Raw genomic sequence first — 129,669 nt, 5'->3', positions numbered from 1 at the left:
CGACAGCCATCTCCCATTCCAGCTAAAACTGAACAAGCAAATAGCCTCTATTTCTCCTTGCTGCCTCGCCTCCCTGAGCATCTTATATTGCATAAAGGCTCTGCTATTCTCTTTCTGCAACACAGCCTCCCAATAGCCCTTTCTGTGGGTTGACCATGACTTCTTTATTCTGACAGGTTTTTGTTCTGTCTTGTAGTTGCTGTTATTTCTTTCCAGTATCAGTTAAGAATTCCTCTTGTAATGCTATTGTACAAAAAACCACATTTTCCTACAACTGAAAAACTGCTGTTAAAAATTACTTAAAATCTCCCCCTCATTCCACATTTTTTATTCCCTCCTCTCCAAAATGGGGTTGAGAGGGGGAGGGAGTGAAAGAAAACGGAAGAGGCAGCCTATTCCATACGACATACGCTTGATTTCCCAACAAGGCTTAATTACCATTGGGAGTAAAGACTCCTGTTCCTTTTGACACAGCGAGCACTCAGAGTGCAGCCAATGCCTCTTGTCTATTCCAGTTTGCATACACTTGGATAAGATTTGATTGTGCACTGGGGCACGTGTGAATACAATATGAATTGTATATGAGAAAGGAGAGCCTAAGCTTGTCCCCTGAAGACCGTAGGCATCCGTGCAGCTTTCAGGCAGATGTAAGACCCACAGAAATGATACTTTTCATGCTCTTTTCATATCAGGTTTCATCTTGCGAAGAAATGAGCGTGCTGACCCAGAAAGTACAGGTGGAACTTCGAAACTCCCGTGTAGCTCAGGCAGAAGGGCCTATGATAACACAAGGGCAAGGGAGCCTTGCAGGACTGAGCTCATGACTGATATCTGAAGGGACTCGTGCTTCATGCTTCGTGGGTATACAAGGCTAATTGGAGACAACAGGAGGCTTAGGATACAATGAGCAAGATGGAAACCTATCACGGTGATTGCTCTTCAACTTTGCATAATGACATGTGCATTGTGCTTTGAGAAGGAGCATGATTTCCCATGCTTTTCCCAAGCTTTTGAGTTCCCATGCTAAAATGCAGCTTTTTTTGCTCTGGCAAAAAAAAGAATAAAGGCTAGAGAATTTGCATGCTGAAGCTATGTTGTTAAAGACAATAAAGCATAAAAAAAAAAGAAACTAGTAAATACAGAATTTTAATACTTCATTAAAAAGAAAGTTGTCATTTTCAAGATAAACCATAGTGATGTGGCCTTAGCCATGTGAGTAAACACTCACATACGAATTACTTACTGATGCTCAAAATCTAAGAATTTTCTTTGAATGAAAAGTCCAACTTTTCCCTGCCTGGTATCCAAAATGCCCCAGCTTTCACTGTGTATTTTGAAATATGCTTTTGTGTCTCTCATGCAAATACTAAGTATTCTACAACAGAAAAAAGAGATAAGTAATCAAATCTAATATACTCACAAATTTTAAGCAAATTCTTAACTTAATTTCCCTTTAAAACATCGGTATAGAGAAAAGTTTATAACACTGCTAGACATTCTTTTCAGAAACTGGAGAAGATTGTTTGGAAAGCAGTGATCAGGTAATAGAAAGGTTCACTACTACAATGGAAAACTGTTGCCTGAGATTCTCCAGGGATGTGTCCTGAGTTTGGTAATGTTTTGTATTTACTTCAGGGACCTGGATGATGAATTAGAAAGTATGTTTAGCACATTTGCAGATGTCACAAAGCTGGTGGAGTAGCAATCAAAGTGATCCTGACAAATGGGACAGCTGACCAAAAAAACTAGGATGAACTTACTTCAAAGAGGAGAATGCAAGGTCTGCACTTAATCTGGAAAAAACAAGTGCATTAACACAGAATGGGAAACAGCTGACTAGGCAGAAATTTTGCTGAAAAAGATGTTGAGGCTGCAGTGACTCACAAGTGGGATATGTATCAACAGTGTCATACTATTACAATAAAAGCAAACAGGAGGCTTTGCTATTGAAAGCTGCATGTCTAGTTCTGGGCAGTGAACTTCAGCAAATGTGGAGGCAATTCAAAAGAAAGAAAGGAAAATGACCAGAGCAGTCCAATGAGGCAAGAAAGAAAGAGCTAGGGCTTTAATTTATTGAATGAATGACTGGAGAGACGTGAGAAGCTTTCAAATAATCACTGGTTGTCCTCTGTTCTCTGTATCCATTGCAGATATCAAGAGAAAACAATGTGTTAAAACTACATCATGGAAGAGTTACATTAGATATTAGCAAAAACTTTTTGACAACAGAAACTGGGCAAGAATACATGAGGAAATGGTGAAATTCTCTGCTTTAGATTAAATACCTTAAAATAATAAAACAGACATCAGTACATAACCATATCTCTCTCATTTATGCAGGCTTGGCACAGGAGGTGGATTAACATAACTCTGCCATTTTGGCCCCATTTTCCATGTCTCTATCATTACTCTCACCATTTAATTTTAGTGTTAACTTTTCTATTTTCAGTTAATTTACACACTTTTTGCAAAAGTTGTCTCAGTAAATTCCATCAAACCTCTATGATTCATACATTTACTTTTCTTCTGGTGCTCTCCAACGTTTACCTTTACCCTCACACCTTAATTCTATACACCTCAGCTTCTTCCACTCTGATACCAAAGCCATTGAAAAACCCTAGCTCATGATCCAGCTGTGTCTAGAAGCTGGGGTCAGAGAGTTGGATAGTGGCATCTCAACTGGAAAATAAACTCCTTGGTCAAGCTGCTAGAAGGAAACAGTCTCACTGTCCTTGTGTCACTGCCCTACCACATAACAGGATAAAACAGTTCCTTGTCACAGCACTCCTAAGAGGAAGCTGTGTACCATGGGCCAGGGAGGGTTCAGAAGCATTTTGTACTCATGTTGTGCATCCTTGTGCACTTGGTCATTTGATCCCTCCCATCTAAATGCTGTGCATAAAAAGAAGCTGATACTTGTGAGGCAGACACTGAGATCAGTAATCAGGATGCTTCCATGACAGCTTTATTCACATGAGATATGTATGGTTGTAAGGGATGGATTTTATATTTACAGGACATGCCAGGAGCATATTTTTTCTTGGCACCCACTATGATTTTTATAATTGAATAAAAAATAAGAAAAATAATTTAACATAACTAATCTTTTCATCACAGCCATCTCTTTCATTATTCCTCCCTCACCTTACCTCACATACCAGACTTCAGCTAATGTCTGTCCAAAGAAGTGGGATGCTGCTGGGACATTCCAAGGTTTTGAACAAGCCTGGGTTTGGTTCTGCAGATTTGGGCATCCATGTGTCATTCAAAGTACTTTCATATGTAAGGCAAATCACAGGGGTTCAAATATAAGCCAAAGCCACTTGTTCTGATAACTTATCTTCAATCTGTCCCCTTGACTTTCCTAAAGTCAGAGATGGTAATGGAGTACGACACTGAGGCACTCACTCTTTTCTATGGATGAGAAGAGAGATTTCTAAGGGGCCCCAAGGAACCTAGATGATAACCTCTTGCTGAAAGTCAGTGGGAAATGGATGGTTGCAATCTCTGTTGGTAAACTTTACCCTTGAGAGAGACGAAAGAGACAAGAGAGACAGAAAAATCTGATAGAGTGAGGCTACCAGTAACTATTGGACATCAGGCTGGGAGCAATCCAACACAGTTATCATGAATCTTTCAATATCCATGCCTGTTTATGGGTTTAGTAGAGTGAGAAAGCAGCTAGGGACTTCTCAGAACACTGCATAAATCTTTTGACACTGAACAATTGTTATTCCTTACCCTTTTATTTTTCTCCAAGAAAGCCTATTTTTACCTAGATGAGATTTTTTTTTGTCTCTTGACATTACATACCTGTTATGATTGATGGCCATAACACAAAGAGACACAGAAGTTTAGGAAAGGACTGCTGGATATCTAAAAAGTTATAGTGTCAGGAGAAAAAAAAAATTAGTTTATCTTTGGCTGATGGGAAAGTGTTTGTTACAGCACTAACATTTTACACTGTCCTGTTTGCAGAAACCCAACTATCCTTCTTCCCTTCCCTTCCCTTCCCTTCCCTTCCCTTCCCTTCCCTTCCCTTCCCTTCCCTTCCCTTCCCTTCCCTTCCCTTCCCTTCCTCCTTCCCTTCCTTCCCTTCCCTCCTTCCCTTCCCTTCCCTTCCCTTCCCTTCCCTTCCCTTCCCTTCCCTTCCCTTCCCTTCCCTTCCCTTCCTTCCTTCCCTTCCCTTCCCTTCCCTCCTTCCCTTCCCTTCCCTTCCCTTCCCTTCCCTTCCCTTCCCTTCCCTTCCCTTCCCTTCCTTCCCTTCCCTTCCCTTCCCTTCCCTTCCCTTCCCTTCCCTTCCCTTCCCTTCCCTTCCCCTAGATATTCATCCTGATTGCCAATTTTTAATTTCATCCCACTAGTCCTAGCTGTGCCACTCTAAATCCACAATGCACTACTAACTAGAGTTTTCTGCATGTAATTTTTTAATCTCTCAGAGAACTTGGAATCATGCCTTTCCTGTGTTTATTTTTATAAAGAAGCTTGTTCAACTGGCAACGCTGTAAAACCATTAAGAGAGTCTGTCCACTCCCACTATAGATCACCAGTCTTTGCTTCATAGGATATCCTGCTATACTGCCCTCCCAAAATGTCAGGGCCAGCAAAAAAACCTAGTGCTTTGCATAGCAAATACTTTTTATGACTTACAGTTAATGGGCCTTACTATTAATGGGCAGAATTACAACTCCTGCTTAGTTGATGAAAATAGCTGTCTTGAAAAGTTATTAGGCTTCCTTTTGTTCTAGCTTCCCTGCATTTTTTTTTCTCAAGATTGATTACACAGTGACTCTTTGAACTTACACTGAATGTTTCCTTTGAGGATCTACTTGCATCTTGGTTTCATATTCTTTGCTAGTCTTTCAGTATTCCAGCAATCCAGGGATAGTAGAAGGAAAACAATAAAGAAAAAGCAAAATTATTAATTGTCTCAGGAAAGTATTCCTGAAAAATGTGAGTCATATGGGAATATCAATAACATTGAAAATATGAATAGTATGAGAAATACATATGCAGCCTTATCAAGTCTAAACAGTCTAATGATAAAGGAAAATAAATCCATTAACAGAGATGTAGTAATTCAAAGAGCATCTTAGGCTGTGCAGTGTCTGTATCTGCTGGCTATCCTAAATCAATTACTTCAGTCAAGACATGGTTCCCCTTTCTCTGGGGTGCGGCTGTGGATGGAGGGAAAACAATTTATATCAAAAGCTGATTCAGCAAGAAACTCTGCAGGGGCCTATCAATGCACCATTAATAATCAGAGATGGTGTAATGATTATTGGCGGCGTTGTAAATCATTTGCGCAACACTATTTATTTTAACATTATTCAGCAATTTCGCGTTTCCTGAAAGACAAAGAGGTTTCCATATCATGAAATATGCTCTCCAGCAGGAAGCAACAAGCTGTATAACAGGCTTTCAAAATATAGTTCCTTCTTACACTGTATCTTCTTTTTGTGTGGGTGAAATTAACTATTCAAGAAAAGGAATCCTTAGAAATTTGATCTAAAGCAGTGATATTATAAGCAGACATTAAAAAAATGTCATGCTCACTTCCACTATCTCATCTGGGTTTCAGTCTCCAATAACCCTCCCTTTTCATTACCCTCTGAAGTCTGGTTCTTCCTTCAAGTGAAATTAACAGAAGATCAATTCTGGATATCTCTTGGTGTGCCAGTTTAAACCTCTATTTACTGCCTTCAGAGGGCTTTTCTGAAGCATGATTTAACTTAAAAATAATATTGGTTCATACAAATGCTGATTCAATTATTCCCTGCATTTAATTTAACCAACTTTCTTTTTCTCTTTATGAAAACTCAATACCAATCCAACACAAATTGTTTGGCAGATTTGCCTTATTTGCAAATTCAAAGACAAGGTCAAAGCAGCAGTAATAAAGCTATGCCTGAGCTCCTTTCTTACAAGATCTAGATGTTATTAGAAATGGCATTAAAAGTGTCATGAATACAGAGGAGAAAAATGAAAGCTAAGAAGTAATCCAGGAGACAGGGAAGCAGCCGGAACAAAATAAATGTTAATTAATACCTTGCATCACACAGGCTACTTACTTGTATTGATGGAGCAGGAAAAAAGTACTGTTAAAGATAGGTCTGTTTGAAATTAATATTTTTAAAACCTCAAGATCCCATTTTCAGCACGAAAAAAGGACAACTGAATGAGCATGAATGCAGCTGTGTTTTAACAATAGCAAGTCATTTTCCCTCTGTTTTATTTCACAGTCTTTGAAGCGTTTCCACTTGCTGCATATGTGTTTTAGGAAAAATACTCTTTTTTTTTGGGTAGAGAACGAATTTTTCTGAAAACCTTGTGACTATTTTGCTCTTAGGATTTTTATCCCACTAAGACCTTATGCTGAGTAAAAAACCTGCTGCTTCTTTCTTTTAGGGTTATGTTACTTAAAGACTTCTTTTCTGTTTACTTTGCTAGCGATCATAAAACTGTCACCATCAGCAGTTCAAAGCTGGCTTGCTGCTTTTTACTGTGAAACCTGCAGTGATTACAGCAGTGGTTCTCAGCTGTTGCTTCTTACCACCACTGATACAAGTCCTTCAAATGCAAATATTTTTTTCTGAAAATGATAGCAATCCCACATATTGGTTTGTTTGTTGTGTTTGTTTGTTTGTTTGTTTTTTTGTGAAAAGGAGGTGCTTGTGAGCCTGCAACTTTGCTGTAAGGCAAGATGTGGGTAATCAAAGTGGTACAACTGGATTTGAGTACACTTTTGGTTCCCCATTGACTGGAGATGGTGTTTAAAAACCTCATCTGTGACCATTTTTATTGACTAAACGGTATTTATTCAATATGACTCCAGAGACAGTGGCTTCAGCCTTCCACAGCCTGGGACACCAGTGCCACCCCACCACCGTCGCGGTGGGTGCTGCCTGCTCCTCTTCTGCAGAGCATCATTCCAAGTCATGGTCACGGGGGTGCTGTGACCTCTTTGTCCCATATAAAGTCCAAGCAGGGACTCTATCGATCTGGACAGCCTGCTGAACTGGGCAGAGCAGCTGCTCATCTTCGTGAGCTTGCTGTTTTTTGGGTGTCCCGTGTTAGTCGTCATTAAGTTATTGAAGCCTGCCGGGACATTAAAGTCCATTTAGCATTTGTTCTACCCATTCTGCCCCTCCAGAATCTGATTCCCGTGACACACTCCCACCTACTTTTTCCTAAAGGCTTTGTCTTTAGGCAACAAAAGCCCCCGCTGCAGGGATGCCCACAAAGGACGGGACTCGGGCACAGCTGGAACGGGCGCGCTGCCGGGAACGGGCCGGAGCTGCAGCCCCGCAATGCACCTGCCCAGCGGAGAGAGCCCGCCTGGATAAACAGGGATCTCCGGCGGGCCCGGATGGCCAGGAGCTGGATTCAGCAAGAATTGGGTCGCAAGGGCAAGAAAAGGGCAGCGGGGGTGGGCGTGCGTGTGGCAGTCGGGAATGAGGGCAGAAGAGCCTCAGAGGCCTCCCGCGGGCAGAGAAGGGGCCGGGGGGTTGGTGGGTGACAGCGCCGACCCCGCCAGCGACGTGGGGGAGGCGCCGGATGGCCCCAGGACCGCGAGGGTCCGGGCACCGCTGTCCGCAGCCGGCGCCGGGCGGGAAGGGGCGGCTCGGGCACTGAGGGAAGAGGCGGCTGCTCCCGAGCGGCACGCGGGTCTCGGGGGCCGTCTGGGAGCCCCAGGGCATCCGCCACACCCTGGGCGCTTGGGCGGCCGCACGGGGTCATGCTGCACTCAGGCCGGGGCTGGCATGGGCCGAAGCGGCGGGGACGGGCGACCCGGGCGGGAGGGAGACGAAAGGATGAAGGGAGGGATGGAGGAGGGACGGAATCGCCATCCCCCGCGCCCGGCCGCTCGCCAGCCCCAGGTAGGGGCCGCTGATTGACAGCCGTGCCCACCCCCCCGGCGCTCTCATTGGCCGATCCCCACGCCGATCAGCTCTCGGCACCGCCGGGCCCTGCTCCCCATTGGCGGGCTCCGCCCCGCCCCGCGCGCAAGAGCCATAAGGGCGGCGAGGGGGCGGGGCCCGCGGCTGAGGGGCGGGGCGGCGGCGGCTTAGCCCGCGAAGGCGGCGGCTGGAGCGCTGGAGCGGCGGCGGCTGGAGCGGCATGGGACGGAGCGCGGCGCCAGGTGGGTGCGGGGCTCGGCTCCAGCCCCCCGCTGCCACCGTGCACGGAGGGCAGGAGGGCGGGCGGCGACGCTCAGAGGGTCCTTTCTCCGCCTGTGAGGAGCGTGGAGAGGGAGCAGCCGCTTTTTAGCGGTCTCCAGCCCTCGGGGATAATCCCGGCGCTGCCCTGCGGGAGCCCCTTTCTCCTCCCGGCCGCGGCGGGGGCGCCGGTGGGTCGCTCCGAAGCGGCTGGCTATGCTCCGCTGGCCCGGGCTGAATTGCCCTTCCTCCGGCCCTCTCGCCGCATCTTTGTTCCCAGTCCTCCCGCCGGCCTCGGCCCCTCGCCGGTCCCCGGAGCCGCGGGGCGCCTTCCCTTCCCCCGGCGCTCTCGGGGGAGGCTCCGGAGCCCTCCGTGCGTGGGGCCGGGGCTGGTTCCCGAGCTGCTCCCCGTGTTTGCCGGGGCGCTCCGTCCGGGCAGCGGGAGCAGGGCGCCCATTCCCGGAGCCGCTCGTCCCCGCTCGTGTTGGCCCCCCGAGGGCGGCCCCCGCCAGCCTTTCTGGTGTCCAGCGCTCCTCATTTACTTAGGAATAATCGTCTTTGGCTTTGAAGGGCGCCGGGAGTCCTTGACAGCTCGGGAACTTTCAAACCCTTCCCCGCCCCACCACGTTTTGGTTTGTTTTTTGTTTTGTTTTTGCTTGGTTGGTTTTTCGGTGGATTAGTAGGTTTCTTCTCCTTGGCTCTTGAGTAAATGTGTCGCTGAGAAGAAGCCCGGAGTCTGAGTGAGTGCAGGCGTGTGAAGACAGGGATTTATCTCATCTGCTCAATGTCTAACACTGACCTGAAAGCAGTTAAGAAATGCTTTGTTTATTCTCTTTCTTTCTGATATAGTTCAATAATCGCTGCAGATAACAGAAAGGCGGATAGTTTTAGGTTGAGCAGTAATCTGTGAAGTGGGGCCAGTACTTGAGTGATGGGTTATTGGATACAGTTGTGAGATTCCTTGACAGAAAACACTTCAAAGCCAAAATGCTGTCGTGTGTGTGCTGTTTCTTCAGGAATAGGAAAAAGCTGTAGTTCATTTTATCTGTTTTGTAAACTACAGCAAATGAGGGGACAGTATTCCTATTAGAAGAAGATGGGGCAAATTATGAAAGCAACCAGGAACTTGAGGAAACTTTAAATCTGAGGATGAGGAGGTTTTGTCTTGCCTCTCATGCAAGACTGGCCTTGTTTTTAAAACTTTACATATGAAATAAAAAAATACTGCATTTAGAGGAGACTGTTGTTTTGACTTTGGCTGATACAGTACTTTCCATAAACTGATAGAGAGTGTATTTGAAGAGAGGAGTGAAGTAATGGAATAAGGCTGCAGTTCTCATCCTCCAGTGTGCTGTCCCACACCACAGTGATCTGTAGTTCAGATGTGGAGTAATGTGGCCTCTCATGTGGAGGCTGACACAATTCAAAATAATTGTGCTGTAGTAGTGCTCAGGCTGGAAATTGGTGGAAGTTACTGGTTGCATTGCTTGTCAACTTCAGGGATTGAAGATGAAGCCCTGTATTTGAGCTGTGGAACTGAGCTTTGTTAGCTGTCATGCTACAGCCTTTTGTCTTTTAAGTTCTCATCAGGAGAAAAGATGCTAAGATGGAAGGACAGTTATCTGCCCACAGGCCCCAAGTCATTCTTTGTAAGAGTTAGGATGTTTTATCTGCAGCTATTCACTTGAGACTAGGACCATACTATGTTTCCCTTAAATGATGTGGAAACTTGATTTGTTTCCAGCTGAATTCTGGGGATGAGTTGTGCAAAGCAAACTTTTTCTGTCCCTTGCTGGAAGATTAGTTTTGTGTTTATATAGCTAGGGGCAGTATGAATGGAGTTATTAGGCAGTGAACACAGAGGTTTTTTTGTACATGAAATAATGTATAATTGAGCCAGTCCTCTTCTCGTTTTCCATGGCTGTTTTCCTCAAATAAAGAGAAAATAGAAAACATTTTTTAAATCAGATACTGAAACAATAGTCTTGATTATAACTCGGTAGTTACAGAAATTGAACAGTTTTTGTTAATCTTTCTCTTTGTCCGTGGAAGCATTAAAAATTATTTCACATGTCAGAAATAGAATTGCTTGTGCTTTAAAGAGGTATTTGTTAAATTCCTTTAAAAAGGAATATGTTATTGTGGCTTCATATTTGATTTATATGGTGTAATGCATGTGGCATTTCTTAGGTAATAACAACATAAACCTGTTTTGTTTTTCAGTATATGCCTTGTCTGTAAAACATGCCTCAAGGGATCATGATTTTTGCACTAGTAATATAAACTCCTTGAACATCAGCTGCTCTTAGGTGTGCCTACTTTAGCTTAGGTTTATTTCTTAATTCTTCAGTGAGGCAGTACATGCCATTTATTTTTCTGAAACAGGACTGTCTGCAGGCAATATTGCTGTATAGAGGAAAGAGAAAGAAAAGCCATCATCTGACAGATGATAGAGTGTTTTCAAGTGTCTTATACAGTGATGAGAAGGACAGAGTTTCTGGAAAGCTAACCAAACCACAGCAAATACTTTGGTGAAGAATGTCCAGAAGAGTTGATGGTGGCTGGGTGTTTCAGTCACTGTATTAGTGTCACCTGGACATAAATTAGCTTTTGTGCCTTTGCAAATCTTTGTTTTTTGATTAAACTTCCTGCATGGACAGTCACATCTTGGTGTACTCTTTGTTCTTTTGAGCAGTCCCAGAGCATTGTATTCCTGAGTTCTCATGACTGCTTTGTATAAAGAAGGAACAAAAAATACTGTTGCATTTAATTTCATTCTGGTCTTGCAGGCCTGTCTTTAGGTGATTTGTACTTGTAACTTAGGTGATGTGTCTTGTAACTGCACTGGAATCTAATACAGGTTGTATAATACAACTCTTCTTGGACTCTTCCATTCAAATGGGATGTGTTATTACTTCCTGGTTCATGTGTGACTCCAGTTAAAATTATTAGACAAGTTGTGGTCATTACTTTTGATGTGTTTTTATTTTATTTTTGCTTGTATAGGAACCTGAGCAACAGCGGTGTATCACATGAATTGCACTGCTGGCCTGTGTTACTGACCAGGCTGTGCCTGCCCAGTGGGTTATGATAGGAAGTTTTGTTAATTATCTGAGTTGCAGAATTACATTATTATACAGTACTGATGGGGAGCAATTTGTTTTGGCAGGCTAATTTCTTAGTTCTTTAATTTTAATGGCATGCAGTATATGGAGATCATTGATAGGATCAGATTACAAATGTCTTCCAGTGTAGTTTGGAAGCTTCCTATATCATGAGTTGCAGGCTGTCACTGCTTATTCTCTTAAAAGATAAGGTGGAGGTAGAGGGTGGCTATTAACTTTTCCATATGGCAGGCTCACATATAGAATACCTATAATCTAAGAAAAATTAGTGTCTTGATTGAGGATTAAATTGAAGCACCTCAAACCATAGCTCTGTAGCAGAACTTCCATAGCACTTACATTCTCTCCTGAGAACTTAGTATGCCTTTAGAGGTAATAATGGCAATAACCTCAAGTTATACCAGACTTATTTGTTAAATTTTAACCATGTGTTTTCTTTCACATTTAACTGTTATTTAGATCTAAGCTAATCTCTAATAAAATCTGTTGAAATATTGCATTGGGTTGTTTTCTTAAAACTGGTAAAGCACAGTTGTTTTTTACCTCTCTTATGAAAATTCAAATAACTGAAATATTTTTAGCTACTGACGGATGTAATTTCTTCTGCCACAGGAAGAACCAAAATATTTGGGAAGAAATTAAGAAATTTGTACAAACAGCTGGAGAGCAAAATGGCAGTCTTTGTGCTGATTTAAGCTGCAAACTTGGAGCTTATCTTTGATTTCTTTATTTTTGGCAGGTGAGGTAGCTGGAGAATTATTTTGAAGGCTTCTAAGTACGGTAAATATTTGTTGGATTGTTTTTTATTTGTGCTGAAGATTTATAGGTGTCTGGAATTTCAACATGTTGTGAATTACTTTTTCCTTTCCTATAACTGAAATATTCTGCCATTGAACTGATGGTGTTTTCTGGGTCTAGAAATGACCCTGAATGTATGGGGATTGTGTTTTTGTGTACCTCTCAATTCAGCAATATTTTAGTTACTCCTTCAAGATTCTTGGAGCCCCTTCCTATTTAACAAATATAATCTCTTGGTTCTAACAGAGATTTGGTAGCCAAATTCAGTAATAGGGGACAGCGTGTATTTCTACTGAGTATAAAGCATAGTATGCCAGATTTAATAAATATTTTAGTTTTGAGTATTCATTATACTTGTGCCACCTGCATGCTTGAACTGATTTACTCTTATATTTTCAAAGTTTAGAATTTCAAAATTTTAGAAGCAGAAAGATTGTGTTATTTAGTACTTCAGTGACAGATCCCAGGTTTCTTGGGCTTATTCACAGTGGCAAACTGCTTTGCCTATGACAAGTGATAGTTGGAGAGCTTGTGTATGTCATGGGTGATGCTTAACACATCAAACATAATGTTGTCCAGTGAATGCTGGAATTAGTTTCTTGATGTTGGTTTGGAAATCCCATAGTTGAAGAGGTTGGTATCAAGTGATGCTGAGGAAAACCATTTATCTGCTATGGCCTTGGTGTTGTCCTGACAGAGCAACAGGCAGCTGTGGGGACTAATGTGCTAGAAGACAAGGCCTGCAAAGCTTATTTTATTTTGAAACTTTGAACAGCCTTTGGAAACACTTCTTTGAGAAGTTCTTCTGCCTCATTACTTGTGAATGGATAAATCAACTTTGAACTCGTGATTTAGAAGGGAGGCTTTAGTGACAATGTGGCTTTTTAGTTTGTTTTTATGTGGCAGTTAGGTCTTGCTGATGAGTTCTATACAATGTTGAAATTCTCTGGAACTTATATCAGCACAGGTTTACTGCAGAGTTACTTCCTGGGAAAGTAGTATTTTTCTTTATAATGCTTGGCTGCTGCTTTGAATGCTTAAACAGCTGCAAACATGGACAAAAATACATCACTTCGAATGAAGCCTTCCATTTCATGCTGAATTTGAAGACACTCTTGTATCAATGTTTTTTGCACCTGGAATATTGAGGTTTCTTCTCACCTCTGCATGCCAACTGGAGCTGGAGTGCAGCTGCAGTTAAATCTTAAGTTGTATTTAAAGAGGATGTCTTGGTGCAGTTACACAAGGGATTTGGTTACATTGTCAGGTGATTTCACTGAATAGTGGGAGAAGGGTATTTACACTGCTAGACAAGCAGATGTGCAAGCCATGTGCTTTCTATCCACTCTTCTTTTGGCAGAAGGAACCAGGAACTAGCATTTCAGCAGCTTCTTTTTTTTTTTTTTTTTTTTTTTTTTTTTCCTAAATGGAGGAGATCCTGTCTCCTTTTGCTCAGCCAGCTCGCTTCTCTTGAAGCTTTCCCTTCCAATCCTCTAGGTTCTTGTACATAGTCATTGTAGCAATCACTGTATGTTTATAGCAAGTAGAGAGTTGTAAAGCTTGGGCATGCAAAGTGTGATGTACCTGAATGCTAAAATGAGGAGCTACAAATGCCTTCCAGAGGAGTGCCTGAGAACACACCAAGGTATATGCTTTCAGCCCTCACATGAAATGTAGCTGTTAAAACATTTTCCTCTGTCATCAAGCACTGGTCATGCTATTGTAGACTATGCTGAAATTTCAGATATCCTTTGATTCAGGGTGGGTAGCTCCACAGAAGCACACAGTGAACATTAGGAGCTAAACCTAGTTATAACTCAAGCTATTCATGCTGTAAGGAGACTGTCATGTCTAGTTGCTGAATTTCTGTACTGGATTTGCACTGGTAATGACAAGAGAAGCTTCCATGTTGGTGGACTTAAGTGGTTAAGATTTTAGCCTTAAGGATTTTTATCATCCTGAAATAGCTGCATCTGGAATACTACTGTAACATCATTGGGATTCTCATCTTTTTTTCTAGAATACTTGCCATCTACTGGAGAAGGTGTGTGCTTTGTGAAATGTCATTCTGGTTGCTGTACTAATTCTGAGAGCCTTGAAGCTTGTGTGGATCTGCAGCTTGCTGTCATGCTTGGTCACTCAGCTGGCTGAAGCATTGTCTGAGTAGTTTGGCTTGATGCTGGAGTAGGTTTAACAGTCTTTGGTAATTTCTGTATCTTGGAGGGTGATGTCAAGGTTCTGTTCAATGGGATTTGGAACTCTGTTTGCAAAAACTGGGGAGAGGTAGATAATACTCCACAGCTGGGGAAAATTTCAGAAATTATATTGTCTTAATTGCTTGAAATGGAATAAATATTGTCCATTACTTGTTAAATTAGTCCAATAACTATTTCTGTGAGTTATTAATGAAAGAGAGTCAAATATTGTAGCAGATTGAACCCACATCTTAAACCCCTGGCTTTCTGAAATGTACAGAAGTAAATCTTATGTAGTATGTAGTCTAATCTGCATGTTTTTGCTAGCCATTTTGTCTCTTTGTCTGAAACTTTTGAAGCAGCAGTGAACCACCTTTACTGGGTTTGTAGTATTACTGCTGCCTGTGACAATGGCTGTTGAAACCCCAAATCCATTGCCTTCTCTCCCCGTTCCAGCTTTAAAATGAAGCTGTTAATGTTTGTGTGCCACTTCCTCACTTGTATTTTCTGTTCCACTTCCTCTTGCTGCAAACTCTTGCTGATGCATTTTTTCTGAAATCTTTTACTTCCCTGCAAAACTCACTTCTATATCCTAGTATTTCCTATAAGAAATAAAAACATCATGATGAACTTCTGCTTTGTGTCATTTCTAGTAAAACCCACAGATGTCTTATTTTTAGAGAGTGAAATACTTGGAGATGTAAAAAAAAAAAACAAACCACAACAAAAACCCTTCCCAGTTGCCACATGCATCCCCAAAGAAATTTAAAATGGAGGGAAGTAGATGCAAGACATGAAGTGTAAATCCTTGCCAAATTTAAATCATTCTTCCCTTAGCTGAGTGAACTGCTTACTATCAAATTTCATTAAGCCACAGAATGTTGTTTTTGGCAGGAACATCAGAAAGAATTTTCTTTCTTTTAAACAGTTGTTGTTTGGAAAACAAGCATATGTTTGGCATCACCATGGATTTCCAAAAGAGGAAAAAGTGATTTTATTTTCAAAACATATAGTAGAACTGTATTTTCAGCAGAATCAAATGTTAAATGCTTCTGGAAGCTTAAATGTAATAATGTGTCCATATAGTTGATTGTCAAGGTTGAAACAAGCAGCACAGTTAGCCCTGAAGCTGCTAAATGCTAATCCAACCTTGTCAAGTGTTTTTCTCAGCCAAGTGAGCTGAGGAAGTTAGAGAAGCACATAGGCAGCCTGTAATAATATTTTTTTTTTAAAGGAAACTTAAACGTTGAGGTTCAGGTATAAAAAAAAAAAAAAATGCAGCCTCATTTTATACTTTCGCTGGTGGTGATCCTAACTGTAAGACCTGTGACTCTAAATCTGTAGTTTGATTATCCCCACTGTTATTAATCTTGGTGGAATTATTGCTGTTAATGCTTTTGAATAGGAAGCACTAGAAAGTACACTGAAATAGGTTTTGTGAACCTAAGGGATGACAGTCTAAACAGTGAACAGCTTTGATTTGTTGGTCAAAGATAACTTTCTTCATGCCTCATCACAGAACAATAAGCACAGCACAGAGCAGTCCGGGTTTCTCAGAGAAGTTTGTCTAGGTTCATTCAGTTATAGGGATAGGCTAAGAAAGGAGACAAATGATGTGCTGTAGCACTGTGTGGGAAACATCAAGGAGATTGAACTGTGAGGGTGAGAAGTATGGTGTTGAATCTAGAGGAATAAAACTAGTGAATTAAATTGAGGGTACTGAGAGTTGTTATATTCTCTTTAAGATGTTTAACCTGATATTAGAGCCAAAATATGGAGAAAATCTTCAAACAAAAACTTGTCTGAAATATGAATCTTGAAGGACAAGTGTTCTTTTGCCAGAATTGTATTTTTGAGGGTTCTAAATCCACTTTGAAGAAAATACTAAAATAAATGTAACTGTAGGAAGATAAGACTGTGGAAATAAATGAATTCCACTATGGATTAGTTAGTTTTCATTATATTAGTAGTGTTCTCTTAAATATGCCTTCCATACTTTTTTCTGCTCATTTCTGCAGGTATGTAATGAAGTGTTCATCCTCTTTTCCTGTTAAAAGCATGAAAGACTTGGTTATTTAAATCAGATTCTTATTGAGTGTTAAAAGAAGAATGAACTTGGCCAAAGTGGGAACCTTAAACAGCATGTTTTTTGTAGTCTTGAAACAACTTTTGGTGATTCTGGATATAAGAGAACATGACCTATGGAATAGCTGGCTTGTAAGTAATAGTTTTGTTGCAAAACAGACTTCTATGTTAACTTAATAATAGACTGCTCCTAAATAAATGCCTTTCTCAAAGGAAAATATCTCCATACTGTTGTTATACTTGAAAATTAGGTAGTTGTGAAAACACAGGATCTTGAAAGTGTTGGGGGCACTCACCTCTTTAAAAAAAGTGTGATTCCCATGGTAATCTGCAGCAAGGTTTTCCAAAATAACAAAGCCAGTATGCATCTGCACTGGGATCAGATGATAGTTTTAAGTGGTACTTCATAAAGCAGGCTTTGAAAAAAACAACAAACCCCAAACATCAACAAAAACCTCCAAACAAACAATGTTCCCTGTGTTCTTGGATGATCTGTATTAGTTCTTTGTACTTGATGCAGAATTTGCCAGAGGTTTCATAACCTGTAATAACACAAATGGTCAGCTGAAACGACTGTGGAGTTTACACCTCCTCAGCACTTGTTGGTCATAGAGGTCATGTCTGAAGAGCTGCATGAGCATTTCAAATCTAGCTGAGGTGGAAGAGTAAAGGCATCAAGTTCTGCATCTGTGGTTGCATCTTTCAACCTTCCACCCATCTGCAGTGCATGTGCTGGTGCTCTTTGAACAAAAGCTTAATGCACTGCATATCAGTAGTTTTAATTGAGCCTCTCTGTTTGGTTGTGTTTTATTCCTCTGCTCTCTTGCCAGCACCAAGCAGCTGCTAAATGAAGAGGGAAAGAGGAAGCCATGTGTCACAGCTGTGCAGCTTTGGCCCTGCCCTCTGGGAAGTGGAGTTGTTACTCTTCAAAGCATTGTGTGGTTTCTGCTTTTTTATATGGAGGTGGGAAGAGGTGGATTTGAAGCTGTGCCAGGTTTCCTGCTGTCTTTTCTCTCTTCCCATTGCAGAATGAAGTGGTTAGTAATAACCAGAATATCTATTTGCTCCCATGGAGCTGTCACCTGCTGCCTGGGTAGACATGGCATTGCCCTGGGACATGGCATACCTTCTTTTCTGTGGCTCATCCTGTGCCTCCATTCCTGCCTACCTAGGGTTGAACAGAATAACTGCTCTTCAAATGAAAAAAAAATAAAAAATCTTGCATGTTTATTGGCAGGCTATGCTTTTCAGAAACCAGTTGCCACATTGAATGTTTATTATTTTTCCCAAAAGTCAAGATATTTTGCATCTTACACAATGTCAATCTGTATTTAATTATTAGAAATCTAAATTATTTATAGTTTTCAAAATGTTAATAGAGGAAGGCAAAATTGAAATGGGTATTTTCTGGTTGTTGGAAGACTGAGGAAGGAATGCAGACAAGAAACCAATCCAGAATAGGATTATTTGCCTGCAGTCACGTTATTGTGGAGAAGTCTGAGATATATATATTGTATGTATTATATAATTTAGGTTTTCTTTGTGGTCATGTAATGTAGTTATTGTTTCTAAATCTCTTAATGGAAATTACTTTGTAAGATGCTGCATTTGTGGCAGCTGACTGCCTCTTCTTCCTCCCCCACAGTAGAAAATACTAAATATGACTGTGAATGTCATAGTGAAGTAATCTTAAGGATAGGATTTATTGAATTTATGGGAATATGTAGTGGGAACAGGTAAAATCAGTCTTTAGTTTAGTATCAGCTGTATGGTGTTTAATCTGATGGCAAGGCAGTAGATGACCTGGATGGGTTATGTGATGAAGATAATGAAGTTGATATTTATTACCTGTATTAAAACAGTATTTAAAAAAATCCTTTTTATGAAAACAGGTCTTAATTAAATCCATAAAAATGTCATAGTAACAGCAGGCCTAATGGCTTTAAGCCCCTTCAGCCTTCTTTTCAAAAGAAAAAGTGGACTTTATTTCACATAGTTCTGGATTTCTGGTGATTTGTTTGATCTTCCTAAACTGCTAAGCTCCTCTACATCGAGTGAGATTTGAGGTCACAGATCCATGCAAAACTGCTTTAGTTTAACTGGCTTATAAATAAAAATGTCTATAATGAAAGAGACCTCAAAGAAACAAAATTGCCTGTTGCATCTGGCCCTTTAAAAACAGGAGGAGAAGAGGGAAAAAACCCTAGAGAAATTGGGATTGACCTAAACCATGTCCAGTAGCTAATGCTAAAGTCTCTTTCAAGAACAGCTTTCCAGCTGGGATGTAAAATGGAATAATTCAATACATAAGTTTTACCTGTTAAAATACTTTAATTTCTGTCCCTCCCTTCTCACCCACCTTACTTCTTTACAGAATAATGTCCTTGATTGAACCCCATAGGTCATCTGTAAGAAGTCATTAACTGTTTAATTGCATTGAGTTTTAATTTTGTAAATGGTGGCTCTTTAATGATTAATCTGTATGATACCTATATCTGTTTGAAAACAATTTATATGCTCTTTGAGACTCTAAAATTGTGAAAAAACCCCACACTTCTCACAAATATCTTTCTAGTGATAAAACATACTGGTTTATGTATATGGAGGGATTTGTATCTGTAGGTACACAAGGCTTTATAAATAGTGAACTAACTACAGTATTAGCTACATGCATACCTAAGTATGGTTAGGGACACTGTTCAAGTGCCTCTAACACCATCAAGGGCTGAGGCATCAACCACCTCTCTAGGAAGCCTGTTCAAGTGTGTGACCCCTCCCTTGGTGATGAAACACTTGGTGCTGTCCAGCCTGAACCTCCTCTGGTGCAGCTTTGAGCCATTCCCATGTATCCTGTCACTGGGTCCCAAGGAGCAGAGCTCACTACTTTGCTTCCTAAGGTCACTGCTCAGCCTCTGTTTCTCCAAACTAGTCAAATCCCAAGTCCTCAGCCACTCAATACAGGACTTTTCCTCCCAGCCCCTTCTTCATTTTGTTGAGCCCCTCTGGACACATTCAAGCACCTTCACAACCTTCATAAATTGTGCAGCTGAGAACAGTAGACAGTTCTTGATGTGAGGTGACACCAACACTTTATGAACAGGACAATCCCCCCTTTAGTCTGGCTAGTGATGCTGTTTGATGCATCCTGGGATGGGGTTTAACCTCCTGTCTGCCAGGGCTCACTGCTGACTCAGTCCTTCACCCACCACACCATGAACTCACTTGTCCTGCAGCTGGACAACTTGTCTAGAAGGATGCTGTAAGAGACAGTATGAAAAGCTTCCCTAAAAAAAAAGCCTGCATCTACTGCCTTCCCTCTGTCCACTAGATCTGTGACCTTATCAGAAAAGGTTACCAAATAAGCTTATTAGTTAGGACTTTCCTTTTGTGAGCCTGTATTGACTGTGGCTGATAATTGCATTATTCTTTAAATGCCTTTTAGTATTACCCAGTATAATCTTTTCTTCCATAATTTTTCCAAGAACTAAGGCTACATGAATAGGTCTGTAGTTTCTTGGGTCTTCCTTAATACCCTTCTTGTAAATTTGAGTAAAACTAGATCTGGATCAACAGAGACCTCTCTTAACTCTGAAGATCTCTGGTAGATGATGGAGAAGGGTGCTGCTGAAGCATCCATTGGCTCCTTCAGAACTCTGAGATGAATCCCATCATGCCCCATGGAATTGCAAATATTCAGCTGGTCCCTTAGAATTTCAGTGACTACAAATGGAAAGTCACTGTTCCCACACTCATGGTGTTCCAATTTGGGACTGGGCAACCCCAGGTCCATCAGTATTGTGACTGAGGCAACCTCACCAGCAGTCTGTGTGAGGGAAGTGATTTTCCACTCCTGCTTCACTGTTCTGAGAGGCCCCCAACCTAGGAAGGATGTGGATGTGTTGGAGCAAGTCCAGAGAAGGGCCATGAAAATAATCAGAGGAATGTACCACATCTCCTGTGAAGATAGGCTCAGAGAGCTGGGGCTGTTAAGCCTGAGAAAAAGGTTTTTTGTAACAGGACAAGGGGTATTGGCTTTATACTGAAAGAGAGTAGATAGGAAGAAGCTCTTTACTCAGAGGGTGGTGAGACACTTGGAACAAGTAGCCCAGAGGTGTTGTGGATTCCCTGTCCCTGAAAGTGTTCAAGGCCAGGTGGCTCTGAGCAACCTGGGATAGTGGAAGGTGTTTCTGCCTGTGGCAGGGGATTTGGAACAAGATGACCATTAAAGTCACTTCCAACCTGTAATACTGTGAAAAAAAACCACTGAACACCGTTGTTTTTAATTCCTCCCTAGTAGTCACTGACTTCATCTCCCACAAATCCAATTTTTTAAAGACCTCTTGCTATTTATATACTTTAAAAAGCCATTTAAGGAATCATAAAGTAGTTCTCAATAGAAGCAAGCTTCATGTCTCTGTGGTTTTTTAACAAAGGATGTGGCCTCTTAGAAGGACATAATAACAGGGAAGGTGAAATTTTTTCCATATACCCAGCTCTATATCACAAAGCATCATTCTGTTTTCTAGGATGAAGGATGGCTTTCTGTTCTCCAAACATTTAATGAGTGCTCTTACGTTTTTTCATTTCTTGTTCACCAAGCTGTGGGAGAATTAGCTATGGAGTGATGTGAGTTGTTGCTTTCAGCTAGATCTAGATAAAAAAACGCAGTAAAAAATATTTGATAGTACATAGTTTACTATCAGTAATAGTAAACTATAGATAGTAAAAATATGTCTTGGCCCTGAATGGGGTGTGCTAGAGAGAGCAGCTGCTGCTTGATCCAGACTGTGACCATCTGCATAATTCTGATTCCATGGAATTGAAGTTGGCTGTCAGCTATGGCAGTGCTGAGTTGTTTAGTAGGACCTTAGTGCTGCCTCCTTCCCTGTTGTGCTTCTTTATTGATGTGGTATTTTTTCTCCTTTTTGAAAACCACATCAGTTCTGTTTAATTTCCCTTTTTTTCCTGGTCATTCTGAAGCCTACCAGATTTAATTTATCAATCTTGAGGTGTCTCATTTGTGGTTTATGTGTGTGTATATGTGCTTTTCAGTGGGGTTCTGTGGCCTGTGCTGATTCAAGCTTCCCTTACTCTGCCACTTCTCTCTAACATTATGATACTGTAGGGTACAATCTGCATGACCCTCTTCTATTTCTGGAGAAATAAGAATGAAGAAAATTTTAAGTTTTTTCCAGCACATGGTGAAACCTGATATTTGATTTCAGTGTTGGCTGTTAGAGGCCTGACAGTATTTTTGGATTGATTTTGCCACCAAATTCAGGTATTTTAATGAAGCATTTAACTTGAAAGTCACATCATCTATCCTTGGACTAATCTCCTTAATGAACCCACAATTTCTGTCTGGAGTACTTACACAAAGCATCTGTCTAGATGTTCATGCTTTTTAGCAGTGTCTGCTAATAAGAAGTGAGGTTGAGTGCTCCAGAAGGTAGAATTTAAGGGACCTTTCTATTTTAAGGAACATATTCTTAAATGTTAGTAGATGAAAAAATATGCTTGTTGGGTAACAGCTGAAGTTACAGAGGCGCTGTCTGCTGAGGATGACCCATTTTAGTGTTGCTACATGAGAATGGGATCCACTTGAGTAAAGCCATCAGCATTCCTCTAGTGAAGAATTAGGGTGACATCTCTACAGGCTAGGAGGGGAGCTAGGAGGGAGCTCTTTGCTGTTCTGTAAAGATGTGTATGTGTACTCTGACCCTCTGGAGAAGAGTGCAGGGCTGTATTGGGAGGAGGAGCAGGCTGATAGTGCAGAAGACTTGTACTGTGATATTATGATTGTTATCTGTGAAGAATTTAGGGATGGTAAGTGCTGCCAGCAAACCTTTTCAGGTGTTTGAAAATATTTTTATATTGATACCCCATCTGAAATCTGTTCCTTCTCAGAAGTATTGGTCTTTTGTCTTTCCTGGTGACCCTTTCTTTTTGGATCAATGTCTTGGTTTGAAGGACAGGTGTCTGCCAATAAAGGCAGAAACTTCTGTTTGAAATGGAGAATGTAGACCCCCTTCCTCCAAATTATTATTAAAATTTTAAAATGAAGGGAGCTCTTAGGCAAAGATATGGGAATTAGGAATAGCAGTTCTTTACTAGGAAAATTAAAATAGAAATACAGAATTACAAAGAGCAATCCCAACCCTGAAAGAGTCCGAATCCAACCTGACACCCTGTCGTCAGGGTGATGGTAACAGTCCCATTAAATGGGGGCTACAGTCCACCTGCAGTGGCAGATGTGGTTCAGCTGAAGCAGTGCTCCTGTAGAAGGATGCAATTTTCCTCTGAAGGTCCAGGGATGATGTGGAAAGGTTCAGTTTTCCTCTGGAATCCAGTGGAAAGAAGCTATCTTGGTGTTCAAAATCTCAGTTTTTATCTAGGTAGGAAAGGCTTGGCTCCTCCCCCTGGCTGGAGCATCTCTCAATGGGATGATGTAATTTTATCAGCCACACAGTGGGACTTAATGGCCCAGCAGCAGATGATACCTTCCTGGAGGGAGGATGGGTTGTGGAAAAGATGATTGCCCCACCTAGTCTTAAAGATGGCCCATTAGCAGATAAGGATCGATGCCCCACCCGGCTTCAACAGCTGCTGATAGAATGCACATTTCTGGCCACATCTACCCAACACAATCAAAGATAAGAGAGCTACTTCCTGTCTCTTGTGGTTGGTACTAGTAATTCGTGGTATAATCTTTGTTTGGCTTCATTTGCAGTAAAGAGTCAGTGCTGACCATAAGAAGAGAGGTAGTCCTGGGCAAGCCTCTTTTGAGACACCAAAGAGGTGATAGATGTAGGGATGGTCATGCTTCTTACCAGTGAAGAGTGTCTGTCAAACTACTGCTGTTACTGGCTGGCTCATAGACTTGATGGGCTGGTTTTTGTAGATTGCAGAATCTCTGAAGATCAAGTGGTTAACCTCAGATTCCACAGGATGTTTAGGATTTTGCAAGCCTGCTGTTTATATGGGTTTCCTCTGTCCAGTACTGAAGGACTGCTATACTCAGTTAAGTAGTGAATATTTGTACCATAATCCAGTGAGTGAAATGGAATAAAAGAGACACTAGATGCTCCACATAGGTTAGATATTTTTAATTGATCTGCTTGTGTTCTGAAGAAAACTGCCAAGAGCTTAAACTTGGTCGTTCCTTGGAAGGAATTGGTGACAAAGGACACGCTGGGTGCTATGATTAAATCTGACTGTCAGAATGGTTCTCAAGAAGATGCAGAATGGGAAATTGTCCCTTGAGGGCTTGTCTAAGGGCAGATTGCTCACTGCACTCCAAGTACAGTGTTTATCCCAACTAATTTTGCGTTTCTGGATGCTGCAGAGACTCGGAGTTCGGACTAGACAGCAGCAAGTGAATCTTTAATTAAAGACCACCTGGAAAACATGAGCTGCTGTGTCTTTATGCTGCTCCTATTCTGTGCCCAAATAAGACTGGGATATGGAACAAGTCTAGTTTAAAAATAAGAAACTTTTGAGGTGTCTTTATCAGTCTCATGAAAGCTGCTTAGGATGTGTTACTGAGAGGTCCCATTGATTGTATGGCTCTTTTACAGAAAAGCCCCCATCCCCCTGCAGAAGTGACCCAACCACTAATTGATGTGTGGTTCTACTTTAAAGACTTCAGAACCTGACTGGGTTTTCCAATTGTGTGTTGCAGAGTTACAGTAGTTTCTAGGATTGAATACATGAATAAATTTATCAAGGCAAACCAGTATTGAAGGTTTAAACCACTTTCTTTTTTGTGTGCGTGCATTGGTAATGCAATTGCTTGAATTCAAACTGCAATGGTAAACTTTGGGTATGCATATATGAAAACATGTTTTAAAAACCCTCCCCCCACTCCAGAAAGCAGTCTTCAAAATAAAAACCTTTTTTTACCATATTCACGATGACCTGCCATTTGGATACTTTTAATCCCCAATCTGTGTAAAAGTTATGTCTTGCATTAAATCCTTTGTGTTTTTTCCTGTGGATTTCTGAAGTAATCCTCTGTGTGCCATATAGATTGTTCTTGAAATTGTTTGCCTGTAATATCCTTATTTTTAGGAGTTTTGTTTAGAAAGCTTTAAAACATTGATTTTCAACAAAATTCAGCTGGATATAAATTTCTTATCAGAAGTCAGTGTTACACATTCTTCTGTCTAATTTCTTATCCTGTTGAAACAATTCAATAGTTTCTGTAATTTAGTCAGTGAATGCATCAAATGGGGTACTTGACAGAGGAGTCAGTGATATACTTGATGATGAGTAAAAATCTTTTTAGAATGGCTTTTGTTATTGTTTTGGGGTTTTTTTCCCTCTTGGGGATTTAATGAGAGAAAGAATCCATTCAAAAAGGAATGTGTGTGTTTTCACAGTTGGGCAGTAGACAGGTATTGCTGGACTGTTTGTTAGTGGTGTACCAAAACATACTTTCCTTTCTGTATCTTGTCTTGTGTTTTCATTGTAGCTATGTATCTTAAATGCAGAACACATAGAGAGTCTCTGGCTCATCCTGGGCCTTTTTCAATGTTCTCCTTGGGGAAAAAAAAAAAAAAAAGGAAAATCTAATTACAGAAAAAAGCTCTAAAACTGCTTGACATTGACCACATCTTGATCTTTTTATTTGACCAGGTAAGGATTTCTACTGAAATATATGTCAAGATAGTTGATTTGATTTTATTTCACTGTGAAAGCTGAGACCTGTTCTCACAGTGTGGTAATTCTCAGCTTTCTTTCCATCCCTGTATAGGTCCTATATTGTTGATCTGAGTGAGGAGTCCTTTAATCACAGGATGGATTCAGGGATCCTATTTATGTAGTGCAGCACTGCAGATGGTGCACAGATGTAAATGGTGGAGGTGGAGAACTGCAGCATGTGGACAAAAACGTGTCACTCACGTGGGGAACTAAGAACTAAGGTGCCTTTGCTGCTGAGGATAATGTAATGTGTAAATACATTCTCAGCCACCCTGGTAGTACTAGAGGGTTTAAGATCTCTATAAAATTCCAGTCACCTTGTACTACAAGTGCTCTGTGATGTCTGTTCTGTAGTGTTTTTAATGTAGTGCTATTTGCTCTAAAGCAGATTTACTGTTTCTGAGCCATAGGCATACTTAAATCACTGCTGCTTGAAGTCACTTACAGAATCACAAGATGGCCTAGGTTGGAAGGAATGTTGACATCTAGTTCCAATGCCATTGCTGTGGGCAGAACACTTGCCACTAGGCCATGCTGCTCAAAGTCCCATCCAAACTGGCCTTGAACACTTCCATAACTTCTCTGGGCAATCCATTCCAGGGTCTCACCCCCATCACAGTGAAGAATTTCTTCCAATATATAACCTAATCATACCCTTTTTCAATTTACAGCCATTCCCCCTTGTCTTTTCATTATATATCCTTGTGAAAAGTCCATCTCCAGCTCTCTTCTTGGTCTCCTCTTGGTACTGGAAGTTGCTGTAAGGTCTCTCTGGAGCCTTCTCTTCTCCAGGATCCTGTCTTTGTAGGGCAAGGTGCTCTAGCCCCTCTAATAATTATTGTGGGCCTCCTGGAATCCCTTCAGCAGGTCCATATCCGTCTTATGTTAACTTAGGCTAATAGGATCCTGTCTGACATAATTTAACTGGGATTGTGAAGCTGTGTTTGAAAGGCACTTTCCCCATATAGTGCACCCTTCCTGGTAATGAGAACATGGATAAATTGTATGTATGTGAGCCTTTTATAATGTGTCTCTTTAAAACAGTTTTTTCTCTAAGCACATAAACACTTGGGTGAGGACCAAGACCTTGACAAGCTGGTAGATTTTGCGAGCAAGTTAACTAAGGGACAATTATTTTATTTGGACTAGGTAGGTACTGCACCAGTGCTTAGTGGAATCAAGGTCTGGGCACTTTAAAGCTGTGATATTCTGAGGGGGGATGAAGGAAAGTGAGCAGGGCAGGTGGTGACAGTGAGCAAGCAGGACAATGCTGTCTTGCCTTTGAGAAATCTGTGTGGTGACTTCAGCAGTGGCTTGCTCTTCTAGATGCTTTGTCTTTCTTACAAATCATGGTTTCTAATTGTATCCTTGAGATAAGGAAGTTTTTTTTCCACTTGTGAATTTTAATTGTCTTAAAATATTTAGGCAAAAAAATACATAGTAGCACCCTTTAAAAATATGGTAATAGTATCAGACTCCTCTAAGCAAGTGATCTGTTTGAGAGATCATTCTTATATAGTTCTTGCAGAAAGAGCATTTTTATCTTAGCTCCAAAAAACTTTATAAAAAACTTAGTGTACGAGTAAATTTTAATCTGTAAGTCACAATGTTCTCTTGATGCTAGGAATTGTAATATTTTCATGGAAACATCTCACTACTTAATTTTTGTTAAAGATTCTCATTGCATTTTTAGTCTGTTTTAGTGGGTTTCTGTTCAGTAATATTTAATTTACTGTGAAGAATCTCAGAGGGATTGAAGCCTGCTGTTTTATTGTGCATTACTGTTGGCCATTACATCATTTTTCCATCCCCACAGTCTTCAAGTGGGTAAATGTTACTTTCTCTGCTGATATTTCTATTTAAAAATTGATTATAAAATAACACAAGCTATTTTGTTACCTTGGAAAAAAAAAAGCTGTATTATGAAATATTTAGCAGAAAACAGTTAAAACTGTCTGCATTCTACTCATGCATATTTTACTAAGTTTTTTTTTTTAGCTGATCACTGAACCAGGCCCCTTTTTTAATGCATATTTTTAATTATTCTGTTACTGAAAGACTGAGTTAAATTTTTCTTTGTTTGCAGAAAAAGCCACCTGAGTGTGCCAGGAAGTTAGAGAACAGCTGTCTCCTCAAACGTGTAAACAGTACAGATATTCTGCACTCCTTCTTAAATGGTAAGTTGTTCAAGAGAACTCTTACTGAACATTCCTTATCACTTACTTTGCACTTGTGTGAATCTATTGCAAATAGCTTTGAAGACTGTGATAAGTCCCTCAAGCTGAAGACCAGTGATGACTTTTGGAATCTTGTCCAGAAGTTTTTGAGTTAGCCTTGGGAAGGAGGTTTGTATTTTTGTGATTTTGAAGATGTGCTGTATTAGGCCCTGAAACAAATGTCAAAAGCATTGCTCACCCAGGAGACTGGTAGCATTTAAATACTAATGTTATTGTGTAGGAAACCAAAATAAATTTACTTTATTCACAGTTGTTCATGAGACACTGGATTTATAAATTTGCATCTGTTAATTACATTTACTCTGTATAATCTGTACTTCATTGATGTATTGTCTAAGAGATTTAAACTAAATCTGCTGAGGTTGGATGTTTGTTTGAATCAAAGTTCAACGGATAATAAAAGATTTGTATTTATGGCTATTAAACTAGCTGTGTGGGGAAATATTTCCCTGCCCTCAGTCTGTCTCAGCTGCCACACTCAACACCAGAGGCCTTTAGATGAGGACTGCCTGTTGAATTGCTGGAAGGGCACCACTTCCCTCACCATGTGACATAAGAGGTGGGGTGACTTTAGCACCTGGGGTGCTGATGAAGGACTGCTGCCAAAATGCAGACAATTTTGTTACAGTAAGTGCAGCTGATAAGTGTGTGCATATGGTATTTACAGGAAGCTGCAGCTCGTTGGTGTCTGCAGTGGGAGAGAGAAAGCTTTGGAGCAGGGGTAAAAGCTGAAGAGCAGATTTTTTGTTCTTCCCTCTGAGAGGGTGAGGTTAAAAGTAGTATTAGCTTCTTGCAGGAGAGATTTTCTTCCTGCATTGCACAGCACAGTGCTGCCTTTGGCAGAAACCACAGCCAGCCTTGCTTCAAGGTCTCTGAGAAACAGTCAAGTATCCAGCAGTGTTTTAGGAGACTCCTCTAGGATAATGTTTTCCTGTGACCTAGACTGTAGACTGTCTGTAACCCTGGCTATGATCCTTTGCCATAGTTTTCTCCTCAGCTGACATTTACTTATGCTTATTTCAGTTTTGAATACTGAGGATATGCTTGATGATACTCAAGGTGCTTATCAGCATATATGTTCTGGAAGAGACTGCACTTTGAGTTAGGAAAGAGAAGAATTCTTGGAAAATGCGTGCATTCACAATTTGAAGTAGGAAACTGTTTAGAGGAATGAAAGAATTGGGAAGCAATATAGTGCACACAGGAGTGGGAGGGTTATGGTAACAGCTTTGGAAGGAGAAGAGTGAAAGAAAACCCACTCTTTCCCTCTTTACACCTCTTTACCCATTAAATGGGAAGGTAAATCAATGGTTATGTACTGAAATTGTTTGGATAAAGGACCTCTTGGTGTAAATATCAAAAGCAGACAAAGTGTATCAGGGAAAGTGACTAGTCTGCAAAAAATACCAAGGGTAAACCAAGTGGACATATGCAAGACTGAAAATATGCTGCACTACTAGTTTATTAGATTAGTATATTGCTTATTATTTATTGAAGCATTGAATGTTATGGCACTGTTACATTTCAGTTGCATTTCATGCTGAATGGAAACATTGTGGCTTTTATTTGTGGGAAGCTGTAGAAATTGGTTATTACAGGAATAAGAACCATGATTTTGGAATAATTTACCTAGGTTATATTTATTCATAAAACTTAAAAAATTTTGAGATATTTGCTGTTCATTCTCAGTGTAATTTTATCAAATATTTTCTATTTCTTTGTGCAGTTTAAGCCAAACTTTCATATAGAGTTTAATTGAGGTGTCTAGTGTTTAATTAGTTTGGAGTTTAATGTAACTGATGGGAGTATAAAAGTAATGCTGAACATAAAGACTGGTATTTTCAACTAAGTTTCTAAAAAAAAAAAAAAAAAGAAACCTATTTCTAGTAAACAAATTCTGCTTTTTGGTTGTGCATTGATCATTCATGCATCACAAACATTGATTTGACATACAATTTGGGAACTACCTGATCAATAAAATGAGGAACTTGTACTTAAAATAATGGTTGATTTCTACAGAAATGTAATGTATTTTCTTTTTAAATTTCTATTCAAAGAATTTCACTTAAAGTTGTATTAAAAATGTAAACAACTTAATTCACTTGTTCTACATGCATTGTAAGGCATTTGAATTTGAAATTAAGTCACTCATTTTGTCATTTGGATTACAGTTGTGCTTTGTCTTGCTTCTCTGGATTTCCTACTGTGTTTTGCTAATATAAATGCTTCCAAAAGTTGTCAAAAATATAGATAAAATACTATATTAAATGTTTGTAAAAGTTGCTGATGGCTTAAAATGCAATCAGCATGTCTTGGCTTTTCTAGACATCTGTTATAAACCTACAACACTACACTACAAAAATGACTTCCACCAAGAAAGTTAGAGAGCATGTAGTGAGGAATGAAATACCAGCAGTAAGGCTTGAAAACAGCCTCTGCTTACTAGTCCCAGCTGTCAATTCAGTAGACTACCAAAAGAATTCTTTTATTATCACATACAAACAATTCTAAGAAATACACCTTGGCACTTAGTTTGGCAGATAAAAATACTGTGTATTCAGTTACACATTTTGAAAAAAGATGTTAATTTTTTGTTTGTGATTGCTGTGTGGATAATACTCTTTCAGTCCTTAGAAATACTTTTATTGGGAAAGCAACTTGGGTATTTTGAGTCAGGGTTAAACCAAGACTTTTGTCCATACCACCTGCCTCTTCAGTCATGTAACCTGTATCCTTCAACCTTTGTGGCTGCTAATTTGGAAATTATTTAGTAACTTAAATGTTTGATTTAAAACAAGCCATTAAGAATAGTCCTGTGAAAGAAATAAGCTTTTCAGAATGTGAAAAGTAGGCTGGGCAGGAGTGGTGAATGGTGGAAGGTTTTTGGACCACTTGTCCAGCCGAAAACTGCAGATCATGAATTGCACAGCAGTGAAGGGGGGAATAGCAGGACAATGTTTTTGCAATGGTCTCCTGGGGATGGAAAAAGACTTGTGAGAAGGGTGAAAGTATTGCAGAATTCTTGCATTACAAATGGTAATGCCAGAATGAAGTGAAACTGGTTTTGGGAGAGTCTAACTTAAAGCACGACGGAGAAGTCATCACAGATTTTGGTCTTGAGGTGCATGCATTTTCGAGGATCTTTTTTTTCTTGTTTTCTGTCTGATTTTGATGTTAGGAGGGGCTGGGTATTTGAACTTAGCTCTTGCTTGTCTGGGGTTAAACTCTTTTCAGTATGCACTTATATACATTTTGGACTTGACTGCATGGAGTTGAATTAAATTGCAGCCTGAAAAAATGGGTTTGATGTTAGCAAATTTCTTCTCTTTGTGTATTAAAACTGGTGTCTGCACTGTGAGAGCCTTAGCATGCTCATCACATATAGAAATATTCTTTGTTATCACTGTCTGAGACTGGAAATTTTCATTACTGCAAATAAATGCAGTCATTGGCCTCTTCTCTGAACTTTTCTGTGATTGGCATCATAATAACTTGTCTCTGAATTATGCAGTTAGTGCATAGGGATCTGCTTGAAGATGAGGTTTAAATCTTGGTTGCCTGTGCAATGATTAAATAAATCAGCTTCTAAATTTAACTGATGTAGTTAAATTACTTCTTGAACTGTGTATAGATTAGTCTCTAATGGCTTGATTTTTTCCATGTGCTTGTAGTCTATGTAGATTACACTGATTATTTTAAAGTGTAGTTAAGAGCAATGTAAGTATTGCTAGGTTTGTTACATAATTTGGTGGGGTGTATGGAATATCCATGTAATCACAGATAACTAAAGTACAGTCTTCCAGAGTTGGAGTCAATGTGTTTGTGCCTACAGTCACTCTTTCAGTCCATAAAAACAAACTGGTCTCCAGTCACAATGGGTTTTGCTCGGTTTGATGTGATTCTCAACCTCAGGAAGGGTGCCAGCAACCACAGCATTGCCCACTGGAGCCTCATCACAGAGATGGAAATAGCAGTCCTTTCTCTGTTTAGCAGCCAGCTGGTCACAGCTGTAGTTAAGAAATCTATTCCTCTTGGATTGGGGGATCTCATCAGTTCAATGGGTTTTAAACTAATAATTGCATTTCACAGGAGAAGATTTTATCACCAGTGTAAGAGCAACAGCACTGCTGTGAGGGAGGCAAGTTTAGAGTAGATTCACTTCAGAATTCAGTATCTTTTTTGTTTCTATTCTTTGTTTAAAGAAAAACAAAAGCGTCCTGAATATTAATATTCCAGGATTTAATTCTCCTCCCCCCCCATTTTTTTTCATTTCAACATCTTTAGATTAAAAAATCTACTTACTAGTGTCAAGAACAAACATCTAGGAAATCTTTTTGTTCAAAGCAATTTAATGATAGGAAATATTGAAAGTGCTTTGGTCCAGTATGCAAAATGTTTTGAAGCAAACTCATATCAAAGTTCACTACTAGCCATTGTAGAACTGGAGGGATGAGTTGAGTTTTCCTTTCTTTAGGAATAGGTGCCCTAATTGATATCAAACTGCTTTCTTTAAGTTACAGGAGACTGCCATGTTCATCAGGGTCCAGATGGCTGCCCTTTTGTCGTTAAATTCAGGAATAAAATTAAAGCATACTTCATCAATACTCATTGCAGTGTTTTACTTTTAAATGAAACATCAACATTTAAAGCATCCTCATTTATTATTTGGTTTGTATATTTCACGGAATGGGCCAGGTTGGAAGGGACCACAGTGGGGCATCTGGTCCAACCTCCCTGCTCAAAGCAGGGCCGTCCCAGAGCACATGGCACAGGGTTGAGTCAGATGCTTCTTGAATGTCTCCAGCAAGGGAGACTCAACACCCTCTCTGGGCACCTTGTTCCAGTCTGAGGTCACTGCATGCTAAAGAAATTCTTCCTTACATTCAGGTGAAACTTCCTGGTGTCAGTTTCTGACCATTTCCTCTTGTCCTGTTTGGCACCCGTGAGAGGAGCCTCCAAGATAAAACAGACTGCTTGAATTGTTGCTACAAGGTAGCCTCAGCTATGAACAGTTTAAAATGAGGCCTTAATGGCTCCTTATATCTAAAATATAGACTACTCATCTTTGCAGATAGTTGCCTGATCTGTAGCCTGTCAGCATTTAAGTGCATTTCCCTGTTGTTTGGGGAGAAGCAGCGTTTACTTCTGAGGGTTTGTGGAGAGAGTTGACATGGTTGCTCTGTTGGCAACTGGAGTGGCAAATATGCACAAAGCAGTGGTGCTGGATGTGAATGAGATAAAGCACTAGCAGTAGGACTCCTATAAAGGAGGAGAAACTGTGGCTTTAAATGTGTGCAGGGCATCTTACCAGTATAAAACTGAGTGCCTGCAGGTGTGTAGAATGCTTGTAGATGCAACTGGGAAATATGAAAGTGATCAGTTCAACATGCAGTCTACCTGTTTACATTTTATGGCTAGTGTTTAATGGTAAACAGGTTAAGAATGTTCTGTTCTCTATGAATTACAAGATCAGTTTGGATTAAATTTGGATTTTTAGATTGAAAACATAGAGAGAATGGTTCCTTAGTTTTTTTGAATGCTTTGTCCTTTATTCTATCTTAGTCTCTTGGGAAAGAAAAAAGGGACCTTCACAATTTACCAGGAGCTGAGGGCAACTATTTTTCTTGAGATGTAATGGTACCTTGCATCAGATTAGTGACTTCTTCTTCCTGAGAAGAGAATATTAATTTTTGTCTTGAGTTGCTATCCACACTCCTGTTTCAGAGTACTGTGTATTTATTTTACAATTACATATTTAATATTTCACTATTCAAAAATAAATTTGGTCTTAAAAATTTATGAGTATATGGCGCTTGCTTCATTTTGTAAACAAACCACAGAAATCAATGTATACCAGGTTCTCATTCACTGAAAGCATGTTTTTCAGAAAGAGATGGAAAGGATACAGACATAAATGACTTATGTGGCTAAAAAGATAAGCAGAATTTGTATTGCACACATGGAATATCTGTTTTCTTCTGTTCTGTAAATTTTTTGCTGACCTACTTTGTGTTTGCTGGGATGCCTACATGATTTTGGGAAATGTGTCATCAGAAAGTTCCTGAAAGTTGCAAGAGTTCTGAGCTCTTTAGTGTCATTGGTTTGTACTCCTGCCAAGAAGATGGGCTGTGTCTTGAAAGAATGACTTTTGAGGAGCAGCTGAAGGCATTATGTGTAATCTTGGGAGAGAAGGTACCATGTAGCTGTGTGCAATTTTCTTGTGAGGAGGGTGGAAAGGGAGGTGCTGATCCAGCCTGTGTCAGGTGTCCAGTGACAAGACACAAGGAAATGACATAAAGCTGCATCAGGGAAGTTTAGAATGGGTGTTAGGGAAAAGTTCTTCACTGAGAGTTGTGGTCAAGAACTGGAACAGGCTCTGCAGGAAAGTAGTCATGACCCCAAACCTGTCAGAGTTCAAGAAGCATTTGGATAACATTCTTAAGTATCTGGATTAACTTTTGGGTTGCTTTGTATGGTCAGGAGCTGGACTGGACTATCCTCATGGGTCTTTTCCAACTCAGCATATTCTGTGACTCAAGTAAAATAATTATAATATGACAACATTGGTGCAATTTTGTATTGGAAGCAGTTACTAGTCTTTCAGGTCTTATCTAATCACTTGTGCTTTGCTTGCTGTTCACCTACACAACTAAACACTGTAAGTAGGTATGAAATGGGAGTTCAGCTTGAATTGCTTTGGTTTTTGTTTTCTTTTTTTTCTTTTATCCTGAAGCAGATTGAGTGCTTTCACTGTCACTTCTGTGCCCTCAGATATAAGAGTAGTAATTCCATAAACTGCTTTGACTTCTGTCCCCTGGATTAGATTTTTGCTGACTTCCAATCTGATTCCAGCATGAGAAGCAGCTCAGCCAGGAGTGGCAGCTATAATAGCACAAATGTTGAAACAGGAATGGGAAAAGGAATTCATTTAATTAAATAAAGGAGCAGTTGGCTTGCAGCTGTCTTTAAAAGCACAACTTTAAGTGGAGTGGATCTTAAGGCAGTGGCTGGGTTTTGCTTCTGAGAAGCAAACGTAACTCATCTTGTGGTTGAAACGTTTGTTGCTAAGTATTGATGTGATCTAGGTCCATTTTCTAATCTTTCTACAGGCCTTGATAATGCTGACCAACACATAAGTGGCTCTTGTGCCTCTCAGCAGGATAAATGAGATCCTGCTTCTTGCCTTTCTCGTGTTTGGAGAGTAAATGTAATGTCAGGGTGTACAGATACTGTAGGAGTTCAGGCACTGGGTAACCCTACTGTAACAGGCTTGGTGATGCTCCTTGGCAGTTGCACTCTTGCTAGGTTTAGGCAGTCTGTTCCTCTTTCAGTGGGTTTTAGTTGGCTCTCGTGCTAGGATTTTGCTGTATGTTTGACTGCTAGTTAGTAAGAAAGGTGGGATCTTTCCCAAAGGATTGGGAGGCTGAGTGCATTATAGGGAGAGAGAGGAGTAAGCCAACTCTGATCCATGTACATACATATATATATATATCTTCCCTTTCCTTTTCCAGTATTGGAGGGAAACATAATTTAAAAATACTCTGACATATTTTCAGCCTTAAGGTGATTGTTTTTTCTTTTTAACCTGTATTTGTCTCTCCCATCTTGTCCTGGCAAAATTAAAACAAAATAAAACTGCAGTCTTTCAGCCTTTATATAGCAAATGAAGGCATGCTGAAACAGCATCATAGGATGTATTATGCTGTAGGTTTGATTTGAATCCAGGATTATATTTATGATGCAAATTCCCCAGGTGTGAAGTATATGAACTCTTTCAGATGAGTGCAAAACCAAAATATTGTCTGTGGGGAATTGTCTGAACAGCAAATGTGTCAGCATCTGATGGTCCATAGACTGGGAAAGCACTAGCTTGGAACAAATATTCCTGTTTCCCTTCAAAAAAAGAGTGTATGCAAGATGGACTCAGGATTGTCCCCAGCAGCTATTCTGCTCTAAGGGTGCTTATGCTCTTGTACCACACAACTTACTAATGCAGTCTCTGAAGCCTCTGAACATCAGAGCTCAGAGGCTCACAGGTGAAAAACCTGATGGCTCATGCTGTTCTTCATTGTGGACTCCATGTATTTTGGTGGTTGGTGCTTTTAGTATTCTATGTAAGACATTTCCTTCCAGCTCACACTTAGCATTCACCCACACTTGGCATTGTCTAAAAGAGAATTACAGTCATAAATCAGAGTGATGCTTTCAGATACTCACTGTTAGGTTCTGAAATTTCATAATCCCTTATAAAGGTAAGTTTACATTTTCAGGACATATTTATATATATGTCTTGAAGAAAGACAGACAGCAGGTTCTGTAAGGGGTATTTTAATGCACTGATTTGAAATACAACAGGAATAAAGCAGATTTTAAAAATGTAGTGGTATCATTGATAACTCTGCATCCCCAGTACTCTTAGCTGTGATTTGATGATTTTTAGCTAGGAGAAAAAGTTTCTTGAGACTCTTCTTTGTGATGATTTGCAGAGGGTAAGAATGTTTTTTTTCCTTGAAGCTGGTTTCTGGAGCACTTCTGTCCTGCCAGCTCCATGGAGATGTGTTGATACAATGCCAGATTTCATGGAACACAAGTTTCTTTCCAGCCTTCAAGTGTTGAAAGGGGATTTTTACAGAAGACTAACTGCTGAATTCTGTCTGAGACTCACTATGGGTTTATAGTAGCTTATTTGTCTCACAATGGGAGTTACTGTATGTGCAATGAGGAAATCTCTTTAATGCTGAAAATGAGGTTTTGTATGCCAGTGTCCCTGTATCAAAGCATGTTACTTGTAATACTGCTTGACAATGATTTTAGCTTTAAGACCCCCCCAAGAAACTCCAACAACACACCCCCCCTCCAAAACTCCAAACCAAAATGCTACTAAAACCTCAAAACAGCAGCAAAAAGAAAAATCTGAGGCAAACATTGTATGTTGAATTACTGAGATGGTAATGGTCGGCAGAACCTTGACAGAATCTGAATTTGTGATCCTAGCAAAAGAGAGGATCTGTTCTAAGAGAGCCAGGAACACCAGGAGAGATGGTAGTGTTTTATGTCTGGGTAGATGTAGCTGTTTGCAATCTTAGTGTGCCTTACATACTGATAACAAATATATTGAATGTGTTTAGATTTACGTTTTTTACTGTGGTTTCATTTCTCTTAGTATTCTGTTTCTGGTGAGAGGTACAAATGGATATCTGCCCATGTAAATTTTGAAAAAAATGTCTTCACTATTAATAAGAGCAGGAAAAGGAGTATGATCTGTCTTGATTTCTACTGGACCCCATGTTACTCATTTGTGATTCAGTTGTTGGGGTACGGGGAGCTCCTGTACTTCTGATAACTGGATGTTCTGCTGTCATCTGTAACTGTTACTATTTCATTTTATAAACTGAAAAATTACACATTGCTTATTTCTCACGTGCCAAACAGGAATGGTTTCTGTGATTAACTCAAAGATGTTAACTGTGGAAGAGAGTGAGGAAGATCAGCTGGAAGAGGGAAATAGCATCCTTAGTGCTCAGGTTACTGTGTGCAGGCAGGTAAAATGGAGGAAAGACGTAAAATGCATCCTCACCCTGAGAAAGTCTCTGACCAGAGCTCAGCCTTCCTTAGGCACCAGAGTGAAATGACCACAACACAAAAAGCTGTATTAACAGATTAACAGGGGGCCTTAATAAGTCTGTTTGTGCTTTGTGGTGATTTTTTTGGAGGGTGATGGGTTGGTTTTTTTGTGTTGTTTTTCTTTGTTTTGGTTTTTAAAAAATTTTTACTACTGTCTTGGATGTTGATTTCTGTCACTCATAGTATCTCTCGATTTATGCAGCAGTCCTTGATCACATGGCACTTTGTGATAATGCTGTAGTACGGTAGCTACCAGAAGATGGACTTCATGGGAACAGATGGCACACTTGGCTCAGGATAAAAATAGTTGGGAATTTTCAATTGACTTAGACTCAGCTGTTGGATCCTGACACAAAATACTTAGTTCAGTTTTCCATGAAAACACCCAAAATAAACCTTGTTTTCCCTCATGTAGACTAGTTGCTATTTCCAGGTTTCTGATATATAGATAGAGTCAAGTGTTGGCAGGAGTGTCAAAATCAGGAAAATTTGTGGTGTGGATGTAAAGCTTTGCCTTGAAGAGTTCCTGGGATGTTGCTTTATTTTGTAGTAATTTAAATCTTCATAGGCTGTCCCTGTGTTTCCTTACACATACCAGGAAATTTCTACTGGTGTTGTGTGGCTGTTCAGATGGATATTGAAGTTCCTTTACTTCAAAGTATTTTAAGAATTGTCAAATATAGTGTGGTAGCCTGAAAAAGCATCGTTGCAGATTTTTCCCTAAAGTCTTTCCTAAGTGCTGAAGTCTTTCCTGCCTGGTGAGAACTGGGAGTGGAGAAGTTTTGTTGGAAGTAGAGATGGAGGACATATCATGGCAATTCAACATTAATCTTGAGTGCTTTTTCTTCTGCTATTTGACCTACATTATTGGTCTCTTCCATCACCTCTGTGTGCCATATGTATAATAAATGTTTATAAATTGTGTGTGTATATATAGAACATAAATGTACACGAAGTGTACTTGTGTGTATATGCATATATGGCATACAGAGTGTTTCTTGTATGGAAAAGAACTGTAAGAAAATTTGACACTTCCCTCTGACATTTTAAATTTTGGATTAACTGAATTATGTGAAAATGTAACACTTCCATGTGGCATTTTAGATCAGCTGCTAGGGGTAAAAGAGTTTAAGAACAGATTTTTTTTTCCAGAAAAATCCTGTTTTGAAAGGTTTTTCATGGTAAATATTAGGTATGGGAAATGGAGAACATTGTGTATGGCCATAAAATGGATATTATTTGACAAAAAAATTGAATCATTGATCCCTTTTTTACTTTCCCTTCCATTTTAAGGTTAATTGGAGTTCTGAGAAACAAATTACTGAATTTGCTTCTGGTTAAGCTTGAGGTCATTGGAGGATCTGAATGCCATGTTGTCCCTGCAGGAGGGCTCCTGAGGCCTCACCAGGTGGCCTTTATCACATGGACTGTGACCCAGACAGTTATTTCGAGCACTTTAAATCCAGTAAGGCCCTGTTAAATGGGATCAATGTAAGTCAGCAAGCCTAGCTGCAACTTACGTTTTCTTTATATAATCAAGGCATTTGCTTCTGATAACCCTTGGTGTTTGTGAAGGAGGAAGGCTGGGACAAATGTATTTAAAATGGTCTGCAAGAGCTATTTGTACATTATTGTCATCTAAAATGCTAGGAAAAGGATTGTTGACAGTTGGAGACTTTCAGTATTCTGAGTTGTTCCAGCATCAAATTGCCTGAAGTAGTGTAGAGAAATTATAGGGTGATGGTTCTTGTTACAGAATTTTTCCATTTCTGTAGTGTAGATAGAATGTGACTTTATATAACTCTAAAATCTTAAAATAATAGATCAGATAACCAAAACAGGCTTAAAGTTAAGCACTGCAAGGTGTTTAATGCCATCATTCAAGAGACTGTTGAAAAAATCATACTTACAGTAGTTTCTCAGGGATGTCTCGTAAATTGGAACATTCAAAGCCACTCTCTGTCCTATTATTTTAATTGTCAGATGCCTGAAGAAGTTTGTTTGAAATGATGCTTTTTGGACTGCAGTAGGTGGGTAGGGAACAAAGAAATTTCCTTCAGATGGGAAATACTCTGGTATGGTTAATTGTTAATTAAGTACCGGTGTTTATTAAATATCACTTCTCTTGGTTTTGTCATATTAAAAAAAAATATTATTTGTTGCTTTGTGGTAATACTGTACTAGAAAAATTAGCAGATACTAAGCAGGTGGGAATCACTAGTGTTGCAGTACACAGCAAGTTACTTGAACTGTGATTTACTTTTAAGGTTTAATTCATCTTAGCCAGTTCATGGGAATACTTCTGGGTTTTGAAATAGTGGCCCATAGACATTTTCTCAAGTGTCTGGGCTGCTGAGTTTTGCTGTGGAAAGTGAGAACTGTGTGGCTCTGTCTGCATAACAAACTCTGCTCACATCTGATTAAGATCCAAGCCTGTTTCCAGATGACATCTGGAAACATTTCGACCTGCTCTAGTGGAGGGCTGTTCCTGACCTAATTAGCTCGGTTTTTAACTAGCTCTCTGCTGCTTTGTGATTTTGTTCCTTTTGACTTCATCTGTTTTATACTTCTCACTGAATGTTACCATGTAGGGTACTAAAGGTCAAAACAAAATTAGATTTTACAATCTGCTGCTCTTCCAGTACTTCTAAATTTTCATACATGTAATCATTGGGTATTCCAAGTACAAAGAGCTGAATAATTCAGCAGCCGTATGGCTCGCACATGTCAAGATGGTACAAAAGGGGGGGATGATCAATCTAAGTCTTTTTTCCTGTGCTGTAGGACAAAACACTGCTTCCTCCTCTTTCTTAACACTGAGTTTCTCCTAGTTCTGGCTGGGTGCTTCTTTTCAAGAAAGAGGTGGTATTTTTAAAGGGTAAATGTCATTTGAGAGGTAGACAGTATAGTATAGTAAGGTATTTATAGTTTAATTTCTTTCAAGGCTGCTTAAAAAACAAAAGGCTACCACAATTTTTTATATGCACAAGCAAAGTATTTTTCAGCTGCTTTGCCTAACTGGACAAATGAAATTTAAACAAGCTCCAACAAATGCATAGTGTACATCTTTGCTATAAAGACAAATAATAAAACCAAAGGGAAACAAATGGTGACTCAGTTCAATCCTGTTTGCTTGAATAGGAGGAGGGATGATAATAAATTCTTGGGGTATGATACAGAAAGGTCATATGAAAGAAAACAGTCTTTTCAGTGCAGCGTAAGTACTTTGTGATTGAAACAAGTCCATTCTTAAGATAGCAAAAGCGAAACAAATGCTCTTATGTGATTTGAAAAGATGTTTCTTCCTTTCTCATGTGCATGCATAACATTTACACTGTCTTTGGTGCTAGTCTAGCAGTATTAGGTTGAAATAGTAAAATTGATAGTGACAGTAAGGTTTTTATTGTTGTTTTTTTGGTTTTTTTGTTTTTTTTTAATGTATGAATGCAGTGGAACAGATGTTCAGAACAGCATGGAATATTCCTTGTTCCCCATCCCACCATCCCTTTCACACTGAGCCATCTGGAAGGGACTAGGGGCAGGATGAGCAGCCATCATGCTAAGAACAAGATTAACGTGTCGGCATCTTTTGTTGATACTTGAAACTGGTCACTGTTTGTTCACCGGAAAGAAACAATGTGAGGTCTCGTGACTCCCTGTATGCTAAGACCATTCACGTGGCTGTGGAAAGAAGGCAGAAGAGAAAATGTGATTTATATAGAACAATCAATACTTTTAATGGTAGTCAGGTTGGACTTAGACCCGTATAGGCAGAAACCAACTTTTTCCCCATTTAGCTGTGTTAATGTGACTGGCCACCTTGTACCATTAAGCACAGGTAATAGCATTCTGTTAAAACAGATTCAAATTTACTTATTTGTGAAAAAAACTTTTCTATGTGTATTCCAGGGTTTCTCAGTTCATGCTCTTCATGAACTTTTGTTACCCTGAATTTTTCTTTTTTAACAGCAGCAAGTATACTGCCGTAATGTGAATGTCTTTCAGTTTACTTGGTTGGATTTCTTTAGCACCCTTCAGCCTTACATCTTTTGAGATAAAGTGTAATTAGTGTTTTGGCTTAATGAACAAAATTTTGGTTAGAGAAAGGACAGCTTGGGGTCTAGAAGGGAGAGATTCTAGTCATGTGTGAAGGTGCCCTGGATCATCTGTATTCTGATACAGAATGAGTAGAAAAGGGTGGGTGGGTCTGATGCTGGCAGAGTGATTGGATACAGTACAGCAAGCTATTGCATTGTGCACTCTGTGAACTTCTGTCAGATTTCAGGTAAGCAAATCTGTTTCTTGATACATATCTGAGTAACAGTGGGTGTCAAGGAAAACTGAAATGTGTTAGTGAAGGAGAAACTGGATTTCAAAGTGTAACACAGTTTCAATGGTACCACAGTGTATTTTTTGCATTGTTTTGTGTTTCTTTCAATGAAGAGAATTTTAAGGAACGGAAATCTGAAATCAGATTCAGGAAGGCTATTTGAAAATGAGGTGCTTGAAGTCTAAATCTACTATTGTAGTACCATAAGCTGCTCTAAGGGGGAAGGTAATCGGAAGAAAGTGACACAATCCAAGATACACCAGCTTTCAGATCTCAGTTTTCATAGTAAAGATAAGCATGAGAAAAATAACTGAGGGTAAAACTAGTTAAGTGATATGCGTAGATGTTCTGGAGAAAACTTAGTTTCATCACCCATTTTTTCACAGAATAGGCTAATTTAATGTTTAAAAAAATGTACTTCAGTATGAAAAATATACTGTTTATATGCTTTTCCTGTATTTTTATGAAAAGGATAAGGCACATTAAAAAAAGTATAAAGATTTAAATGACAGGAGTAAAAAAATACAGTGTAATGTATGGCAAAGATTTTTGGGTAGGGGAAAAAATGCTATGAGTGTAAACAGCAGAGTTTATTAATTTGAACAGTGAGAACTTAATACAGGATATACATTCTATATTCCATAGGTATGTTGCAGTTGGGCCTTTATTTCTTCCTTGAACAATGATGAAGCCATTTAATTGGGTGACATGTATATGACCCCTTATTTTGGAGCAGAAGGTGAAACTTCATCATTATCTGTCTGTACTTACTGGTCATAAGGTTTTTATTTCCTTAGAAACTGCTGTGAAAAGTATTGTGAATGGGAAAAAATTATTCTTGGGATTGTGGCTTTGAAATGTTACAGTTCTGTTGAGAAGAAAAAGTTAATGCAATAACTTTGAAGTAGTCCTCCAGTCTTGTTTTCTTCACTGGGGTACTGTTACTTGGCAGTGAACTGTAGACACGAGTATTTAAGAAGTTGATGAGACCTGTAACACTATCAAAGAATGATAGGTGCCCATAGATCATCTTGAGCTACAGTGGACAGGTAATGCAAACATAGGGTTGTAGAACAAAGGGGAAAAGAACCCAAAATACTCACCCTGGAATTTGCAGAGAAAATAAGTCAATTTCTGACTTTATAGTTTTTGATACTATTTTAAAGCCTTTTATATTGCAGTCTGTAGTGTCAAGGAAAAATAGTTACTTAATTTTGGGCTGAATCATCCTCAAGGCTTCTTTTCCTGCATTTGTGAGCATCATCTTTTCTGTGTATGTTAGTAGTTAATCTGAAATACTGAGAACTAAATTTAAAGTACCTGTAAATGCTCACTACTGTTCACTTTTTTTATCTCACAACTTTTTAATTAGTGGAAATCCCTGAATTAACGTGTTCACCTTTTAATAGTTCTGCAACAGAGGTAGCTATTGTTCTGCTTCTTATGTATTTTATGTAGATATGAAGGGTTGAGTAGGAAAATGTACATCCATAAAATTGTAGATTGCAGATAAGCAAAACTAATTATCATCCCCTCTCCTGTTGTCCTTTCTCTTGTCATTGCTTTATGTCTTGATTTCCTTCATAATATCACTGGACCATGAAATCTGCCCTGAAGATCTCAGCACAGACAAAAACTCTGCCAAATAAAGAAAAGAAAACAAAACAACCGTCCAAGTTGGTGAACCTTCAGAAACATCTCACTGCAACAGACATTAAAGAGCTCTATTCAAGAAACAAAATAGCTTTAGGAATTTGTGCTCTTCTCATCATTGCTGATACTCAGATTGGTATGATGCGAGAGGAAGCTCAGAAGTGGTGGTTTGATACTCAGCAGAAAAAACCTGCTTTCATTCCAGTCTTGTCTGTCATTCCTTTCACGTAGGCCTGGCAATCAGGAGGAAGATCTGTGAAAACGATGGTGATAGAATTGACTTTATATTAAATTGTAGTGAGGAGGGGGTTTTCTAGGCATTTCAGTTTATGTGTATTGTTGAAAGATGTGGTTTGTTGTGGATAAGAAATGTTCTCGATTTTTAGTTATCCTTAGGAAATAGAATTCTATTAGACTTAGTGCCTACTTGTATCAAAAGTTTGCCTGTGCACCACCAAACTCTTACTAAAGTCAAGAGAGTTGCATTAAAAATTATGTAAAGTGTGAAAACACTTGTATACTAACAAAAAAATAAAATGCCCCTTAGATTGGGGTAGCTCTAATTAAAGTTAAGTTCTTGGTACTTAAAGCATGATTGTGCTTTAATAGAGCAATAGTTTTGTTTTGGTACTCGTTCCATTTCTCTGAGAGAGGAATTGCATACTTGGTAGAATTTGAATAGCTAGAAGAGACTATTAAAAATTAGTCCTGTTTGGATGCCTTTTGATAAAAAATAATTCTGAGGTATTAGAGAGTACTGTGAGATAATACCCAATGGCTAAATATTTTGTATTGTTTTGCAGTATACAAAATGTGGATTCAAATTCTTGTTAGAATGAAGCCAGTTAAAAAAAAAAAAGAAAAAAAAAAACCCACAAAACTTTTAAAAGTATGAATGAATGACATTAGAGGAATCTTGAATTCAGTAATTTCCAGAATATATGCTAGTTATGGTTTATTTAACTTGTCATTACTGATTGGGTAGTAAATGACATTCAGAAATGGAAAGTAGGAAAGGTTCACAAACATCAAGTTGTCACTTAGGATAAGGAAAAACCAGAAAGGAGCATGCATTAAAGGCATATTTATTCCTTTCCTTCCATTAGGGTAGGAGGGATGGCAGTGTTTGCTCTCCCTGTAGCCCTTTTCTTTCATCTCATGAAGGATGAAGAGCCTTTGGAGGACATGGAAATCTGTGATGATGGCTGCTCCATGGGGAAAAAATGGGGATGGGAGAGCATCTCCAAAGCTGGTGTTTGGGGTCTTCCACCTTTCTGCTTTGCCTACTATTCCAATTTAGCACACACTTGAATCTTGAAGGTGGGTGGGGGCAGGCTATCTAGAATCACACACTTGAACAGGAAAATGGGGTGTATTGCCAAATTGGGTACCAGTCAGAGATGGAAGTTGTGTGTTGAATTCACTGTTAGGATGTTAGATATGGGGAACACTTAACTGTCTGTAAAGGTTTTTAATGCTCTAGACATGGAAACTCTGATTAGGAGGTAGTGTAACTTGATTATGTGGCTTGATGTTAGCAAACAAATGGTATTTCTCTGGTTTTGATGAGGTAAAATGCAGTTCTAGATTCAGACTCTGAAATTTTGGTGAGTTCCTATCAGAGCCTACACTCACAGTGTCATTCTTGTATCTATCAAGGGATGCTGGGATTTGGTTGCTCTCTGGGTTTCTGCTGAGCTCATATATATGTAGTCTTACAAATTTAGGTGTTTAATCCTGAATGGAATCCCATCTGGTACATTACTCATGGCAAGCTGTATATCTCGCTTTTCTTCTCCATAGAAGGAGAATTATGGTATGTCCTTTTTTTATAGGGATCTGGGCGATTCATCAGTGGAGAGCTCTAAATTTCTCTGAAAAGAATAGACTATATTCAGGGAAAATTTAGAATCGATGTATAGTAATCTCTTTTCCATGGTAAAATGTTCATATTTGTCATATTTTACTAGAGGATATAAGAAGAAATCTCTGAAGAACTTAAAAAAGGGACTGAACAGAGTCTTTGAGAAAATGTACTAAGTAAACATTCACAAGTAGAGAGGCTGTTTCATGAATTGGAAATTTTTTTGTGGTATTAGTGAATATGTAACGAACTTAAAATAAAGAACCATGAAATTCAGGTACATATTTTTAGCACTTGTGCAAATTGCAGTGACGTTTTAGGGATGTGAAAGGACAAAAGGCAGGTTTGGGGAACAGCTGGTACTTCGAGAGTTTTTGACAGTAGCTCAAATATTTGAAAAACCCAGCTTGTCTCTTGTAATCGCTGTGCTCTGCTGTTGTTTGGAAAGATTGCACATGGTGTTTGTCATCTTTCAAGTTTGTTACTGTACATCTGCTCTCTACATGATTTTTTAAGACTGACTTGCCCAGGCAGTGTCAGACTTGTTGTGTGCAGTTTAACAGCTGCTGTCCAGGGGAAGGTGGTCTGGGCTGACCTGGAGTGATACTGCTGTGGCTGCGGGGGAGGCATGCAAAGAAAAGCAAAAATGCTTTGATTGTCTTGCCACCACACTTGCCTCTACAACAATGACTACTGGGATAAGTGCCTTCTAATTTTGAGACAAAAGGCAAGTTGTTATGGAGTTGTTAAGCAAGTTCTTATGGGAGGGGGAGGGAGAAAGAAGAGAAAGGGATGTGAGAATACTGAGGAAGCGTGCAAAATGTGAATTTTAATGGATTGATCTAAGCTAACTCAAGCTTCTGATGTCCTGTCCTTTCTGAATGTGTGTGGAAATCGAGTTGCTGGTGCTTGGAGAGTTTGGAGAGCAGTGTCCATTTGTACTCCAGCCAAAGTTCAGTCCAGGCAGATGTCGAATCTGATCCATGTCCAGTGAGGCATGCATGGGGTTTAGTGAGATGTTAAACGACATCTCACCCTCTTAGGTTTTTTTCTTTCCCCTTTTTGACTCCTCTGATTTTTCTGGTCTGACACTAATGTCTCATACATTTCCACTTCAGCCAGTTGTGCTGTATAGCATCTTTATAGATTCTTCGTCTCTCTTGCTAGAAGCAACTGATTTAAAGGCAGCTGTCAGGCATAAGTGGCCTCACAGTGGAGATGAACCCCTTTCTCCAAATTACAAGTCTTCGGTTTCATTGTGTATTTAGCTGGGGTAAAATAAGTAAAAATTTGCAAGTAGGATTGGGACCAATCCACTGACATCATTTTTTGAAAATAATAATTTATTTGCATTAGAATTTTCAATTATTTGTGGATGGAAGGTGTTTTGTTTTGTGCTGGGGTAGAGTTGTTGTTTTTTTTCCATGGAGCTAGTAGGGAGCTGTGTTTTGGATTTATGCTGAACCCAGGGTTGATAAATCAGAGGTGTTATTGCTGAGCACGGCTTGACACAGCCACAGCCTTTTCTGCTTATTGAACTTTGACATTGTTAAGGAGAATACTGGAGGTGCTTGGGAGATTTGGGAGGATACACAGCTGGGACAGGCAACCCAGAATGACCAGGGGAATATTCCAGACCATGTGACATCATGCTCAGTGTATAAAGTGAGGAGAGAAAGGAGGAAGAAGGGGGGGTGTTTGAAGTGATGGTGCAATGCTTTGACTTCCCAAGTCCCTGTTATGTGTGATGGAGCCCTGCTCTTCTGGAGATGGCTGAACACCTGCCTGCCCGTGGGAAGCAGTGAATTCATTCCTTGGTGGGCTTGTCGTGCATAGGCAGCTTTTGCTTTTCCTATTAAAGTGTCTTTATCTCAACCCGTAAGTTTTGTTTCTTTTATTCTTTTGATTCTCTGCCTGATCCAGCTGGAGGGGAACAGAGAGAACAACTGTGTAGCACTTGGTTGTTGGCTGGGATTAAACCACAGAAGAAGGGAAAAGAAGTTATTAAACCTCTGTATTGCAAAATTGAATATGATTTCTAAATTGCCGATTTTCAGTGTATTTAATATAGTGACATCACAGTGAATATCTTGTCTAGGCAGAGACTGGGACTGAGTGTGATTCAAAAAAGGTGGAAGATAAATGTGGAAGGAGGTGGAATTGCCGTTGCAAATTCTTGTTTTCTGCTCATGCTGACACAATCCCTTCAGTCTGTTGTGTCATATGAAGACCCTATAATTCAGAGGCCTGTTGTTTCTTGGTTAAACATAGATTTTGAAATTAATTTAGCCTCACTTCTCATGCATTTTCTTTAAAAAGAGCTGTGTATGGTGAAGAAAAAGGTGATTGTGCTTAGTAATAAGGACACAAGCTTTTTACTTAGTAGTGGGTTAATATCTGAATAGGTCTGTAAGTGTTTAATTCAGTTAGGTGAAAGTTTTAAATTAGAAGGAACTTACTGCAGTTGCAGAGTTCTTTTATTTTTTTTCTTTTCCTCTCATCAGGAGCAGGTAGTGGATTGCTTGATTTGTTGCATGTATTTACTCATCGGTGTTCGGTTTACCTTTTGGAATTAAACTTCAGACTGAGATTGTTCGTGAAATGAGGCTGCTACATAATAATTTAAAGCATGCATTCAAATATGAAAGTTGTTTATTTTCCCCTACCCTCAACCTTGTTGTGTGCTTTAGCCTGCTCTTTAGAGAAATGAGATTTTTTGTGTTGGTCTGTCACTTCCCCTGGTAGCTCTTCAACACACTGGAGCATTTCATCAAGAAGTCACCAGAAAATGAAAAGCTCAAACTGCAGTTGCATGTGTTCTTCAAATTAGCTTTTACAGGCAAGAAAGAACATTATGTGAAGGGACTTAAATAAGAGCTCCTGGTGGAAGGCATTCTGACTGTACTCAGTGTGGTAGGTGTTCCAAGATGTAGCAGACAATTAGCTGGGCAGTGCACAGGCAGCTTCCAACTGGGCCCAGTGTGTTGTGTGGACTAGTAAGGGAGCTGGGGGGACTGCAAAAGGTAAGGGCAGGGGCAGCTCTGAGAATGCTAGTCAGAAAGCCACGGGGAAAAACAGGCTTTATTCTGGTGGCCTCGTCATATAAAAATTTGATGTAGCACTAATTTGTGCTCCTTTTAATCATTTCCTATGAATTGTGTCTATAGGAAATGCATTTTCACTGTAACATTTACATTACAGTGAAAGGATTCCTCCTAATGACTTCTGTTTTGTAGCTCCAATGCAATAGCCTGTTTGCAGAGTGTTCCTGGTAGATGTTGCTCCTCAGTAATAGTGAATTTCCAGATTTGACTTATTTTTGACCAGGTTCACAAAAGTGTCCGCAGAGGAAATGAAGTAGTACTTTAAAATAGGTGGTTTGTAGAATAATACAAAAACATAGAATAGAAACAGCATGGTTTTTTATCAAACCCAGAAATTGTTCCTCTGTTATCTCTGATGTGTTGTGTAAAATTTAGCAAACTCAGCTAACCTTACATTCAGACGTACTCAAATTGTCTCATATTAAGAAAGACATACAGTGTAATTCAAGACTACTGCTTAAGTCATGAGCCTGTTCCTTCCTGACCTGTTACGAAGTAGTCTTACAGGTCAATAATTTGCTTTTTGTTCATTAAGCTTTTAGAAATGTTCTTGAGAATAAAATATTTTAAATCTTCAGGCAGAAGTCATTACAAAATTACTGTGCAACATTTGAAAGGATTTTTAAATTCATTAATGCGATTTTTAATTAGAGAAATTGAAAGGCTACTTTAATTGCTTTAGTACAGTAAAAAGAAATTTTCAGCTAAATCTTTCCCAAATGAACTATGTCCTTGGTAATAATGTAACTTCTTGTTTCTGAATATTTCCATACCACATGGTTTTAAACAGAATATTATTCATGAGTAGTACATGGGCATTGAATTGTTGTTGTTAAAAATCTAATCAAGTTGACTGTTGTGTTAATGTAGTTTTAAAGAAAACTAGATATTTTTGTCTTATATTGCTTGCCTTTTGGGAGACTTCTGTCTCACTTGGGCATCCTTGCTCTCAAAGCAGCTCTCTGCAGGACAGGGTTTGCTATGCCATTGTGCCTTTTTGTGATTCTTCGAGGTTTTTCTTTGTATTTGTTTTCCCCATCTGTCGTGGTTTAGGAATGGTACTCCTCAATTTAGTTCTCCCCTGAGACTTTCCAAACCACACTGTCCCTTGCTTGCTCTGCTTCTCCCCCTCTTCTGCCCCCTATCCCCCCGGGTGGCCAGAGAGGACAACTGATGCACAAAAGGCAAAGATCACAGCTTGAGATAGAGATAGAACAATTTCTAGAGACAGCAATGAGATAAACAAACACTAGCAGCAGCCATATTAATAAGAAAAGTATGTAAAAAGAGAGAGTGATTCACAGGCAACAATGCTCATTGCAGAGCCTGACTTGATTGAAGCCAGGTTGTGACTGTAGAGGAATGCTCTGCTTCTTGGAAATTAAAGAGGAATCCCTTTTCCCTGCCACTGGCAATGATGTGAGATGCTATCAAATAACACAGTGTCTTGGCCCCTCCCCTTAGCCTGGTCTGGAACCAAGACACCATCCTCATTTATTTCATTTTGCCAAGAAAACCAGTTCTGACAACCTTAGTTTGCTCAGATGAATATCTTCCTGCGTCTGTCTGATACGTTCCCAAAAGCTGTTCAGTGCATGCCCTTGCTCCATTCAGAATGCCATACAGCACCACCTGTGGAAAACTATCTTCATGCTGCCTAATTCTGAGAGGCACTTGCCCTTACTATGTCTGATGGATTTATCATTTTTACTGAAAACTGTTAAACTGTTATTGTGGGGTGGGGTGGGTTGGTGTCTGACAAAATTGGGGGCTGTAGTGCTTGGTCAGTGTGTTGGTGGCCAGCTTGCCAAGGCAGGATGCCAGCCTGCTCCAGACAGTGACCTTTCCTGCCACTCCTGTGGGGACTGCCAGTTTTTTATAAATGCAACTGTGCACTGAAGTCCAGTGATTCTGGAGCTGCAGCTCAAGTCTGTGCTTACAGTAAATCTTACACCAAATCTGAAGCAAAAAGCTACAATACCTGTGTGCCTATGTTCTCTGCTGCTCTGCAGTGTTTCTGTCATATTCTGGCATGAGTGCACAACTCCAGTGCCCCAGTAGGAATTGTATAGTATTTACAGAGTGAAGGCTGAAACAAGACTTTAAAAGAAGAAGGGTGAGGTATTTTTTGGAGAAAAAAAGAATGTGTGCTACACTGATTCAGAACTCTTAATTTCATTTTTTTGTAAATGTCATACATATTTGTTTGTAAATTCCAGATTGTGAGCCATGCCTTTGGTGAAAAGGAACATTGAACCACGGCATCTCTGCCGGGGAGCTCTGCCAGAGGGAATTACAAGTGAGCTGGAATGTGTAACAAATAGCACTCTTGCTGCTATCATACGCCAGCTAAGCAGCTTAAGTAAGTATCTGTAACTTCCTGTAAGTATTTGATTCATGATGAAAAACTGAAGAGATGAAAAGCTTTAAGATGGATTGTTTTAAATAGCAAAAGTGTGGTATGAGACATTTCCACTTATGTATTGTAATAATATGCTATTTAATTGTCTTTATACTCTTCTGTATTTTGAAGTTTGTTAAAAACCCAACCCAGTCCTCCCCCCCACCCCCCTAACCCCATTCCAAAAGACAAATTTACTAAAAAACAAACAAGTAGGGAAAAAAACACCACTGAGAAAAGCCCCAACCAAAAAACTGGAGCATAGAAAACCTGTAATTTTTCTAAAGTGAGAGAAATTGGAGCAAGAAACAAGACCAACACTTGAGTTTTTGCCTTTCATTTCTACAGGACCGAGCCAGCAAACTCTTCTGCCTCTTGGCATCAAATTACATATTTGACTGAAATTTTAGTTTTTCATAGTGTGCTAGGATTTCTTAAGCCTTCTCTTCATATATATGTGTGTACTCAATTCATATGAATGAAATTAAGCACATTGAAAGGATGCCATTTGCTGAACAAATCTGCAGGCTACTGTTGAGGTAGGCTAGCATCTGCTCTGTACAGAGTAGCCTACCCACCACACCTGTCAGGTGACACCACCACTAGCAATTCTAGAAGCATGACTGGAGTGTTTGCAAGATGAACAATATTTTTGATGAAAGGGATAAGAGATGTTTTTCAGATGGTCTTTAACAATCAGCAGCTGTTGTTTGTGCTGATAACGCTGGTCCTAGAAAAGAAATTACTGCTTCATCAGTTGCTTTACTTTGTAAATGGATGTGGTTTTAAAACTGAGAGTCTATATGGAGCTCAGACTATGGGGCTCACTGGTGTTTAGTTCATGATGATAGGAAAGAGCCTTTGCTTAGGGAAAGATGAGAAACACAGCATTTCCTCTTTGCAGTAGTCAGTGATTTAGGGATTTTTCTGAGCTAGAGGTCCATCTGAATCATCCTATGTAATGAGCAGTTGTAAAACTATCATCTGTGGTATTGCTTAGATCTTTTGAAATAGGGATTACACCTTTTTCTCAACCAATGACCTGTGGCAGAATGTCCCACAATGGAAGTTGACCTGTTTCTTCCTTTTGATACCTTCTCATTCTGGTGTGATGAAAAATAATGAAAGGTGCTTTCATCTTGTGCATTTCCATAATAATTTGTCATTTTTAAAAATCTTTATCCTGTTTTCCTGATGATTTCTTTTCCAGGTTAAAGCTTCCTGTTCTGTAAGTTATCTTCTTGAATAGAAACAATTTTGTATTTCTGGTCACTGTTATTTCTGCTTTAGATATGTAAGTTAGGGTATGTTGTGGGTTTTTTAAGGTGGATGTTCAGACCTTCAGATCATATTCAGAACATATTCATTTTAATCATTATTGCCATAAGAATTTTTAGAATTTTGGTTATTGGTAAGGATTGAGTTATTTTCAGGTGAGTTTGCAAGTGATCCTCTGATCTTTCTTGGACAGCAGCTGATGATTTGGTGTCTGTTATTTAATTTGTGTTTGCATTATCATTGAGTTTCATTTACTGTTTTCTCAGACAGTTGCTTAGTAATCCTTAAGTTTCAGAAAAATGAGAAAAATGGCTAATATTCTAATTATACTGAAGGAGATGTCATAAGACCTTGTTTTGGTATTGTGCAATGATTGTCCAAATGTGGATAATACACTTTTTTCTTGTCTGACTTGCTAGGAATGTGTGCAGCTTTATTTATCCAGATTTGGTGTTGGGGCTAATCTGTTAGACTGTGTGTTTAGATCTTCTTATGATTGTTGCTGAGGAACTACTTATATTCATATCCTGCAGTTTTCCCTTAGCGGATTTCTAGGGTCATCTGAAGTCTTTGTAGACAGCCCCTAAAGTTCTGTTAGTGTCAAGTTGAAGATCTTTGCAAATAAATGATGTGTCCTTAGTCTCAACAGATGGATATGAGGTATTTAACAAGTGAAATGTACCACCAATTCTCATCCACAGTCCAAAATAAGTCATGTTTGCAGAGGTTTTTTTTTTTTTTTGCAGACAGCATTTGCTTTGCCTGTCTGTTGAGCCAGCTGGGGAGCAAGGAAATGATCATAGAAAAAAGCTGTGGTGGAGCTGAAGTAGTACCTCCTGCTGACAGCATCAGAGCTGGTTGGTGTTCCCACAGCTTGAGGCATGGAGTGAACAAGTTCAGGTCTATCTTGCAGTCATGGTGGTTTTTTAGTGTTGCACTGTGAGTTCAGTGTGGGTTTTTAAAACTGGCAAGTCTGTACTGTTACATACAAACTTGGCTTGCTTTTCCCTCTGCTCTTTTCAGGAGACATGAACAAGTTCCTATCCAAAGGGAATGTACTCTCAGGAAAGCTTTTCCTGTATCATGTTTTCAGATTTGATTTCATTTCCAGCCAGCTGGCTTAAAGCACAGGCAGAGTGAGCAGCATTCTGTATGTAACTGTGTACTTTTATGTAAGGCAGAATCTTGTCTAGGGGATTCACCTCCACTGGGGAGGAGAGAATCTGTTGGAGGGGAGCAATAGGGAGCAGCCTGTACCTGTAAGTAGCATGGAGGAAGTGTGGAGACTTGGAAGACCTTTATGCAGAGAACAGCATCCACCCGCTTGTATTTTCTTGGGTAGATTGGCCATTGGCTCAGTTTCAGTAGTTTTCAAGCAGGCCTGAGCACACTGCATCCGTCTGTGTCACTTTCTTCTGTAGTCTGCTGAATCAGGCTGGGTTGGAAAGGTTGCATTTTTGTCATTAAGTATCATACTACAGGTACTGTGAGAAAGGAGACAGGAGTCAAGACCTAGTCAGAAACAGCCTACCACTTCTGCATCTTTAAGAAAAGGGGAGGGGTAAAGCATGATTGCAATGTTTCTAGTTAATCCACTTACAAATGGGTGAGTGTGTTCACTGTTCTGTAGTTGGAGGGAACCTTAGAAGGAAAGACTGCATAAATTCTTTGGTGAATTTTTAAATTGATGTATAGGTAGTGGCAACACCTATTGTTTTTAAATTACTGTCTTACAGTACCAAAATGAGCTCTTAAATTGAAAGATACAGACTTTTTTCCTGCTTGTTTTTGTTTTGTTAAAGATTTCATTTAAACAATGGCAACATAGAAAACATTTGAAGTATTATTTCTTATCTAAAACTTACTGCATCATGTTAATCACAACAGCATGTCCAATACTGCTTTACTATGTCACCGTTTTACAGACAGGAGATTGACAGTCTGTCTTTCACATGTTCTGGGCTAGCAAATGTTGAAAAAAATCAAATATTAAAAGAAGTATGCTCCTACTTTGCCTTCTGAAAGATAGCTGACAAACATCCATCTCCTTGAGTTCTCTAGGGATGATGTGTTTAATCCTAGGATGTGGCAGTCCTCTCTCAGCAGGCTGATTTCAACATATTAACATAAACTAACATCTATTAAAGTTGATTGAGCTCTGAATACTGGTGGCTGAAGAATGTAATAACTGCTTTATTTAGCTGAAGAGTTGAAAAGCTTATTTTTTCCATAGCTTGGAATAACATCTTCATTTGGAGCAACTAAATCAAGTGGGGATTATAAATGAGTTTCAAGTAGCTGCTGGGAACACTTAGAGAACACTTTCATTGTGAAGGTGGTTGAACACTGGCACAGATAGCCCAGAGGAGTTGGGGAGTCTCCATCCTTGCAAGCATTCAAAACCCAGCTGGTCATAGTCCTGCCTCCTTGTGCTTTGAGCTGGGAATTGGACCAGATGATTTTCACTTTAGCTCTTCTGTGGTTGTGTGTGGTTTTTGTTTTGGAGGGGAAGGAGATCAGGAGCAGGTAGACAACATGCCTTTCTTATCCAACTTCCACATATATATGAAGCAGGGCTTGCATATACTGACATACCTTAACTTTTTGGGTTAGTTATTGGTTGATCTTGCATGTAGTATTGAAAACTATTACTGGTAAAGTCCTTCATTCCATGGCAATCACTTTTTTTTTTCTTGTGATTCACTAACAATGTTTTCTGATAATGGATTACTCTAGTTTGTTGTTTCTTCCAGGTAAGTGATCCAAGAAAGGAGCAGATTGTCCTGTTGACTTCCTAAGAGTGGCCATTTTTTACATTGAATTATTACCTCCAGACAGTCACAAGATGGGATCTAAACTGATTTTTTCATCGTATTTTTGCTTTTCTTTGCAAAGTATTAAGGTTGGTTATTGGACCCAACTTAAAAGTAAGGGCTGTTCTTTTGAAAGTCCCTGTCATTTAGGTGGTTAATGCACATTCCATATTCTCCCAGCTATTAGATAGTTTTACTTTGCTCCTCTTCCCTCCTTTCATTTCTGGTCTTCAGACTCTTCTTGATACAGGTTATAACAAGATGAGCTTAATTCAGAAGCAGGGTTTAAAAACTTGTTTTTGGTTAAAAAACATGGATAAATTGAGAAGGCTGGAATTTTCTTTTTTCAATGATTTCTGGAGGGTGTTTGGCTGCAGAAATCGTAGAGGGAGACGTCTTAAATGGAATAGTGTCTGGGTAGGAGGGACCATCACTTCAGTGAGTGGGAGCAGTGAGTTTGGATGGAATCTGACATTTGTAGAAGTTCTGGGCAGGTGAACTGTTAAATTGGGGATCCAGAAGCACTGATCTGGAGCAGATGAGAGTTGTGGACTGGGGCACAAAGAGAGTCAGTCTGTGGATGAGTATGCCTAGTTCTGTGGGAGGACTGGGAGAAGAATGGCCATGCACAATGATCTGTGTATCAAGGAGGGATTTGGTTTATCATGGGGCACCTTCTGTCCACTGTAGCACATTCAGGGAGGGGCCTGAGGCTGCACATCTGGACTAGGCACTGGTGAGACCACACTTGGAGTGCTGTGCCCAGTTTGGGCCCCTCAGTTCAGGAAAGACATTGAAGTGCTTGAGTGGATTCAGAGAAGGGCAACAAGGCCAGCTAAGGGTCTGGAGCACAAGTCTGAGGAGCAGCTGATGGAGCTGAGGGTGTTTAGCCTGGAGAAAAAGAGGCTTTGGGGGACCTTATCACTCTACAACTGCCTGAAAGGAGGAGTAGCCAGGGGGGAGCAGCCTCTTCTCCCAGGCAACAAGTGGCAGGATGAGAAGACAAAGTCCTAAGCTGCTTCAGGAGAGGTTTAGGTTGGACACAAGGAGGAATTTCTCCACAGAAAATGTGATTAGTCATTGGAATGGGCTGCTCAGGAGACTGTGGAGTCAGCATCCTTGGAGGTGTTTAAGGAAAGACTGGATGTTGCACTTGGTGTCATGGTCTAGTTGATGTGATAGTGTTCGAACATAGGTTGGACTCAGTGGTCTCAGAGGGCTTTTCCAACCTAATTGATTCAGTGATTTGGTGATCTGGACTGCAGTGTCCAGTCTCAGTGATTGAGAACATAGAGCAGGTGAGAGGGAGGCTGGAAAGGTTGTGCACCAAGTCCAGTGTGGCCATGGGTAAATGTGGTCAGTGGCTTTTGACTCTCTCTCAGATGGCTCCAGGGACAGCAGTGTATGCAGTCAGCACTTGTAGAGGTAAGTGGGCTGCCTTGCAGGAGAACTATCTGTTTCATGCCGCTTTAATTTTGATGTTGGCCTGTGCTTATGCTTAAAATTAAATCTTACCTACTATGGATTGCAAGATTTTAATTTCAAAATGTACTTAAGAAGCTTTTATGAACTGCAGTAACTTTAGGCTTTTTCATCACAGAGGCAGGTTAATGCTCAGTTGTCTGTCAGTTGGCACTAGTTCAGCTACATAAGGATTAGCATTTGTAGGTCTCCCTGTGTTTTTAAGAAGACTGCTGACCAGGATGTCCAGAAGAATAGACTTCAGGCAGAATTTATGGTATATTTTGACATTTTTGTACAAATTTGTTGCCCCGAATTTTTTCTGAATGACAAACTGCGCTGTTCTAATCCTAGAGCTACTTCATGATATTGAAACCATTTGTCTTGGGTTTTGTAAGCCACTAGCAAAGGGATTTCCTTGTCTATTTTCTTACACAGGCAAACATGCTGAAGACATATTTGGTGAATTGTTTAATGAGGCCAACAGCTTCTACATCAGAGCAAATTCCCTCCAAGACAGAATTGATCGCCTTGCTGTCAAAGTCACCCAGTTGGATTCAACAGTGGAAGAGGGTAGGTAATTGCATGAAAGCACTGAGCCAGAAGTGATGTTGACAAGACACAGTATTTAATTGCACAATAACCTCTGTCTTTTCAAAGTAATCCTGTGCCGATATTTCATCTTGTTGTCTCAGTAAGGCAAGCTGGGAATAATCACTTTAGCAGAGCAAGTAAAAGTATTCTTGACTCAAGAAGCCCCTGTAGTAATGGAGCAATTAAACTGCCTTTTTCACAAGGAAAACTTGGAGTTTGTGAATGTAGTAAATCATAAATTAATAAATACAGACCTTACTGGATATAAGTCAGAATATTGGAAAAAGTTTGAGACACTGGGTGTCCCTATTAATTTCAGGGTAGGGTAGTCACAAACTACATCAGTACAATAGTCTATTCTGTGGTCATCAAAGATCTTATTGTAGTCTGTATCTAAACAAGGCACTGTGTTTGGATCAACAAGGTGAAATTCTTTAGGGGGTTCTACTCACTAGAAACAATATTTCCTTGCAGAATATTTATCGCTTATAAGCTTGGTCATTCACTTCATAAAGGATTTAAATGCCATCATTATATTGTTTGAAAGCGCTTATTTGGGTAGATAAAACATTTCTCCACCTAGCTTTAAAAGCTGTTAACATGTGTCTTGGCCTCCATGCTGCATGCCAGCCAATGCCTGTGCTTCTTGTTTAGATGATTCCTGACATTTACTAAAATGTAAAAGCTTTTTATGTCAGTACAATACTGTAATATTGACTCAGTAGTAGTTAACACTACTTGTGATATATTTAATAGTGCTATTTATATGGCATATATATTTTACTTTCCATTCAGATTTTTGTAGTTTATGTATTTATAGTGCCAGTTATTAGTGCCAATATTAAATTTTACTGTTGATCTTTAACAGTGTAATGGTGTAATATTTAGCCTTCCTTTTTTAGCTGGTTACAGTCTGGAAATTATTACGTGTCATTTTCTGGTTTTGGAGCATATTAACTGTTAGACTATCACAGTTGCCCAGAGAAGCTGTGGATGCCCTATCTCCAAAGAAACCTGGTTAAGTGAAAGGTGTCCTTGTTCATGGTAGGGGGATTGGAATGAGATAATCTTTAGGGTCTCCTCCAAACCAAACCACTCTGATTTTTTTTTTTTGATAACAAGCACCTGCATTTTGCTGTCTCAGGAGTCAAGAGCTATATAGTAACATAAACTAAGCTCCTTTGGTCTCACTATTCAGCTTAATTTTTGAGGCATATTGTGTTGGTGCTATGAGCAAACTGGGTGATATTAATATATTGTACTTTTGAAAATGCAGTTCTCATCTTGGTTCTGCTGCTGTTCCCCTCTCCCTTTTTTTCTTTTTTAAAATGCCTCATTAATGTCTCATTAATGTTATGCAGTACCATCCAGCTAGTTTTCAGAGTTTGGGGAGTAATTAAATACAATCTTTTGGAAGGGGAAACTAGTGTATGGACTGAGAATTTAATCAGTGTTTATTTTAAACTGACAGCAGTTGTTACTCTTGCATTGCTAATCATGCTTCATATTAATAAGCTGTATATAGAAACTGCTGTCACCTTAGTGTCAGTAGTAAATTTTATTAGCTCTTTCCCTGTAGAAGTTGAAGTCTTTATAATAATTAATTGTACTGTCAGAAATAGTATGTTTCTGGATAGCTTTGGCATTTAAGCAAAATGTCAATTGTTTTAAAATTCCTTCAGATTTTATTGCATCAGTGATTTCTTATATTCAGAGGTATAACTAATACAGTGTATAGAAAAGATAGTTTATATATAAAAATCTACAGTTGAAAAAACATTTTTTAAAAATGGAAGTTAAGTTTTCAAAAATATATAAATAACTTACTCTAAAAATCTCCAGAAAAATGTATTTTTTATTCCTTTCATCAAACATGAATGAAAAAAATTCAGATATATACATCTAAAAAAGGTATTTCTTCTGGAAATACCTCATGCTTACAGGCAGGTTTAAATAGAAAGCACTTTCAAAAAATAATGTTTTGATACTTCAGATGAGATGAATGGAGTGATGACTATTTGACATTAAATACTCTCTTTTTAATTTTTTGCTATTGTAAAAGTTACAGAAGAAACTAAGTAGTTCTTGGAGTGAGAAGCAAGACTTCAATACAGATACCAAAAATAGTTTGGCAAAGAAATCTGAATGGGATTTGGTGTTCATCATGGCAAACAATAGCAGTGAAAAATTTCATCTCTTTTTTCTTTTTTCAGGTCATCAGTGTACTACATTTTTGGCCATTAGTGTTCATTTACCTTGTGAAATTTCTCACAGTTTGTCCTTGAGGCTCAATAAATTAGATGAATGGTCAAGACATATTAGATGAAATGTCAATAGGAATAAAAAGAAACTAACCCAGTGCACTTTGTTTGCACAAGGCCTGCAGTTAATAATCTTGTAAAACACTTGGATCAAATCCAGCAGCAGTCAGTGTCATTGTAGACAACCCAGTGAAGACTCAACATCCTCTTCAACTGCGGTTTAAAACCTGTATTTCAGGGTGCTTAGGGGTGGAAGACAATATCAAGAGCTTTCTGCCACTTTTAGATTGTGATTGGCCTTGAACTGGATCTTTAGCAGTGATTGCTGCATCTCATGAAAACTTGTATTAAGAGTGAAAGAAAGTCTTTATAAAAGTGACAGGAGCAATTAAAACCAACTTCCATCCTTCATTTGAAAAGAAAGAACAAAAAGCCTGGTGTTGTTTTCCCCAGAACTGTGTATGTGAAAAGATAAAATGAAAGTACAAGAATGCAAGTATTTCTGTAGAGACATGATCACAACTCAAGAGCAAGAAGCATTTAGTTATATGGAAAGACAAGGGAGTTGAAAGAGAGTAAAATAAGTGGAACTCTGTGTCCTCACAGGAGGTTGTTGCAGCTGTAATTTAATTATGCTTAGAATGGTCTGGAATGTGTATTAATACCATGTGCAATAATAAAACACACTGTGTCAGAGTAATACCAGACCTTGTGTTTCAGTCTTGAAGCCAGTCTTTCTGCTGTTACAACTCCAGTATAAACTTTATAAAAAAGGGGAAATGGCTGCACATCTGCATGTGACAGCATTCTTGGATCAACTTCCAAGATACAGTCCATGGTCCCATTACTTTAAGTGAGATTCTGAACCAGGTGACACCTAAATCTGATTTCTTACAGTAATTCTTACATACCTTTGTGCTTAAATAACAGGATTAGCCACTAAGGAAAAACCTGTCTTTCTGTTAACTTGCTGAAAATAGTTTAAATAATTAGTGAAAAATGGATGTTGTGTATCCACTTTTATTTGTTTCAGACCTGTAAATGTACTTCTGTTTCTAACAGTATCCTTACAGGACATCAACATGAAAAAAGCATTCAAAAGCTCAACAGTTCAAGACCAGCAGGTGGTTTCAAAGAACAGCATTCCGAACCCGGTGGCTGATATTTATAATCAAAGTGACAAACCACCACCTCTGAATATTCTTTCACCATATAGGTGAGGAAATATTGATTGTTTACCTTCTTGTACTTTGCCCTTTATTTCCTAACTGTATGCAGAGAATAATTATAGCAGAAGGGAAAAGCTATATTGATTATTGAGATTTGATTTTTCAAAATTTATAAAACTCAATCTGCAATAAATGATTTGTTTTTTAAGAATGGTATGGCATCGCATTTGCATTGTATTTAATTTTTAAGAATTTTTAATTGGAAGGTAAATGTGTAGGATTTATGACCAAAGGATGTGTTTTTGCTGCTGCTGCAGACAGTGGTGGTATTTATTTATCAAGTTTATCCTGTTAGGAAGGGTTGTTATTGATCAGTTTGAGGTTTAGATGATCTTCAGGTAAGATTTCTGGATTTAAAACATACTAATTCAGGTATTTTTAGCATTTCTTCTGCTCTTTTTCCAGGGATGATAAGAAGGATGGATTGAAGTTCTATACTGATCCTTCCTATTTTTTTGACCTTTGGAAAGAAAAAATGTTACAAGATACTGAAGATAAGCGAAAGGAAAAGAGGAGACAAAAGGTAAAAGCAGAAACATTTGTGCATTACTATTTTATGTGCAGTTGTCCAGGCATAAAAACAGCCACGTCATACTTAGTTTGTGTGCATGGAAAGATTGTTTCTCTTTGTGTGGCTGAAGGTTCAGTGCATTCCATTTTTATAGCTTATCCTGTCTACTTTGAGAAGGCAGCAAATTGAATTTTAGGAGTGCTGTGGTTATTTTCCAAGATGCTTTCTTGAATCCTTTGCTAGTATCTGTTTATTGGTACCCAGAAAAATGGCCCTGTTGTGCTCCAGAAAAAGACATTGTAATGGGAGAGGAATGGAATTGAATTAGTTTTTTCTATTCCAATTTCCCATTTTTTCCCTTCTGATTTTAAAGGAAGAAATACCGATGCTTTTATAAGAATTTATACATTTCTTTATTCATTTAGAACGATTTCTTCAAAACTACTTTACACAAATATATATAAGTTACTTTTTGACTTCAACTTAGGCAACACATCCTGCTTATTTCCATCCATGGTATATTTTTCAAAGATTTTAATTGTCATGTTACAAATGAAAATCTGCTCAATTCCAAACATGTAGGATTATAGCCATACATCACAGAAATATCCCTTGACAAATTCTAGCTGAAGTGCTATTTGATTTGATTAAATATATGCCAAGTCCAACTAAGAAGAGAGCATCATAGATTTGAGTTTGCATGGATAAAGTTCTCTTTGTGCTGGGAAGAAATCTGAGGTTTAGCTTTCCAGAAGATGCTTTTCAAGCATTTTGTGGTCTGGGTCCTTTAGAGAGGAGGATGATTTGGATAAGATGTCTCCCAGGCACACTTTGTTGCTGAACCAAATGTCCTTTTTCTTTTATTCTTGTCCTTGCACTAGCAGTAACCAGGAATGAATCCAGACCATTTATTAACAGTTTGATAGCTGAACTTAAATTTTTAATCTATTAAAGGAAAATTCTTTACTCAATTTATACTCTACAGAACCACAAAACTTAATAGTGGTTGAGAACCTCCTCAGGTGAAATATACATGTATTGCTTAGCAAAGTACAAGCTGGACATCCCAATGGCATCCTGCTCTGCTGACCAAATGCAGCTAGATTTTAGCCTCAATTTTTCAGTTGCTTGGTGAAGTTTGAGAGCAGTCTCTGCATCAGTTTTCCAGTATTATTTTGGTAATTTACCCTCAGTGCTCGAGCTGTTGCAGCAGGAGGTTTATGAGGACTTTAATTTTCTTGCCTCAAATGTCGTGCTTTTTGTTTCTATATACAATTTAATTGAAAATATCTAACAGGCTTCCTCTGATTTGGCTCTTTCAGGTGAACTTTTTCTCTGAAGAAAACTGTAATTTTAATTCTTTAAGTTTAAAATCTGTGTAGTCTATATTTTTACTTTCCATAGATCAGTGTCTGAGAGCTCTGTGTAGGTTTGACTTGTTAGGTATTGGTAGTATTCTAAATTGAATTACAGTAGGTAGGGCATTTGTGATTAAACAAAGGAAAGTTGTTCTAATTTGCTCTTTATTGTTCTGGCTTTTTATCTGAAAATAATTCGCTATTCAAGCAAGTAAAATTTTTAAATTTGAAAAGCTTCTATTTCAGAAATCATTCCTGATGACTTGTGTTTTGATAGAATTTTATAAATTTGTGGTCAGGAAAATTCTCTAGGCTCATGTTTCTAGTTTTTGAAAGTACTGCAAATACTTGCTGAAGCTACTTTTTATTACTAGTTCTTAATTCTTTATTAAGATGCTTGAAATGCCATTTGCTAATTCTTGATGCAAATATCAAACTTACAATTAACTCAACCCTGTTTGAAGGCGCTAATGTTTTGTGTTTGCTGAAATAATTTCCTGCCAACATGAATGATGTATCTGTTTTCTGGCTTAATCTACAGCACCCACTTGTCTGCCACAGCTTCTATTACAGTTAGTTAAAAAAAAGTAACTCCTCTTAATATTACTTTAATTTTCTGAGAAATATTTCCAGCTCTAATTATCAAGAAAGGCTTCAGTTCCCCTTCAACTCTGTCATCTTTGCCCTGGGTAGTAAAGCTAGAGCTGTCACCATTGTCAAGGGAATGAAACTGCTACTGGAACAACTTAAATCTACTTTTAGAGGTATATGTAGCTTTGACAGCTGGTAGGAATAGGTATGCCCCACTGTATTGGAAGATAATTTAATATTTTAGAGATGTATTGATATAATATTTAATAAAAATATCACTAGCAAGAGGGTTTATGCTGCTTGAGTAAAAGGGATTCAAGTGTATTTATTTCTTAGCACGCTTACAGATGCTGGTGTGGAACAACCTGTCCTATTGAAATCTGATCCAACTACAACCAGCTACGCTTTGTATTTATTTTTTGTTGTTTATATATCCACATATTTTTACCTTTTCATTAAAAAAAAAAAAAGGGATCTCTTTAAAACTAAACTTCTAAATAGTGAACAGTAACTGTAAGCAGTCGTGTAAGCACTCATGATTGTACAGGAATTGTATCACAATTATTTTCTTCCCAGTAGCATCATATATTGGTCAAAAGGTGGATAGTTATTTTATTTAGAATCTTGCAAGAAATATGTAGTTGTGACCCCTAGATGACAAAATTGTTGTTCTGAAAGAAGACAAAACTAAGTGTTTTCAGTGAAAAGGCCTACTTGAGCTTTCTTCTGAAATGTAACATGATTCAGGTAACAAAACCTTAATAAATTACTCGGTATAAAAGTCAAAATTTAAAAAAAAGCCCAAAATGTTTGCAGCAAGTAGTTGAAAAAGATGAAAAGCTTTGAACAAGCATATATTCAACCATGGCAATTAGCAAAACTTTATATATTTAAAGTAAAGCATGTCCTTTCTGCTCCAAATCCCGTATTGGCAGAATTTGATGTGGAAAAGTGGTTATCAGGCATAAAAAGGGTGATGAACTTTTTGTTGCGCTGACTTTCCAGCTATTATCCCTTATTTTGTGGGTCTAGATTCTAGTTAAAAGGCTTGCCTACCAGAATTTGACCAAGCTCTTCTCTCAATACAATTAATTGACTGCATTCTCAAAATAGCAATATAATTGTTTCCTGAAAAACTATTTTTCTAGCAGCCAAAAGCCTAATATCAGCTAATAGATAAAACATAATCTAAGGTGTAAGATCTAGAGCTGATTGAAAAAAAAAACCCTGTGCTCTCATCTTATGAATACTGAGAAAAGGAGTAGCAAACCCTTCTCAGTCTGAATTGAGCAGTCTTGTTCATTTGTTGTGTTGAGGCACCAGTATGATTTTCATATTTGTACTGAGTAGTCAGAAGTAGGTGACTACAACATTTCCAAGGTGTGAAAGCATTGTGTCCCAATATTAGGAGATCTTGATAGCAGTAATGTAAAAATAAATAGGTCTGATAAAAATTGACATTGGTTGAGCCTGATGTTATGTTGAAAGATATAAGCAGCCAAGTTTGTCGTGAATCTATCAGGCTGTAATATACTGCTGGCCTGAATATTCACTGACTCACTGCATGGAGAATTAGTGCTATTCATTTTACATCAGAGAATGGGAAACAACAATGAGGAGGAACTAGGAGGATTTTCTGTAGTTAATTAGATCTAAGAAGGGAGAGGAAGGTAAACAGAAATAATTTCACATAAACTATGGAATAGGAAAGTGTGTCCAGTTTCTCCATACTTCCCCAGGCCCTGTTGATTGTGACCATAATGAATAACCAGAATAGCCCAGAACTTATTTGACATTCTCAGAAGTCTGATTTTCAGGAGATGAAAATTACAAGTGCTTCAGGGTGGTCTAAATAAAAGACATGATGTCAACTTCCTGGCTTTCAAAATTGGTCACATTTCTGTATTAGGAAAACCAGGAGATTGGCATCACAGTAGCACATGCATTCTACAGAACAAAGGCAAATCAAGAGTCCTGCTACTAATGAGGTTCCTAGCATAAGGAGATATTTTCACAGAGAAAATTTTGAGAAGACTTGGCTTCATCTGTAAATCTGGTCTTATTTTCATGCACTCTAACTGCATTTTAACCAGCTTTTTTCCTTTCCTTTTTTTCTCTCTCTTTGCATGCTTTATTTCTTTTGTTTGGACATTAGGAGCAAAAGCGTATAGATGGCACCACCCGTGAGGTGAAAAAGGTTAGAAAAGCCAGGAACAGACGCCAGGAGTGGAATATGATGGCATATGACAAAGAGCTTAGACCTGACAACAGGTTGTCTCAAAGTGTGTACCATGGAGCATCTTCCGAGGGATCACTGTCCCCAGATACTAGGTCTGTTTACAGCAAAGCTGTTTGTTATACCACAGTTGTACGTTCAGCAATACTGAGTAGAATTAGGTGTTTTTACAGGATGGGAATAGTTAGACAAAACATACAGTGCATGTTTGAAATATTCTTTTCAAATTTATTTTAAAGCATAAATGGCATAACAGATTCTGTAATGATTTTTTTTTTCTTCCTCAGCTTCACATGAGCATTTTGTCATCATAATGTTATGTATTGCAGAGAAAGAAGTGTTTGCTGTATGCTTTATATTTGATCTTCAGTAGCTGTAGTTACAAAGCATTTAAGCCTCTACTAGAAGATGTCAGTAGCTCTTCCTTGGTGTCTAGTTTGTTGTTTGGTGCTCTGCTGGTAGCTTAATAAATATTTTTCTGTGATCTACTCAGTCGAGAATACTTTTGCCTGTAAAGAATGCCTGAGTGGGAGAAGAGTTCAGCTTTTTGATGTTACAGTAGTCTGAAAAGCAAGCTACAAAACCAGATGAGATGTTATTGCTTGAAATGACAAAAATCTCTGCTTAGAGATACACAGCAGAATTCATCTTCATTGACTGAGATTCCCTTTGAGCTCAGTGGGAGTTACCTGATGTGCATTGAAGTATTAGTTTTTACACTAAGCTGATCTCACCAGAGGATTTTCCCACTTAACTTTATTTCCTATGTCTGTTGTGATTAAGTGCTAGCAATAAACATAGAAATAAATAGAATCCACTGGAAAAAATGTTTAAATTTTTGAATGGCTAGGTTGAGGAGGCAGCTGTCACTGCAGGAATGTGGACTGATATCGTTAGTCCACTGTCCAGTGATGATTAATTTAAAAGAAGAAAATCTGCTCAGAACTCTGTAATGTTGTGGTCTTTGAAAAGTAATGAATTTGTAATTGAAACATAATATTTGATATTTCTATTGGTCTTTCAGTAATGTATTTAAACTCCCTCCCTGTCTGAAAACTCTTATTTGGCTTCATTTCACAGTTTCTAATGCAAAACTTTGTCTCCTGTTAGTCTTAATGAAACATTGCAAACTAACAATTTTACATAGGTTAATCTTGTAAAAGGTGTGGATTTTTTTCATCAGGAGTTCTGTTTCACATTTTGAGTCCATTTTTTTTTTTTCAGATTTGACATCTTGCTTCCAGGATTCCTGAGTTTAAATTATCACACTGAAGCGATTTGTTTTTATCTCCCAGCAATGTCAACATGTGTTTGGCTGTTTGCAGATATCTGTGATATTTGCAGTCTGTGGGATTTTTTAAGCAGAAATTGCAGGATGTGTTTCTGTGTTGGATTTGGATGGTGTTTGTGTGACAGACACTGCGTACTTACATAAGCCTTTTCTATTTTATAAACTATGGAGTATTTTACATTTCAGTGAATCAAATGTCGGAATTTGAGTCCTGAAATCTGTTTTATATCCATGAAGGATTAATTCTGAGAATGTTAGTGAGGTGGAGAGAGAGGGCTTTTTATTTTTTCACCTTGGAGTAGTCCTAAGCTGTAAAAAACCCATTCATACAGAAACGTGTACTGATTTGAGAGACATTTTCATGCTGCCAGCTACTGCATGAGTAGTATTTTTAAGCCACATCCCAAAGTGTATTTGGTTATACTGTGGGGTTTTTTTTTCTACTGCTAAAGTAAAAAAAAAAAAAAAGAAAAACCAAAAATTGTATTTCTTCTCGTTTGCTGGTTGTAAGACCTAAGCATTAAATGTTGACATCCCGGTGTTTGGTCTCTGGCAATTTACAATGTATTTGTTATACTTATTGTACCTTAGAGAGAGAAACACAAGCTGAATCCAAACAGAAACCAGCAAATTAATGTGAGAAAAGTAAGAACAAGAAAAGAAGAGTGGGAGAGAAGGAAAATGGGCATTGAGTTCATGAGTGACGCAAAGAAAATGGAGCAGGCAGGAAGCATGAAAGAGGACAAAATGCCCAAAGGGTTTGTTATTTTGTTTTGCTCAAAGCCCTGGCTTTTTGTTGCTTACCTTGCTTCCAGTCTCATGGATAAGTGCATCAGTTCACTGTGCTCACTAAAATCCAGCTGCACCATTGTTCATTACTAAAACCAGTCTTCACAGTAATGGGATGAAAAGATCCTTTTGCTCCCTCTCTTGGGCTTATTTGACAGAGCATCCTAGACTTTGTATCTTTATGAACTCTCTGCTCAACTAATACTTTTCCCAGTTTCATTAAGCCTTTCCAACAAAATTAATTGTGCAAAAAAATAAAAAGCATTTTCTAACTTTTGAAATTGGTTTTCCCTGCATTGGTAAAATACATTCTTCTGCATAATTGTAAGTGCTTGCAGTATTGCTTTTCTTTTTCTGCTTGTTAACTTGAGGCAGGCTGGTAAGTATTATCATTTCAAACAATGGACTGTCAAAATCATTGACAAAAAAATGTAAGCTTCCTTATGGCTACTAAAATTCTTATGCTTTCTGTGGACTTGAAAGGGAGTGATGCTTGATAAATCGGGGAATCCTCTAGCAAGAAAAATAATGCTGATTGTATTCTTTTTAGCTTGTCTTGTCAGTTATTTAGATAATGCCCTGTTACATAATCTGTTCTTCTGCCTCAATTTACTTTAATTTTAGGTCCCATGCATCTGATGTTACCGATTATTCTTATCCTGCTACTCCGAACCATTCCCTCCATCAGCAGATAGCGATGCCTTCCTATGGAGCAGGAGATGGTTCCCAGTACATGGCAGCATCCCAAAGCCATGAGCATGAATACAGACCACCCTCCACCACTGTACGGCACGCCACTTTGAACAGACCTCAGCAACCGCCCCCGCCTCCACCCCAGCCTGCAGACGGCCAGCACAGCTCAGCACCCCTGCTACCAGCAGAATATGGGTAAATCTGCTTTGTTCTAGGGGAGTCTTGGCAAAGCCAGAGGAATGTATAACGCATCAAAGAAAAAGACCCCAAATGTGCAGAAATATTGTTGATTGTGATTAATCTGGCAGTCTTTGTTGCATCCCTGGAATGCCTTTTTAGAGAAGCTTGTGACAGAATTGGAAGGGGTCTTCTCAGACACAAATTCCATACTGCCACAGGAGGAATGCCACTTTTTAATTCAAGACAAAGATTTATCAAACACCCATGTAGATATTTTGCCTGAATGCATTCTGAAGGAAGGCTTGCTCCAGAGTTCTGGTTCTCCTGTAGCAAAAAAACATCTGTTTTCTAATGAGTCTGTCTGTTCTTTTGTGTAAATAGCTTAAACTTCCAGATTGTAATGCCAGGAAAGTTGTTGTCATTCTTGTCTGTGTTGTTTTGTCTACTATGCAAGCCAAGGTTTGTCATCCTTGCTTTATGTATCGTGGGACAGCATTTGCCTGATTCATGGCTATCATGAATGCATATCATGTGCTGCAGTTGACTCAGTTAGGAGTGACTGCTCCAGCCTGCCCTTTCTCTGTTGTTTCCAGTGTGTAAGGCATTCCTGTGCTTAGTCCTCAGGTCCATGACCATTGTTAGGGTGTTGCTGTTGCCATACACTGGCATGTGTCACTCAGTCACTTTGCTTCAACTCCTGTCTCCTGTATCTAGTTCTTTACCTACTTCATAACTCTTATAAATTCTCACTTTTTTTCTGATTAAGATTCCTTTCAACGACATTTTTAAAAAAATATGAGCTCTCCTATTTAAAGAATCAATTAAATGTATCAGTTTAATTAAGTGGTATTTAAACTGATAAATTTGACTGAAGAAGCACATGAGATACATTTACCTTTGGGTAAATCTTTCTTTCATACTTTCCATTGTTCTCCATGTCTGTGTCCTCTATTACCTCTTGATCTTCTATGGAATTGAAGGGTGTAGTCTGCAGTTGTCTTAGTCCCGTTTTCATCAAAGACTTTGCACTTAACAGTCCCACAGAGTAGATGTTTAATAAAAAATGCAGCTTTATACTTAACTGGGCAGGAGAATTAAGATATAAAGCTCACTTTGTAGAGTGCTGAAAGGACATTGCCTTTAACTTCAGTATTTGTCTTAAACCTCAATATATCAGCAATATTTCACAATTCTTACATGCATAATCACTTGCATATTTAAGTCACCAGTTTAAATTGCTTTTGATTTTTGTTTTACCTGAGATTGGATAAGTGTAGTTTAAGGGGTGATAATTTTGTAAGTTCTAACTTTGAATGCATTAACTGTTTTTATTCTGTTTTACATAGGATGCTCCCAGCTCAGATGGTGGATTATTACAATCCTACAGGTCCTCCCCCTCCTCCTCCTCCCCCTATGATTCCTTCAGCGCAAACTGCATTTGTTAGTCCCCTTCAGCTTCCTGTGCCACCTTCCCATTCTGGACTGGTGACCGGCTCTACATATGCAGCTGCTCATCCTCCTCCTTCTGGTGGGCTTGTTGTCACTGCTCCTCCTCCTCCTGGCCCACCTCCTCCCCCTCCAGGCCCTCCTGCTGCAGGTGCATCCCTCTCTTCCTCCCCCATGCACGCTCCTCCGGCGTCGGAGGCGAAGCAGGCACCGATGAGCGATGCGCGGAGCGATCTTCTGGCTGCCATCAGGATGGGTAAGTGCACACTGAGTTGTAGGTATTCCTTTCTTTTTTTTTTTCCAGTGTTTTCCACTGAAATGAGTTTATGGCTTCTTTTCCCAGCTGGGCAGATTTCATTAACCACAGGTACCACACACCTGTTCTGACATTTGTCAGCCATGAGGGTGGATTGTTATCTAACAGCTAAAGATGCACAGCTTTGTCAAGCTTGTTCTAGTGTTTGTGTGGACATAATCTAATGAACACAGCACTTGTGTTTGTTATGTAAAGTGCCACTAGATGTACATGGATTTTTGCTTCTCTTCAGAAGAACTGAATTACCCAACACCAGGCTTCAGCCCATTGATGGTTTTAACCAATGACTCACAGCTCTTCCTGACCTTGCTTACAATATAGAGCTGTAGGTCTAATAGTATTTCCAAATACGATTTTGAAAACTTTAATCTTCAGGTTAAAATGACCTGTACAGTCTTGAATATTTAGCTTCAACATATTGTTGACAGTTTTAGAAGTCCAGAAGCATTCAGTCTCTGAGAATTATTTCCCATCTACCTTTTTTGTCTTTCTCTCTTCCTTGCTCAAGGAGGTTCTCTTATCCCAATACTCTTTTTCCCCTCCTTCTTCCTGAGTATTTTGTGAGAGTACAACAGACTCGCCAATAACAGTGTCAAATAGGAAATCCCTTGCCTGGAAAGCTTTGTCTGAGAGCAGGTGTCTCTGCAGGAATTCAGCTGAAGAAGGTGCAGGAGCAGCGTGAGCAGGAGGCGAAGCGCGAGCCCGTTGGCAATGACGTGGCCACCATCCTGTCGCGGCGCATTGCCGTGGAGTACAGCGACTCCGACGACGACTCCGAGTTCGATGAGAACGACTGGTCGGATTGAACGTGGTCCCAGCCTGCTGGCAGCTGCGTCAGACACTTGGCTTCAGTGATTGCTTTGTTAGCAAGACGTAAAGCAGGACGTTGACATGTATTAAGGCTAGTAAGGGAAGTGCTAAAATTGAGTTGGTATTATTCAGAATGCTGTAGCTTAGCAACTCTGGTAATAATGATGTGATTATGCTTATGCAGATCAGAAACTTGTCTTACTTTCAGTATTTACTGCATAATACTTAAGTGCCACTAAATGTAGCAACTCGTGCTGCGTGCAAAATATGCTGCAGTTGTTGCGCTGTTACAGAACCAGCATTTTCTTTTACTTTCCTGTTCTTGAAGGGATAAAATATATTTTTTGACTTCACATCTTATTATTTTAAGTACGTAAGCAACTTAGATACTTGTGAATTGGTCTGGTTGTTAGTCTTTGAGGGCAGCTAACTGTATGGCTGAGTGAAATGTTGAATTCCATAAATGTAACGCCTAGCTTTTTATTAGGTACTAACTATGCCCACCTTAGTCTATTTTTAATTATTTCTGGGCTTAAGTTTTTATGTATACAGAATTGATTTTATACTATCTTCCTTTGTATCTTAAAAATGTAGCAGATGATGAAATGTATACTTTGAAGGATGAATCCACATGACCCAAAAAGAACATTTGGTGAGCAGACAGGATATATCTGTAACAGTACCAGCTCTAAGTTGCTAGCTGCTTGTTGGGAAGAGTGTTGGGGGGTCTCCTGGGTGGCAGATGCATGTTTGTTTTATAAATGAAAATGAAAATACCTGTGGAGCTTTTCAGTCTTATGATAGGATCAGCTGGATGTAGGATAGACCTGATGGAAATCCTGTGGCTGTTGCAGTGCAGAAATGCTGCTGCTATTACTAAAGATTGGAACAGTCTGGATCTAGCAATTAGATACATTTCACAAGTATTAAACTTGGTTTTTCTGCCTGTAGGTATAAATGTTGTTGATTTATACATGTGTAGTCATGTAGCACATTGACTCAGAATTCTTACTTTGAATGTATTTCTTTCCCAGTACATCCCATGGATAAAACACAGGCAGTTAAGCAGTTTTGATGGCTGTTGAGGTACTATGCCATATATATACACTCACTTTCTTGGTCCTTTCCTAGGCATAGTTGCTGCCATGAAGTCTGTTTGACTGTCTGTTTTCCTTCTCTTTTTTATCAGCAGTACAGTATTAAAATGGTTTGTTTTGTTTTGTTTTTCTTTTCTGGACCAAGAGTCAGGCTGCTGCTTTGCCTAATGAGGCTTTTCAATTTTATTCATAGCAGGGGAAGAGTTATTTCCTTACCAGATTACAGTTACAGTCCTTGTAACAGAAGTCTGTGTAATTCCATTTGGTAAACCTCATTTGTTCTGTGAGGCTCCCCCTGTCTGTTACTAAAAGAAGTATGTACAATAAAAAGAGAAGTGGAAGGTGATTATCTAACCTGTGTTTACACCATTAACAGTTTTAGTCCTGAGAATGTAACAGTCTAACACGATGTTTGCATGCAAACTGTTGGCTACTGCGTTGCTGTTTAATCTGCATATGATTTTTCAATCTGTGGTGGCTCCTTTATGGTAGAGGGATGACATGCTGCCTGAGGGCTGGTGTCAAAATTCATCACACAAAGTATGACCAATCTCCTACATAGTGTTGAGCAACCACAGCTCTTGGTAATCAGGGGCAGCTGAAGGTACTCACTGATCTCCATCCTAATTGGAGCTGGGTTTATTTTTTTGCCTTAACATGCAGAGCTGAAGTGTGCTTTATTTTGTGTCCTGGAGTCTGAGGTCTGTGTGTCCACCAGGGAGGATAGAATTTAGGCTGTAGCCTGATGGTGGCTTCCATCACCATGTGTGGGAGATGGCTTGTCCTTACCATCATGGTGTGCTTGCACAGTGGCCTGAAAAATAATTCTCTTCAGGCAGCTGAAGGTGCAACTGGGACCTCAGTGTTCCATCACTGCACAGTGATGAGCACAGTGGTAAGAGCACTCTTGATGTTCTTTTGATACATGCTGAAATGAAATGTCTCAGCAGAAAATTCTTTCCAATATACTGAAATTTGATATGACAGAAGATATATTTTATGAGCACAGAAGTTGGGTGTGTCTGAAATTTTGTAATTTGCGCTTATTTTAAATAATAAGCATTAAACAAAGCAATCAGTTGTGACCAGTGAAGATAGTGTAGATTTTTCAGTCATAGTAGCCAACCTGTTTTTCTGAACCTGCAATGTTGTCATTTTCCTTTTGGTATTTTATGGACGAAATGTGAATTGAATTTAGTGATGTAAACACTATTCTAGGCTGTTTTTATCAGTTTTATCATACTTCGGGTTGTGCATAAGTAACAAATATGAATAAAATCTCACTTTTGAGCCTGTGTTTCTTTCCTTAGATTAGTAAGATTTTGCTGTTTATCTTTATTTTGACTTACCAGTAACAGAAGTGAAAATGTAAGGCTTCTAATGCTATCTTTGCTCCCAAGGCATGATGTTCCTGGGATGAAGTCTACAAAACCAGATTCCTTTGAGGTACTGTTGCTCCTGCTGACATCCATACTTGGTTCTTTTGCAGCCTTGATTCAAGCTCTGAGTTCCTGGCTGTTCTAAGCAGGTATGAATTTCCCTACAGGTAGCTTTAGGGATTTTTTTTTTTTCCAGAGAAATGCATTAAATGCCAGCTTTGCTTCCAGAAAGGACAAGGCAGAAAACACAAGTTACATCAGCAAGTCTCTTTACTCACTTTTTAAATAAGAAGTCATCTTTGTAGGTTATTGACACCCAGCACAATTCTGTTAAATACAAACCCATGTAGGCTTACTAGAAAAATACTTTAAATTTAATCTTTTAATTGTAATCAGATTAAAGACAGGAGAGGCTTTTCATCCTACTGGGAAGAACTTATATAAAGCAATTGTGTAATATAGTAGCTCATTTGTAAATTAAAGAGATTTGTTTATGCATCTTGGACTCGGTTGTTTCTTGGGAAAATAAATTAATCTTTATTCTGTTCAACTGAAAACCCCAGTCCCTCTGGCACTCAGTTCTTCCTTCTCTCAAATTTCCCAGTTCTTGATTTGAGCTTAATTCAAATAGTTTATAGCATAATTCTTAGGCACCAATTCTGCATAGAAACTGAATATGCAAGTTTGAATTCTTTTGGTTCAAAGTTCTCTTAGTAAAGCATTTATAACTGCTTGTTGTAGCTCAGTTGGAATTAGGAGTATGCTGATATGCTCAATATGCTGCTTTTACAGCTTTTGTGATTGTCTTTTGAATTTTAAAGAATTTTCATGGAATTAAACTGAACTGGATTTTTGGTATTTGAGATTTCTCTTTACCAAGATGAATGGAGAAGAAAAACACCTTTATTCTAATAGGAGATGCATGGTTGTTATGGGTTGATGTTGAGAACTAGCTCCAAAATGAGCTCATTTGCAGTATGCAGATGCTGTTGGGAGGAGGGAGGGAAGTGTCTCCTTGGGAAATTGGTTCTTGATGTATTTTTCAGATATGTTCTCTCTCCTGTGCTGGGCACTGTTTTAATAATGAAGAGGTGTTCTTTTCCCCTTGAAACAACATACCTAAGGGTACAGCAAAGATGTAGTTTCTAAAAATGTTTAAAATCTCACTGTGAACTGAACTGAGTGTAAACCTGATAATAATGAAGACTTCATTAGAATCTTATGGCTGGAAGTGGAAGCTGAACAAATTAAATTTTGAGGTGAGATATTAGTTCCTAGCCAAGAAGTAAAATAAATATTAGAACAGCTTATCCAGAGATATTTTTTTTAGAGTGAATTTTCTTTAAGGTGATATTGCATGTTTTTCCCTTCTGAAAAACCAAACAGAAGTTTAGCCTGCTGTAGTCTGCTTTAGGAAAAAGTGCTTGCCCTGTGGAGGTGTGGATTTTTACTTCTTAGTATGAAGCATTCCTGGTAAGAATGAGTCCATACATACATTGACTCAAGTCCAAGGATTTTTATCATATTCAATCAGATCTTCCTTCAGGTATTAAAACATTGAGGGTGATATACAGGGAATGAAAATAAGCTATGATCCCTGCTAGAGTACCTCGGGCCATGATGTCTGCTGCAGAACAGAGACGAGCTTATCACTGAACACCCTTCCCAGTTTCTTTGGACTTCAAAGGAAGTGTGGACTTCAGAGGGACTGTGGGTTCCCAACTGATCATCTTTCATTAAAAAGAAGAAGAGAAAGAACAAGAACACTGAGAAAAGGAAGTCCTTTAGGTACAAAACCGGGAAAAGCAATTTCATAACTTGCTTTATTGACAGGCAAAGAATCTCTTTTCATGTGCTCTCAAGACTCTGTAGGTTTCTCTGGAGAAATGTGTTCTCATTTGTGGGTGACATAGATGGAAAGCACTCTCAGGTTTGTACAGGGCTGGGCTTTTCACTATGCAAGGAGACATACTGCCTCTAAGATTCTTAGCTAAATATAGTAGTCTCTTGGAGATTATTCTTACTGCTGCAGATAAATAGAGAACTTCTTATCTGATTAGCCAGAGCAGGGTGGAGTTCTGTGCTTTTCTCTTGTCAAGGGGTTATGTGCAGAGTGATTTGGAGATTAGAGCTGAGGGCAACTGTTTTGAGATGCCTCAGCAGCTTGTCTTAAACGTGTTGCCTTTCTGAGTCACTGGCATTTCAGTCACTCTGTGCTCTTGCACCATGTGAGAGCTGCTCTGCTCAGCAGTCACTCATTGCCAGTGTAGTGTAGGACAGAGGAGGAAGGAGAGGTCTGGGAATCTGCCCGAGTTACCCTAGTGCCAGTTAATAGTGGACAGCCTGTCCTCTGTCTGGGGTAGCAACTGTGAACAGCCAGCTACACTGAGGGGGGTGGCAGAACTCCTCTCTTTCCTCTGTTCCTGGATATCGTGCTCTCTTGGTATCTGCCAGCGCTATGCATTTTCAGCCAAGTTTTCCCGAGTCATCCTGCTGTTAGTGTTTGATTTCACTAATGAGCTGAACTTTATAGTCCCTTACTAGTAACCTTCTCTACTTTCTGAATGGCCCATGCCCACTGGCTGTCACCCTTCACAAGCTGGATGCTGTCACCAGCCATGGTGGCAATGCCCTTGCTCTCCTGAACTCCACAGCCCAGCATGGGCTGTCACCTGCAGCCTGTCCCTCTGTCTCCTCCACTCCTGTCACCCTCCTGGTTTTCAGTAGATGCTTTGCACACTACCAGCCTTCCCTTCCTCTTGGTTGGCCATGATGTCTTTCCCTTGGGTAGATCTGAGTGTGCTGGTACCAGTGGGTGTTATAAAGGATGCTGCTTCAGGGCACAGGGCTTGTCCTCTCCATAGAGGAGGATGATGGTAGTAGGATTGGTTATCATAGAGTCCCACTTCATCACTAAGCTAAGCCTTTCTAAAGCTGCTGCTTATCCCAACCATGTGAGGCCTCACCTTAGACTCACTTGAGACACTCATATTTTTTTGTATTTGTTTTCTCTGGTCTGGTTTTGGGGTGTTTTCAGTTATGCCTGCAGTGAATTGTTTGTCTGTTCTGTTTGTGTTTCCTTCCAAATTTAGTATGCTTCCTAAAACTCTTCTTAGGTTGCCTTCACACAGCTGGGTACATTGTTTATAGATGCCATTATGTTGTAATCATTACTTGTCTTTCAGGAAGAAGGATTTTTGTTTGTTTCATGTGCTCAGAATGACAACCAAAGTAGTGCTTTCAAGAATGGCTGTTAAAGTTTCCCCATAAATTAATTTCTACATAATTTGTATTTATGGCACATTTTGCTGTAACAAAGGTTTAGAAGTTCTGCTTATAGCAGATGGTAAAGTTTTTGTATTGGCTGTGAAGAACTTTCATATAGGTTCATCAGAATATTTCATCTGACTGTGTGCAGACTGTTGAGATGTATAATGTGTGCAGTGCTGTGCTGGATGTGATCTTGATTAGTTATAAATGTCTGCAGTTCCTTGGGGCTTTACCTTAAAATACCTGGATCCTGCTGGCTTGCTGCTCCTCGCAGTACCAGTCACTGATTTGCCTTAAGTGATGCAAAGCAGCACCACTGTGACATTTCACAAATGTTTTAAGAAAGATAAGCATGATTGCTGCCTTGTACCCAACCGACTGCCGTCAGCCAAGTGCTTACCTAAAAAAGATTCAATTTTTGATAGTTCCCTGTACTCTCTTCAAAACCCCCATTGACTATCATGACAACCTATGCTTTTAAAAAATTTTTAAGAGCCATCTTTATTCTATAAGTTGACATGGTCTGCTTAGAAAACTGAATTTAGGTCTACCAGAGGCTTTTAAGTAAAGGATGCTCCATCCCCCTCCTGTGGTGCCCCTCCTGTCCTATCTTATTTGCTATGTTTCTAGAATTTATGTGAATAATTTATATAGCTTGATAGATTTACTTCATACTTAGCTGAAGGAGATAATAAATCCTTACTTTAGGGATTTTCAAACCCAGTTAAAATACACCAACCAAACGGTGAGACAGCTTCCAGCAGCTAGAATTATTTGAGAAGAGATATGGGAGTTGTCTGTAACGTTGCTGCTTATTTACTGTTTTAGCCAAGTAAAAGCATTTAAGCATGGATGCTTCACTTACATGGAGAAATAACAGCACAAAAGTGTAGAAAATAAAGATTTTTTTTTTTATGACAGAGGGAAAGAAAAATGTCTGGATTTTTGTTTTTCTTGTTCTAAACAATAGGAGAAAGCGCTTCAGTAAAATTGATGATACTTCTCTTTGTATTTATTTTCATAAAGCAGCCTCCAAATGGTGGGGCTACATTTTAACCTTTTCTCTGAAGATCACCTTCCCTATTTTATTATCTTCACCTTATCAGCTGCAATATGCAATGACCTTTCTCTTTTATTCAGCCATCTGCCTGCTTCAACTTTTATTTCCTTCACTGATCAGATGAGACATGAGGGTACAAATGGCACTGGCGGCACTGCTGGCCTCGATACCTGATTAGGATAAATAGACTTAAGCTGACATTTTAAATAGTAAATAGGTCTCTTTTAAAATTCATGAATACAAAAATTGCTGAAGGAGTCTAGGGAACTGGTACTGTGTTCTGCTCAGAAAGCAAAACATACTATATTCAGGGTGGTAGGATATATAAAAAGAGTGTATGGATAAAGCACACCTCCAAAGGGCTGCTCTGTTTTAAGGCTTCCAGATGTGAGCTTTGCACAATTGCTCCAATTACCAGCCTGCTGCAGGTATTGATTCTCTCTGGGTTTGGGCTACAACTATTCATTCTCACCCAACTGCTTGAATGCTAACTAGGATATCAGTGCTGTAGAAAGGATGCAGAAAAATTTGTTGCCTCAGGAAGCATATATGGAATGGAATGGAGAGGTAATGGGTAAAATTTTCCTCTGAGAACATCGGTGATCTTGGCAGGATAGAACTGAAGATACAGAAGGCACCATTAGTTTCTTAGCACTGCAGTTAAAGAAAATAAAGTAGAACTTGGAAGTTCCAGGTCTTGAGATCCACAGCACAGGGACTGTCTCATCTCATCAGTCTTAGTGGCTGAAACTGCAGCCTACACAGCCCTGATGTCAGCTGGCCGGTGAGATCATGTCCAGGTGACTCAGAAGTGGCGCTCGAAGGAGCCAGCCTGCAGACCAGGGCACGGCAGGTGCTGGGCTTCGTGCGAGCTAAATGCCTGGAGCTGTGTGAGAGCACGAATTCACGTGCTGCTCCGTGGTGGGAATTACGGCATGGAGAGATGGAGCGAGCAGGTCTGCTTCTGCTCCAGACTAAAGCACTGCGTGGGCTCCATGCCGGGGCTCAGTGTGTGACTGCCAACAGCCCGTTCTCGGGCTGTTCGCCCTTCCTCGCCACGCTGCCTGCCATCCTTCAAGAGCATCTGTGGCTCAGCCTGGGAGAGGCAAACACCCGCATCTTTGTGCAGAGTGTCTGGCGAAGTGCTGGCAGTAGCTGAGGCAGCCTCGCTAATGAGCGGGTGTTGCTGAAAGCGGCGTGGTGCAGCACCTCTCCTACGCAGCCCGAGCAGCAGCCGCAACAGCCGCCTTCTCTGGAGCTCATCCTGCACACGAGCCAAGCAGGATTAACTGCAGAGTAAAAATCTGTTGGCTGGCAATTACACTTTATTATTTGATTTACATACAAAGCCAGATAATGCAGAAAGCGTGAAAATGTTTCAAAATGCTCTTTCTTCAGTTACTAATTCCTTGCCCAGCGAGATGCTTTTTTACCCAAGAGAGGAGTCTGGCACTTGGCTCCTGCAACGCTGAGTGGTGACAGGAGAGCTGCAGAAGGGCACTTGCAGCTTTTGGATCAAACCTACTTAATAGCTGGGAAAACACTACATTTAAGCTTCCTACAATTCTTTGTTTCACAATGACTGGGAAAGGACATGCCAGGAGCAACCTTCCATTATGGACTGCACTAGGCTTCTGTCCTCTCCTTGCACCCAAAGCCTTAAAATCCTGTGACAGCAAAAGGAGGTGTTGCTGTAAGATTTCTGTCCTCTGCTGACCCGCCAGGTGATAGGGACAGACTTTCTGTAGCAAGAGACTGACCTCCAGTGGACAAACGGGGCAATCCTAAGAGCTTGTTCTAATTTAAATTTCCCTGTATGAGGACAGAGAGGAAATGAAGAAGTTCGAGAGAGAGAGAGACATTCCTCTCTCAGGTATTGAGTGATAGTGTGGTAAAAGTGGATGTAAAGAAACATCTCAGTGCACGTGCAACTCTGCTGACTGCTGCAGGCTCAGAGTCTCAGTCTTTGACAAACTTGGAACAAAGTGCTCTGAAATGTAAAACTGCCATGAAGCTAAAAGCACTGGAGTGACAAGGTCTGACAGCTGAGGAACTTACTGCACCTTGGCTGAGCTCCCACCTGTAAATGTCCTTACAAGTCCCCTGAGCCTGCCCTGGTTGTGAGGTGATGTGACTTTGCACAAATGAAGAGGAGACCTCCAAGGAAGTTGGGAAAGGGATGTGAATTGCAGCAGCTTAATGTTGGATGTTTTAAACTTTTCATTCCCAGAATCACAGGGGGCTTGAAAGAGAAGGAGTCTCTGGAGGTCATGTGTTCCAGTCCCCTGCTCAAGCAGGATGACCTAGAGCTGTTTGCTCAGGACCATGTCCAGATGGCTTTTAATTGTCCCCAAAGAGTGAGACTCCACAGCATCTCTGGGTAGCCTGTGCCAGTGCCCAGTCAGGGTCACAGCCAAAGAGCATTTCCTGATGTTCAGAGGGAACCTTGTGTGCGTCACTTTGTGCCCATTATTTTCAGTTTTGTGCTTGAGCTCTACAGATGCTGCCCATCAATGCTTAATAACTGTATTGCTGTAAATGCAGTGCTTGAGTTAAAAATCTTGAGTCTCTCTTTTTACAGGAAAGACGGGTATGACTAGAAGTGGATGTGCTGTTCACCTTCTGAGTGACACAGTAATAAAAATCACTAAAGAAATGTCAGTTGCACAGCAAGTTTCATCATCAGACTTCCAATGGCTAGAGCTGAGCCTAACACAAAACTCGAAAACCTTGATGGTTCTTCTCTAGCCTTGCTTGGATGATGTGCTTTGAATTGCACCACACAGTGAGGTTTTCTAAAGCCTATCAGCAGCCTAATGAGAAATAATCTGAGGGCCTTGTTGGTTTTGGTAATGCTGTTTTTCAAGGAGGTGAGAGGTTTGTGGCTGCCTTTTAGAAACAGACCAGAGGGTCAGAATGGGGTTTTGGCAGACTTAAGTTTTCCCACATTCAGTTGGTCTGTTTTCCCTTGTCCTCCTCAGGTGAATAGAAAGAGGGTAATTAATCCCTTGGGACAATAATGGCGAGTGATGCTTTGTGTAGTGCTGCTGTGTACACCACTGTTCTCACAAGAAATACATCCCAAATTTTCCTTATGGTGTTTGATGATGTGCCTGTAAATGTGAGTGTCAATGGGCAAAGGCCTAATCAGATTTCCCTGAGTGTGTTATTGCCTGGAACTTGTCTGTTGGCATGAGAATAGATCAACGCTTGAATGGCAACTAATCTATATTGTGGAATATATTATACAATCTTTAATTTACATAGAAATGAAGTCTGCTTATGGGGAGTGGAAATCAATAATAGCTTTTATATCATCTTCTGGGTAGAATATTAAGTCTGAAATTCCATAATATCTAAACTGCGTCAAGAGATTACAAGTCAATAGTACTAATAGCATAAAAAGGATCATTTTATCCTCTCTTCATAAATTTGATATATCTGCAGTTTCCAGATGGGGCTTTTGTTCTTTCAGAATGAGAAATGTGTTGCAGGCTTTGTCATTTTATTACTGTTTGAGGTTATGGCCAAAAACTTGCTATGCAGGTGGTGTATAAACACAGAAAGAAAAGGTGGTCCCTGCAATCTGATCTGAATTGGAGGGGTAGTTGGTGGGCAGCCACATTATCTGAACAGGAACCTTGACTTTTTCCTGATTCAAAGCCCACCCATGAGCAGAGAGATTTGCTATGGACCAAGCTGCACACAATTTAACTCTGTACTGACACCAAGCAGAGAGTGGAGTCAGATTAAACCCAGCCTTCTCTGCAAAGAACCCGTTAACAGTGCATTCCTACAAGCAGCGATGCTGTGATTCCCAGTTCTCTGGTGGGTCTTGGAAAGACATTGCTGTCACTCAATGTTTTTGTTCTTTCCTTTGAGTGCTGGAGCCATACAGCAATCTGCTTCAGCCATTCTGAAGGCTTTATTTTTTTATAATTTGCTTTGACTCTGAATAGATGGGAAAAGTGAGTGAAAGAAAACATTTCAGTCAGAACAATGCCTCTTTCCAAAGGCATGTCACAACAGGAAATACAATTAAAACTGACTGAATGTCCATGGTTGGTACATAAAACCTTGTACAATGATTCACAGTAGCAGAACACAGTGAACATGATGTACTGGAGTATTGACACTGTTTCTCTGCACCTTCTCCAAGTTGTGCTATTTTTCTTTCACCCCCTTGCCCCGCCCTACAAATTCTCTCTCTTCTTCTATATGATGAATACAGCCATTAATCCAAGATTAACTTTATTCAGGTTCTTTACACCACCTCTTCTCCTCTGGTTTTAACTAGTTTTGCACAACCAAGTTAGGTCTGTCTTAAATTTTCTGTGCTTACAAAGGTGCAAGGAGAACCAGCAGGTGCAAGTAGGAGGAGGAGGATGACAAAATTGTGGGAGTGGGAGGAAAATAGGTGGCTTTTTGGATGGGCTGTTTTAATAGCTTGAAAAATGACATTTTTTCAGAGAACACATAATGACTTCCAAATAATTTCCTCAAAACTGTGACTTCTTTAGACTAAGGTTTTCTCAGAATTTCTTGGGGGTTAGAAATTAAAGTGCTGAGCCTATTTGATTAATAATCTTCTGTAATGCAGCTGCTTTTCCATGTACAGCAAAACCACATACTGACAGACTTTTTTTTTTTCTGTAAACTGCACCTCTACTGCAGCACTTAAAGCATTCCTTATTTCCCATGCTGTCATAAGGAAATAATTTGATTTCTTTGGCTGTGCCCTATCTAGGCAAAAAAAAAACCAAAAACAAAACAAAAAAAAACAAAACAAAAAAAACTATGGAAGAAAACTTTAGATACTGCAAATTTTATTAAACATATTGATGTTTTTATTAATGTTTTCTAGGAAAGAGAGCAAATTCTGAATTCTTTCTTTCAAGGTAATTAACTTGGCTTATAGGTAATTCTATTGAAATGCCTAGAGTTTGTGAATTGTACAATTATCATATTTTCCTATCTCTGTACAACTCTAGCCAAAACAAATTCCATGGCTGGCATTTTGATTTGTGTTTGCATTTCAGCTCTGCCAGATGACTGCTGTTTCTTTAAGTGAACCAGACTAAAAAAGCCTCATGTGAACAGGTGGCAAGAAATAGAGCAGACAGGATTCTTTTCATCGTTCTGTTCCTAGATTGCCTCCTCAGCAGTTAATCTCTTTTAGGATTTGATGTAGTAACATACATATTTTTCCTGCCCGACTAGTATTTTTAATAATTCCAGGTCAGTTTAGCAGTGGACCTGAGGAAAAGCTTATGCACATCAAAAGTTTCAAATTCCACTGGTAAGTGTTGAAGATTGGAAGTTTCAGCCATGGAAGTATGACTTAAGGATAGGCATGGACAAAAGCAAAGTCAAGAGCAATCTGAAATGGTTCAATGCAATCTGTACTGTTATATCAGAGATCTGAAAAGCTCTTAGCACTCAGCATCCACTGAGAATGTGACTGTTCCTGAAAGATCAGATTTATTTTATACACTATGGAAGTGTTTGGATTTGTCTTCACCTGGGCACACATGACTGTATTGTCAATATGGTATAGGGCATGGTGTTGCAAAGATGTCTGGTCTCTGAAAGCAGATGGTTTGTTATGATATTGCTGGTGCAAATTATGCAGTGAAACCCAAAATGTGACTCAGCACTGGATCTGGTGTGAGTTACTGCTCTTGGTAGCAACACTGGCACAGCTTGACCACAAAGGGACCTGGAGAAGGAACTGCTGCTTCACTGTGTTGCCATTTGAAGAGGAGATGAGAATTCCAGAACTGTATTTGCTGTCAAGATATCCCAGGCACACGCAAAGGGGGCAGATCATACAACTCCTATGAATTTCTTATCACTCTGTGTTGGAGATGTGCTTAGGGCTTGATTTGCTCTCAGTGTGCCAGCTAGTTGTGATGCTCTCTGTGTCTGCACTGACCTTAGACAGCCCAGGCATACTGCATGTTCAGCATTTCCCCCTTTTCATTAATTTTTAACCAGTCCTGTAGACTTTCCAGGTGTTCTTTCAGCTGTCGACTCTGGCTGTGCCACAGCTGCTGCTGCTAAGCCACTCAGTGTGACCTTCTGTGCTGCTCACTTCAGGCAGAGGAAGAACAAGACTCAGGAATGGCCTGTGAAATGCAAATTACTCTGCCAGGTAGGAGAGCAAAAGCAAAGTAAATGAGGATGTCTTCTAATTAAATGTAATGACAAGGAGGCCAAAGAGCATCCCCTGCTAATTCCTGAACTACTTTGGCAGGAGGCAGAGAGGAAGCAGAAAGGGAGAAGAGAATACCAACTAGAATGGGGCAGGGTAAAAAAAAGGACAAAAAGGGAGGTGGCACTGCAGCTTGTCCTGCATGTCCCCCTGAGCTTCAGTCAGGGCACCTCTGCTCTGCTGCTCACACCAGGGCTGCCTCGCAGCAGCTTTGGGATCCTTCAGCTCCTGGTGCTTGGCTTCTCCTTGGGAGAGCGTTACACAAGCAGTCTCTCATTGGCAGGCAAATCTTTTGGATGAGATAGCACTGTTACTAGCTGCTCTGGCTTTAATCTGTTCCTAATGCTTGCAGGAATATGCATGGGCCCAAGATAATTTTAGTAATGTGGTTTCTGTAATTCCTTTTTATTGGTTATGTAGAGCTGAGGGAAAGCCCTGCTGTCCTGGGAGTTGCACTCATACAGACAAAATTTTTTCCTTGGTTTATTTCAGTTTCTTTGTCTTTCAAGTGAAAATGTGCTCTGGTGCACCTCATCAGCTGCTTAGCAGGGCTCACAAACAATTTTGGGCTGTAGCCGAGGTAGGTGGCAGGTACCCTGCTCTGCTGGGCTGTGTAAGTGCTACTTTTTGTTGCTCAGATCCCACTTGGGAAAACACCAATGTCAACCAAGCAGATTCTCCCAGGAACTCTTCTCAGCTGCTCCTTCCATCAGGGAGCAGAGTGGTGATGGGCAGGCTTTACCTTATGCATGGGTGTAAATGTGTGTGTGTGTGTGATACTATTATTTTTGGTACATCTGGAGCTTCATGATTTCTCTGTTCACTCCATGTGGAAGGGATTCTCCACACATTTTCATTTCCCCAAGTGTTCAGGGAATGATGTGAGCATGTGTCCCCCAACCCTCACTTTCTACACTTTCTTGAGAACCTCCCTCCTACGCAAAGCAAAGAGGTTTGGTGGTCTTTGGTGGTCAGTAGAGCCCAGGTTTCAATGGCAAGGAGGAAAATTTCTTTTTACCCTGTTCTGTGTGAGTATGCTTTTTTCTCCTTACATTAAAAGTTAGGAAATAATGTTTTTCTTTTAAGGTGAAACCTGGCACAATATAACCCACATTCTCCTGAAGACAAGGCTTCCCCCCTCCTCCTTAACCCCAGGCTAAGTGATGACTCCCTGGCAGCATCACACCCTCCAAGGTTGAGTGGCTGAGGATTTGTAGGGCACCTTCTGCTCTGTTTCAGGTTTTGGCTGGGCAGGATGGTGGTGGGCCCACTGTAATTGGTGCAGATGGCTGATATGGAGACTGCCATCAGATATTTTTTGAGTGTGAACATCTCTTAAACATGCATGCAATATAAGGAATAAATTCCTGTTGCACATTCAAGACTTTCAATGAGCCTTTCCAACAGGACAATAGCCTAAAAGCAGTTTGACCAGGATTCCTAGCAAGGGGTTTTTACAAGTGGCTGGGACACTGACAAATAAGCTATTACTTCACTTACTCAGGTGGTTTGGTCAATTGTAAGGACAGAGCAGGGAGCAGAAATTTCTGTAAACGGTGGATGTATAGCATTTTATTTTGTTATATCAGCAAAACTGTATTGTATCTAGAGAGATAATGCTAGACATAATCATATGGAAAATAGTATTAAGGGAAATATATTAGCTTAGCAAAGAACCAGCTGCCATAGAAAATGTTCATATCATAACCATTAGTACTTGATTAGTAATGCTGGCAGAAGCAGGAATTTTTTTCCTCCCTTTTTTTCTCCCTGTGACTTCAGCATTGGTAGTCCTGGTGACCATAAGGCTCACTGCATCCAGAAACTGGGCAAGCTTTTCCCTGTACCTCAGTCCTGTGGAGGACAGGACATCTTTAAATTACTTTTATGCTCTTGGTTCTTTTTCAGTCTGTGAATAAGAGTCAAACATCAAAGGAATAATGACTCAGTCACCACCAACTAGACTGATACCCTCAAATTATTTAAAATAGATAAATAAACCATGGTGAACTCATAATTGTGATTGATAGTCATATTTTAAAATCTGTATTAAACACAGGTTATCTATGATTATAAGTTTTTCCTGGTACCTATGTTGTGCCAGGTACCCTGCAGACACAAGATTCTGCTTAACTTTTCCAGACATAGCCCTGCAGACTTGAAATCTGCCTACAACTTAAGCTGGGGTTGAGTGACTGTGAGCTGTTTGGTTTGACAAAGAACATATTTTAACTGGTATTAGGAAATTTTTCCCACTCAAAAACCAAATGTCAATGCTGCCTCGTGCTGTGACTCTGATCTTTCTGCTGTTTATATGTTGAGTAGACTGACATACAAGTATTAACTTTCTCTTTTAAATACTGCCTCTGATATGACACAAACCCACTGTGGGCCAAGAAGACCTTGGTATGATTTTAATTAATTTTATTTCTGATGCTCATGCCCCAAGGCAGATCTTCTTCCAAGATCTGAAATTTTAAAATGTGTTACTTTCTAGGAGCACCCAATGTTATGAATAATGGGGGAAATCCTTAAAATTACGAAGGGCATAGTGTAAAAAGTGAAAAAAAAACCAATGGCTGGGGGCCCATTCCTTCTCTGCCCTTCCCCTTTAGTAGGCACCAAAGTTGTTTCTGTTCAAGGCAGTTGATACCAAGAGGTATAGGAGGAAAATCCAATATGTGACTTGTAGAAGCTTTTGTCAATATCTCTGCTGTGACCACAGTCAATGATTCCTATTGTTTAACAGAAATGTCCACTAGATCTTTAAGCCAGACCACCAGTATTTTATAGGCTCTTTTAAATTTGTCAGTCATTTTTTTCTCCTACTAAATCCAGTAGTTTGTGCTTGGCTGAAATAATTCCAGCAGCTATCTACATGTCAGGAGATGGGGATCCCTCATTTCCTGGAGAGTATCTTCCAAGGCTTGATGTTTATCTACCTCCTTGTTATGAACTAAAAATAAGACAAGGAGTAATAGGTATAAATTGAAGGATGGAAAATTTAGGTTAGATATTAGAGAGGAATTTTTCAGGGTGGTGAGACACTGGAAGAGGCTGCCCAGAGAAGCTGTGAATGCTCCAACCCTGGCAGTGTTCAAGGCAAGGCTGAATAAGGCATTGAGCAACCCGACTGAGTGGGGAGGTGTGAGGGGCATTGGGACTGCATCATCTTTAAGGTCTATTCCAACCCTTTACATTCTATAATTCTATGATAATGCTCTATCAAGCTCTAAGCCTTCCAGATCATGGTATGGACACCCACAGGTGTCTCACTGTCCCTGAGAACCACTGCATAGTTCAGGTTTGCAGGGACCTCAGGAGGTGTTTGGTCAAATCTCGGTCTCAAAGAAGGGTCAGACCAGGCTGCCCAAAGTTTTATCCAGCTGAGTCTTGAAAACTTTCAGGAGAGATTGCACAGCTTCTCTGGCCAGCCTGTCCCTCTGTCTGGCTGTCCTGATAGGGAAATAGTTTTTTCTTACATCCTCCTCCTCCCTGTTTCACTGGGGCCTGTAGGCTCTCAGCATGCACCACATGAAGATCCTGGATCTGTTTCTTGATAACCCCCACGAGCTTTGTTGGATCCTTGTGAAGCCAGATCCTCTCCAGGCTGAACGTCCCAAGCTCCCCCAGGTTCTCCTCACAGGCTGTTGTGCAACCTCTGACTTGTACTACCTGTAGGGATGTGTGTTTATAAAACAAATCCCTGAACATCCAAATGCAGCACAAGATTGTTCAGCAGTCTGACCTCTGTTATCTTGATGACAACTTAGGTATTATGAAGCCTTTGTAGGTTAAAGGAACAGATGTCTGTATGTTTTACATAAATGTCAGAGTTTCCCATCAGTTCCTCTCTAATAATTTCATCTGCTAAATTTGATTTTATATAAAAACTCAGGAATCAACATAAAAACCCTTTACTCCAGACTGGTCCCAGGTGAGTCCCTCTCAGCTGCCCTGCTGGCTTCCAAGCTTTTTCTGTCCCTCAGTGATCTCAAATACCATCTCCATACCTCACCAGCTACCCAGACCTTTCTTCTCCTTATGCTGAAGCAGGCAAAAAGCAGAGCTATCAAAAGGTTTCCACATTGCTTCCCAAATTCTTTTACAATGCTCACCACAGATAAGATGAGCTCTCATGTAACACAGGAACCAGCTCATTACCCCACTTATTTCTGGAACACTGTATCCCAGTCGTGATGCTGTGCTCTCAGAAGCAACATCCTGCTCTTCCACTTACACATTTGCTCTGCTTTTACCATCAGTAACAAACCTGGAATCTCTCCTGGGCAGGATTTTGTTTCGAGTTCTGGTTCTCACAGTCAGCTCCTACAACACAGGGGCAATTACAGGGCTTGACAACTGCTGCCAGGTGGTTTTTAGATGAGAATTTTGAGGATTGCTTTTGACACAGAAAGCTGCAAATGGCCTGTGACCCTTCTGCAGGAAATTGTACCTCTGCTGCGGTTGAACCAATGGATGCTGGTTGCAAAATACCTCTTGGGCTCCAGCTTCACCAGGAAAAAAAAGCATCTGGTAAAACCTTCTTGGAAGTGAGGCTTTTAGTAATGGGCCAAATAAACCTTAAGCTCATAGGTTTTAACCTGATGCACTGCCCAAAAACTCTCAGTTGTTGTCTCTCCCCTTGGGTCTTCCTGGCTCAGACTGGAGACATGTCTGCAGCATGCACAGTGCCCAGAGCTCTACAGCATCTATGAAGTATCCCCATCTCCACCCTGCCCCATTACTGGAGGCCTTTCAAATTCCCATCTCTTTTTTTACACTGCTATTTGTTTCTGCATCAGTAGAAGGCTGATACCAGCCTGGTTTACACTCTAAGCCTGAAACAAGGCAGTATTATGCTAAGCTTTACAACTGCTATGTGGTGGTGCAGTCTTCCAGATGATAAAAGCTACTGAGAGGGAGGCATACAGGTGATGTAATGTGATGTAGCCTAGTTCAGGAGTGGAAATTTTTCAGAACATTTATGTAAATGTTAAATTCACTGTAATAATTTCTTTCAGACATTAATCTCACAACTGCACAGTGACAGAGCACTAGTCTTATCTGCCACATTCTCACAGCAAACACTTAGGGAAGCAAGAAGGAAGAGCAGCATATATGTGTTTGCCACATGCTTGATATGACCCCTTTGTGCTCAAGTTGCCATCTGTTGGAAGCACTTTATGGGTGTTGGTTGAGCCTTCTGTATCTTTCAAAACAATATTGCTACTTTATCATAAAAGGTCTGAATTACTCTATACATGGCTCCACTTTTCCACAACCACTGACATCTTTACAGGTACTTAGCTCAGGATTTTTGCTGCTGATTTCCACTATGGGGGCTGGAGCCCTGCTGCCTTTTGTCTCTGAACAGCTTTCCATCAGGAAGCTCTCTCCACAGTGATATAATATTGTTATGGGCTGATGTTTGGACTGGCTCCTCTCCTTGCTTCCCCCGTGCAGCTGCCGGTCCCTCCCTCGGATGGTTTTATCTAGGCTGGTGTTTTCCGGCTCCCTCTCTTGCTGCGCTTCGGTTGTGGGCTGTGTCTTGCTCTCTGCCGTCTGCTCAGCTGTGACCCCCTCCCCTGGCTTCTTTGGCCGTTTTTTCCCTTTTCCCCCAGCTGTTTTGTCTGTGCCCCCGTGTTGGCTTGTCTTGGGTTTGCTTTTGCTTGTCTTGGGCTCGCTTTAGCTTGTCTTGGGCTTGCTTTGGGCCTGCTCCCGGCTGCCCCTCCCCCTCTCTCCCTTCTCCCTGCTCCAGGGATTTGCACCGACTCCGGAGGACAAGGATCTGGACTTCGGGGGCCGCTGCTGGAGGTCGGCTTGGGAGGCTCTGCCGCTCTCCCCGGCGAGGACCGGCTGGGTTCGTCTCATCTGGGTTTGGGTTGGGGGAGTGTTTCTTTTGTATTTTTGTTAATAAAAAGTTTTTTCCATTTTCACCACAAGAACAATTCTTTCTGAGCTCATTTAAGGAAGGAATTGTAAAAAAGAAAAGGGGGGGGGGGGGGGCCCTTTGGAGCTCTTTTTTCCCCAAATTTGTCCTAAACTTGGACAAATATCATGCAAGCTATTCACAGGGGAAACTTCACCTACGGCTGCAATGCAGCTGTGTCTGATGTTAAATATGGAATCCACTGATATTTTGACACAAAGGGACCCTGTGCTTGGGGAAGTCCTTTTATCATTTGATTTATCTGTCATATAAATGGTGTAGAAAATAACTTCTAAGCAGAGGAAAAAGGAAAAGTCTTTTTGCAAATGACTCTGAAGCTGAGGTGATTGAAAGGGACATAGAGCAGCATTTTGCTCTGTTTTTAACTCATCTTTAATGGAACAACATATCATTTTGTAAAACAGCAGAAATTATGGAGATTCTGCTGTTTAGATCTCTGGAGACAGATCAACGTGTGATCAATGACTGCTCACTAATACAGCCTCTAATACAATCAAGGAGAAGCAGAAAAACACTGAAGAGAGTAAGGGAAACTACCAAGCTCTGAGGAATGCTTTATCTCATCTCTGCAGAAGAGTACAACATTCCTTGGAAAGACCAAGGAGCAGGAGCTGGAATAGGATAGGTGCTGGAAGCCAACAAGCTACTGTGGGTCTGCAGTGTACACACTCCCACAGCAGTCTCACTGCATGTCCACAGGGCAGGGCTGGTGTCTGCCAGCAGCCAGCCAGCCAGGTGAGTCTTAGAGGGAAGATGCACCATGGATGACTGAGCAGCAAACATACCCTGGACATGTCTGTTCCTACACCTGCTCACAACCTGGGATCACAAGGGAAGGAAATCAGCCTCCCCGAGCACTGCCTGCTGCTGTCTGTCCCTCACACCCATTCTCCCCAGGCCCCAGGGGTGTGGTGACCACAGCAGCAGCAAGCAGCACACCAAGGAACACTCTCTTGGCTGTCCTTCTGCCAGCAGGAACACCCGATTTTAGCAAAGGCAGGTCGCTGCTGCTGCTCCCAGGGAAGGGGGCGGCTCCCCAGCACGATTCCACAGCTGCTGAACAGGAGCCAGCCTGAGCGACCCTGTGATGGCAGACACAGGGGTTTGCAGATCTAGCACCAGACACTTCTATTGGCAAGGCTGACTGTGTTTCTGTAAAGGCAGTGCACAAGCTGGGGCTGGGTGGAAAACAAACAAACACTTTCCAGAAACAGCGCGATGAATGAAATGGACCGAACATTAAGAAACCATACCATTTTTCTGTGACATCTTCCTAGGAAAGGGTAAAAATTCAAACCAAAGCCAACCCCAGTGCAGAGAGCTCCAGGGACACACTAATATAGGCTGATTAATTAAACAACGAAAGCCAGATTGGTTTTATTAGGTCCCACAAAAAGCTGTGGAGGGATTGGGAATCGAGCACTGACAATAAATCCGGGAGCCCATCTGAGCAGGAAACAAGGCTGCAGAAAGATCCAAAGCATCAAGGGAGAGATGAGCTGCTGTGTGGCCCTGGCTCAGTGTAACGTGTACCTTGCCAGGCAGGGAACTCAACCATAGCTGCAAAGTAATAGAGCTGTCTGAGGCTGGGCAGGGACCAGCCCCTCCACTCCAGCAGTCCCTGCCTCTAGGCCAGGGCCAGTGGACTGGATCCTTGCCCTTGCTTCCCTCTGAAAGCAGTGGGGCTATCTCACTTGGACAACAGGGAGTGGTTTTTTGAAGGGCTAACCTGGCAAATAGCAAATGCTTCCTCCTCCAGCCTGATGCCCTTGCTGGTTCATGGTTTGCCATATTAACAGTAATTTCCATGTATGTCCTTGCACTGCATCACCAGTGGCACCACTGAGGAATTCCAGCTCTCGAAAAAAACAAAAGTGGAGCTGGAGGCTCCATGTGAGAACCAGCCCCTCTTTGTCAGCCCTCATGCAAAGGTGAAAGAGTAGGAATAGCCAAGAGAGTAAAGGAGATCCTGAGGTTTGTTTCAGATTTTGCAGTCTTCTGCTCTCATTTAGACCTTCTAATGCCTGAAACTGCAGTTGTGAGGTCTCTCTCCACTGTAGTTTGCCATATCCTCTCTATTCCCCTTGTATGCTGCATGATTTGGAACGTGTTGATCCTTGCTGTGGAAATTGTGTGCTTTTGAGCTTGACAGCTCAAAATGATGATGATGACAAACTCAATGTATCTTAGAAAATGTGTTTATATAGGCTTTCTGTCAAGCACCATTTAAATGCCATACATCATGATAAAAATGAAGGTGAAAGCAAATCTGCTAGGCCACTGGTGGGAAGGCAGTGTCCTGGTTACATTAAAATATCTTTTGTTGTCAGATAAAGAGTGCCTGCATTGAAAGGCCACCAGCTTTACAATTATTGCAAAATAGGAGGGTGAAAGGATTTTGCAGATATGAAACAAAATCCCAATAAAATTCACAAGCAGAATATGTTAATGTAAGAGCTGATCTGCACGTAGTAACCAAGTGCTGGTTGTAATGTGCTGTACAGCAGTGGGGTTGCTCAGCTCACATCCACATTAGAGGAATGCAAATAAGTATTAACCACAGGGAGCAATTTTGCTATGAGGATGACATTTCAATTTAAAAAAAAAACTAGAAAGATAAATGAAATTTTAGCTGCTAATTTTAAAAGCAATTTTAGAGAAAAAAATACTTGGATGTGTATGAGTATAGATAATTCCAAAATAACTTTAAAATTGAGGATTTTAAAAATACCTGCAAATGGAGTTGTCTTTGTCATACATACCAGATTGATGATTTCTCTTCATCATTTTCAGCAATGAAGGTAAAATCTCCATTAACTGCAAAGGCTTTCCCCTTTGCATGGACATCAAAGATTCATGGTATAGGACAGTGGTGAGGTAGTAGATGCTCCCTGACATCCTGCTGTAACTAAGAAAATTTATCAGAATTTAGTAAGTAGGTAAGATATGCTGCACTGTGTCCAGAAGTCCATCTAACTCAGCAGCTCATCTCCAATGTGACCTACAGACACTAATGAACCTTAGAACAGGCATGCACACCTGGAACAATGCACTCAAACATCCTTGAGCTAAAGAACACTGAAATGACACTTTGTAATTTCCACTTGTGGGCCTCGTACAATTGAACTTTGTTTTGCTTATTGCAGCATGGAAATTATTTCGTGTCCTGACAGCTTTCAACTGTTTTATCCTCATAAGTAAGTGGTCATTTATTTATCTTTACTCCTGCACCATGATACCAGTTTCTCCTTGTCTAGACAAAACAGGTGGTGCCTAATGCTGATGTGAGAGGTGGAGAGGACAGCTGTATCTGGTAGAAGTAAACATCCCTAAGATCTCCTCTAGGATTCATCTGAAATGCAGAAGTGTAGTCCTGCATAGCATAAAGGAAACAGCCTCACTTCTGATCATTTACCTGGATATCTGTCAGTCACTGCCCCATTTCTTTCAGAGGCCACATTTCAATGGCTATGGTGCATGAAAGTCAGTCCCACAGTTAGAGATGTAACTCATTCCATCAATTTATATGCCTGGAAAATAAGACGGGTGTGCAAGAAAACGATTCAGAGGAATTAAGATAAACATTTTATTAAAAAATTTAATTTGGAAAATGAGACAGTCCACTGCTTTCTTTTAGCCTGTCTAAAGCAGTCAGATTGGAAATACAGAACTGTGATCATGCATTTGATTTTTCAGTTACTTAACTCAAGGATTAGGACCAAACTTCCAAAAAAAAAAATCTAGGTTAGCACCATTTCTTTCTTCCATAGTAACTTCTACCTCTCCCAGGTAATGACTGCTAACACAAATATTAAGTATTTAGATCTATCTAGCATGAGCAAATGCAGAAGCTCTTACAATCTATACTGCATTTTATTGCCCAAAACTGAGTGCATGCAAAAGGCAGTGTGTCAGAAGAGAGTGCAGGATAAATACATTAACTTGAATAAGAAAGGTAGACATTGAAGGTTCCTCTGGCTTTCATTTGCAACTCTACATTCAAGAACTCCTGTTAGGTCTTCTTTCAGCATTTTTGTCTGTAGTGCCTGGTATTTCCTTCTGCAGTGTTAGTAGATGCAGAAGATCTACAGAAGTTCAACTTAAGTTTACACATCTGAATTTAATCCCCCAAGTTTAGTCAGTGTCATCTGTCACCTCTCTGCATTGGAACACACTTAAATCTTATAACTGTAGAAAGGACATAATTTTGTTATTTGAAACAGAATGGGAAATTCAGTGAAATGAAACAACCAACCATTCTTTTTTTTAAAAAGAAAAATTTATTTATGGCTACATACACCACATATAAAATTAACATTTAACTGAAATATGTAATTGTTTCAATCATTTATGACTAAACACAATGTTGACTACAAAACTGTACAGTTTATATTTAGTAACCAATTCTTACAGCATAGTGCAATTGTAACATTTTATAAAGAAAATAATTTGTGCCTTTTTTAAATAAAGTGCATTAAATGACTATCTTGTATACAACAAGAAGCTCTGTAGTTGCAATTCAAAGCTTTAAGCTTAAGGGAAACTGAGGCAAGGATATTTCACATCCTTTTAAATCACTTCATACACTGGCAAGCTATGGTTCAAACTTCAACCATAGGTAAATTAAAAAAAAAAAAAACCAAAAACAAACCAGATCAAAAACCTTAATTAGTATAAGAAATAACCACAGGCCTTTATGTATGAAACCAGTAACTGGTTCCCATATGAAAAGCACAACATGCAGGATTTCAATCCACCTGGCTCCTAGTGACATGTACAGCATGAGAACTATCCTCCATGCAGAGGCTTTTGCTGAAGCTTTTAGAATTCAGCATGGAACTACACTGCAGTCAGTAGTATCAGCTGTCTAGCTGAAATGTACAATGTTTCCTTCAAAAAGTTCTCTCTGAGGATCTGAAGACATGAACATGGCAAACTGCAGGTTATTTTTAATTGTATTTGCAACAAAAAACACAGGGCTCTAGTTAGTAAATCTAGAAAATTACAAGTGGTTCTATTAGCCCAGGTATTTCAAATTTCATGGTCTGAAGACAGACTTTACAGCTTTATTTCAGAGGAACATTTATAGCACTTATCCTATGAAATTCTATTTGTAAACACACTTACAATCAACTTTTGTAGATTTTGGCTGTGACAGAAAAGCTCAGACAAAGGAGGTCTTTAGCCCTAAAGAATAAAAAGCTATAGACATCAAAATGGACAGAGGTGTAATGTGTCTCTCTCCAGAAATAATGACAAAACCAAGAATGCCCATTTTCTTTGGTTGGCTCTGGCTGAGGCCCAACAGGAAAGTTCATATTCTTCTCCTTCTCCATATATATATATATGGCACTGCTAACAAAAAATATATTTGAACACATGCAAGTAACCCTAGAGACTGCCTGACTATTTTGTGGTATGTGTAATCCAGGCAATTTACCTGCCTCTTCAGCTGCAATACTCATTCCACACTTTTGGCACAAATCACTGTTCCTGCATTCTGGAAAAGTGCATTTTCTTCCTAGAGGGACCAGCCTGAGTTCAGCAGCAGATTCCTGTACCTTCAGCTGCTCAGCTCTGTGTGCTGGAGCGTGCTAACTCCCAGCAACTGCTTACCCTTCTCCAAGACTCAGGAAAGTCTCTGCTTACACTGACAGGGTGATAGAAAAGAAAAGATTTGGCTGGAATGTGATTGAAGAAGGCAAGGCTCTCTGTTTTCTATCACATCTTCAGAAAGCTCTGTGCTGAGACCAGAGCTCCCTTCCAAACCCATCGTGCTGTGGCCTGCACCAACACAGAAGAAAAGCCTCAGCTTTGTGCTCTTTTCTCCTGAGCCCTCTGGGGCAGAGGCAGCACAAGGTGGACTGAATGCTGATCACATATTAAGGGACTACATTGTCAGAGGGCAACCAAAGAGTGGCATCACAAAAACCCATGGATGGGGCACAACTGCCCACGCTCCATGTGGACACGACCGTTTTGTCCTTTTCTGGATGTGGGTATTTCAATTTTCAAAGGGCCAGGTCATGCTGCTTTTATTTGCATACTATAAAATATCTCTCCCCTGAAAGCAGGGGAAGCCAAATTCCTCATTAAACCCATTTTGATGGGTTTAATCTTAGTGAACACTGAAGTAAGAGGAAAAATTCTATGGTGACCATAAGTAACCAATGCATTAGAGCCCTATACCTCGGCCATAAATCTTAGAGGTCCTAGGCCTTTTTCCCAGAAAACCCCTGAAGCATATATGTATTCTTTGTGCCCTTTAAAAGTGAATGCATAATTTTTTTTAGGTGATCTAACATTTCCTATGTTAATACCAGCAGTGCAGACTGTCCACCTGTGTCCCACGGCTGCATGGACTCATGATCTGTGTAGTCCTGTTACCAAAGCACCTATGAAAGACAGAAAAAGAGCAAGAGAGAAAAGGGAACAGTGTGTGGAGAAAGTTGTAACTGCTTTATAGGCCCTTGCTTGTGTCAAGTACCTTTCCTGCATTCTGTACCATCTGTGGTCATGGAAAACATTCCTGTAATCTCAAAGCTGACAGTGGGGTTTGTCCAAATTAAAGACATGAGGATTTGCTTCCCTTCCAAAACCTCTTGCCTGTCTTTGTTTGTTGAAATATCAATTACTGCTGAATCTTTCAGTGTTTGCAAGACTCACACAAGTTGGGCAATATTTTTCTTTGATTATAAGAAACTGCCCAGCAAAGAGGTTACACTCTAACCACATCCACAATGAAGGTATAGAACATGATATATTGCATGTCATACATATAAAAACTAAATTATATAATTGTAATAATTATGTATGTATATATATTATATTTCAGTATGTAATTATGCTATTTAAAAATGATAGCTCATCATACTTAATCAAGTTAATGGCATACTAAAATACTCTAAGAAACAGTTTCTCTATGGAGCATGTAATAGAACTACTATGTTAGACCAAGACATAGGTATTTCCTTTTAAGAATGAGTTTATACTTAAAAGTAAAAAAATCTATTTTGTTGGCACCTATTTTTTAAAAGTGAAAGGCCCTCCTATTTTCTAAGGTAAATCATTGCAGGATGCAGTCTTCAGCATGTGCAGTTGGTATTGGCTTGCTTTTTCCTCGAGAAACCAGGACTAGGTCTGTGCTCAGGCATCATGGTACATCATATGGTTGGGATCAAGTGGTTAGAGGAAAAAGAATATTACCAGTGTAAAGAAAACAGTAGCAGTACACTTGCTTTCCCTCTCCACAGGGGAATTAGACATTTCCTGTGTAAGGGAAATGCTCACTAAAGCTGTTCAATGAGAAAAGGCTGCTGATATGTTTGAAAGGGTTATAACAAACTATTAAAAACTTTGTAAACCAGCTTTTACCTAGGAATGCACCACTGGATTTATGAGAGGCAAGTACTTAGTATCATTTAAGTTGAAAAAAACCTTTAGGATCACTGAGTCCAACTGCAAACCAATGTTTGCCTTGAACAGAAAAAGGACTGTACCAAACAGCTTACTGCTGGGGGCTGGGGGTGATGGGGAGAAAAAAGGAGAAAAAGAAAAATACGCCAACCTGTAATCTATGGCCATCAGTTAAAATACTAATGCTGTACACTTGTAATTCAAGGAAGCCTGTAATGTGCAATGAATGTCCAGAAGAACTCTATGCTTTTTTAGAAAGTTCTGGGCTACTTAGAGATATCAGATAACTAAATCAGTTCATTAGTTCTGGGACATAACACACTTCCCCCTACCTGGGAGGGGGAGACACATAATACTATCTTTTCCAATTAAATATCTGGCATGTCATCAAGCATGTAAAAATTGTGTTGGCATATGTAAAGCACAAAACAAAGGTTTGGGGAGATGAGAATAATTTCCTTAAAAGCCAGGTGCAGGAGTTTGTGACAGCAACTCTAACTGACTATTACTCTAAAATTAGTTTTACTCTCTCAATTATTTGCAAAGAATCTCCACTGGAAAAATCTCCCCCTATCCTTTCCATGGGGCACTGAATTAGTCTGCATCACAGCAGTGACACACTAATTAACTGTAATATGGTTTCATCTAACCTACATTCAGGTCTGGATTTTTCCCTTCTCTTCTATAAGAAGTTTGTATAACAGTGAAACGTGCAACTCTTTCTTCTTGTGGGGCTTACAAGATCACAACAATTTCCTGAATAAACTGCACCATGGACTTTTTTAGTGCAAAGGAATACTGTTTTCAAAGAAACATTTACTACAAAGTTACAGGCTTAGTTGCTCCCCAAAAGGAACAGAAATACATAATGACTTACTGTAAAATAATCTTCTGGTGGTCCTACTTTGAATTTTCAATATTTTTCCACAAAAACCCTCTCCTGATTTCAAGTGGGGCCATGCAAGACTGTGCTAAAAAGACAAGTAATATTCTGAATAAAACATGGGACAACATTTTGCAGGAGGGTGGACCTCACCCTCAAACATCTCCTGATCACATCTCCTCCTGTCTGCTCTCTGAACACCACTCCAGTGGGGCAGCTGTAGTGCCAGCCCCAAGGACAGGGGACTGCTGCACCACACCCCAGAGCAGGGGCAGCCCCAGGGACCCTCCTGGAGCTCTGTGTACCTCGGGTAAAGTTCCAAACAGACAGTTCTAAACCCCCTCCTTACAGGGGGTGCATTTATTCAAGCATCCTTCCCGGCCAAGCCCAAGCCCCAGGTGATTTAAATCTGGCTGATTCATCAAGCTATAAAGACATCCATCTCTCATCTTTCATCATCCACTTAATATGAAAGAGATACCCTTGCAGTTCATTCTGATCCATTAAAAGGAACTGCATATTCTTGAGCTGAAGAAGACAGCAGCACCCAGTTTTAAGGGGTAATTTCCTCTTGTACAAAAAAAGTATTTCCACACAGGAGACCTTTCAAGTTTTTTGGGAGTACCACCATTTTTTCACTGACAGATGAGAGAGATACACATGCCAAATTTATTTTTCCTGACCTATTGCTTATTCATGAGATATAAACTACACTGCTCTCCTATAGTTCCTTCCTTTTAGTTCTCCATAAGCAGAGATTGAGAGATCTTATTTTTCCTCCACGGAACATCTCTGGACTACTACTAAGCCAGTCTAGAACCATTCCGTATCTCAGATAAAGTGACAGGATAGCTGGTGGGTTTTTAAATAGAGACTGCTCTCTCCAATTCTTATTTTTCTTTATTTATTGTAAACAGAAAAAACAGACCCTATATACTTTTTCTTCATAAGAGTAAAGGCCAACATTTTGAAAGCATTGTCCTGAATGTTACAGAATCTCTTTTTTTTTTTTCTCTTTTTTTAAAGTAATGAGTGTGTAGTTATGCCTCAGGGGCTTGATTTGTAGCAGTGCTATTTTATCCCAACTTCCAGTTACACAGCAGGTTGTTTATCACCTTGGAGAAATAAAATCACATGTATTTTATTTTTAAAAGCTAGAAAACCCCCAAGAAAACGAGGCAAGACAATGATAGCTCTTTGGGGACAGCTGGTCTAAGCCAAAGTTCACTGCTGTCCATGGAGGAGTTTTAGTGACTTCAAGATGCCTCAAGGCTGGTCCCTGAACACTAAAGGATGGATGCAACTGCTTATGCCACTGAGTGTCCATGGCAGGAAGATACAGAAGCAGTATCAGTCTCTTGAGCTTGCTTCCAAAGAGCCTGGGTATTGGTAGGGGTTTTCTTCACTGGTATCATAATCAAACTGTCTTCAGAACGGCCTAGCACTATTTATCATAGCCATCCAGATGAGCATGACAAATTTGAGTTTTCTTGGGACTAAGTGTAACTGGAAATCCTGAACACTTTTAATTCATCCACAGAATGCTGTACAACTAAATGCCAAACAATTAAAAGAATAAAACTCCCCAATGCAGTACATAATTCTTTCAGCACATAGCACAAATTCAGGATCCAAGAATTAAGGTAAGATGTTATTGCTGTGTAATTCTATTCAGGAATTCAATGATTATAAAACAAATCAATCAGAAATAATGTCTCACATTGGTATGATAGGATCTGCTTAAAAAAGGAAGACTTGCATTTACTGAAAGTCCTTATGCAAGTTACATTTTTTTTTCTAAAGTATATATTGCTTCCTCTCTATTGCTCTGAGTTTACTCAGCAGTTTATAGTATCTACATCATGGAGGATTTTATTGCTCTTGTGCTAAAAACATACTTCTCCTTATTGCTGAAATACTACTATTGGGGGAGATGGTTAAAAAAAACAAAAAAACAAAAAAACCCACAATTTTAAAAATCCCATCCTAGGTTTTGAGAATGAACGTATGAAAAAAAACTGACCACAATAAATTTTTCTCATCAGGATACAACCTCTTACTAACTTTGGGTCAAGTGTGTTAACAAATAAACATGAACTTCAATTATTTAAACTAAATTGTGTATTAAGAAAAAAGAACCTTTTGTCATTACAATGGAGATATGAAAGCTGCTTCACTATACACAGAATCTAACCCCCCCCTGATCTCATGCACTGTTGGTGTTTGATGGGACAGCAAAATATTACAAACTGCAAGTTGATGGATTTCTGCCAGGTTCAGGAGGACTTTGGGTGGATACTGGCAGCTCACATACAGAACAGGAGCCTTCACGGTGACTCTGAGGGGACAGCAGAGAGTTGAGTGATTCTGCAGGATCTGAAAGGGCTGGCTGTCAAACAATTCTTCAGTGTGAGTGAGGCAGGCAGCTTTGCATGCACAGCTCTGCCCCTATTCCCCAGAGCTCATTCAGAGGTGTGTTATGCAGCACCCACCCCAGTGTTGCAGACTATGGTAAAGTTTGTCCTGACAGCTGCAGGCAAACGTATATCATTGACTTTCAGTAGGATTTTCTGGCCTATGCTGAACAGCCTCAATTTTGGAATATATTTCTGGAAGAGGCAAAATCCTCACTGGAGGTCACAGCAGTATCTTTGGAGGCAGAATCATGTTTCTCATCTGTTTGTGGTGGAAGGTAACCATGCACAACTCCTCAAACAAGGGCAAATCACATCCCTATGAGCCAGCTTTGTGGGATTGCTATAATTAATCCTTCTTTCCTCCCTTTGACTTGCACTGCTCCTCAGGAGAGAAGCTTCCAATTACAAATCTCTCTGCTCTGGCACAAGCAAGAGGTCGGCTCCCCCGGCACACTGGAGAGCCTCTGCAGAATTGAGCAGCCTGTGGAGTGAGGGAGATGACAAGGACACAAGGTCAAACAGCATGGGAAGAGGGGATGACATTATCTCCCTCTGTGCTCTTTCTCTCTGGCTTCCCTACCACACAGGTGCTGCCTAGAGAAAACCACTAATGCCTGAGAGGTTATCCAAGAGAGTGAGAACACGTCTGCATAAGGAAAAACAACAGCTGCCCTCAGGACTGAATTTTGGTCACAGATGTACCTGCTCATCTTCATCATACTGTTTGCAATTTGATAGAGAAGAACAAATAAGGGGAAAGCAGGGGGAGCCAAGTTTGGATGACTTTAACTTATTTTTTTCCTTTTAAAAGTGCTATTCTACATTATTCAGCCTCTCTACATTATTCATCTTGTGACTTTCACTGCCATTATTTCCCAATAGTTTGCATACTTGAAAAACTGCACACATATGTAGCATGGATATTTATGAAGTGAGTATTTCTTATACAAAAACTTGTAAGAAAATTCAATTACTAGAGTTTCAGTACCATTCATAAGTAGATAAAGAACACCAATACCCTACACTGAGCAGAGGTCATAGTCTAACTTACTGAGCATCTGTAAATCACAGGGAAGCCAGGGGAGCTTCAAATTCACAGCTCTACTGGGTCATGCCATGCAATTATTATTAAACCAATCAGATTACGAAGTAAGAACCAAATATCATAAAGGTTGAACCAAATAAATAACGGAATTTAAACCCAGCATTGCAACTAAAATTAATTATTGCTCATAAAAATCTCTACAGAGCCTTGTTTACAGACAACTTACATTTGAGATTCAGCTTTGTGTATAGCATATGATTCTTAACGTCACAGAAACTTTGCCACAAAAAGCTACAGTCACCCAAATGTCCACATGAAAAGGACAGATTCCATTTGGAAAAATCCCAACCAGCAGCGCAGTTGTCTCTACTATCTCTACTACACAGGTATATTTTTTCATTGAACTGTAAATATTGCTATTTTTACACTTGAGTTTTAGATTTTTTTTTTAATGGAAAGTACTGAAGCAACAATACAATTTGCTGACTTTGACATTCAAGGGAGTATAACCTCCTGCTGATGCCAGGGCGTGAACACATTGAGCCCCCATCAGCACTAATGGCAGCAGCACTCTGAAATCCCATGCACTGACATGAAGGTACACCATATGTTTCATGAAGACAAGTGCCAGGAAGATTTTCTCTTTGACAGTCAAGTAGTCTTCAAATCAGAAAACAATGCTTTTTCTCTAGTGCATTTTAATGTGGCTCCAGTGGAAGGTTAGAAGCAGTTTCAAATTTAACCATTCATGAGAGGAAGCTCTGCTTTCTAGACCAGAACTATAATGAAGTGAACTGACATGTGTACAGTGCAAAGAATGAAACTTCCAGAAAATGAGAAAACACTGTTTTGTCTTGCAGTCCTGGTTGCATATAATTATGAACCAGATATGCTTTGAGAATTTATAAATGTTGGCATTTTATATTTCATAGGAGAACGGTGAAAACAAATGGCAATAGTATTGACTTGGTAACAAATGTAAGGGAACCATTTCATGTAGTGTTAAATATGTGCTGCAAGCAATCTATAGGCTGCTTTATGAAATATTTCTTATACTCTTCTGAGAAGATAAACTTGTCTGAGAAACCTAATTTTCAGTCTATTACAAATGCCTAGGCGAAAGAGGCCATATTGTTTCATCAATTTCAAAGATACCCTCGTCAGTTTTAAAATCAACATCATAGCTCCAATGTCCCACATGCAAGTGAAAACATATGTCTGGCTTTTGAAAAGGAAAGCAACACATATCTCTTGCTTTAACACCTAGCCAGAAAACAAGAGAGAACAGGTAACTCTTGAAAACAACTGTCAATCTAATTAATGCTGAGATGTAAAATAAAAAGCTGCACAAGGACTTTCTCATTTAGAGCAAATTTGTTGCACTGAAATTATTACAGTAAATTCCATATGAATCAGTACAATTGGCCATTATTTTGAAGAGTATTCTGATGATATACAGATGGGGTAATAGGACTTGGTTTGGGGTTTTTTTTCTGTTTAAAAAAAAATTAAATAGGAAAAAAATAGCCTAACAACAGATTGTAACATGCAGTATGACTAAACTCAATCACATAAGCAATTTTGAAGAAGTATGCTGTCTCAATCTAATTTTAATTAGAAAACTTAATGTAAAATCATGGCAAACATGGCAAAGTCTAGGTAATATGACAAAAAGACCCTGAGCAACATTATAAATCTGTTAAGAACACTGATTATTTTGATTTTGGAAATCTTCCTTAAACCACCCGATTGATTTTGGTCACTGGGGTTTTCTCTTTACAAAAAGGTCAGTCCATCCTGCGGTTTTTATGTGAACCCATCAGACACCATTTAAAGGATGCATCTAAACCAAAAACAGAATGTCTGGAAAGTAACACGTTAAGGAGCGTCCTCGTGGCTGCCAATCAGACATCACTGGGTGATCTTGCCCTCTGAGATAGGTTAGAAGGAATACAGCCACAGCAGACGAGCCAAAGTGCTTTCTGTATCTCCTGGTTTCTAAAAGCATATATTACAGGGTTGATGATGGAATTGTAGGTAGCTGGCAGGAGGGTGGCATAGGTGTATATAGAAGGATAGGTGTAATCTGCTATTAAAGAATAGAGCGTAAAAGGCATCCAGCAAGCAGCAAAAGTCCCCAAAATAATGGCCAAAGTAGACACTCCTTTCCGGGTGGTCACATAGTGGGAAGTGGCCAGGAAATGGTGTTGCAAGGCAATCTGATGGGCATGGCGCATCACGATTTTACAGATCTGGATGTAGAGCTGCAGCATGAGGGCAAACATAAGCAAGAAAGAGACCGAAAGGACAGCTGCATTATTTTTAGTGAGTGGTCTGATAACACTGCAGGTGGATTCATCTCTGAGGCAGTTCCAGCCCATTACAGGCAGCAGTCCAATACAGATAGAGGCTCCCCAGAGCAATATAAGCATGACATAGGTAAAAGTGACAGTCCTCTCTGAATTGTAAGTCAGAGCATAATACAGGGAGAGGTAACGATCAACAGTGATAGCCAGCAAGCTGCCAACAGATGCTGAGAAAGAGGCAACAATCAGTCCAATCGTAACCAGTTTCGTAGCTTCTGACTGCAGAAGGTAGGCAAAAACAAAATTGATGATCAATCCAATGCCTGCTAAGAGATCTGCCAGGGCCAGGCTGCCTATCAGTAGGAACATGGGGGCTCGAAGACTGGGGTTATGGAAAATGATCAGAACCACAACGGCATTTTCGCAGGAGATAAGGGTCCCTGAAGTACACAAGACAATGTCCCAGGGGTTTACCAAAAGCTCTGGCTCAGGGTCTACGGCAGGAACCAGGGAGGAGCCTGCAGCTGAGGCATTCTCTGTGGAGCTGGCTTCTACATGATCCTGAGGCAGCCAGCTCAAATTAACCTTCAGATCTTCATTCATTTTAACCCCTGTCTTCTTCAACAGAAAGACATCATTTTTAATGTTCAGCCACAGCACCGGATACATCACCCCCCCCGGAGCATGCAACGCCCTAAGAGAGCAACACCAGCCTGATGTGCGGGCGGGCACTTGTTACATAAATGGGACAATAGAAAATAAAAACAAAAACGGGGGCGGGGGGAGGGTATTTAAAACTGCCCGAGATCATCCTCCGAGGGACCGATGCACGGAGGCTGAGTGATCCTTAGGGCAACCAGGGAAGGAGGCACGGGCACGGGAGGCAACCCGTGAAGCAGCCAAAGCCCCCGAAAGCGCCGCAATTTGGGGTGGGGGCGGCGCAAACCCCGCTATGCTGCGGGTTCCACCGCGGGCTTGCATCGGGCACGGAGGGAGCGGACGGGATGGGCAAGGACGAGGGGAGGCGGAATATCTGTCACCGACCCGCAGAGAAGAAACCCCGCCCGGGCTGTGGGGAGAGCAGGGCGATGTCCTCTGAGAACTTACAAACTCGACGCGGACACCACACACACACACACAAACAGACAGACATCCCCCACGCACCCCCAGCGGCGGATCACCTGGGCTGCCTCCGGCGGCTCGGAGGAAGGAAGGAAGGATGGATGAAGGAGGAGGAGGCACGGAGGGGTCGCCGCGGTCCCTTCCAGGCGCCAGCGGGGCCGGCGGGGGGCGGGGGGGGAGCGGCTGAGGGCGCAGCGCAGGTGCGCGCCCCCCGCGCGCGCGCGCGCAGGGCGTGTGCGTGTGTGCGCCTGGGCGCGAGCGAGGGAGTGAGTGAGGGGCGGGGGCGCGCCTCGTGCCCGCGCGCCTGCGCAGGTGCGCGCGTGGGAGGCGGTGAGGGGGAGAAGGCGGACGCCCCCGCCCCGCCCCGCTCCGCTCCGCTCCTCCGCCCCGGGGGGCCGCCCGCTGCTCCGCCGGGACCGGCCGGCTCCTCCCGAGCGGCAGGAGCCTCCCGAAATTATGTGAATGGAAATTGACCTCGTGCTGCGGGAGTGGTCGAGTGCTGGCGGCACGGGCTTGCCCAGAGAGGTTGTGGTGTCCCTGCCTCTGGAGTAACTCAAGAGGTGGTGGCATCGCCGTACCTGGAAGTGTTCGAGGCCAGGCTGGGTGAGCTCCCCAGTGGCCTGATCTAGTGGGTGGCATTTAAAATTGGACGGTCTTTAAAGTTCTTCCAACCCAAGCCAGTTCTGTGATTCCGTGGTCCTGAACGAAATGTTCTAATTGGTGGTGCTTTGAGAAGTGGGGCTGGACCGACCATCACCAGAGGCACCCCGGAGCCTAACCATTCCTTGGTCCTGGGGTCTATAAACACGTGAAAATTGATCATAAGATGCTAGAATCAATTAGTTTGGAAAAAACCTCTGCAACCTTTGAGTTCAACCCATGACTGAACGCCACCATGTCAACCAGATCATGGCACTGAGTGTCACATTCAGTCTTTCCTTATACACCTCCAGGGATGGTGACTCCACCACCTGCCTGGGCTGCCCGTTCCAATGTTAAATCACCCTTTCTGTGAAGAAATTCCTCTTGTGTCCAACCTAAGCCTCCCCTGGCACAGCTTAAGACGTGTCCTCTCATCCTGTCACTTGTCACCTGGGAGAAGAGGCTGACCCCACCTGGCTACGACCTCCTTTCCAATAGATCCTGAATCACCTCTTTTAGCTGACCCTACTTCGAGGAGCAGGGCTGGACCAGACCAGCCCCAGAGGCTCCCTGGAGCCTCAGCCTTTCTGTGATTTTGTGTTTACAACCACATGAAAATGAAAATATGGTATGAAAAATTTACAAGAGTGATGCCCAGTGTCAGGTCTAGAGCAGGCAGCTTCTGCCTCTGCAGGGAGCCTGCTGGCGTAGCAGGGGCATGGGGATGCCTGCTGTCTTTGGATGGTGACTTTAGGGACACGAGAACATATTTAAAAAGGTGTTAGGTATTGTGTAGTGCAGGCAGGCCAGTGGGGCTTGGAGTGAGTTGGATCTAAACTCAGATATAGGCCACTGGGTCAGAGGAGCCACACCAAACAGCTTTGAACACAAAGACACAGATGGGTTTTGCTGAGAAAATACGTTCCCAAGGTCCTCTGTACAGTCAGTGGAGAGTCAGTGTGTTCTCAAGGACATGTCAAAACAGTGGGATGAGTTGGTCTACAGAGGAGCCTGGAAAATTTTAGGAAGACATGGTTTTTCTTCATTTACACCCCTATATACCTAAAACCCTCTGGAAAATCAGGCCCTGGGGTATGTATGGAATCTGGAAGGAAGATTGCTGTCCCTTGTCGAGTTACAGACTCAGCAAGTCTGCGTGGTGCCATCATTCAGATCAACCTCAGCCACTGTACTAAGCCTTGTGAAACTTTGCTGGATGACTCAAGATGATTCATTCATATTTCTGGTGCCCCTCCTGCTTTTTATCAAGGATTAAAAATGGATATCACCTTGCTGCTGATCATTGTATTCCAGTTTTATCCAGTGATTTCTTATGTGACAGTGTGACAAATGCTTCCCTGTAATTTGGACTGAATATGTTTGGTGTGTTTCATCATCTGTCACTCTTCCACTTATAACAGTTGCAATAAAAATGCAAAAGCTTTTCTTCAAATGTTTTAACATTTGTTTCACAAATGGCAAAGACAAGCGTTTCAATTGAGTATTTTAATTTAGGACTTTGGAGAGCTGTGTTTATTCACTTATTTAATTTGTGAACAATTTCCATTCCAATTATAACACATTATAAACAAGCTAATGTTTGTATCCTGTGTTGCCAGTTTGTCACTTTTTCCTGAGATGGTGGACTGTCGTCATTAGGGCAAATGGCATTGGCATGGATTTCACCCAGTGAAACAGAACACTTGTCATTTAGAGGAAAATCTCTGTTTATAAAAATCTCTGGCACTGTGAAGATTACCAGATGCAAAAATTAGTGACAGGTCATAGCTAAGGAGCTTTTGTGCCATACCTTGCTATTTATTTCAGCCTCTCATGAACCTGCTGATAGAGATGTTTGCTGACCCTCAGGCTAGCACAGAACAGCCTGGTGCTGGAACAGGAAGCAGAGGTCGGGCTGTGCTGGCTTTGGACCTGGGATCTTGGGATCTCTGTCTGATGCTGTGACTGCCATGGTGACGTACAAAGATACTCTGGCACAGCTCAGGTAACACAACATGACTTTGCACAGTAATGGCATATCCTGAGAAATATGTGTGTCTGGGGGAGTAATATACCTGTGGAGTCTAGTGCTGTTATCTGTCTTGGTCACAGTCTGGAAGTTTCTCACTCTTCAGGCAGTCTGGCAGGACATGGCAATCTCCTCTCCAGGGTCATGCTCCAGCCATGTCCTGAGGGGCAAGTCTGCTTCCAGGAGCCCGTGTGCCATGGGCACATACATACACTCTTCATACAGTTGAGGGATGAAAAATGTCATCTGCTCCATTGCCTTCTTGGTCTGAACAGTGGGAGCATCAGGCTTTGGGATGCATCCTGAGTTACCAGCCAGTAAACTATAGAGTTATCCACAGAAAGTAAATAGTCCCACTCTAATAGAAAAATTATCCTGAAATAACACATTGGCATATTTTTCATCTGGGTCCCTACCATCTAGCAAGGCTTCCTTCAGGAAATGCAATAGGGTCCCATGCCTCTCTTGTCCTTCCTAAGCACCCTCTCTATATTCTTAATCTTTGTGTTTTTACTCCTAGTTTTTCATCCATATAATTAAAACTACCCTGAAGGAGCACCTAGTCAAGTATGAGTCCTCATTGCCTGGAATTATTTTTCCTTTAGATTTTATTTTTTCCTGTATGCAGTCATACAGTAATTTAAATAAAATTAAGAAAAGATAGTTCATATTCTGGTAACAACTCCTGCAGATAGTGATGGTTTGCTGTACAAAAGAAGTGTGAAAACCCTAAATATATAGCAGCAGCATGCGTGCATTGTTGAAATGGCTTTTGTTAGAATTTCCATTCAGAAGATTTCATCTTCACATTGATTTAATCTTCAGTGTTACATGAATGTAATTTAGACACTCAGACCATGTAATGAACCAAATTCTCCCCATGCACAGTTCTGTGCAGCCATTACTGATCTTTCAGAATCTTTGAACCAGCATACCCTGGGCACTGTGCAGCCCATTTAACCTTTGTTTTTTATTTTAATGTTCTATTTTTTCCCTCCCATTGGTGAATCAAGTGTTGAAGTCTTCATTTATTTTTTCTGAATTGCTAGGCAAGCTGGATACAATTAGGAGCATAACAAAAGTAGAGGTTATTATATAAAGAATATTTTGAGTTCATTCTAAATCAGTCTTTGTCCATTTCAAAAGGAAAGAAAGAATGGAGCATAAAAGAATACTTGCCAATTTATATTGATTTAATAGAAAATAAGTCTTGTCACCCAGATATTATTACAATGGGAAGATGTATTTTGTTCCTCCACAGATGCAACAGATTTTTGAAAGGCACTTGTCTTATCATATGCCATTATAATTGAAGTGCCAATTTTCATTAAAATTCTTGTGAAGGGGATTAATACCTGTTTTCTCACAACCTTTTAAAATACCAGTTTCCAACAGAGCCTGTGCCAGACTTGCAGTTTTTCCATAACCCATGGAACAGGCAAAGAATGGACTTGTTATAAAGACAGATGGACATCATGGTAAACAAAGACAGCAGAGCATTCGGGGGGAGAGGGGGAATTTTGCTTGTTCAGGCAATTTATTTTTAAATATATACAGTTATAAACATAACTGCATGTCTAGCAAAAAAATGATTCAGTCATTCCTACATTACAGGGTACCAAGTATGGGACAGCATTGACTGTGCGTGGGAAGTGTCTGGTTGTGTATGAGTTCCCCATGCAGAGCTGTGACAGAGGGCTGCTGTGGTAAAGGAGAATCATCAACACAAGCAGGGAAATACTACTTCTGGACAGGGAACTGTTGAGATCAATATTTGAAAGTTTTTTACAGTCCAAGCCAGTGTGTTTTAAAAAGTACTGAGAAATGAGAGCCAATGCAGGAAAGAGTCAGAAAAAGTATTCTGAAGAAGTAAGGGAACTTCTCCTAGTGAAAGATTTATAGAAATTACTCTCTTCAGTTAGTCTAAGAGAAGATCAAAGAATGCATGGATTGCAGCATACTTTCACCATGATTTTGAATGGCTCTTGAATCTGTCAGAAAAGGGTGCAATGTCTGGAAGCTGAAGTTAGAGAAGTTCAAATTCAAAATTAAGGTCAAAATTTTAATATCAAGATAATTATACTATGGATCAACACATCCAGGGCAAATAATAGTTCCATTTCCTCTTGACACCTTTATGTCTGATAAATTGCTGAGTATTCATGGGCTTCAAAATTGTCTGTCTTGGGGCATATTTCCCTGCAAATATCGCATGTTTTTCTTAGTAGCTAATGTCTCTTTCCTGCTCCCTTTAACACAACAGACTGTTTTTCTTTTACTTCTTCTCATAGGTACTTTAAATAACTTTTTTTTTTTTCTTTTTTTTCTTTTTTTTTTTTTTTTGAAGGGCAAGGAGTGGGGCAGGTGGTGATTTATCATGGATAGATTATTCTGGAACTGAAGTGCTTTGACTTTTATAAGCATCTTTTTGCTAGTTTTTTATTACATCAACAAAAATTGTTTTCGTTACAGCCTTCATTTACTCATTGGGCATAAAACATGAGATGAATGAGTGAGAAGCACTGAGCTTTTTTAGAGCCCCACAAAGTATTTGGAGTTCTTCAAAAGACCACAGAGGACATCAGGGAAGAGAAAACAAGGCAAGTATATTAAAGATATTAAAAGGTTTATATTGTCCTGGGTAAAGTTAGTGCTACAAACCCCTATATTGACCATGCTTAAGTAGAAAGGCTGGCTTGCAGCTATATTTGGTTGCTCTGTTGGCCAACAAAGAAGTATCCCCAAATGGAAAATTATTTGAGGCATGTTGATTATTCTGCTTATTTTATAAGAAGATAATGGACATCATGGCTCTTAAAAGCATGGAGAATATTTCTGGGAGTATTCTGAAAAATATGTCCAGTTATAGTAGACAGTTCTCTGAAGGGTAAGTGACCACACTGTTGAGACACATAAAAGATGGTTTAAATGTTCATGGTTGCACCTTGGTGGAAAGAGTGGTAATAATGCTTAAAGGTATGTTAGCCAGCTCACAAATGTCATTTAAAATTATTGAAGGCAGATGTGTTGCGGTGCATGACATGGGAAATGTTAGCTGTGTGAAGAGGTTGGATGGAGGTGTTGTCCAGGGATATGCACTCTTGGTGCTTTATTATTGTAGCTTTATTGTCTGATTATTGCTTTTTAAATTTATTTATTGTATTACATGGGATGTTCAGTGAGAGGGGTTTAGCTGTGAGCTTGGTTGGTGGCAAAACCCACTGCATGGAAGGGTTTGACTTCCTCTTCTGTGTCAAAGCAGAAAATGTTAGAAATTTCTTTGTGGATCCAACATGTCTTTCACAGGATTATCCCCTCCATAGAAGTGATGCTTGACTCCAATCCATGTAATCAATTGAAACTTAGATTGCTGGCTTTTTCCTGGGAAAAATCCACCAAAAGAGAAAGCTTGCAGTTCAATGAATGACAGCACCTTTCTGAATTGCTTATTTGTAAATACCAGTGTCAGATATATGGGGAATCCAAGTGTGTAATAACACTAGTGCAATTTAGAACAGGTCAGACAAACTTAATTATGATCATAGTTACTGATGTGGAGAGCTGGAAAATAACACTATTAGTTTTTACTGGAAAGAAATATTCTTTTAGTTACTATAAACTTCTTAGTCAGACCTCTCAAATCTTGAATACTAACAATGGGTACCACATATGACCATGTCTATAGATCAGTAGTAGCAGAACTGCTTTTAAGTTTTCTATCAAGACATCAGAACAAAGACAAGTTAAAAATTGCTATTTTTCATGCAATCATCTTTAGAAAAAGGAAATATACGTGTGTGTGTGTGTGTTTGTGTGTGTGTGTGTGCATTCCTTAGGGAATGAATGCATGAAAAAAGCATTCTGGACAGCAGCAGAAGCTATTCACCCCACTTAATTAAAAGGAACAACACATTTTCTCATGTTATGAAATTTCCCTAGACTGGCCTGGCTAGTCTCACCTCTTTACCTGACTTTCCCACTTATTTCCTGCCTTGGTCAGTGGTCACCGCCCTACCTGTTTTTCATAGGTTATTCTCCAACTCAGCCCTGACTCTCTGCATTCAGATTCAAGCTGTGTCCTTTAGATTATGACACTGCCTTTCTCTACCCCCTAGTCTTGCCCAGTCCCTCACCACTGAAGCACAATTCTATCCAAGCTCAACAGATGGAGCCTTCTCCAGCTGATATTCATCCAAAGTGCTGCTGGCAGAGGTCACTTACTGAGACCAGTGCTTTTAACAATTTAATCCTCTCTTAACAACTTTCCATTGACTGTGGCCTCTCAAACTTCAAATATGAGAGGCTTATTTTCTCTTCCAATACCCTTCAGGAAACATTAAATTTAGTATGGAGATGTGTTCACCACCTGACCTGCTGGGGCCATCTTCTGCTACCTATTGATCACTTCCTTTGACACTTGGCATATATGTCCTGTAAAACATCTTTGTCACCACCTCATCATCCCCTTTCAAATGACTGTTTAAGCTATTGAGTGATTAATTCAAATGTCAGAATTATTAGATGGGGTCTTACAGAGGTCAGACTTGTTGATTCAAAGATACACTTTGGTCCTAAATGTCAGGAATCTCAATGATTTCTGGGTCTTATATGATCTTTGTGCTGTGCATGCTCTGTGCCATGTATATAGCTGGGTATACTTGTTACATTTTACTTCTGTATATCATGTTGCTAGAAGAGTTCTTATTTAGTATAAAACAGAGGTATTTAATGAGCCTTTTCTATATTTTTCTATTACTGTATGTGATATTTGAAGATAGCCTCTTCAGAATCCTCCTTCTCCTCTGATTGCTTTTGCTACTGAGTTGTGTAGGCAGCATCTTTCCATTTGGCTAATACAGATCAAATTAATACACAGAAGAAAACCTATTATTACTATTATTGGTGGTGCTGGGCATTAGACAGCAGACCATGATCCCAGTGACAGATAATGAAACATCAACACATGAGCTTCTTTTTGATTGCTTTCAGAATTCCCTTTCGAAGGCAAAAGAGTGGTAAACTTTAAAACCTGTGTTTCCTATTGACTCATCTTACATTTTCTCCCACTCTTCTGTTAAACAAATAGTGATAGAATAAGGTTACTCTTGTGCTTTTTGGACAATACATCAATACTTAAATTTTAAAACCCAGGTTTGTGTTTTTTGGGATGCTCATGTCAAATAGTAATAAACAATTTCTTAAAAAAAATTTTAATTTACAGACATACATTGACAAAATCATTGGACTTGGTGCTTTAAACCCTGAAAGCTGCAGAGTTCTCTAGAGCAATTTCTGTTTCAGGAGAAGAAAGGGGTTTTTCTATCTGTAGGACTAACTATAGCCTATCATGAATTATAAACTAGATCACAGGCTTCTAATATTTTACTATCTGGACAGTGACCCAGAACAACCTCTTTCTGTGGCCATGAAAATGATTGATTTTCTTGGCTCATTCATCCATAGAAGTATTTTCAGCTAAGATGACCACTTTCTGTAATGAGAATGATTTTGAGTTGCAGATTTCTGAAGTTCACAGAGTACTTAGTTATTCAAAAATCAATTATTTGTAACCAGTATCAGGTCTCACTATGGCATTTATATGCTGGCATGGTAATTATAACTCACTCTTATTTTTGGTTCAGTGATCATGCTTATAATTAAATTTTTTATACTGGCAATGGTTCTCATTTAAATTTTAAAATTGGTGATTTTAAACTACGTATACTAGGGTTGAAATTAAGTCTTGAAAATTACATGCTTACTAGCATGTATTGTCTGAAGCGTATTGTTATATTTGTTATAATGCTGGTATTTCCCTAAATGTCAAATACTTTATACATCTGACATTTAGAAACTGTGAAGGGAAGAGGAATGGTAAAATATGTGACCATAGAGCTGATAATTGAAATGTAGCCTTATAAATCCAGGTCTATAGGGTTGCTACCCTGGCCACAGATGCAAGAGGTGTGTGATTAAGTATCTGAGCATGTGAAGATTTATAAGAACCATCATTTTTCACAGCAGTCGTATGAAATAAAAAATGGTACTTGAAAGACAGATTGAGGACCAGGAGAAAAAGTGTGATGAACAGAGCTGGTGGTTCATCATGATTTACTTTACATGATTGTAAATCTGTAACTGCTTGATGTCACCTGTATGTATTAGGGTTCAGTGCCTGATTGGTATTCAATAATCCCACAGTGCTGGTAGGGAACCCAGGGCTGATGCAGTGGTGCTGCAAACAGTGCAATTGTACAGCTGCTCTACACTGGGAACATGGGCTGCCTTGGCTTACCCTGACAGAACAGCAAATAGAGCCCAGTAAATACAGCCACTGTTTCTGTTGCAATAAAATGGAGGAGGAGCTCCTGAATACAGCATCTATTCAGAGACCTCTGTCCCCTTGTCTTTAGGAGGGATGAATATGCAAGGAATTCCTGAGATGAAACGGTTGCAAGAATGATGCCTGATTATGATGAAGATTCTATCCTTCAGTCTGATGGGTTGCAGTGTAATTTTATCTGCTCATTCTGCTAAAAATTGCTCACTGGGGAAATTACAACCACTAAAAGCATTTGGGGATTTCAAGGCTGGTAGAATGATTTTTCTCTCTCTGACAGGGGTGGAAATACAGCAGTTCTTCACAGGGTTGAGAGGAAAGGGGGGTGGGACAAAAATCATTGGAAGTGGTTCTCCTGGGAGCCTTCCCAGGGGAAAGCACCACTTCTGAATCTAAAGTAAATGCTGTTCCAGTGCCTTTGTGTAAAATTAGTCCATACTCCTAGCTTAACACTGTAGCAAACTCATTTCCAGCACTGAGGAAACTAGCCTTGCTTTTTGTATCTTTATCACTTTGTTTAGTTCTGTTTTAACAGTCTTGCCACAAAGGCTGCTGTAATCCTTCAGGTTTAAGCTGTTTCCAGGAGATCTGCTGTTTGTGCCAATAACCACTGCAGAAATGGCCTGACCAGAAGCTGTAACAATACTCTGTCCTCATTTATGGGTGAAGTGACTGCTACATTTCTTCTTTCCGTCTTTCTTCCTAAAGCTCTGTGGTGCAGGGAGGGTTTATAGTGCATGGAACAGGACAGAAGGTAGCTATGTACAATGCTGACCAACTATAACACGAGAAGTTTCTGAATTCTTGTGTGGTGGCTATTGTATGGAAAAAGTAAATATACCTGTGCTTACATCTTTACAACTGTAAAATTCCTGTGGCAGAAATGCTCCAAGCCATGAATTGTAAGTATTACAGCTTAAACATTTCTTCTTAGATATCTTTGATTAATTCTATGGCTATTTGTCAGCTTGAGATTTGCCTGTCATTACATTATTGCCTTGTGTGCTGGGCAGGACAAGGTGCGAGTACAAAAGCTGTGAAACTCTGAGGTGCAGACGTGTTAGACCTGAGCAGTGAATGCAGCCACAGGACCTTGAAGCTGTTATTGCCCTTAGTTGTCATAGCACTCTCAAAATTCAGATAGGCAAGTTGCAGAAGATTGCACCTTTTGAGGATTAGAACCTTTGTAATATTTTGTCTGAAGTCTTTTAGTATCAGAGCAGCTCTTGGGGAAATTCTTGGGGAAATAGGTTAAGCAGAACTAGCTTCTGTTGATGTAGGCCAAATAAGTTCTCAGTGACATACTGATGCAACACTGATCTAAAACAGGTTTCCAAAATGTTGGGCTGTGATTTTATCTGTTTGCTGAGTACACACAAGACAGGGAGATCTGGATCCACCATCTGGCAAACATGAGGCATGTATGCTGGTCTGAAAGTGCCCCAATTATGACTGTAATTAGCTGCTTGAAATAGGTGCTTGGAAATGTGACAAGTGTACAAGTGAGACAAGAAGATACAGCAAGACCATTATTAAGCAAAGCAGTGAGTTAGCACATGGTCATCCCTGATAGTAGCTGGCTGATAATGAATAGTAAAATGTGTGGTATGATGTAAAGAAAAAATAAATACATATGACAATAGAAGCCAGAATACAGTTGAGTTGTTGGTCTCAGACTGCTGTAGAGTTTCACCTCGCTGTCTGCATTTTGATTCCTAATTTCCCATGCTTTTGTGTACTCTTCTATAACTGATTAATCTTATAGTCTTAATTTTAGTCTTTATTTCAGAATTCAGATCCGTGGCAAGTGAAATAGGAAAATTCTGGACTACTTAGTAGCTAGACAAGAGTAGGTAAGAGACTTATTTATGAGAGAAAATTATCTAGCAACCAGTAACTGACCCAGTATATTTTTGTTTATGTCTGGTATGTGTTTCCTTGATTTTCATGTTCCTGTTTTTTTTTCGTTGGTTGGGTTTTTTATTTTGCTATTGGTTTGGTTTTGTTAAGTGCATCATTCTGGATATGGGTATTAAAAATAAAAGAGGAACAATATATAAATCAGTAAATCACCAGTGCTCTTGTGTTGTTGTTTAACCCCAGCCGGCAACTAAGCACTGCACAGCTGATCCCTCACTCCCCACCCTTGCCAGAAGGATGGTGGGAAAGAGAACTGGAAGGGTGAAAGTGAGAAAACTCGTGGGCTGAGATAAGAATGGTTTAATAATTGAAGCAAAATGAAATAATAATATTAATATTGATGACTTGTAATGAAAAAGAAGATTTAAAAGAAAAGTATTAATAAAATCCTAGAAAGACAAGTGATACAGATAAAAAACAATGACCAATGCCCAGACAGTCCCTGAACAGCAGCCTCCAGACAACTTTGCCCCTTGTTTGTATGCTGAGCATGGCACCACACGGTCTGGGATCTCAGCTGGGATCAGCTGTCCCTGCTGTGTCCCCTCCAACTCCATGTGCATCCCCAGCCCAATCACTGGTGGGGTGGGATGAGAGGCAGAAAAGGCCTTGACCCTGTGTAAGCCCTGCTCAGCAGGTACCAAAACATCCCCATGTTATTGCTGTTTCCTGCACAAATACAAAACACAGCCCTGCACCAGCTACTGTGGAGAAAATTAACTTTATCCCAGCCCAAATTAGCACATCTTTATACAAACCGTTGAAGCACATTTGCATCCATTTTCAAGATAGAAATGTTGTCCACTAAAGTGAAACCTCCAAGGACACGCCCACTGGTTTGTACTATTTATGAGATATGTATTATTTATTTGACCTAAATATTCATGTATGCCTTTCCATCGTATGAAAAAGAGGAAGAGATTGTACAGTCAGTATATTGACAAGTTGCCTGGAACCACTAGTCTAAACCATAGGAACACTGTGCTCTGCTTTTTTAAGTTGGTTTTTTTGGGGGGTTTTTTGGTTGGTTTTTTTTTTTTTTTTGTTTGGTTGTTTGGGTTTGTTTTTGTTTTTGCTTTTGTTTTTGTTTTTGTTTTTGTTTTTGTTTTTGTTTTTGTTTTTGTTTTTGTTTTTGTTTTTGTTTTTGTTTTTGTTTTTGTTTTTGTTTTTGTTTTGTTTTGTTTTTGTTTTTGGTTTTTTTTAAATTTTTTTTTTTTTTTTTGTTTTGTTTGTTCATTTGGTTTTGGTTTTGATTTTGTTTTTTTAATCGTTTTTGGTTTTTTTTAATTTATTCTGTAGCTGCTGTGGCATAGTTGTGTATCGGTTCTACAGACTGACTTATTTGGTCTTTCATTTCAGTGCTTTGACATTTCCTTTCCTGTGCACTATGTAAACTCTGGTTTCCAGAGTAAGCAAGGTTGAGAATACATTTATTTTAAAGCATTTTCTTTCCTCTTTAAAATTGTAGACGTAGGAGAAGGCTCATTAGAAGTGAGTCAATCTGAATTGATTTCAGAATAAATACAAATGTTGAAAAACAGCCAGGTTTGGTAAAGAAAAAGAGGGAATATTCCTGATACTTTTCTCAGCTTTACCACAGCATACCAAAGTTCAGCAGAAACCAGAACTTTGCCTGAAATTCATAATTGATTACCTTGGTTATTGTCAAATCATTGTAAAAGTGAAACAAATAAAATCACTCACCATGTAAAACCCAAAATGCTTTGGCTGTGACTCAGCTTCCAAAATGTGGAATACATTTAATACTAGTTTGAATAGAGCTATGGTTTGGCTACCCTTTTTCTGTCTGTTCTTAACACCTGTTTTCATTTAGCTGTGCAAGACAGATCACAGTTCTGCACTTAGCTTTCCACTCCAAACAGCTCTACTGAAATCAGTGATAGCAGTTGACTTTGAACACAACCCACAGTATCACACTTCATTTCTTCTGGAAAAGAAATCTTGGGGAAAAAACTACAGTGTAACTAGCCAAACTGATGGGGATTTTATAAGATGACTGTAACATGCTAAAAACTCTTCATTTTAAGCTTATGCTCTTGTGGCTTCATTCTCTCCTTTCTCTTTGGATGCTAACTCATTTCTCCTGCCCTTGTGTTGCTTGAAAGCTGACATATTTCATGCCGACGCTCCAGGAAAGATTTGTGACAGGGGAATATTTCAAGGAAATAGAAACAAAGTAAAGGAAAACAAATAAAATTATGTTTGACAAATGAACAAGATGGTTCCTGCCTTATTAGTTGATTAGTTGGTACATTTTAGTCCAGAAATCCAGGCTGGTTTTTTATCTTACTGCTTAATTTTCTGTTTTAGTGGATTCAAAGGAAAAATCAACAGCGTGGTCCAGCTATGTGTTTGATGACTTGCTGCCTGCAATTTTGAGTTGTTTGTAGTATTTGATCTTGTCACTAGATTTACCATTCTCATACAGCTACTTTGGTCTGCATCTGTAATAGCTGAATTCTTGATAGATTAAACTAATCCTGGAATTTCCTTATTGCATCAAATCCATCAAAGAATAGTTTTATGAAATGCTTATTTTAGTGTCTTGCTCACTATTTCATGTTATATATATATATAGTTAAGATGTGGGCCTGACTTTTGAGAAATATGAGGTCAAAATCATGTTTTGCTGCATTCTTGCTTTGTTAACTAAGTCCCTATGCAGAAGAATAAAATTAGTGTCTTATGTCCTCTAGCCCTCCAGTTTCTCTGTGTATCTAGTTTAGGGTTAGATAATGTCTGAGTGTAATTTCAGCCAGCTTAGTTTAGGAGAGAACAGTCACTCTGAAAGTGATTGCTTCTCTTTTACTTTGTGATGAGATGTAACCCAGGTTAATAATTGAGATTAAGAAACTAAAAGTTCTATGAAGTGAATCTCATGTTTTCAGTGTTTCAGCTCCTCCTCTCTGAAGCACACATGGCAGCATTACCATGCCTCAGGAAGCTGCCACAAGAATGCTAATAATTCTGAGATATTTATGAATCATAATAGAAGCTTCTATGAATATAAATATTTATCTCATGCAAAAAGGAGAGCTTCTGTCTCCATCCAATTGAGACTTCCTTGTGGTTTTGCATTTACTAAATATATTTTTGCTACCATTTGGTATAAGAGAGGTTTTGCATATAAAATGTGGGAAATCTGAATTTTTGCATATTTTTACAGGCTTATTTAGAAGCAAAAATGTAACAGTATGTATATTACTAAGACTTCTAAAGAAGGAACAAACCCTTAAACTGTCCTATTGAGACAGACCTTTAAACCTTAAAAAATAAACAGCAATCCATCTTGCACCCATCCCTGGGTAAAGTTCCTCTATGAAGGGCCTCAGCAAAGGGGGATTTGCGACTTTCTAAATATGGTGTGGAAGTTTTTCCTTTGACTGTGTAATTTGAAGGCCATGTGCCTTCTGGAGTGCCATTTCCAGCAGTGAATATAATGAAACATGGACAGCTTGAATGTATCATGATGATCTCATGTCACCTCTCAAAAAAAAAATAGGAAGATGCATAATCAAAAGTGTGTTAAGCTGGAGAGAGATACTTCAGGAAACTCTCCTAACTTTATCTGACTTTTTTTTTTTTTTTTTTTTTTTTTTAATTTTCATATCAGGCTGCATGAACATGACTGAATGAAATGTCCCAGTATGAGTCATTATAGCCAAAGAAAGAAAATAAGGCATGAAGTGGCAGATTGGATAGTGGCCTCCCAAGTCTCTCTGATGGGCTGTGTAGCTGTTCCATGTAACTTTGTGTGTATGTAGGAGTGGATCTCTGGTAAAGCTGGGCTGTCTGAAGCTGGTTTCTCCTCCACGTGGATAGTACAGGCTGTGTCAGGGGGTGAATATTGGTGTGGTGTGCTTCACGGGTGAGTGCACTCCAGCGTATGCTACACTGTTCCTGGTGCTGTGTCACTTAGTGTTATGTCACTCATCTCTTTTTTTAGTCTTATTGCAGCTCAACAACTGGTAAGTTCAGAATTAATGTGCAGCAGTAACTCCCTGCAGAGCAGATATTTAAGGCCAGCATTTCAATATCAGAATCCCATAGGCACAAATTAAAACCGCTTTCCTTGCATGATTTACAGCTCTCTTTCTGATGAGCAGGAGCCACACATTGTTTCCTGAAATGTCAGTTTTGCTGCAGCTCAGTAATGGATGTGACACTAATTAAACAAAGCAGAGGAGACAAAAGCATTGGTGTTGTAACTCTGACAAAGCTGCGGGCAGATATGTATTTGACTCTAGTATTGCATTTTGAATACCTGCACAGAGTAATACTTGCATGTGTGCCAGTAGTTTATAGAGCAGATTACTTTTCTTTTGCCTACTCTCTTTTGCATTAGGCACCTATTGGCAATGCAGAGGCATTTAGCTGCTTTTTCCATGGAGCAGACAATGTGGTTCAGGGAAAGCACATCTTATTTCATGTGCATTTCCCTACAGTGTAATCTACTCTTCTGTCTTTACAATGAGATTGAAGGAAGTCTGATTAAAAGGAAATGGAATGTACTGCAGTACTTTATGAAGGGAGCATTCCATTTCTGTGTAACTGGCCACAGACTTTTTGAAACAACCAGGACTTTGAGGGAAGGTCCTGACCCTCCTAGCTTCTTTTGGTCTGCAGCACTGACCTGACAGCTGGAGCTGTCAAGATGTAAACTGAACTTCAGAAAGTGCCAGTAGCTCTGTATGAAAAATATAAACATGGATCACAAAATTGCTGCAAGGGAGAATTCAGCCAGTCCTTTGAGTCTGGAGGCCCTTTATTTTATTCCCTCCCTTATATAATTTTGAGCAGGTCCCTGATGAAATGCTGCCTTAGACATCAAACCCAGAAATCAAAAAGTATTTTTTAAATTTAAGGTTCTTGGGATTCAGTGCCTTGGATGAGTATGCACAGAGTAGATGTATGGGAGGATTAAATGTAGCAGTTTGTTATTTTCCTCATTATGCATCTCTTGTAAAGTACATTCTTGAGCTGGTAAGGGAGTAGGTAACTGGGATTTACTTGTCTGTGACAACAGCCAATGATGTGAAATGCTTGGATGGACACAGGTTCTAGAAAGCTGCTGTGTTTTCTTCATTAGCCTTTTTCAACCCCTGTTCAAACAAACAGATTGCTTTTGAATTTAGGTCAAAGTTAAGAGGAATGATTAGTTCCTCTATAAATCAAAGATGTCCAGACACAGGGAAGGAGAAATTCCTCCCTGAAATGTAACATGTAAGTACAAAAGGAAGAAAACATGTAGAGTTTAAGGCTCTTTTAGGTAAAAGGGGAGGGTTACAAGTACTCCACTTGCTTACTTGTCACCTTGGCTGTGTGATGAATGCACATTCTCCATCTCTCTTGACTGGGAGACATGGAGAAAACAGGTTACTTTATGCAGACATATTTTTATACATATCTGTGCAAGCCTCATATGTGGCATGCAAGAGGCAGTCTTCTTCTTTCTAAAGAAGGAAACAAAACATCCAGTCTTTACACACAATTCTTTGAACACCAAAGGGTGACTGTTCCAGTCCAGCCCTGTCCAGCTGCACAAGGTACTGGTTTCATCAAGCAGCCAGCCTGGGTTCAATGCCAGGTTCTCTGTAAAGATATTGCAGAGTTAAATATTTTGTTCACTTCAACATTACTGCAGTGTTTTTCAGGTGCCTTCTGCCTGATGTCATTACTGGTTGTCACATATTGCTTATTACAGCATTGCAGGGAGCTGTTGCCACTACAGAGCGAAAGCAAGCCTGTCTGCTCTTCCCTCCCAAGAGATCAGTGCTTTACTGCTCAGTGCAGGAAATACAGACTGCTGTTCAAATAAAACTGTCCAGCGCTGTCTGTTATGGTAGAAATGGTTAATTGTGCCATGAATAAAAATTGTGAATATGTAAAATGCTGGAATAGCAGCCTTTGTTTTCTTTAGGTAAATGTCTACAGCTGGTTCAGGTGAAAATTGTACTGAGCCAGGGTCTTGTTATTATCCCACTATTGCTAACTTAATTAATGGCTCAGCACTGGCTCATATAATTTTGCTTCTTACTAAACAGAGATGCAGCACAGGCTTACCATTGAAGACAGTGGAAGGTGTAACAGATGGATGGGGGAAAAATCACCCCAAACCAGATGAGCTGGAGAACAGGTGGTGTGTGTGAGAAGGGAGGAGATGACAGTGCAGCAGGTTTTTATAAACCTGATCATTAGTTTGGCTCATGTATCTGTTTACTAGGTATGCTCAGCTAGAATACATAATAGAGCTCAATCTGGAGGTATTTAAGGCCACAGTGGCTTGGAGAGGAAAAACCCAGTTCACATATGAAAGGCAGAATCTGAGAAAGTACTGACAGAAGGGAGCTTTTATCCTGCAAATTCTTGAGATATGTTAGGGTAGCAATGAAAGTAATCTCTGGTTTAGCTGATCAGAGAAGCTGCCCTCACTTACTGAGTTGGTGAGTTGGCCTCTTGGATTTTTTTTATTGTGCTATTGGTTTTTTATTGTTACTTGGTGACCCAGCTGGCAGCTTTTAGTCTTCTCTTTTAATGTTTAATTAATTGCATATATGTTTCCTATGGAGATTCATTACACAACTTGACTCTGAGTTGCTTTTTTTCAGTTGTCTCTTCTGCACAGTTAGTGTTTATGTGGCTTTTCCTCATAGTGATGTGTTCTGGAGCAAAGTACATCTATCTTCTCTTAACTAAATAGCAGCCCACAAGACAGAGGTAAATAGCAAAGGTAAAAAGGGAAAAGTGATGAGAAAAGGGGTTTATGAAAAAATATAAGATCCTTTTCCTATATCCAGAAGAATAGTTCCTCTTTTGTTTAAACAACCAAGAGAAACTTCCTGAGGGGTACGAAACAAATTATTCCCACCATAAACAAACTGTGAATTATTTTTGCAAGAACATTTTTTAATGATACCATATCTAATCCTCCTGCTGGTGGGAGCAGGATGAAAGAGCCTGTAAACCAGAAACCAATCAGTTCAATTGGGCATTTTTTTCTGTTTTCTTGGATTACACTTGTAGTTTGCTTAGCCATTCTCTAACAGTAAAAGAAAAAGGTGAGAATTTTGCTGATTCATACTTTCAAATCTGCATATTTTAAGATGCAGCTCTTGACATATTGCAGAATAGCACAAAGATGTTATGTTATTCTGTATTAATGATGAGACTGCTGCTCTATGCACAGACAACACTAAAAAATGCAGGGGCAAAGCCTGCAACCTCAACCTTAAACCATGACTTGTACATCTGAAGTTCGTGAAACAGCCTTTGTAATACAAGGTGCTTTCTAGTTTATTTAGCAATAAATTGTGATCATATTTTCTCTTGGTCTTCCAGCTGTGTCCCATGAACATGCAGCCCACATTTGTAACTAATGTGCTGTGTTTTCCACACACAACAGTGAAGCTGTAAGTGCTGAAATTATGTCTCCATTGAAGTCTGTAAAAGTGTCCAGCTACTTGAATGTTTTACTATCTCTTTTTCCATGGTAAACACATGGCCAAGTATTCTGAGCACAAAGGCCATTCTTTTAAAGGTGATGAACTGAGGCAGAGATCAAGACCATCCTGCTCTTTCTTTTTCTTGTTATCTACAGTTATCTCTGCAAGCTGTGTGATGCAGAGGACTGTCTTCATCTATATTGCGCTGTGTATAATATAATGCCACTGGGATATAAACAGTAAACGATGATAAACAAATTCGGATAACTAAGAAGCTGCCTCTACCTTTGTTGCTTTGAGAATCTGAGATCTTGTCTTTAGTAGAGGAATAAGGCAGTCATGTAAAAATTGAAGCCTTTTTTTTTAAATGAAGCTTTGTACCTTATGTTTGAAAGATATTGTGGTTATTAAGAACCCAAGAGAAATTAAATTGTGCATGGCTTAATTTGAAAAGTTGCTTCTTTATGCATCCAGAGTGTTAGTGCCAATTCCAGAAATTTTGTTGGTGTTTGGGGAGGGAAGACAAACAAGCCTTTCAACTTATATTTTAAGAAACCCAGGAGATAAAATAAACAACATTAAACTACCAATTGAAAGTCATTATATTTTATAAATAATCCTGCAAATTCTGGAGTGTGTGTGTTTCCCTGTCTATTGTTCCTATGGGACTTTGCCTGGTTTGATCGATGTTGTTTTATGTAGCCAGCTTCAGCAAGAAGAGAGTGCCAGTTTTTCTGTTTAAGTACATATGACCTGCCAGCCATCAAAACTCAGAAAAAAGGACATTTTAATTTGTGAAAGGCAGGTCCCAATCACTCAAAACATGACAGTGAAAAACCTCCAAAGCTTTAATCAAAAAAGCTAAATAATAAAGGCAAAATGCTGGACCTTGAGCTGGATGTCATTTGGTGCAGATTTGTTGAACCCTCATGATGGTTGCCAGGATAAAGATGTGATACATGTTTCTGTTTATGTCCCTGGTTTTATTTGGATCTCTTTGTTTTTTTCCCTCTGGGGAAGTTGTTCTTTGACCCAATCGTTTTTACAATGCAAGCAAATATCTGTAGTAGCTATTTTTGCTGAAACAATTTATTTTTTTATTATTGCAAACATTAACTTAGGCTCAAATGGGAACTGTAACAAGGTAGTACTGAAAGCTTCGAAATAAGCTGATTTGAAATGCTGAACAGTTGTAGGAAGCCTTTGGTGTAAAAAGAGGTATAGCAGTAAAATATTTTTGAACTTCAGTATTGAAGTTAATTCACAGGTTGTTCTCAGAGAAGGCACTCCGCTGAAATTTCTTTTCAGTGTGCTTCTAAATTTCCTATTGTACTGTACCAGTCTTCAGAGAAAAAGAAGAAAACAAAAAGGCAACAAGCAGGTTTTGTTTCCCTCTGTCTTCCCAATATCTTCATGCTATTACAGGGAGTGAGTCAAGGGTCCTGCTTGACAGCTTTGTTCTTTGCTTTGAGTCAATGCCCTCAGAACCACAATCATACTATCTGCTATTATTTTCCAGCCTCTTTGAACCCTTGTTGTCTTAACTCCACTGAGAAGTATCTGCATAATTTTTCTCTCTGTGCCCTCTTCTTTCCTGCCCAATCACTATATCATAGCCAATGTTTCCTTCCCACTCCATGGGTGCTTCCCTGGGCCCTCTGCCAGCCAGTGTCTGCCAGACCCACGTCTGTGTATACACACTGCCAGGCTGTCCTTCAAACAGGAGCAAAGTGGGAAATTATAGAAACAAGCTTCCAGCCATCCACAGCCTGTGTCTGCACAGGGCCTGTCAAATCAGCCAGCAAAATTCTACAGGCAGCACAGGCAGGAGGAAAGCAGGAAAGAAATGACCTCCTATCAGCTGATGTGCTGCAACCGTGCACAGTCTGTGGCAGAAGCAAGTCAGAGCCACAAGTCTTTCCTTTCAGACATTTAATAGCAACAGTGAAAGTAACTACTGCAAGGTAACTGACACACAGCAACTCATCACTGCCTGGTAATTGTGTGCCTGAGGCTTCTCATTTTTGGCCGTGTTGCTAAGGTACACTCAAGTTAGCCATGGTGGGAGAGTGATGTTTGTATTTGAAAACATGTCCTGCAGACACAGTGTCTCAGAGAACTGCAGCTAGAAACCCACTACATGAATGTACTGGTCTGATCCTGCTGCATGGGGAGCATGTGGTGTATCAGTCCTGCTACAGGAAACTGTACAGGATAAGGCAGACAAGAAGGACAGATGTGATACTGCTTTGTGTGTAACTTGCTCTGTCTTTTTTACTCTATGTGCCACCTGTTTGGACATGGACCAGTCTTTGCAAGGCCAGGAAAATCATTCTTAGAAGCAACTAAATGACAAAACCCCAAAATGTTTATAATCCTGTGTGTGTCTAGATCATACCTGCACAAAACAATTGTTTGGGCAGTTGGCATGCTTCAGGGCCAAAATAGGAATTTACAGCAGGAAACAAATGTGGGCCAAGAAGATTGTGGGACCTACCGTTACTAGAGAAATGTCTGTTCTGTATTACTGATTTCCTTTTTGGGATTCAAAGTTCCAAGCAGGTCACTCATGGTTTTTCACACCTCCTGTTCTCAAGGTGTTTCTGTCCTTCAGCCAAAGATTGCAGTCCTCCAAGTTCTGCTGAATTTTATAGTGAGAAAACAAGGTCTTGCAGTGGTTTTCTCAGTTTTCCTAGTTTTTTGTGTGCCCATGTTCATCAATCTCAAACTCTTGTCTCCATCCTAATTTTTTTGAAAATTTCCACTTTAGTTAATTAATGAGATTTTCAATCTTTGTACAAAACTTGAGGGGAATTGATTTATTTTTCTAGTTTCAAAGATATTGCTGAAGTCTTCTGTGACTACCTTGGCACTCAGAACTCAACAGCAGCTCGCTACAGTAAAACACCTGAAGGCCTGATCTTTCCCTCTGAGTATTGAATTTACATTAGAAATCCCAAAGAGCCTTAGTAAACCTGTTTTCAAGTCCTGCCAGAAGCATTAACTTGCTGCTCAGCTTCTGAACCCAGCAGAGCAGGCTGATGCCTTGCAGGCAACGTGCCAGTGATACTTTAGTGCAAAGTAAGTCTGCATTAGCAGCAACTGCCCCCTTAGCATGCTTTGGTTCACATCAAAAATTGGTCTTGGAGCACATGAATTGAATTCCCTTCAACCATAACTAAACCAAAGATGCGCTTCAGGAGCACCCTGTGCACTGCTGCTGCTTGTGGGGTGTAGGTGGCTTGTGCAGGTTGCATGGGGCTGTTTGACTCGGGGAAGGCATTCCTTTTGCTCCTCAGTGTGCCACAAGTAGGTATCACTTTATTGTCATAGCCACCAACAAACCTTTCTAGAGGTTTGGTACATAATTTCTTTTCAAGTTACAACTGCAAAACCAAAGGTCTAGGGAAGTACCTTAACTGACAAAGTCTAAATCGAGAAGTCTGTTTAATAATTTTTAGCACAAGTATCCCATTCACTGCCACCTTAGGACAAGAGGAAAGCAAAATAGCTCTACTGTTTTTGGAGAACCATTGTTATTAGCACTGCTACAGTACTGTAGTATTTTTTCAAGCTCTGCTCTGTGAAGAACATTAATCAGAATCTTATAGGTGCTCTTCAGAGGTTTAATTAATTGATCCAGGCCTCATGGTAAAAGAATCTTCAGCATCAGAGGTGGGGACAAACCTGTGGAACAAATCAAGGAAATAAAGGATGTTCTTTAAGATACAGACTGGATAATGGTCTACCTGAAGATATCCTAAAATCAGCTCACTGTTACATAGATTCTATGAAGTTCAAAGTTTCACCTTGAAGCTGTATTATTCAGTCTTGTTAGTTTTAGTTAGGTTCCTAGCTCATACCTAACTTGCTAGTGAGCTAATTTTTTCTTTTCCCAGTGTCCCAATTAATTATTTTCAGTCATCTGGACATTCTGCATTTATTTCCAGAAGTTGGCAATAATGTTTGTTGCATTTCATCTTTCACATTCTTGTAGTATGCCCACATTGATATTACTTCGATATCTTTCTTGTTGTCCAACTTACTTTTCTTTGATGTGCTTTGACACAATTTTGTGTTTTCCTGAAAGTATCAGGTGCTTCCCATGGATTCCAATTATTGTTGTTTGGAAGTTGTCTTTATGACATGATGCAGCTGTTGTGATAATGCTGTCTTCTCCAAAGGCAGGTGAATGAAGGTGGCTTCAGCTGAACAAACATTCACAGCTGCTGTAGTCAGCATCTAAAAGCCAGTCTTTGCTCAATAGGTACCACAGACACCAACTATTTATACTCATATGCTGCAGAAACGAGCATCATTTTGTGATTACTGATAGCAGAATCCAAGATTTTCAAGCCTGAGTGTCATGTAAGAGGGTTGATTTTTTAAAATGGGATGTCACCATGCTCGCAGACAAGTTGAAATCAGCTGGGTGTGATTCATAGAAGCCATGTTTCCGACCTGCCTTGAAGGCATTTTGCCGCAGTGCAGCTATCAGAGTCTGGAGTTTTAGTTCACGCTGAAGCTCACCCAGTGCTGTTTTATAAATGTATTCAGTCAGCTTTTGCAGGAGTTATTCTAGCAAGCTGTTTCATGAAGGGCCTGTTGGAAGCCTGGGAGTGATCCCACAAAAACCTACAAGGCAATTCACGAATTTAAAGCTATTCACTCTTAAGTACCTCTGTGGAGTGAAGCCTGAAATCACTTTGATAACATCTAACATCTATAATTTATTATAAATGTAATCTGCCTTTAACTACTGGTGATTTATATACCAAGGAAATGTCCTTTTAAAAGTTATTTTTAAGGGCAAAAGATTATTTATATAATTCATAGTTGCCCCCTCAAGATGCCCAACTGCACTGAGTTTGGGAGAATAATTTCTGTTTTGCTAGGAGTCACAGGATAAAATTGAACACCTAATGCATGCAGTGGTTATGCAAGAGTAGGCTAGATGACGCCTGAAATCCCTTAAGGCTCTAAGATCTATTAACCTGTAAGATAATTTACAAATGGAATAGTTTATGGAATGAGAATCTGTCTACTGTGCTTGAGGATTGAAACTTCACCATCCGTTCTGATAGAGCTCCTGTTTACACAGTGTCTGCACGCGTGTTACAAGGGAGCAAGAATAAATTAGTGAGGGCTGGTGAGTGTTAATGTATTACACAGGCTATCTGTAATCAAAATTCTTCTTTACATTTCATGCTGCTTTTTAATAGATTCCTTTTGCTACAAATGCAGCATTGTGGAATATTCAAATCCAAAGGCAATGATAGCATATCATGGGTTGGACAGAATGGGGGCATTGACAAACGAGAGTAATTTACAACAGTGGTAAAGATTTAGGCAATTGCAGTAGCCTACAGCACTTCAGGTTGGGTTCTTCACAACAAGCCATTCTTGCAGCCGTTCTCAAGGCTCTGCTTACAGTGAGAGACTTTTTAATTTTTGGGAAAGGAGGGCAAGACATGTTATGAATAGATATGATTTCATCCCATTAGTTTTAATGAAATCTGATAAAACTGGAGTCCTTGAACTTTCCAACCAAGCTACTGCCACAGTCATTAAGGCACTAACAGGCTCTCTTGGCCTTGCTTGACCTCCTCCAGGACTTCCCCCATCCTGCTCATGGGCCAGGGCTCCATCCTGCTCCTGCCCTGGCCATGCAGCAGCAGCGCAGGTCTCCAGCTCTTCACAGCCCTGGCTATCCCAGGGCAGTTCTGATCCTGAGCGCCTCTGTGGAGCGTGGTCCTGATCTGCAGGACTTGCCCCATCATGACAAACCCTCCTGATAACCTGGATGCTTGTTTGACCCTGCTGCCCTCCAAAGTTCTCCCTGTTTGCCTGCTTGAGCAAGTGCCCACATCAACTATTTCCAATGCCACAGAAGTAGATGATTAAAAGGAAAAACGATCCCAGTGGTTTCATCTGCCCAGTCTTGTGTAACCTGAGCAGCCAGTCCATTTCACAAGATCCATTTCTAGGTCTCCTCTAAATACAGGTCTGTATTAGCCAAAATTTGGCTTCTACAGTGAGGGAAGAAGGCAGGTACTTTGTGACAGGGCTCAACCCAGGAATTCTCTTTCTTTCTTCTTGGACAGTAGGTTTCCAGCCTCCTCCTTTAAGTGCCAGCAGCTGGATCTGGTGAATATATCTCTGGCATTATCCTCCACATAGTTCTACCAGCAGTTTCCATGCACTGATTTGCTGTAAAAGGCCCCACTGGCATTTTCTGCCTAGAGATTTGGTCACCTTTCTAAAAAGGGGCAATTTCTAAATTAATGTCAAACAGCAATAAATACTTCCTTAAGAATCAGTTATCATGGTTAAAGTTGCTGCTGTGGCTACAGAGACAGCTTTGTTATCCCAAAGAGGGAGAAGGATCCACACAAATGTGAACTGGGAGGGAACTGAGAAAGAGGCTTTTCTTTGTACTGTCTATGCTATAAAATGCACTTGCTGCACGGATCTGAACTGTCTTAGTCCAGATTTGGAGGTAAAATATGTGCCAATGTACACTATGCGTGAATAAAAGAGATTTACAAGGAGGGGGTTACAGAGAGGAAACCATTAGAAGTTATCTATATATTGTCCCTTAGGAATTTTGTTTATTCTACTATACCACTGTTGACTGGTTGGTCCTTCTGCTAAAATTTTTCTCTTCTGCCACAATCTCTTCTTCTGCTCGTCAGCTCATTCATTAGCAATCATTTACTTGTAGTCTTCCACTTTGATTACCTCCATAGTTGTCCCACCATAATGCTGATCCAGACTCCATTTGGGTCAATGGAAGTGTGGAGGTGTGAGTCAGTCCAGGTATTTCCCTGTCAGCATTGACCACAGGCTGGTTGCTGTGCTGCCCTTGGAGCTGGTGCAGTGCTCCAGGTGTGGGCCAGAACCATGGATTTATTCCTATCCAGAGCCTTACACACAGGCAAACATGGTGAGAAATGAGGTTCTTAGGTGTTGCAAACC

General features: G+C 40.0%; 2 protein-coding genes across 7 annotated transcripts; one reads left to right on the top strand and one right to left on the bottom strand.

Moving 5' to 3' along the window:
- Positions 1-8,051: 8,051 nt before the first annotated feature.
- Positions 8,052-72,522, top strand: WASF3 (WASP family member 3). Of its 5 annotated transcripts, none has more exons than XM_079317287.1 (11): positions 8,052-8,143; positions 12,024-12,064; positions 27,152-27,242; positions 50,097-50,239; positions 56,269-56,403; positions 59,748-59,901; positions 60,320-60,437; positions 66,493-66,659; positions 67,315-67,578; positions 68,910-69,265; positions 69,974-72,522. In XM_079317287.1, the coding sequence occupies exons 4-11, from the start codon at positions 50,107-50,109 to the stop codon at positions 70,129-70,131; spliced, it is 1,485 nt and encodes a 494-aa protein (XP_079173413.1). In that variant the 5' UTR covers positions 8,052-8,143; positions 12,024-12,064; positions 27,152-27,242; positions 50,097-50,106; the 3' UTR covers positions 70,132-72,522. The 5 variants fall into 5 exon arrangements, with proteins under 5 accessions (XP_079173413.1, XP_079173412.1, XP_079173410.1 ...); XM_079317285.1 differs by lacking the exon at positions 66,493-66,659 and adding an exon at positions 64,530-64,705 and having other exon boundaries at positions 8,054-8,143; XM_079317286.1 differs by lacking the exon at positions 12,024-12,064 and having other exon boundaries at positions 8,053-8,143.
- Positions 72,523-101,319: 28,797 nt separating this feature from the next.
- On the bottom strand, positions 101,320-104,455 carry GPR12 (G protein-coupled receptor 12). Of its 2 annotated transcripts, none has more exons than XM_079314513.1 (2): positions 104,340-104,455; positions 101,320-103,790 (listed from the first exon to the last, which is right to left on the bottom strand). In XM_079314513.1, the coding sequence occupies exon 2, from the start codon at positions 103,776-103,778 to the stop codon at positions 102,774-102,776; it is 1,005 nt and encodes a 334-aa protein (XP_079170639.1). In that variant the 5' UTR covers positions 103,779-103,790; positions 104,340-104,455; the 3' UTR covers positions 101,320-102,773. The 2 variants fall into 2 exon arrangements, with proteins under 2 accessions (XP_079170639.1, XP_079170640.1); XM_079314514.1 differs by having other exon boundaries at positions 101,323-103,790; positions 104,357-104,455.
- Between the last annotated feature and the right edge of the window lie 25,214 nt (positions 104,456-129,669).

The sequence above is a fragment of the Erithacus rubecula genome (assembly GCF_903797595.1).
Source record: "Erithacus rubecula genome assembly, chromosome: 1".
In the NCBI taxonomy this organism is placed as follows: domain Eukaryota; kingdom Metazoa; phylum Chordata; class Aves; order Passeriformes; family Muscicapidae; genus Erithacus; species Erithacus rubecula.
The sequence above is the reverse complement of the archived record's forward strand: the minus strand, read 5'-3'. Positions and strand labels throughout refer to the sequence as shown.

Excerpts from the sequence above, each read along its gene's own strand:
- WASF3 (XM_079317284.1), top strand. The coding sequence starts at position 50,107 with ATGCCTTTGGTGAAAAGGAACATTGAACCACGGCATCTCTGCCGGGGA. Across the intron at positions 50,240-56,268 it reads ACGCCAGCTAAGCAGCTTAA|GCAAACATGCTGAAGACATA; the intron begins GTAAGTATCTGT and ends TTTCTTACACAG. Across the intron at positions 59,902-60,319 it reads AATATTCTTTCACCATATAG|GGATGATAAGAAGGATGGAT; the intron begins GTGAGGAAATAT and ends CTCTTTTTCCAG.
- GPR12 (XM_079314513.1), bottom strand. The coding sequence starts at position 103,778 with ATGAATGAAGATCTGAAGGTTAATTTGAGCTGGCTGCCTCAGGATCAT.